Source organism: Gopherus flavomarginatus, chromosome 1, assembly GCF_025201925.1.
Source record: "Gopherus flavomarginatus isolate rGopFla2 chromosome 1, rGopFla2.mat.asm, whole genome shotgun sequence".
Classification (NCBI taxonomy): domain Eukaryota; kingdom Metazoa; phylum Chordata; order Testudines; family Testudinidae; genus Gopherus; species Gopherus flavomarginatus.
The window spans coordinates 245,240,454-245,367,655 of NC_066617.1; the positions used below are offsets into that span (position 1 = coordinate 245,240,454).

The following is a 127,202-nucleotide window of genomic DNA, read 5'->3' on the forward strand; positions in this document are numbered from 1 at the left end:
ATCCCTCCGAAGCACCTGGCATTGGCCACTGTAGGAAGGCAGGATACTGGGCTAGATGGACCATTGGTCTGACCCAGTATGGCCGTTCTTATGTTCCTATGTGGATGAGGCTTTTTTAAAACAAATAACAAAATTATGCCAAGCACAAGACTTGGTAATGCTGGGAGATTTCAAATATCCAAACATCTGTTGAGAAAATAATACAGCAATACATAGGACATCCAACAAGTTCTTGGAATGCACAGAGGACAACTTTTTTATTACAGGAGGTGGAGAAAGCAACTAGAGGAGAGGCTGTTCTAGATTTGATTCTGATGAATATGAAGGATCTGGTTAAGAATTAGAAGGTGGAAGGCAGCATGAGTGGAGGTGATCATGAAATGATAAGAGTTCATGATTCTAAGGAATGGTATGAAGGAAAACAGTAGGATAAAGACAATAGACTTCAAGAAGGCAGATTTTAGCATACTCAGAGAATTAGTATGTAAGATCTCATGGGAAGGAAGTCTAAGGGGAAAAGAGTTCAGGAGAGTTCGCAGTTTTTAAAGGGACATTAAGGGCACTAGAGCAAACTATTCCAAAGCATAGGAAAGAGAGGAAGTATGGTATGAGAACACTCTGGCTTAACCAGGATATCTTCAACAACCTATAACTCAAAAAAGTCATATAAAACATGGAAACTAAGTCAAACTACAAAGGATTAATATAAAAAAGAACCAAGCATATAAGGACAAAATGAGAAAGGCCAAGGCACAAAATGAGATTAAACTGGCTAGGGACATAAGTGCTAACAAGAAAACATTTTACAAATACATTAGGAGCAAGAGGAAAATCATGGACAGAATAGGCCCATTCTTCACCGAGGATGGAAAAACTATAACCAAAATGCATCAATGGCCAAAGTATTAAATGCCGTTTTTTGTTTCATTTTCCACCAGAAGATTAGCAGCCCTTAGATGACTAACATAATGAACATCAGTGTAAATGGGATAGGACAGAAGGCTAAAATAAGGAAAGAACAAGTTAAGAAATTACTTAGACAAGTTAGACATCTTTGAGTTAGCAGGGCTTGATGGAACACATACTAGAATAGTTAAGGAACTGTTTGAAGAGATCGCTGAGCCATTAGCAACTATCTTTGAGAACTCACAGAGGATGGGAGAGATCCCAGAAGACTGGAAAGAGGCAAATATGGTATCTACCTATAAAAAGGAGAATAAGGACAACCGAGGGAATTATAGACCAGTTAGCTTAACTTCAGTACCAAAAAGATTTGTAAGCACCAATTTGTAAACACCTGGAAGATAAGGTGATGATCAGTAATAGTCAATATGGATTTGTCAAGAATAAATCATGTCAAACCAACCTAATACTGTCTTTGACAGGGTAACAAGCCTTGTAGATGGGGGAAAGCAGTAGATGTAATATATCTTGACTTTAATAAGGCTTTTGATACTGTCTCACAGGACGGCTCATAAGCAAACTAGGGAAGGATAGCCTAGTCAAGCCAACTACAAGGTGGGTGCACAACTGATTGGAAAACTGTACTCAGAGAGTAGTAATGGTTCACAGTCAAGCTGGAAAAGCATATCGAGTGGGATCCTGCAGGGATCTGTCCTGGGTTCTGTTCTATTCAATATCTTCATAAATGATTTGGATGAGGGCATAGAGAGTTCATTTATAAAGTTTGTGGACAATACCAAGGTGAGAGGTGTTGCAAGTACTTTGGAACACAGGATTATAATTCAAAATGATCTTGAAAACTGGAGAAATGGTCTGAAACAAACAGAATGAAATTCAATAAGGACAAATGCAAAGTATTATACTTAGGAAGGAATAACCAATTCCACAAATACAAAATGGGAAATGACTGCCTAGGAAGGAGCACTGCAGTAAAGGATCTAGGGGTCATAGTGGAGCACAAACTAAATATGAGTCAGAAATGTAATACTGTTGCAAAAAAGGGAACATCATTTTGGGGATGTATTAGCAGCATTGTTGTAAGCAAAACATGAGAAGCAATTCTTTCACTTTAGTCAGCACTGATAAGCCCTCAGCTAGAATACTGTGTCCAGTTTTGAGCACTGCACTTCAGGAAAAATGTAGACAAATTGGAGAAAGTCCAGAGGAGAACAACAAAACTGGTTAAAGGTCTAGAAAACATGACCTATGAGGAAAGATTGAAAAAATTGGATTTGTTTAGCCTGAAGAAGACTGAGAGGACTTGATAACAGTCTTAATAAAGAGGAGGGAGATAAACAGGTCTCATCCACTGAGGCTGGAACAAGAAGTAATGGTTTTTGATTGTAGCAAGGGAGATTTAGGTTAGGCATTAGGAAAAACTTCGTAAATAAAAGGGTAGTTAAGCACTGGAACAAATTACGTAGAGAGGTTGTGAAATCGCCATCATTACAGATTTTTAAGAGCTAGTTAAACAAACTCCTGTCAGAGATGGTCTAGATAATACTTAGTTCTGCCTCAGTGCAGCGTACTGTAGTACATGAACTGTTGCGGTTCCTTCCAGTCCTACATTTCTATAATTCTATGATTTGCATACTGCATTATTTGAAAATTGTGTAGTGAACATGTGGAGCAGGAAATTTCCTGACATATACAGGTGCACACCTAAACATAGCTGAACTATTTATAAGCACACAGATACTTAAGGGCTGAATCCCATTAAAACCAGTAAGAAGATATCTATTGCCTTCAATGAGAGATGAAGTGAGTCCTGAAGCCAGCACTTGAAAATGAAGATCCTACCTTCTGTCCTCAATTCCCTTTGACTTCAATGAGAACTGAGAGTGCTCAGAATCTTACAAGAGGTGCACAGCAACTTGTAGGTGTAGGCCCTTCGAGAACAAACCTTTCTTAAAGCATGCAGACCATTTTGTATATTACACTATTAACCTATTATGCTACTATCCACCTTACCTATTTCCCATTTTTTGTTTGTTACCAACAGTTTCTGTCCCCTCTGTTTATAAACTGACTGAGACAGCTCAAAAGGTGAAAAAATATCCTGTTATATGTTATCACCTTTACAGAACCTCGGTAGTTGATATCTACCTTCTCCATTGCTTTGCCACTTCTGCGCTGCACTATTGCCTACACTATTCTATTCTATGATTTTTTTATCCAGCAATACAATTCATACATTCCTTTATACAACAGACTCTGGTCTTTGAGTCAGAGCAGAAACTAAAGTTCCTTCTCTACAGAGTTTGGTTGTTTATTTATTTTTATTCCTTTCCTCAAGCCTTAGGATTTAGTAGACAAATTTATGGAGAAGCTCTGCCCCATATAATTTTGTTTCCAAACTCTGTGGCTTAGTTTGCTTTAGAAGGTAAAATACATTTATTTTGATAATATTTTGGCAATATTTCTTTTAGGCTTAGCAATCACTTGGTGTTATTTTTCTGAACTGTATATATTTTGTTTGTTTCCATCAGAGAAGCAGTTGTTCAGTGCTTAGCTATACATTTGCATCTGTTTGATCTCAGGTGTCTTGCTGCCTAAAGAATTAGTGGAGCTTTTGATAATATGTACTCAAAGGTATATTATTCTGAGGAACTCTTTTGACCTACTTGTTTCGATAATGTTTGGGGTTTCTATCAATATTGCTTCCTGTTATCATTTTTCTTTCCTTCCTTTTACCAGAGGCCAATTTTCCTCTAACAACCTGTTTCATGTCTGTTCAGTAAAATTCTCTTTATTTTTTAATTTTCGCAGGTTATTGAAGTCCCCTGCTTTCAAAAAACATTAATTTTACATTTTGTCAAATAAAAGATAGTTCAGTAGACCAGACCAGACTGAATAATCCTATCTATGTAATGTATAGCATTTTCCTTTGTGTTGAAAAATTCAGTAAACATGGATGAAATGTTGTTCCTATGATAGGTGGAAAACAAAAATGTGTATTATTTCATTAGATCTGGAATCTCATTGTCATTTTTAAAAACATTTCTTGAAACATATATAAGGAGTAACGTACTGATTCCTGCTCCATTTAGCAGGAGCTTCCATTTTAAAAAACCCCAATCATGCAATCGGATCCACAAATGGATCCTTACAACTCAACAAAATCCCACTGAAGTAGCTTTGGGCCAAATTTTCAAAAGTATTTAGTTGCCTAAATATTCAGATAGATTCCCAGTAGATTTGTCCATATAAATCTCATTGATTTTGGCTCTTGGGCTCTGCACAAGCACAGGGATCTGTCCACGTGGATCGGGATTGCAAGATCAGGGCCGAAAACTAACATAGACCCTTGTTCCCCTGCAACATCCCACTGAATCGTGTTCAGGATCAATGCAAATTTTTTTAAAGTCTTGTTTTTACTTCTCTGCACAGCTGATGAACAAAATTTTGAATGAAGTTTTCCATTGGAAAATGCTGATTTGATTAAATCAAAATGTTTTGCAGGAACATATCCATTTCACACAAATTTTCAATGAGAAATTATTTAACTGTTTTGTTTCCATAAGGTCAACAAATCATTTCTACTTCAGTGTTTTGATACACTGTCAATAAGGTCAAAGGGAAACACTGATATGGTCAAAACAAAATATTTCAGACTTTTTCACTTGACAAATATTCTGAGATTTTGATCTTTCATTGTAATTCAGGATGAAACTAAATTTTGAAATTTTGGACTTCCCACAAGACAGAAATTCCATTTTTCAAACAGTTCTAATATAAGTCCAATTTTTGAATAGATATCTGATTGCAATTCCCTTCACCTCAAAAGTTCCCTAAATAAGATGAACAATGAACATTTTGAGATTTGTTTGGAGAAAGCTCAAAGATACTCAGTACCGAAAGTCTTGTTCTGTGTTTTATTAAAAACAGTCCACATCTAGCATCTGGACTCTCCTCTCCCAGCACACTCACAAATGTGGTGACTGGCAATTCCCACTCCCACCCCGCACCTAAAATACAGAGATTGTGGACTCTCAAAGTGGGAAAGGGCCAAAATTTCACATTCAGGGTTCATACTGAAGCTTCTTTGTTCAAAGAAAACAGATTCAATTGTCCATTCCATTTTTGTAGGACAAGAATGTTTTTGTTGAAAGGGAGGATTATTTCAGACTGCACATAAGACACTTTTAATGATGATATGGTATTACAAATAGACTGAAAAGCAATAATCAGATCTAGATTATTATGCTGAATTGAAGGCTAAAGGTTTGTTTTCCAGGCTGTGCAAAGGATGGATTGAATTTGGCTTCAACAGCACCAACGCATTGCAAATTACTTTTAGCGTCATATGGGGGAAATTTCACTAGATCTCAACTGGTTTTGGATCCAACACAAATCCAAAACTCATACGTGACATCTGAATCTTGCTTGCCTCACAATTTTAAAAGATGCTGATTTGCAATCCTAGTTTCGTATAATTCCATCTCTATCATATACTTTCTTGGATGAATAGATATATGGAGTTACAGTATTAAAGTTAAACATCAATGATCAACATAAGAATAAATGGATATAAACTGGCCATCAACAAGTTTAGACTTGAAATTAGATGAAGATTTCTAACTATCAGAGGAGTGAAGTTCTGGAACAGCCTTCCAAAGGGAGCGGGAGTGGTGCAAAAACCTAACTGGCTTCAAGACTGAGCTCAATATGTTTATGGAGGGGATGGCATGATGGGACTGCCTACAATGTCATGTAGCCCATCCATGACCACTAGTAGCAAATACCCCCAATGGACAGAGATGGGAAGGATTCTGAGTTACTACAGAGAATTCTTTCTCAGGTGTCTAGCTGGTGGATCTTGCCGACATGCTCAGGGTCCAACTGATTGCCATATTTGGGGTCAGGAAGGAATTTTCCCCTTAGTCAGACTGGCAGAGAACCTGGGGTTTTTTTTGCCTTCCCCTGTAGCATTGGCACATTTAAACTAGAGTAAATGTAAGGCCCTACAGCTCTAGAACCCAGGTCTGCAGAGCTACCAGGCTGCTGACAGCTCCAGGCTGCCACCCAGTTTTTGTCTATGGATATAGACCATGGGAAGTTCCACATCAAAGGTTTAAGAGAAGCAGCCTCATGGGTCCTGGTTGGCTCCCTACCGTATTTAAACCCATGGGGCATTCCAGGAAGTGTCTAGTCAACAGTGTGGATCTCCTATGGCTATCATGACTTTCCTGCTCCTGAATTCCTGGCTTTGACCTCAGCTTGATCTGGTCTTCGCCTCCTGACTCGGACCCTGAAATCTGATTCGGACTCTGACCCTTGATATTGATCTTGGCATAGAAATCGATTATGAACTCCTCTGCTGCTCCCAGCCTCAGGTTTGCCCCTGCTCTGCACCCCAGACCTTGACTGCCTTTGTTGGGATCCTGACAGTAAATGGTGGATTCTCTCTAACTTGAAGTCTTTAAATCATTATTTGAGAACTTCAGTAATTCAGCCAGAGGTTATGGGTCTATTACGGGAGTGGGACGGTGAGTTTCTATGGCCTGCAATGTGCAGGAGGTCAGACTAGATGATCACGATGGTCCCTTCTGGCTTTAACGTCTATGAGTCTCGGAGCAGCCTGTGCACATGCATTAGTGCATGTGTGTGTGTGTGTGCACGTACATACACACAGAGAGAGCTCACCATAAAAAGCCAGGCATGGGTGGTATCTGAGAATGCCACAAGAATTTCCTTTTAGAAAGAAGAAATGTTTAGGGATAAAATAATAAAAAAAGAAAATGTATAGAAAGATATTTGAGATACATTGGTATTTAAGGTACACTGATAGCAATAAGACTACTCATTTGATTAAAGTTAAGCAATACTTTGCTGAAGCAGGGCCATTGTTTGTAAATTAAAATTTTCAGTGGTGACTCCTGCAGAAAAGCTCTGTCTTGTTTTACAGATTTGTTACGCCTAGAATAAAGTGAATAAAGAGAAAATCATTAACTTCTTTTTGCACAATGCAGAAGTACTTACACAATTATTTCTCATGTTAGCTCACTAAGACCTGGTCTACACTAGGAACTTAGATCAGTATAGCAAAGTCTCCACACCCCTGAGAGACATGATTATACTGACGTAACCCCCGGTATAAACAGTGCTATGTCAACAGAAGAATTTGTGCATCAATAACTACCTCTCAGGGACGTGGATCACCTACCCAGTTGGGAGAACCTTCCTATTAGCGTAGGTAGTATCTACACTGAAGTGCTTCAGCGGTGCAGCTGCAGCTGTGCCACTGCAGTGTTTTAAGCATAGACATACCCTCAGACTCTGAAAGATCATCTGCTAATATTGGCATTTTAAACTATCCTTGAAGAGCAATAGATTATAAAATTAGAATTTGTTCTTACTTGACTATTTAGCTTTATACAAGCAAATTGTCAGGCTTTTGCTAATTATCTTGCCCGTGTTGATGATTAACAACCTAATGTTGAAGTAGTAAAGATTATGTGGACTCAGAAGCTCTATTTTCACATGGACTTTTACCATCTCTTTGTAACTGATTGAAAATGTTTTCTGATTTATATTTTTAAAAGTTTAAACCACTTGACAAATATTTCATAGCACTCATATGGCTCACTGCTGCCACTTGTTTGGGAAAATGAAAGGTAAGTTGAAAAATGCACCTTTTCCATTTTCATCTCTAATTGAATTCTCTCTTGACCCCCTTATTCCCTGTGGCTGTATTTCAGGTTTTGATGATAAGAAAAAGAATTTTGTATTTGGATAATACAATTTTCTCACTTGCCTTCAGCGACCTTCAGCTCAATTTCCTCTCCCTAGAGACACTGTATATTATAGAATTGAATCAAATTCCTTATTCATAGAAAAAAAGTTCCAATTTAATCTGAATATTCAGCGTTTTACGCTGGTCAGGGTGATGGATGGCATATTGAAACGCTTTTGGTTCAGGCAATCAAATGGTAGAATTTAGACTTGTATTGAAAAAAATAATGAAGTATTCTTATAAGGTACAAAAATGCACATTACATGGTAGAACTGGGGCCTTTTCTTATTACCTTACCAATAACATCTCCATTGCAAAAAGTATAGTCAAAAATTAAAAATTTATGTAGGTTAGAACATGTGAAAAGCAGCAGCTGTTGAGAGCAAAAGGAGGTAGGTACTTAAGACTGCTCAAATGAACAATTACTAAACCTGGGGGGAAAAACAGATCTGTCAGTAATATACATCTGAAATGTTAAATATTGGTCAACTATGGTGTTTAACATTTCCTTAAATGGCATTTTAAGAAGTAAACAATAGAAAGGGGTTTTTTTTACAACATTTCAAGTAATCCAAATTTGTAAATTATTTTGATATTTTATTACCATGCCAAAGAGTGTTATAAACTAACAAATTCACAAAATAATTACTTAGAGCAGTGGTTCTCAAACTTTTGTACTGGTGACCCCTTTCACATAGCAAGCCTCTGAGTGCGACCTCCCCCTTATAAATTAAAAACACTTTTTAATATATTTAACACCGTTATAAATGCTGGAGGAAAAGCAGGGGTTAGGGTGGAGGCTGATAGCTCGCGACCCCCCATGTAATAACCTCGCAACCTCCTGAGGGTTTCCAACCCCCAGTTTGAGAACCCCTGACTTAGAGCAACCTAAGGCTGGCTGCAGCTTATTGAGGTAGGTACTTGGACAAAATATTACCAGTGGAGCAAAAGCTAATGGTTTTGCATCCATATGACTGTTTTATATATAGATAATGTGGAAGTTCCCTGTATCCCTGTTGAAAATCTGGGGATAACCCTGTTTTGTTTTTAAGGTCTTCTAGGCACCTGTGGCAACTGGTTAAAAGCACTAAGATAAATATACACATCAAGGCACTGTATTCAATAATTTAATACTGGGTAGTTTGTTACAATGATTTTACTATGCAACGAGCAACAGGGAAAACTCACCTTTCTCCGTGTTTGCAGTCTCTTATGTTCAAGGCCGTATACCAAAGTCTTTATCCTTCCAGCTGAGGCAGATAAGATGGGCTCTGTCAGAGCCCACCAGTACAACTCCTTAGCTGACTGATGGGAGGCAATATCACATCCTGGAGTTTAGCATCCTCCCTCCACACCATTAACAGCCTAGAGGGCAAGTTATCAAACTAAGGTCCCCTGCATGGAAATGGAGAGCTTTAACACTATGCTGTGGATGCTTGATTTGTATCTTTACTTCTATGAATAATCCTTACATATGATTTTTACCTTTACAGGCTGTATACAGCTTTAGGGTGGTATTTTCAAAAGCAGTTAAGGGAGCTAGGCATCCACTGAGCCTGAATGGGAGTTGGATACCTAGCTGCCATTTGAAAATCCCACCTCCAGTCTTGTGCACTAACAAGTATAACACAAATGTGTAGAATTAAAATAGCCCTTCAGGATAATAGTCCTTCAGCATCTTTATAATATTGGACATCCTTAAAATTATAGTAGCTCTTCAGAATTAAAACAATATTGTTAGAAAACGGAAAATGCTATAAACAGCTGTAGTTTGTGATTTCACCAGCATATTAGCTCTGCTTTTGGAATAAGAGCAGGACCCAGACTGATATAACTACATCAGCTTCACTCAGATGAAGATCAGCTTCCTCCCTTCCCCCCTCCAAACTGCTAACCCTGGAAATTCATCCTAGGAATTGAAAATCACATGCCATTGTTACTAGTAATGCAAGTTCTACAATTGGACATTAGTTATCAATTCTGTCAATGAATGAGCTAGCCAGAGCAGAATCCATCTCCCAGAGCTGTGTTACCTCTGCAGAAGTAGCACGTAAAAATGTATTATTTTAGAAACTAAAGTGAGCAGATATAATCAAGTACCTCCAGACAGTTGATCAGCTGAGTAAGAGTGTCTTTTTTGTTAGTTAGTTAGTTAGTTTTTGACAATGGCCCTGATTAAGGAAAGCATCCTTATTCAGGATAGGGCTTAAGCGTATGACTTCAATGAAATTTAAGCATGTGCTTAAATGCTATCTTGAACTGGGATGAACTTAAACACATACTTTAGTGATTTCCTGAATCAAGACCTATAACTGCACTTTAAGGTCAGAGGAACAACACACTAAAGTCCTGATCCTACAGACACTGTGCATGCATTTAGCTTCATGCATATGAGTAATCCCATTAATGTCAAAGAGACTGGTCATGGTCACACTTTTCAAATGTCCCTCATTCTGAGGAGATTCACTTTTTCAGTCCCTCAGTTCCCTACATTCCACACAAATCTTATTGTTGAAATGTATTTATCAGTGATTTTGAAAATTCTATCCTATGTACAGATATAAATAATGTATATATGTGGAAGTTACAGCATAGTACAATAGGGAATTAGAAATATTTTACAGTTCCATAGAAAAAGTACTTAAAGTCTTGACCCTGCAAGCTGCTGAGCATGCTCCTCACCTTGCAGCATTGCTCAGTGTCCTCCCAGAATGAGCCCTAAGAGAACATGAAGGTTATATGGGGAGCATCTAAAAGTCAGGAAATGCCAAAGTTAAGATTACACAAACAGTATGAAATGTGTCCTCTACTATATACACATTATGAGATATATATACACACAGCACTGGAATAAATTGCCTAAGGAGGTTGTGGAATCTCCATCGTTGGAGATTTTAAAGAGCAGGTTAGACAAACATCTGCCAGGGATGGTCTAGATAATACTTAGCCCTGTCATGAGTGCCTGAGACTGGACAAGATGACCTCTCAACATCCCTTTCAGTCCTAGGATTCTATGATACAGTCTTTAATTATATGATCAAATATTAATCCTCAACCTACAAGAATTTATTGCATATTTTCTCCAGCCCTATATACACACATTGAGCATTTTGTAATTTCTTTTCTTTATACTTGCACTGTTTTCATTTCCATAACAGTCAAATATTTCTCTAATGATTTAGACATTATTATTATACAGATTAGAATCATGGTGCCATTTGCAGTCTGCAGTCACAACTGCTGGTCTCATGAGTCTCAAGTCCTTTCACATAATAATATTAGAGGATTAATACTAATTACAGGGAATATTTCTCTAAACTTCTCTCTGGAACAGAAGATTCAGTTACCAACAATGGACTAAGCGTTAGCTACTCTCCACAGCACACATTTATTCTGACAACAGCCTGAGAACTTGTTTTTTTCTTAAAGTTACAGTGCTTGATTCCTGAGTTCTGTACAATACAGATCACAAGGAAAAAGAAGAGGAGGGAAAAAGGCATCTATTAAAGGGAATGGCTCAGCTCAAGGTACCAGTCTGCTAATGTGTCCCAAATGCCTTTTCAAAGAGAATCACAAAGTACTTTGTTGAACTGTACAAGATACTGTCACAAGAAATTCAAGGATGTTTGGTTCTTTTTATGCATGCTTAACTCCGATTAATGTAAATGGGAGTTTCATGAGCATAGGGAAAGAAGTTGTACAGGCTCTCATATTAGGTGGCACACCATGAATTAGTTGCTAATGTGCTGTGTCATTTCACTCTGGATATAAGCTAGTATGGGTAGCAATTTAATTGAGCTGCTGAAGTTAATGCCATTTTTTGGCATCACATAACAGAGTTTGTTGTGGGGTCACATATATGCATCTAAGAGGTCATGTACGAGCAAATTTCAGGAAATCATAGATGTGCATATTATTAGACTGAATTGCTGTCTGGCTCCAATATCTGAAATATGTAACCAACTCTTAACCCTACACTTCAGCTCACTCTAATGCGTTTAAATCACAAAACATACAATTCTTAAAAAATAGAATATTAAGAATGCATGACAAAATCCTGTACAGAAATACTTGGATAGATCTGTAATATCGATTTTACTGACATAGAATTGCAAATCCCAGGCATTCAGAAATCATGAATCAGGCCCCCCCAAAATTATGAGATTGACTTAAAAATCTTGATTTTAAAAAGTTATAAATTTGTGTTTCTTTTTATTTGCCTTCTCGTTTTTGGAGATTCACATTTAAACTTTTCTCTGCGACCAGGTGGGCTAGAAACGTACTTGTTGTTGTTATATTTTCATAATCACAGGACTCCAGGTGCTGGGGTATTTAAGAAAAACACAAAATATTATGAGACTCATGATAAATGTGTGAGTCTTGGCAACACTGCAAGACATATACTTAAGAGTTGTATGGTCTTTTATTCCTTTCAAGAAGTAATTTTTACAACTAAAAAGATGTTAATGAAAGGACAGGAACATAGTTCTCTATGCCAAGAATCTTTTCAAAATTTTATCTTTTCCCTAGTAAGAATGGAAACAAATGTACTTATTCCTGAAGGCTTTTATGGATACTAGAAATGAATTGGTATTTTCTAATGATGAAGACATGAGGGAGCTCCTTACAAAAATCAAAAAAGCAGTAAATATGGTGTGCATTACTGTTCTAATTTGCCCACAGATTTAAAAATAATTAACCTTTTAGTTACTGGATTACAATATAGTGAGAAGCCCAGATCCAGCAAACTAAAACTGGAATAATGCAGTAGCCTATTAGGCCCCACTGTGCATAAAGACCTGATCCTGCAGCATTGTAGTGACTGGAAATTCTGCTACTGATAAGAGCAGAAGTGAGTCCTAACTGCAGTTCTAAAATATTATTCAATAGATTACAAACAAATCAAAGTAAAATGCAGGGATATATGTGAATTGATAGATATGTGTTTTGCACAACATCTTAATTCAACAACTAATTTAGTTAATTATTGTTAAATGTAAGGGTTAATTAGAACACCATTAGCCAAGATAATATGGAGTTTTACTTCACAGTTGTCACTTGATACACTTATAATACATTACAGTAGACTCCACAAACAAAAGAAATTATTGCAGAACCAGTTAAAGCTGCTAACTTAAAAAAATATACTTGCCTGTCACGTCCTTTGCAAAACTCAAGCACTGAAATTCAAGAAAATTAGTAAAGGAATTATAATTACACTCCTCAAGTAATAAATATATTATTCTTATCAAGTGCAAAGAAATGCATGTTCTGTCACAACAACACAACTCCAACTCCAGCTTCCTCTGCTGGGTCCTGGGCATGTACATGGAGCTGCTGGGGTCCTGGTCCTGGAGTGGCTCATGTGTGTTTCGGGGCAGATGAAGTGGTTGGCAGACCTAGCCATTGCTGGTTGCTGCTGATTGCTGTACGTTAGCTTCTCCTCTCATGTATAATGGTCACATCAGTGTGAGAGGAGAATTTGGCTCAATGACACAACCTGAGGAATGAATAGATTTCCACTCCCACGTCCCATTAGTGTCCTCACATACATCTTGCTAAACGTGACTCCCGAGATTGTGTTTTGAGCAGTTTTCCATATGCTTCATATGGCCTGGATACACTGTCAGAGAAAACCTTTACATATAGCATTAGAACTCCATAAACCCAGGATCAGAAGATCAGGATGACTTAATGGGGAATCAGCCTTTCATACTTAGATTGCTGTAAACATGGTCCAAGCCAAAGCCCTGAGGGAAACAATCCTCTAAATATTAATTAAGCAAAATGTACAATTGCTCAATTTTCTTGCTCCAAAGTGATATAAAAATTAAATTAATCTAAAACTGTAATGGCAAACAACTGCTCAACTACTTTTCCTGTTTGGTGAATAGTGCACCTGCTCTTACAGTAACTACATTTTATATTACTTTTTCTTTTCCCGTTCTGAAATGTAAATACTTCCATACAGCAACAACCACTAATGTAATGGGACAGCCTGTGATGATGTCTCAGTCAATAAACACACAATGTGATAAAGAGGGAGTAAAACATATTCATGGACAAAAAATATTTTAAAATAATACCTAAATCCATGACACAAGTTGACAGGCAGCAAAGCAATTCATAATTAAACCCAGCACTACACCCTGCCTGGTGTTGCAAGAATTGCTGATCTGTAGGTGATTATACAGACTCTATTTTCTGCAATATCTAGTCACAAAGTGAAGGCATAAACACAAATGTTGAGCCTTAACTCTGAATTTCATGCTTTCCCTAGTTTATAGCTGGCTGCAGAATGTGTACACTAAGTCAGCATTGTTGAAATTTTTTGTCTGCATATGATGCTACTTTTGGAGGCCATATGATATCTAGCTCATCATTCTAGCTCTATTTTTGGTAGGCAGCTGCAAGAAAGGCTAAAGTGTCATGGTTGGGTGGTGTGGGTCCGTAGTGTAAGAGAGTCCCAGCCTATTAACATTTTCTTAGCCTTTCCCCTCAGCCTAGCATACAAGAGGATGCATGAAGCCCCAGCTGTCCGTGTTCTAGATCCACACACAAGATTACAGTACTTCATTGCTTTCAGCACTAGCACTTCTCTTTTGTATAGCAGAAAATTGGATTTTCTCCCATTGATCAGACAGAAATCTCTACATTTTACAGTGTTATCATAGAATCATAGGACTGGAAGGGACCTTGAGAGGTCATCTAGTCCAGTCCCCTGCACTCATGGCAGGACTAAGTATTATCTAGACTACCCCTGGCAGGTGTTTCTCTAACCTGCTCTTAAAAACCTCCAATGACAGAGATTCTATAACCTTCCTAGGCAATTTATTCCAGTGTTTAACCACCCTGACAGTTAGGACATTTTTTGTCATGTTCAACCTATACCACCCTTGCTGCAATTTAAGCCCATTGCTTCTTGTCCTATCCTCAAAGGTTAAGGAGAACAATTTTTCTCCCTCCTCTTTGTAACAATCTTTTATGTACTTGAAAACAGTTATGTCCCCTCTCAGTCTTCTCTTCTCCAGACTAAACAAACCCAGATTTTTTTTTTCAATCTTCCCTCTTAGGTCATGTTTTCTAGACTTTTAGCCATTTTTGTTGCTCTTATCTGGACTTCCTCCAATCTGTCCACATCTTTCCTAAAATGTGGCACCCAGAACTGGGCACCATATTCTAGTTGAGGCCTAATCAGCTCAGAGTACAGCAGATGAATTACTTCTCATGTCTTGCTTACAGCACTCCTGTTAATACATCCCAGAATGATGTTTGATTTTTTTTCTGCAACAGTGTTACACTGTTGACTCATGTTGAGATTATGATCCACTATGATCCCCCTGTCCCTTTATGCAGATCCCTTTCCATAATTCTTTGATTGTGTCATATGACCAAGTCGTAAAAGCAACAGCAAGTTTTGAGACACAAACCAGATTAGTAGCTACGGCCAAAAGTGTGGAATGTAAGCACTTAAATAAAAGTGACCTGATTGTTAGAGATGCTGAGAACACCTACCTCCAACTGAACTAAGTAGGAGCTGCAAGTCATCAGCAACTTTTAAAATCAGGCCACTATTTATTTCTTAAGTGCTGAAATATAGGGTTTATATCTAACTTTAGGTACATAAATTTGAAAATTGTGGTCTGTGTCAGCAACAGCCATATTAGAAGCCTGACACAAAAGTAGCTCTTTTCTTTTAAAACTACATCCTAATACAGTTTTACAGTTTTCCTCCACACGTTCAGTTTTAAAGTTCCAGTATAAGAATTCATAAAGATTCTTCACAGGGAGTTGTGCCTGGATCTAAAAAGTAGGTATTCACCTCATCATATGTGCAATCTATGGCAAAATGGCAGCTCTACATTCAGGAAAGAAAGGCAGAAAAGTAAGTGTGAAAAGCTGTTTTGGAAATGGTACCACTATAATTTATAGGCTAACTATGAAATACTTAGAATTTACTGAAACAAAACTCCCACTTAAGTTAATGGGAGTTTTGCCTGAGTACTCAAGACTGCATGATTTAGGGCTTATACAATACATTGGAAGTTTATAGGTCTATATCCACTGGAAACATCCCATTACCTACCACTGGCATTTAGGACCCACTGTGTTTATGGCAATAATCTTCCTTTGCTCTCCACAGATATTTACTATGCTGACATACATGCATAAAGAAATCAGAAATGAAAAAGGTCAGCACTCATCAGTTCTAACTGTTGATTGAAGACACTGACTTATAGTGTAGATGGAGTACTGGAAAGTCAGAAAAAGCTGAAGGCATTTTAGGATGAAAGTGGTATTTGGAGCTACTTGATATATATCATATGTTCTATATACATAATCTGAAAATGATGTTACTAAGCAATATTGGTAAACTATACTCTTTATGGTTTTAAAGAGCAAAAATGAAATGCTAGCCACTTTATTTTGTTTTAATGCAGCTTCTTATTGTTAGATTTAGTATTGGAGCCAAAGATTTCGCAAAATTGCCCTTCTAAAATATTATATTTGAAGTAGGGCAAGGGTTCTCAAACTGGGGGTTGGGATCCCTCAAGGGGTAGCGAGGTATTACATGGAGGGTCATGAGGTGCCAGCCTCCACCACAAACCCTGCTTCACGTCCAGCATTTATAATAGTGTTATATATATTAAAAAGTGTTTTTCATTTATAAGGGGGAGGTCGCACTCAGAAGCTCTTAGTTGGAAGGCCTTAACAAAGGGGTGCATTTTATAGCTTTTTCTAAAATTGGACAAATATGGGCTCAAATTTATAGAAGCAAGTTCCAGAGACAGAGACACCCTATTGAAGGAGACCTGATTCAACTTCTGCAAGTTCTTTCCTTGGACCAACTTGCCAAAGTATTACTGCCAATTGCAGTACCAGCTGATGATCTTGCCCCAAGTACTACCTCCTTCACTGAAGACATAGAGGTTCTGATTCCCATCTCACCAAAAACAGTGTAAATCTTTACAAATTCTGTTAAAGTCAATGGAGTTACTTTGAATTTACACTAACATGCATAGACAAGACTTAGACCCTGTGTATTTTTCACAGATGTTGTATTTCTTTTCTCTGATTTCTCCATCTCCTCCCAGTGGGAGATCTCATTGCCAGTGTCAACAAAGGGCATCATTTCTATGCAGATGATATCCAACTTTACAACTCACTCCATTTGCTCTCTGATCCCTCTATTGCCACCTGTTGTCACTCTGTCAATCAACAGATGGCTACACCATCACTAAGGAATGCTTCAAAGACATTCAAGATGTTTTAAAAGTCCTCTTTGTTCCATGTCTTTGACTCTTCTATCACTCTGCTTAACTCAGACCTGTACTCCTAGGGCCAGAAATTGTGTAATCTGGGACAAACTTTTTTGTCTTCTCTCATCCTCCATATTGAAGTCTGTCCTTCACTACCTCCAGAACATTCACAGATTTATCCTTACTTCAGATTCTGCTTTGCATATTTTATGCTCAATGCCTTAATCACTTCCCATCTTGGATAATGCAGTTCAATACGTTTTAGTCTTCATAAAATCCTACTCTCCTAACTTTACAGTCCAATATGCAGGAAACAGAATACTATCTTACTTGAGAAAGTGGGGGGCCCTCAACCTATCCTTCGTCAATTTACAGGCTTTCTTAACATCTCTGAATCCAATTTTAAAAACTGTGTAAAAATATGAAAGTATTTTACAGGAATGGTTCAAAAAACTCAAAAACAATGACAATAACACCATTGTTTTGGGTAGGCTAGTATTTTTAGTACAGGAATAGCTTTCCTGAACTTGTTGAACTTTGGATTTATACCAGATTCTCTCTCAGATCTTATATGAACCTTCTCCTTTGCTCATCCAATCTTAGTTTCCTCTTATCTATTGCTTCTTTCCTTCACTCTTCACAGGTGGAAGAGCAATCCCACTTTTTCACTTTCCTAGATTCACCTAACCTTAAAGTCAGGGTATGTCTACACTGCAATAAAAAACACCTGCAGCTAACTCAGGCTTGCAGAAGTCAGTCTGTAGGCCTATAAAATTGTGATGTAAATGTCTGAGCTTGTGTTGGAGCCTCGGCTCTGGGATGCTCCCCACCTGTGGAATCCTAGATCCAGGGCCAGCTCCAGGCACCAGCATTCCAAGATAGTGCTTGAGGTGGCATTCTGCAAGGGGCGACAGTCCCTGTGCTTTCGCCTCAAAGCAGCGCACCGAATTGCCGCCACGGACAGTGGGGGCAGTCTGTGCACCTTTAGGGCGGCAGGCGTGTTTCCGCGGTGGCAGCAATTCGCCAGCAGCTTCCATGTTTAGCTGTCCAAGGCGGCTTCAGCTAAATGTAGAAGCTGCCGCCGAATTGCTGTGGCCGCAGAAATGCGCCTGCAGCCCTAAGGGCACAGGGACTGCACCAGCCGTGGCGGCAATTTGGTGCGCTGCTTGGGGCGGCGAAAACTGAAGAGCCTGCCCTGCCTAGATCCCAGGCTCCAGCCCAAGCCCAATGTCTTCACTGCAATTTTATAGCCCTGCAACCTGAGTCAGCTGAGATGGGCCAGCCATCGGTGTTTTATTACAGTGTAGACACACTCTCTATTCCTTCCTTCTGAACCACTTCTTTGTTGCTGCTTCATGTAGATAATAAAGTGAGGAAAGAACATCTCTAATGCTGCCCCAGTCCTGGAACTCTGACACTTCAAAGACTGCATTCCACCACTACACAGAAGATGCCAAAGGAAGCCAATAGCAAATAGATTAAATTTAGCTAAATCCTTTCTTTCACTTCACTGTGATAAGTAGATGATATATATACGAAAGGAGGTGAAACCATATCAGAAGAGAGGGTGGGGGAATCTGGATACAAATACAGAGGGCCTGCAGCTATACTGAGCGAATGCTAATAGGTGAGTGAAAAGTTGTGTGTGTGCAAGGGTATGAGCACATGTCCCTCTTAACCCCCTCAACCCCACAAGCCTATCCAGAAAGTCCCAGAGGTTTATTTGTGAAATTTATACAAAGTATGAAACTACACAGGTTTTGAGGCTGGAGAGAAAGATAAACAGTGAAGTGAACTATATGGCAGGGAGTGGCTCTCAAACTGTGAGAAGTTCTTAATAGAGAGATTGTCTATCATCTACCTTTACATTCACCATTGCAGGGGCTTCACCTCAATTCCCATTTGCTATCACATAAACCATCTTTCCTCCCATTTGCAACCCCACCATAGCATTCCTATGGCAACTACAGCAATTGCATACATAGAAACGCAATCGGAAAATATTTAATGTATTTTTAGCTCTCTTTTAATGGAACGTAACAGCTGGAAACAAGAAGAGCCAGCATCATGTGATTAGTCAGCTCTTTTGAGAATACCAGCAAGTACTCCGTGGACCATGAACCACAGATTGACAACTATTGCCAAGAGAGTTGCCATCCTTGAGGGTTTGGGGTGGGATAGTGCCTAGGAAGGTCACAGGAATATGGTGGCAAATGGGATTGAGACATGCGCCTTGCGTTGCGCCTACTTGCCTGCAGTGACAAGCTGGGCCCCTACAATGCGCCTTTTATGTTGTGATGCACTATGAGGTCAGGCGGGAGCTTCCCCACCCCAGGACGCCCCCTCAGCCACAGGGTTCAGGAGGCTTCCAAGAGGGAGTGAGGGAGGGAGGGAGAGAAGGAACCCTGGGGATGCTGATGGCAATGGCACAGGGGGTAACTGGAGGGTGCTAGGATCCAATCCTTGACCCCCAGGAGGCAATGCTGGGAGCCCGCAGGGCATGGGGGAAGCGGCAGGTGTACATGGGGCCACAAAGGGAGCCGTACAGCACACAGGCTGCTGGCAAAGGACAGGACGGGGCACGGAGCCCGCCGCACAGACTGCTGGGAAAGGAGCAGTAGAAGGGAAGGGCCAGCAAAACACCGGGAAGGGAGGGGAGTGTCGTCACACCGCACAGGCTGCTGGGAAGGTGAGGCGCCTGCACGGTAACGTCAGGACGCAGCAGTAGCCTCGTGGCGTGGCTGTGTTTTCTTCCAGCCACGTGCCCCTCTGTCACCCCGGCAACCGGGCGCAGCTTCTCGCGGGGAGACTCTCGCGAGAGCTGGGCTCTATAAAGTGTCCGCTCTCGCGCGGGGCGGGCCGGAAGGCGGCGCGGCGGGTTTGAAGGCAGCGGCGGGAGGTGAGATATGAAACCGCCGTCACCGCCCCTCCCCCCTTGCACTGTGCCTCCGAACCCGCCCGTGGGGCCGGGAGATTGCCGGGGAGCGCGGGGCGGCCCGGGCCCTGGGGGGCTGTTTGTGAGCGGGTCAGTCCCGCGGCGAGGGCCTGTCCGGGTGGGGCGGGGCGGGGCGGGGGCAGACGCGGGGTGCGGGCGTAGAGGAGAGGCTGAGCAGGGCTGGGCACTGCCAAGGCCGTAAGAACTGCCATCGTGCTTAGATCAGTGGTCCATCTAGTCCAGTGTCCTGCCTTTAGAGCTGGGCAGTTCCCAAGTGATCCATCCCTGTCATCCGGTCTCAGCTTCTGGCAGTCAGAGGTTTAGTGCTCGGGGCCAGAGGGAGGATGGGGTTGCATCTCTAACCATCTTGGCTAATGGCTGTGGTGACCAAATGTGAAAAATCAGGCTGGGGTAAAACAAAGACCCTAAAATTGGGACAGTCTGCTCACCCTACTAATAACTGTGGTTGGACCTGTCCTCCATGAATGTAGCTAATTCTTTTTTTAAACACGTTATAGTTCTGGCTTTAATAACATCCCCTGGTGACCTGTTCGAGGTTGACTCTGCATTGGGTGAAGTACTTCCTCATGATAGCTTTAAACCTGTTGTCTATTAATTTCATGACTCATGACCTGCACCGAGGCACCCCGGGTTCTCTCTCCTCAGGGGACAGAGTCTATCAGGAGATAGACCATAGATGTGATCAGTCCTGCAGTGAGCTGGGTGGGATGGGCCACTCAGTGCATTTCTTCCCTGTCATATCGTTGCCATTCCTTGAACAGTGTGTGAGTTCAACACCATGGATAACTGTGGTGTCATAAACACGGTATCTGAAAAGCTGTAGTAGCCAACAGAAAGTGGGGAGGGGAAGAGAGAAAGTTGACCATTTACTGTTGTTCTGCCTGCCTTGTCTTGAGTGCTTAACTGCAACCATTATCACTGCATAGTGCGTTTTGGCTGCCTCTCTCAGGCATTCTTTCCCTGCAGAAAATTACTGCAAAATCAATGTGGATGTTATTGAATCAAACATATGCAATTTAGGAAAAGCTGAATCTTTACTCTGCCCTTATTTGTTGACACCCTAAAATATGGACTATATAGCATATTGTGAGTGGCTTTTTTTAAAATATATAAAGAGCCTCAGTGGCTTTTGATGCACAGATCACATTGACTTTACATGTTCTCCTAATTCGCTTAGATAACATAAAATCCCAACCGGCAAATACATAGTGGAACATCTAACTTGCAGTTAATTCAGATTCCCTCTGTCTTGGTTTGAATTATTGTCGGGATCTGGAAACAAGCCATATCTAAAGAAAGTCTGAGTAAGTCATGTTATGGATGTTTAAAGGTTCCTGAGTTTGAGTTTGTCCATTATTGTGAAGCATGCTAGCTGGAAGACTGGATAAAGGCTCAAGCGTCCTAATTTTAAATGTATCTAAATTATGGTGCTAACAAAAGCTTCAGATATACTTCTTCCTTACTGAGGTTTTAATAATAATAATTACAACTATTTTGCATATCTATAAAGCCTTCCACCTAAGGATAAGAATGCTTTGCAAACATTAAGCCTCTTTATGACAGGGTTTTTTTACAGATGCGGTGACTGAGCTATCAAGGTCAACTACAGAACTGGGACAGAACACAGTTGGTTTTTTTAGTATTTTGCTTTAGTCCTTTGCTTCTTTCCTTAAATTCTGAACTCAGGCATGCTCAACCTGGAGCTTTGCCTCAGAAGTGAGAGTAATTCAAAGCTGAAAGGTCTTGCAGCCATCCCAACACTTAAAGCCATCAAAGGTTTGCATTGGCTTTTAAAAAAACAACGTTCCATACATTGTAAAGGTTGATAACATTAACTGGTATTTTCAACTTTGATTTGTGTTGTAGTTCTGACTGAGACATAAGAATCAAATAGTCTGAAAAACAGCACTGTACTCTAACTGAATAAACTTGATAAGAAATTTCATTTAGGATTATACTGATAAATCATTTAAAGTGAGATGAAGGGATCATATTTTAAGGCATAAGATGCAGAATTAAGTTTGAGTTTTCAACGTTAGTGCTGTATTTCCTGACTCAAATGCTTGCTATCTCAGTCTTAACATTTAATTAATACTAACTTCATTTGCTTGGAATTTCATTGCTTGCATGTAATGCCTCTGTAGTATGAGTCTGGTTTGAAGCCTTAATTAAGACCCACTTCTATTTTTATTTAAAAAAAAAAAAGCCCTTAAAACTTTGCACATCTACATTCACAGAAAGGAAGGGTTCTTTTGCAAAATTGGAAATAAATGTCTGAAAAGTATTAGGGCTTGTCTTCATGTACAGTCTACAGTAGTAAAAGCTTTAGTGTAAACAGTCCTAGGCTGAGAGAAGAGCTTCTCTCATTGTAGTTAATCCACCTCCCTCAGAAACAGTAACTGTTGACAGGAGAGTTTCTCCTGTCCACATAGCACTGTCTACATGGGGGAGGTTAGACTGGTATAACTATATTGAGGTGTGGATTTTTCACACCCTGAGCAATGTAGTTATATCGCTATAGGTCTGTATTGTTGATCAGGTAAACTATCTCCCTTATGCTAAGATTGTACAGGATGGGGACTCAGAGGAACAACCTTCACAGCCCAGATTAGTTTTAAAAGCCTTTTCATAGATTGTGATACTAATCCATAGTTGATGGAATGTGACCCGATTCTCATTTATTTGTATGTATGTTTGTCATCAAGCCTTGTATCGAAGTTTGTACTACGTGGTATTAGTTCAGTCTTGACATCTTGTTGCAACCATAATATTAAGCAATAAAATCTTTCTTTTAACAGGCATCTTGGATGTTGTGCAACAGAGTGAAAGACAGTGGAATAAGTAGTGAAACTTTTTTAATCTGGTTGACTTGAGTTCTTTTGTTGGAACAAAGGTAAACTGGTAGAAGATGCCGACTGGGAAAGTTTTGCAACCTGTACTTAAAATGAAAGTGGATGAACTCTTCCTGTGCTGGCTCAGTCAGCCTGCAACCCAGTTGATGTTAAAGGATTGTTTGAGAAGGATCAAGAATGAAGAGAAGACTGAAATTGGTAGTGGAGATGCTGGGGACAGTGAACCTCTCATTTTTACTAATAAAACCTCCAAATCTAAACAAAGTATGCTAGATAACCTGATATCTCCTTTGGTGACTCCTTCCAGTCCTCCTCATCTTTCTACAGCTCTCCCCCTGGGAACTTCAACTAGCCCAAGAAACCTATCTAATATTAGAGGAATACGTAGATCTACAGGGACAAGAACAGTAAGTTCCTTTACTTTCTGAGACTTAAAATAGAATACTTTTGTAATAGGTGAATCTGAAGTGTGTGGTGTTGACGAGTTATGAGGATGTTTGTTTCACCACTGCATTCAATCAAAAAGTGAGTTAGTGGCATAAATTGCTAATCTTTGCTAATACTTGTCTAAACTATCAAAAGACTGAGTTTTGTAGCTGATTGCTTGTGAGTTTGTTTTGTTTTGAGTAATGTTCATTTTGTTTTTCCCTCTTGAATCTCCAGTTCTTCAAAATCAGCAGTGGTAGTTGTTCAGTACTGTGAAGTGTAACAAAGTAATGTAAAAGGACACTAAACTCTTGACAGATATAATACCGTACAATCTGAGCTGTATATCTCTATGTTGCAACTCTTACTAGATGCTAAACATACCACAGTGAATGCTACATGTGCAGGAAAATCCATTTACTCCTAGAGGATTAGAAATTGCAGAAAATTGTTGATTTTAGTTGTAGAGTAGCTGTTTTAATAAACTTAACACCTAAGGGTACATCTACACTACCCGCCAGATTGGCGGGTAGTGATCAATTTATTGTGTCTACACTAGACACAATAAATTGATCCCCAGTCACGCTGCCGGTGACTCCGGAACTCCATCATGGTGAGAAGTGGAAGTGGAGTTGACGGGGGAGCAGTGGCCATCGATCCCATGCCGCGAGGACACAAAATAACTGATTCTAAGTCGATCTAAGATGTGTCGACTCGTAGCTGAAGTTGCGTATCTTAGGGTATGTCTATACTACGGGATTATTCTGATTTTACAGAAACCAGTTTTTAAAAACAGATTGTATAAAGTCAAGTGCATATGGCCACACTAAGCACATTAATTCGGCGGTGTGCGTCCATGTACTGAGGCTAGCATCAATTTCCTGAGCGTTCCCATAGCTATCCCATAGTTCCCGCAGTCTCCCCCGCCCATTGGAATACTGAGTTGAGATCCCAGTGCCTGATGGGGCAAAAAACATTGCCGCTGGTGCTTCTGGGTACAGCCTCACCCCTCCCTCTGTGAAAGCAGCAGCAGCCAACTGTTTTGCACCTTTTTTCCTGGGTGAACTGTGCAGATGCTATTCCATGGCAAGCATGGACCCTGCTGAGCTCAAGACAGCAATCATGGACGTTTTAAACACTTTGTGCATTCTCGTGCAATCAGTGCTGAACCAGGACCTGCAAAGCCAGGTGAGGAGGTGGCGGCTACCACAGAGTAGCCACGAGAGTGAGGACATGGACACAGAATTCTGTCAAACTGCAGTCCCCTGCGCTTTGGAGATCCTGCTGGTAATGGGGCAGGTTCTAGCCATTGAACGCCGATTTTGGGCCCGGGAAACAAGCACAGACTGATGGGACGGCATAGTGTTGCAGGTGTGGGACGATTCCCAGTGACTGCGAAACTTTCGCATGCGTAAGGACACTTTCATGGAACTTTGTGACTTGCTTTCCCCTGCCCTGAAGCACCAGAATATCAAAATGAGAGCAACCCTCACGATTGAGAAGCGAGTGGCAATAGCCCTGTGGAAGCTTGCAACGTGAGACAGCTACCGGTCAGTCGGGAATCAATTTGGAGTGGGAAAATCTACTGTGGGGGCTGCTGTGATGCAAGTAGCCAAAGCAATCACTAAGCTGCTGCTATCAAAGGTAGGGTCTCTGGGACCCGTACAGGTCATATTGGATGGCTTTGCTGCAATGGGATTCCCTAACTGTGGTGGGGCGATAGATGGAACCGATATCCCTATCTTGGCACCAGGGCACCCACTACATAAACCGCAAGGGGTACTTTTCCATGGTGCTGCAAACACTGGTGGATGACAAGGGACGTTTCACCAACATCCACGCGAGATGGCCGGGAAGGGTTTATGAAGCTCGCGTCTTCAGGAACACTACTCTGTTTAAACAGCTGCAGCAAGAGAATTACTTCACAGACCAGCAAAGAATCCTGTGGCACCTTATAGACTAACAGACGTTTTGGAGCATGAGCTTTCGTGGGTGAATACCCACTTCGTCAGATGCATGCACCCACAAAAGCTCATGCTCCAAAACGTCTGTTAGTCTATAAGGTGCCACAGGATTCTTTGCTGCTTTTACAGATCCAGACTAACATGGCTACCTCTGATACTTCCCAGACCAGAAAATAACAGTTGGGGATGTTGAAATGCCTGTCATTATCCTGGGGGATCCAGCCTACCCCTTGATGCTATGGCTCATGAAGCCATACGCAGGCAGCCTGGACAGTAGTCAGGAGCTGTTCAACTATAAGCTGAGCAAGTGCAGAATGGTGGCAGAATGTGCATTTGGCTGTTCAAAGGCACGCTGGCGCACATTGGTTTGGCTGAGGTCTGAGCGAGTCACTAATGTCCCCATTGTTGTTGCTGCTTGCTGTGTGCTCCACAATCTCTGAGAGTAAAGAGGAGACCATTATGGTGGGGTGGGAGGCTAAGGCAAATCAGCTGGCTGCTGATTACGCACAGCCAGACACCAGGGCGATTAGAAGAGCACGCCAGGAAGCGATGCGCATTAGAGAAGCTTTGAAAACCAGTTTCATCACTGGCCAGGGTACAGTGTGACTGTGTGTTTCTCCTTGATGAAACCCTCCCCCCTTGATTGTCATTCCCTCTTTCATTGCGGGTCACTTCCATGATTTCCAAAAACATTTCTTCTCGCGTCTTTTTTTTCCGCCGCCTTATCTGAGATAGCCTTTGGGACGGAGTAGGGAGGCTTGAAAAATTTGCAGCTGCATGAGGGAGGGAAAAAAGGGAGAGAAGTATTTAAAAAAATACATTTTACAGAACAATGGTCATATTCTTTCACGGTGAACAACACTATTCACCTTACATAGCACATGTGTTTACACTACAAGGTCGCATTTTGCATCTTAATATTGAGTGCCTGCGGCTTTGGTGTTACAGATCACAGATGCAGGTCCAGGCAGCAGAATTCGGCTTGCATGGCGCCATGGTAATCCATTGCCTTTCGTCTTCGGCAGTCTTCGTCTATCCAGCACCTTCCTTTCCCAAATAGCAAGCAAAGCCCATTGAGTGCTGCTTCTTTCCTGTTAATATGCAGCAGCAGAAACCACCCCGTGGCTGGTATCATGGAAGATCACTGCTAAACACCCCCCCTCCCCAATCACAGGGCTGGTAGCAGGGAAGATCCCTGCTAGCCAAACACAGAAAAGCTCAGTGCCAGGTGCCCCCCTCCTCTCCCCCCACTTGGCTACCTGCAGGGAAGGATTTCTTTTAAGCCACAGGCAAACAGCCCAGTAGGAATGGCCATCTCTGTCCCCTTAATTTAATTCCTGAATTTCAACCAGGTTTCCATGAACGATATCACTCTCCTGAGGATAACACAGCAAGATAAAGAATAGATGTTGCTTGAATGCCAGCAATCACCGGGACCATATGCAGCTAGGCTTTGTCATGCAATGATACCAGATTACTTGCTACATGCATGGTGTGGTCAAGTGTCCCACCATGGAGGACGGAATAAAGCAGCGCTGCCCAGAAACCTTCTGCAAAGGCTTTTGGAGTACTCCAGGAGAGCTTCATGGAGATGTCCCTGGAGGATTTCTGCCAAACGGTTAACAGACTTTTCCAGTAACTGTACTGCCCGCGAATGCATCCCAAGTCCTCAGGGCAAATTAATCATGAAAAAAGCTTGCTTTTAAACCATGTCTTATATTTACAAGGTACACTCACCAGAGGTCCCTTCCATGGCTTCATTGTCTGGGATAGTTGCTTGGGAGGGCTGGGAGGGTAATTCCGTCAGGGTGAGAAAAAGCTCCTGGGTGTTGGGGAGAACAGAGTGCTATGTGCTCTCTACAAGCTCATCCTCTTCCTCCTCATCTTCCCCATCCGCAGAATCCTCAGCCATGGTTGCGATTACCACCCCCACCTCAGAATCCACGGACAGGGGTGGGGTAGCGGTGGCACATCCCCCTAAAATTGCACGCAGCTCAGCATAGAAGCGGCATGTTTTCAGCCCTGCCCTGGACTTTGCTTCTTTGGTTTTCTGGTAGGCTTGTCTGAGCTCCTTAACTTTCACTCTGCACTGTACTGAGTCCGTAGTGTGGCCTCTCTGCATCATGGCCTTGGAAATTTTTTCAAATGTTTTCATTTTGTCTTTTGGAGAAGAGTTCTGTTAGCACGGAATCCTCTCCCCACACAGCGATCAGATCCAGTACCTCCCGTGCAGTACATGCTGGAGCTCTTTTTCGATTCACAGGGACTGCATTGTTACCTGATGAGCTTTGCGTGGTCACCTGTGCTGATCTCTCCATGCTAGGCGAACAGGAAATGAAATTCAAAAGTTCGTGGGGCTTTTCCTTTCTACATGGCCAGTGCATCCAACTCCAGATTGCTGTCCAGAGCGGTCAAAATGGTGCACTGTGGGATAGCTCCTGGAGGCCAATACTGTCGAATTGCAGCCATGCTAACCCTAATCCGACATGGCAATACCGATTTCAGTGCTACTCTCCTCATCGGGGAGGAGTACAGAAATTGGTTTAAAGAGCCCTTTATATCGATATAAAGGGCTTTGTTGTGTGGACGGGTGCAGGGTTAAATCGGTTTAACGCTGCTAAATTCGGTTTAAACGCGTAGTGTAGACCAGGCCTTAGATCGATTCTTTCTCTGTCTCTCTCTCTCCTCTTTCCCCTCCCCCCCCCACGATTGTAGACCAGGCCTAAGTTATTTTGCACTCTTATGTGGAGGTGCATCTGATAAAATCTTCTACTTCACTGTTTGGATTTACAAGCTACACTAGTGTCTGAAATTGGTATTAGGGATTTCATTTGACTAACGATGTGGAGTAGAGCCTTAAAAACTGACATCTCTAGTTGGAAGCTCTAGTTCACTGGTTATCCACAGGCCACATGTCACTTTTCCTGGCACTAATACAGTGCAGTGCACTTTACTAGAGTTTGAAAAATTTACCATACACTACTAACATACACTAACTCTACAAAGGGAGAGGTAGTATCTACCAATAGAAGGACAATGTCCTGGTGAGAAGCCTAGGCCCAAATTTTTAAATATATTTAGGTGTTGCTTTGTTCAGCATTGCAAAACCAAACTGTTTTAGGAGCCTAAGTCTCTTTGGAAATGAGGCTTAAACTCCTATATCAGTTCAGCATTGCAGTGCTGAGTGAAGCAATATTTAAATCCCTTTAAAAATCTAGGCCTTAGTCCCTTGTTATCCTTAGCCTCTGGGAAGGTTAACTAGTATTTTGCCTTTGCTTCTCAAGGGTCATCATTTGTATCCTCTTCTGCCTAGTAGATATATGACCTTGAAGTTCTATCAGTATGGTGTAGAGGCTGAATGATTTATTGCCTTATGTAAATAGACTGCGTGGGAGTCTGGTTGTAAGTATGTGCTCATCTTTCTACTTGTTCCATTTATGATGGGCACAGGGGCTTTAAATCTGAATTCTCAGTGGAAGACTAACTAGAATTTCTTATCCAGGAGATCAGAATGAGTCAATTTTGCTTTTCTTCCCAATACGAGTAGTTATTCTTAATATTTCTCAGTGGAAAAAATTCTCCAGAAATTCTTTATTGTGACAGCATCATAAAGTAGAATGAAAGTGATGAACTTAGTTATGTGGACTAATGCTCTTTTGTTATGCAGATAATGACTGTATTACAAATGTGTGAATTCATAGAAATTGCATATCAGAGTAGTATTGGAGTCATTTTTTTTTAATTCCTTCCCAGTGCAGTAAGGCTAAGTCTGGTATCTGTTTTCCAGCATTTTCCTGACTGAAAAGGAAAAGCGAAGGATTGAGGATAGAGGGGTGGGAAATTTAGATAACTGGTGGATTTACGGCTTACTGTACTTAAAAAGAAAGAAAAAGAACCCTATGACCTGGTCATCCAGATTTTGTGCCCACCTTTCTGCATGAAGCTATCCCGGTCCAGACAGGCGCTCTGAGGACATGAATACCATTTGTTTGGAAGCCCAGGGGCGAAAGCTTACTGACTCTAAAGCCAAATCTCAGACTCAGCAGCCATATAGGTGAAGAAGTGCTGATTTTACAGACATCCATAAAATAGCATGTGATGATATACCTTTTTAATTAAAGAAAAGGCTAGCTTTCTAAAAGACTAGGTCTGATGGAAAGATGTATTGTTGCTTATCCTTAATTTAATATGGTTGTGCCAAAGAGCAGAGTACCAGGTAAACAGATAGGAAGACATTGTCTCTCTCCCTGTAGTGACAAGCTTACCAGGCGCCATATTTTATATGGAACCTCAGACTTGATTACACTTAAACAGAAAGTAATAGTTTTGGTCAACGAATGGTATGTTTCTAAGCTCTCCTTTTCTAAAGCTCCTGGCTTCTATTGAAGGTTTCAAGTATTGTGCAGTGTTGCGGAATTTGCTGCAGAATTGTTCTAAATTTCATCTTTTTTTAAAAAAGGCAGCTAGCTTTCACTGTTATGACTAAATCCTAAAAATGAGAACTGAGTGTAAACCAATGCAGAGTCTTCATACAGTTTGAAATTATTTCAGAGGGCTTGTCTAAACAGTGTGGTAATGTGCACTAAAAGGGTGTGAATTCTCAAGCACATCAACATGTTGCATATTAACTAGCCCATGTAGATCTTGCTGGCATGCGCTAAAAGTTCTTAGTGCCTGTTAACATAGTATTGTTTGAAACAGGATTGCAAGGGCCAGTTAGTGTGCAACATGTTGATGAGTTTTAGAACTCACACTCCTCGAGCATGCATTGCTGTGCTGTGTAGACAAGCCCACAGACACATGAACTGCCTCCTCTCCATGGGCTGATAAAATGTTAAGTTTAAAAGTTAAATATCAACACTACTGAATATTATAGCAAAAACATCCAACTAGTGTCATCTCAAATTGCTTTCAGGTCAAACTACCACTAACCTAATCCAGTTGCTCAAATTTCCAGCTTCCCCCTCTTCTTCAACTGCTTGTATGGTATACTTGTGTTGTCTCTGCAAGATCTGTAGCATGTTGTAAATGGAAAATGGCAGTATAAAATTTAACCTTTTCAAATGTGTAGCCAAATTAAAAGGTCCATAGGACAGCAATGAAAGTGTGAAGTGATGTAATACCCCCCCCGGACTGCACTACTAGTGCAGTAGGGGTCCCTGCCAGTAACGGGGGCAGGCTGTAAGTGAGCCAGAGAAGGCACTGTGAAGGCAGGTCAGAAGTGGGAGAATCTAGCTGGGGCAAACCTGTGCCCCAGGAATAATCTGTGCAGTGGCTCATAGGATGCTTGCAACAGGTCAACAAGTTAAGGCATCCCTCAACACAAGGATATATCATCTGATCTATGGGATTGCTGTACTGGCTTTATAGTACACCTCTACCCTGATATAACACGACCCGATATAATACAGGTTCGCATATAGCGCGGTAACCCCAGGTCTCCGGCAGTGGGGCTTGGGCAGCGCTTTAAAGGGCCTGGTGTTCTGGCTGCTGTGGGGAGCCCTGGGGCCTTTAAATCACCGCTGGAGCCCTGCCACCGCTACCCCGATATGAGGTTTCACCTATAATACTGTAGGGATTTTTGGCTCCTGAGGACCATGTTATATCGGGGTAGAGGTGTACTGTATTCATTTTCACATCTAGTCTAGTAATCTGCAGTTTTGAATTTAAATAAAGGTCCCCCAAAACTACTCCACACTGAGACGTGTGCTACAGAATTTGTCTAGTTTTCTTGATTATAATAGTGCAGTGGCAATAGCTGCCTCTTGTTTGAGGCCTAAAAATTTCTTATTAGGCATTTAATTATCTGTAGGCTTAAAGTTCCTATAATAGCAGAACAGATGGCAAATGAATGACCTGGTCTTCCATTACCAAACATAGGTAAAACTATTGAAGTCAGAACCTCTCACATTTCATTCCAATAGGCATCAGAATTTATCCTAATTTTCCTGTAATATAAGGATAGTTTTATAAATATACTAAAAGTAATGATGACTATTTGACAGTAAGGAATTACAACAGCTCTTGTTTGAAGCCTTCTTGGTGGCAACAATAGAAAAAAGATAATGGTTTGGAGAAGGAATGTCTATATTTCTAATAAATTTATAATGGGAGGAAAACTAAAATGCCATTTTTAGCTAAAAATGCACTTGGGATTTGGATCCATGGTTATGTCACTGGAAACCTCTTGAAAGGTATTGGAGTCTTGTAGATTAGTTGTTTAATCTACTCCATTCTTCAACCAATACTTAACTTCAAAAGATTTTCTTTCCCCTCTTAATATTACTCAGTTTGCTTGGCAGTCTGAATACTCTGCAAACTGTGTACAGTAGCTAGCCCAATGCATCTAACAATATACTGCCCCAAGTAAGTATAGCAGTTGTTTAGAGAACTGGAAATGTTGAATATTCATAATGGAGAGCAGGGGAAGTCATAAATGAAAATGTAACCTTCTTCATTTAGATAGTGGTGTGGCTTTTATAATACTCTTTAGAAATGACCCTTATAGGCTCAGTTCTCCCCCCAAAATTGGGTTCTATACTTCAGAAAACTTGTGTGAACTCTGGTCTGATTTTATTATCAGCTGAACTGAACCTTCGTCATAAACATTTCTCTTCTATAAAATACAGTATGTTTAAGAAATAAAAGTTTATTTAGAATGACGTGCATTTGCTGTGTACATCAGCCCTTAAAATAACACCCTTGGTATAATTGCAGGTTCTCCTGTAGCTGCTAACTTTCTTATAGATAGCAGTATCTACCCTTTTTTCCCTTCAGATGCATCCACAAACCACTCATTACAATGTTAAATAGAATGCATCTATTTGTGTATGTGTACTTAATCATGCTTCCAAGATGAGTTAAAACAGATTTACCTACCACTAGTTTAAATTTAAGTGGAATTTGGAATCCTGATTGTCCATGAATGGAAAAAAGTTCCTAACTCTAAAAACAGCTTGTAATGTTGCTCCAGTAATCCAGATTTAGTTTCTAAACAGGAACCATAAAAGGGATAGAAAAAAATTAAGATACAATATTGTAGCATTTGGGACTATGTTCCAAAAGATGGTTTAAGAGAGAGGTCTTACATCTAATCAGGAATAGTTGAAGAATGAATCGAATTTCCTAGAGCTGCATAAAATTTCACTATAGCCAACTTCTTTCAACGTCTCTGCCCTTTTAACTACAGAAGGGAAATGTATGTATGTGCTTTGCGATTACTGAAGTATATATTTTCTTTTTGGCAGAGGCCTGTTGGAGGCATCTTCCATCACCACCTTCGGTACATATGGGTTGAGTTGAACTCAATTCCAGAAACGGATATCAGTCACAAATAAGATACAGGGTATGCAGTGGTGCTGAATACCTATGAACAAATAGGTTTCAGGAGATAACCATGAGACTTGAATTATAGTTCTGTTTGAGTTTAGTCTCCATAAAAGGGTTTTGAGTTGTGAGAAAACAGGTCTTATTTGAAGGGAGGAAAATCTTGTTTTTCCTGGGCCATATTCCCCACACACTTGGGGGAGAGGCAGGAAGAAAGATAATTGAGACCATTCTACATTAGCGGAGAACATGGAGTCCACCATTCTTTAGCCAGCAAAAGTGCCAGTCATATTTGAAGATAGGCTATGTTTGTGCTACCTCAAAGCCACTGATTATTCAAGCAGCTAAAAAACAGTAAGTTAGAGGATGAAGACTTAGAAGGAGTTAGTTCACATGCTGTTGCATGGACAGCATAAAGGATACCCATTGTGTTATGTGCTTCCATGATGATCTGTCTTGAACCAAATCTGGCACGTTAGAGTGGGATGCCTGTGAGGAACAGGTGTCTGTCATTCAGCCATCATGTTTTAGGTCTGGGTTTTTTCATCTTGCTCTCACTGGATCAATGTCAAAGATGACTTTTGCAGGGAAGTTGGTAGGTATTCAGAGCAGCCGATTACACCACTTTGGAGAGAAGGATCTGTTTAGTTAGAAAATGGATCTATTCATTCCACTTGAATTTTTACCATTTGATGTTTTCAATCATTTGGAGATGTTTCATGTGATTGATGTCCAACTTCTTTTCAATCTTAACAGTATAGGCCATGTTTCAGTCCCATATCTGAAAAAACTGACCACTGAAGCATTTATATAATCCTCAGCTTTGTGTGTCTACTTATCTTAGTAGCCCAAGTTGATATTCTGGTTTTGAAAACTGAGAAAGCAGGTGCAGAATTGAACTTAAAACAAATTAAGTTATATGAAGTTACTTTACTTTTAAAGTCCACCAACTAATTTAACCTGGGTTTCCCTTTATTTTTGCTCTTAAATATTCACACAGAGAAAATGCCCTCATTGCATAAACTCTGAATATATTATTTTACTTGTTTGTACTTACTTACCTCACTGAACCCAAAACCATCCTGAGGACTTGCTCGATAATTTAGTATCATATTGCTCATAGATACATTACTAGCTTTTGAATAAGGGATATCTTACAAAGTTTACTTTTCTTGTATAGTCTTTCAGTGTTGATGCTGGAAGTTACACTACATTAATGCTGCTTTCTGGAGGAAAAATTTAAAATGTCAAGGCTGAATCCCCACTCTGTCACTCCAAGTGCGGAAAGTGGGGGCCTGCAAGGATTTTAAAATAATACTTGCACTCCAGGCTTGTATTAAACTCCCAAGGTTACAGCTTTCTCTGACCTTGGCTTGGTAAACACTGCCACCACCCAAATGCAAAAACCGCCTTGGACCAAGTGAGGAGCACTTGAGAATTCCTCCCTGTGGGTACCCTCAAGCCTTTTAATTCCCTGCCTTCCCCCCCCTCCTCCCAGGGGGAAGAGCTGAGAAAGAGAACAAAGGAAATTAGCTATTATCACCACCAGATAATCAAACAGCATATGCACAGACCTCTTAGGACACCAAAAATCCAAATCCTTCTTGAAAAAGGTAAATTTAATTAAAACAAAGAAAATAAATACATCTGAAACTTAGGCTGTTGCTAGATTTTAAAAGAGCAATTCAAAAAATTAAGCATCCAAAATAGCTTTCTTGGGGGTTCAGCTTAAAGGTTACAAGCAAACAAAAGTATCTGAGGTTAGCACAGAGGAGATCCACAAGTCAAAATAAACATAATTAGGCTTATTCTTTATCTAAATGTTCCCTATCCAAATAATTCCTTCTAGGTATGGAAGGTAATTTTTCATACCTGGTTCAAATCTTACACAGCATTCCTGGTTATAGCTTTGTTGCTCTGTCCCTGCAGCCCAGAGAACAGACAAAGAGAAAGTTGCCTTCCCAATTTTAAAAAGTTCTAGCTTCCCAGGGGCTCTTTTGGTCAGATGCCCACTCCTTTTCTTTTATCTGTGGGCTTGTTAACCCTTTACAGGTAAAGCAAGCAGACCAAGAGGGATTTTACAGTCGGCTGGGTGTGCATCAAAGTCAGCTACTCCTCCCTACCCCCCACCTTCATGTATCATACATGTAGTCTTGAGCTTAAATACAACTATACAAATGCTATATTAAATGAATGTTAAGGTTGAAAAGTCAAACGCTCAAAGGTTAAGAAAAGCCAGAATTAAAGTTGCATGTTCAACTTTAATTTTGCCTCTTGTGTGTGTGCATTATGATTGTCTTTAATTTCCATGACCATGTTTTCCCACAGGACCCCCTGCCTCATTTAGTATACAGGAGAGTTATAACTTGATCAGACTTGGGCAGATTTTCTGAGGCAACAAAAGGCATGTCCCTAGCACCAAGCTATATTATGCTCCCAGGAGAATCATCTTACTGAACCGCCATTGAAGCTGCCCAAATCCTGCCCCAAGGAGTTACCCAGGGTAGTAAACCGCTTTATCAATCCTGAATGCCTATAACCTGTATCAGAACTGAGTTACCAAGCACTGCAAATGTCTATTGCCCAACTTTACTGAAATCATGTGTATGCAGGTAGTCTTCTCAAACAGCATGGATTCTCTGCCTGAAACCACCAACCAACAGCCTCCCCTGCATTCCCAGAATATAGTACATTCACTCATGACATTCTGGGCACTCTGAGTCCTGACCCAAGACTCGCACATCTACCCCATGCCCTTCCTGGCTCTTGAAAGAAAGTAATGAATAACTGGATGTCACTTATGACTGAAATAGCCAATGCATCTTTCAGAGGAGGAATCTTCCCTTCCCCTTTCAAACATGCAATAGTCTGACCAACACTGAAGAACCCCACCATGGATACTTAAACCTAGCCAACTATTCCCAGTGTCAAACCTCCTATTCCTGAGCAAGCTTACAGAGAAACTAACAAAAGGCCAATGACAAGCTCATCTAACTGAAGCTAACATTCTGTACTTGGAATAGTCTGGATTTAGGTCAGGATGTGGAACTGAAACTGCTTTAGTGGTACTAATGGATGATTAGTCAGTGGATAGAGAACAGACATCTATTCTCATCCTCCTGTACCTCTCTTCCACAGCAACACAGTACCATGTTATACTGCTGTATTGCCTGAGAGAGACAGACAGTGGGCTCCAGAGTAATGCACTAAAATGGTTTGAGTATTTCCTGGAGGGATTCACCCAACAAATAGTGATGGGACACTGCATCTCCACCGCTAGACCCCTCACTTGTAGAGTTCTATGAGAACAGTTCTCTCTCCAGTCCTTTTCAACATCTGCATGCAACCACTAGGTCAGGGGTGGCCAACCTGTGTTTCCTGAGCCGCATGTGGCTGTTCAGAAGTTAATATGTGGCTTCTTACCTAGACACAGATTCCAGGGCTGGAGCTATAGATGCTAACTTTCCAATGTGCTGGGGGGTGCTCACTGCTCAACCCCTTGCTCTGGCCAAGGCCCCTGCCCCTTCCCCTGAGCCTGCCATACCCTTGCTTCTCTCCCCTTCCCCCCATAGCCTCCTGCGCACGTGAAACAGCTGATTGCAGTGGGCGGGGGGAGTAGGTTCTGATTGGTGGGGGCTGCCAGCTGGCAGGGAGGTGCTGGGGAGCAGATGGGGGGCTGCTGATGTATTACTGTGGCTCTTTGGCAGTGTACATTGGTAAATTCTGGCTCCTTTTCAGGCTCAGGTTGGCCACTCCTGTACTAGGTGAACTGGTCAGACAGCGTGGAATCAAATGCCAGAAATATGCAGGTATCAGAGGGGTAGCCGAGTTAGTCTGGATCTGTAAAAGCAGCAAAGAGTCCTGTGGCACCTTACAGACTAACAGACGTATTGGAGCATGAGCTTTCGTGGGTGAATACCCACTTCGTCACGTGCATCCGACGAAATGGGTATTCACCCATGAAAGCTCATGCTCCAATACATCTGTTAATCTATAAGGTGCCACAGGACTCTTTGCTGCTTTTAGTAATATGCAGATGACTCACAGCTCATCTTATCCTTCACTACATATGCCCAATTCAGTGCCACCAAGATGGTCTAGTGTTTGGATGAGTTCAGCTCATGTATGAACAGCAGCTGGATGAAGCTAAACCTAAGCAAAACAGAGATGGTGCTGGTGGGCAGAGTTTTCAGCCACGATGCATTCTCTTTTGATTGAAGGTTCACATCCTCAATTAGTCAATTCAGTCCATGGTCTAGGATTACTCTTGGATTCTTTGCCAACACTGAGCTCTCACATAACAACAGCCATGAGTAACACTCACTACCATCTCTGGTTGGCTAGGAGACTGCTGCATCCTGTTTGACAACGGCCTGGCCTCCGTTATTCATGTCTTTGTCACCTCTCAGCTGGGCTACAGCAATGTAGTATACCTGGGCATATGAAACCTTCAATATTTAGGAAACTCCAATGCCGCCTCAGCAGCACAGGCACCTCACACCCATGCTCTGCTCTCTACAGTGGCTTTTGAATTTTGAATCAAGTTGAAGGTCTCAGTCCTTATCTTCAATACACCTCATGGCCTGGGCCCAAGATACTTAAAAGTTCATCTTAAGCTCTGGTAAAAAGACCATTGTCAGTAACTTCACTCCTCTGACACAATGGAACACAACAATAAGGGTAAAGCTCGTCTGTGTGGGAGACAAAACTTTCTCTGAGGGTGATCTGAAACTGGAATGAATTCTCCCAAGGACTAAACTCCCCACAAACCTTACCACTTTACCCTCCAAGTACAATGCCTTGCTTTCTCTAATATAAACACACAGCAAAATTGTATTAAAGTTTAAAAAAAAAACTAACCAAAACAAGATGCTTCACTACATATGCTTCTTCTGGTGAGAGGATGAGATCTGACAGGTGACAGCTGGCTTCCTTAATGCACTACTGCAGGGTTAGGCCACCTATGGCATGGGTGCCGAAGTCGGCATGCGAGCTGATTTTCAGTGGCACTCATACTGCCCGGGTCCTGGCCACCAGTCCAGGGGGCTCTGCATTTTAATTTAATTTTAAATGAAACTTCTTAAACATTTTAGAAGTCTTATTTACTTTACATACAACAATAGTTTAGTTATATATTATAGACTTATAGAAAGAGACCTTCTAAAAATGTTAAAATGTATTACTGGCACGCGAAACCTTAAATTAGAGTGAATAAATGAAGACTCGGCACACCACTGCTGAAAGGTTGCTGACCCCTGCGCTACTGGAATGCTCTCAGATGAGTACAGTATAAAAAACTATCTAGAATAGACATTCCTTTGTCCTGATGTTGATGATGATTGCATAATTGCATGTTTGTTGCATTCCTTTGTTTTTGCTTTTGTATATTTAAAAAAATAAGTTCTTAAAATAGCATTTACTAGAAGAAATTGGTGTCAGACTACAATTTGATCACCTATTGTAACTTTGAAAGAAGTCAGTTATATACATTACACTGTAGGAAAGCTGAAACCCCCCAAATGTTTTTTTTGGTGGGGGGTACTTTATTTTACTGTCTGCCCCAGTTATATGTATGCTAATACAGATTTGGCAGTGCCAAATAAGTATTTTATGTTTCTAGCAAATGTAAAACAGGAAGAAAACTAAAATGCAGTATTTTTTGGCAAAAACTTTATTCTAGTTTTTAACCATCTACAGCAGTTTCAGAAACGTGCTTTAATATCGCAGACAACTTCTGTTGCATAATTTGTTTTCTTATTCGTTACTAACAGGTTAATGCTCCCATCTATGGAATTTGGAGTTGATCCAATGATAGTGGATGCTCCAGAACTAAGTCCCCACTCTTCAGCTCAGGTCATCAGATTTTCTGCTTCCAGCAGCTGGCTGTTCATTTTCTTCATTTTTGTACATTAGCAATGTATGTTTCTTCTCCCCTTGCCCCCTTGGTTTGCATTTTTAGTAACAGGGTGGCTTCAATCATTCAATGCTACAGCATCTCTTAGGCATGCTTCTGCCCCCATTTGGCCATGGCAGAACTGGCCTGCAAACACTGAGTTAAATCTGTGAGGTAGCATTTACAGACTTTACAGAGGACGTATTATGCCCTACCTGCTCACAGCCAGACAAGCCTTGTGCTGCCAGAGCATGGGTCTCAGTTGGAATAGTATGTCGAGTCTCACCTCTTGTCCCAAGGAGCTGTGACTCAACATAAAAGACCAGTCGGAAGCTTCTGAACACTTTAGGAAGATAATCTAAGGATGAGAAGGACACTATTTGGCTAGCTCAAGGGGGTAAGTCCTGCAACAGACCTGGGCTGGAGGGGAGGAAACCCTGAAAGGATTCATAAACCTTTCCCACCCCTCCCCCTCCCGCCCCACCAAAAACAAACAAACTGGGTTCTCAACTCCGTGGGGGAAGAAGCACAGGGTTCCCTACATGGCTCACAAAATTAGGTATCTTATTCAAATCACATCGAATGCCCCTCTGTGGGAAGGCAAGTACAACCAAATGATGAAGTTAGCCTGATTTTTTTTAACTCTAATCCTTGCATACTCACTATGAAAGCAAGCATTGCAGAGGAGAAGCAAATTCCAGAATCTGAATACACATACTTCTAGTTCATTTGGGCAGCTATGTCTGATGTCTGAACCAACCTCCTCGCACCCCAAACCCCCCTAAAATCATGGCCAAATGGGATTAGACCAGTGATCCATCAAGTCCAATATTCTGTCTGACAGTGGTTAGTACCAGTTGCTTCAGAAACAGGTGCAAAAATCATGTAGCAGGCAACTATGGTGTTCACAAGGGAAGTTTCCTCCTACCTTCTGTTAAGCTAGTTTATAATTAAGGTATGAGTGTTTATCTCTCTCCCAAAACTGGGGAGTAACAGGGTGTCAAAGTTTTTCCCCCACTTTGAACTTTAGGGTACAAAAAGTGGGGACCTGCATGAACACTTTTAAGCTTAATTACTAGCTTAAATCTGGTACGCTGCCACCAGCCAGAATTTAGTGTCTGGCACACTTTCTGTTCCTCCAAAACCTTCCCTGGGGAACACAGATCCAAAACCCCTTGGATCTTAAAACAACGAGAAATTAACCATCTCCCTCTTTTCCCCCCCAGACTTTCCCCTCCCTGGGTTGCCTTGAGAGGCTTCACACTGATCCAAACGCCTTGGATCTTAAAACAAGGAAGTATTAACCATCCCCCCCTTTTTTTTCCCCCCACCAATCCCTGGTGAGTTTAGACTCAATCCCTTGGATTTTAAAACAAGGAAAAATCAATCAGGTTCTTAAAAAGAGAGCTTTTAATTAAAGAAAGAAAAAGTAAAAATTATCTCTGTAAAATCAGGATGGAAAATGCTTTACAGGGTTCTCGGATTCATATAGACTAGAGGGACCTCCCAGCCTTAGATTCAAAGTTACAGCAAACAGAGGTAAAAATCCTTCCAGCAAAAAGAACTATTTACAAGTTAAGAAAACAAACATAAGACTAATCCGTCTTGCCTGGCTATTACTTACAATTTTGAAACCTGAAAGACTGATTCAGAAAGATAGGGAAAACCTGGGTGTATGTCTGGTCCCTCTTAGCCCCAAGAGCGAACAACGAACAACACAAAAAGCACAAAGACTTCCCTCCACCAAGATTTGAAAGTATCTTGTCCCCCTATTGGTCCTCTGGTCAGGTATCAGCCAGGTTTACTGAGCTTCTTAACCCTTTACAGGTAAAAGAGACATTAACTCTTAACCATCTGTTTATGACACGGGTCAAAGCTTTTCTGTGGCAATGCAAATAACATCCTTGGCAGAGAAGAATGTTACCTTTCCAGACAATTTTCATAAAGGATAGAGAAAAGAAGGGAGAGTTTAAGTCCTCCTCCTAGTCCCAACTGGTGCAAAATGCACTTTGGATTTGCCAGCTAGTCCAGGAGCGCTCACTGCACCAGCAGAAAAGACTAGATTTCCTGAAGCAGGGACTCCTTCATCTGAAGTAGGAAGACCTGTAACAAACTGGGCATCAGAACAGAAGTATAGTTCTGCAAAGATTCTCCATTAGCCTCTGAAACATTTTGGTATCCACACAGAACTCACCCAGGAAATTTCTTTCATTGCTGTGGTTAGACTACTCAAGATTCTCACATTAGCCCTTTTGGACACAGGGGAATCACATTCAGCTGATTGTTCACCGCAACCCCAAATCTTCAGAGTGACTGCTTCCTAGGATATAATCCCCTATCTTGTAAGGAGGGCTGTGGCCTTCGTTCTTTGTTCCTAGCTGTATACGTGCATACTGCTTGCTTGTGCCCCCACGTTACCAGCCGATCCATATTACTCTGTATCAGTAATCTGTCCTTTATTTACCACTCCCCCAATTTTTGTCACTTTTGAATTTTATCAGAGATGATTTGATTTCTTTCAAGTCATTAAATAGGGTAGGACCATGAACTGATCTGCGCGGGACCCCACTTGGAACTCCCCACTCAGTGATAGATGTCAAAATGTAACTGTAAAGGTGAAATCATCAGTTAACCACCTTTTAATCCATTTAATGTGGACCACATTAATTTTGTGCCATTCTGTCTTTTATCAAAATGTTATGAAGTACCAAATCAAATGCATTATAGCAGTCTTAAATATATGACCTTGTCTGAAGAAGATTTGCAAGTAAGGTTCCATTCCTTTGCAGCAGCAGCCTCCTTTTGTAGGAGGCAGCTAATGTTCCCACATAATTCCTTGCTTTATATGGAGGGAACTTCCATTAGGGTGACCAGATGTTAAGGGGAAAATATCGGGACTGCCGCGGGGGGGCGTTTTTTGTTGTTGTTTTTTTTAACACTCGCCCATCTGGGAGTTCAGCGGCAATTTGGCGGAGAGCCCTTCAGTCGTGGACGGTCTTTGGCAGTATTTCGGCGGCAGGTAATAAACCTTGCCGCCAAAGACAGAAGCACCCGCCGCTGAAATACCACCAAAGACCGTCCACGACTGAAGGACTCTCCACTGAATTGCCGCCAAAGACCGGGAAACAAAATATCAGGAGAAATGGCGTCCCGACCGTACTCTGGTCGGGACGTGGGACAAACTTCTCAAAATTGGGACAGTCCCAATTTAATCAGGATGTCTGGTCACCCTAACTTCCATTCCTACTTATTACTCTACTATACTGCTTATTGTTATACTGCTTCTATGATTCACTGTTTTCTAGTCACTGCTTCCCATTAGTGAGAAGGAGGACAGCAGGTGTGGATCAGAATGGGGAGAAGAGAAAATATTTATTATTTTTATTTATTGATTGGTATTAGCTTCATTTCTCATCTCATTCCACCCATCCAGTAGTTTGGTAAATGAACAAAATACAAACTGAATTTTTTTTTAAAGAGACACACATATAATACATTGTCAAGTTGTTGTCATCATGCTAATAATGAGTAGCTGGAATATTTCTTCAGCTTTGGGAGAACTCTTAGTGGCCTAATCTGAAGAGCAAGACATAAATCATGGAGACTCCAGCAACAACACTGGATAGTCTCTGAATTACATAGGTAGGTGGCATTGACCTATTAGTGATGAATGAGAGAAGCTACCAATAGAGAGTAAACTATCAGGTAAGAAATTTACCATTGCTTGTGCTGCATAGATTTTGCTAAAATTTAAATGTAATGACAGTTCTGTAGAATTTGAACTATAAATCCTTATTGTATGATGTCACAGATCTGGTTGGGACAAGCTGTAGAGACCAAACCTAAAAATCATTATACATGAACACTAAAACATAACTGCGTAGACTGGGATGCAGCATGTCTGCCTTTGTATTGCTCTCTATAACAGTGTTACTGTGTAGTACCACCTCAGTGGTGGTATTGATTTATTTGTAAATGTGTTTTGTGTTTAGTAAACTGTAACTTAAGACTGGATGGTCCTTTGTCCTGTGCCAGTTGTGTAATCACTATACTGCACAAGAAACCACCCTGTGCTCTTGTACAGGACTGGGCAAAGCCCAGGACTTTCATTCCCCTGAATGCAAATACTACATAAGGCTAGAAATGACAACACTAGCCTCCCAGAGGGTCATACACATGGCTACCAATTCAGGGCTTTGAGTTAAAAGCACAACAGGCTCTTTAGTCTTCCAGAGACCATAGATATAATTGCATCAAACATACACTTTTGTAGTATTCTTTCCTGAAAAGATGCTGCTGTTTTCTGATAATAGTGTCATGCCACCTCAAGTACTGTGAGAGGGTTATCAGTGCTGATACATTCAATTATAAAGATCTTTTCTGGCTCCATGGGAGGAAGGGGCTGCCATAAAATCTCCTTTTTAGATCTGGAAAAATGTAGCTTAGCAATGTTCTCTGAAAAGTGTATCAGTACCTCAACTGCAGTAATGAAATGCTAGCACTTGAGGCAAGTTGGTGTACCATTGGTGTCTTGTGACACTCTTAATGTATACTGTAGAGAACAACTTAGAAAGGAAGCATTGTCTATCTATGACTGAAGAACCAAGTATCAATTTTTGATGAGAGACACTGAAGTTATTCATTCACTAGCTTAGCTTTTCTGTTTTACTGTGTTCCTTATGCAGTATTCCTTTGTTATTTACTCTTTGCACATACAACCCTGGAACAGAGAATTTTTCATATCTCCTCATCATGTTGGTATCCAGAATGTTAATTCTGATTAGGCATGTTTCTTTATTCATGTTAATGTTTTAAAAACACAAAAAAACACCCAAACCACACCTTCCAATTAGCCATGTTCCAAACCAGCAACTAAATTTTGATGACACTTAAAAATTCTCTAAATTTTCTAAATACTAATTTTATTAGTAATTTTCTTAGTGTCTAAATATTGATGTACTCTTCTTCCACACCCCATTCTTAGGCTGCTTTTTGGAATCTTCACAGATGAAAATCAGTAAAATTCCAGAAGTATAATTAGCTTTCTCCAGAAAATAGAGGTCATCTGAATGCTTTAGGCGTAAGACAAATACGGATTTTGGAAGTTGGATGCAACTTATTTAAGTTCATGAAGTTTCATAGGTATACACCAGGTCTGTCTGGTCCAAAAATTAAACCCATAACTAACTTAGAAGATTGGACACTTCCTGTTTACCCTATTGTTGTGGTTTGCAGTCACTGGAAAATGCTAACAATGAATTGAAATGAATAACTAGAGCACGGGTTGGCAACCTCTGGCACATGGCTCTCCAGGGTAAGCCCCCTGGTGGGCTGGGCCAGTTTTTCCTGCCACGTTGGCAGGTTCGGCCAATCACAGCTCCCACTGGCCGCAGTTCGCTATTCCAGGCCAACGGGGGAGGCAGGAAGCCGCGGCCAGCGCATACCTCAACCCGCACAGCCTCCTGCAGCCCCCATTGGCCTAGGATGGCGAACTGCAGCCAGTGGGAGCCATGATCGGCTGAACTTGCCGACACGGCAGGTAAACAGACTGGCCCGGCCCGCCAGGGGGCTTACCCTGACGAGCTGTGTGCCGAAGATTGCCGACCTCTGAACTAGATCAAAGAGAGCAAAATGAAGACTGGTTGCTCCCTAACCACCCAATCTAACCCAAAACATTTAACATATTAAATTGGAATCAGAAAAACGTAGCTCCTTACTTAACATGAGCTAATCACTTCTTGTTTTAAGTTATATACTCAACTTCCTCCAGCGTTGCTAAAGCTAAATTTTGAACTAATGGATACCACAATTGTCCTATTAAAAGCTCGATGCTGTTAAGCTGTAAAAATGTCCCTCTCAAATATCCAAAAAAGTGATACTCCCGAAATCATCGATTCATTCCAACATCAGTGATAGGTCAGCTTCAGTTTTAAAGAACAAAAATGGTCCTTCAGAATGCAAGCAGAAAGACAGCCTTTAATTATAGCAGTCACTATGTGCTCGAGTTATAATAAAGCTGCAATCCTTTGGGTGGACATGTCTGTAATATCTGTGTTTGTGCCACACTTCTCACTTCAAACAGTTTTCTTAGCTGAAATCCATAAAATAGAATTGGTAACATCAGGTGACCTTTCTCTAAATTGGAGGCCTCCTTCCAAATGACTGCCTCATGGAAGAAATTAATATAACTAAGTAAAAACTTTGTTGATCTGGGGAAAATGTCAAATTAGTTTTTTCCCCTATACTCTTCAGGTCATAATGAAGGGTACCAAATTTAAGATTCTAGCTTAATTAGAAAATTTAAATTATGTAATTCACCCCTGTATCTATACAGTATACTTCCAATTATCTAAATTGCATGGGGGACACGTATTTTATTTTGGTAATTGAGAGTCTGGATAATTGAGGGCAGGAACTATTCAGCAGTGAGGTGTATCCACAGCTGGAGGTTTGTCCTCCTCCTCCTCACAGTTCTGGCTGGTGGTCTCTGCCCCACCTCGACTGTAGCCTCCTCCTTGCCCACCTCATGCCTTCAGGGATCAGGTGTCACCAGCCTTGTGGCATCATAGGGAGTCCTCAGCAGAGCCGCAGTCACAGCCCTGCTCACTCACTCCTGCAGAAGGCTTCCTATGGTGCCATAGGAGCCAATTAGCAGTAGAGTGGTCATGCATGCATCCCGGAGCCTGTCACATTACTTCTGCGGTAAGTATCTTATGCTATGAGACAAAGAAGTGATTCAGTTAATGTGGAAATTGGGGTAATAGAGTTTTAGGTAAATGGGAGCATACTGTAATAGTTAAATTACTGTGAACTGCTTCTCAGAAGTTAGTTCACCAGGAAGTGGTGTTGCATTGTTAAATAAGACTAGCTTGCAGTCCTTCAGCTGAGAGATGGGGATAAAATTTTCAGTTCTGATTTAGTGACTTGTAACCAACCAACTATCAAAAGGGCATGTTCTTACATAAGAACAGCCATACTGTGTCAGACCAGTGGTCCATCTAACCCAGTATACTATCTTCCAACAGTGGCTGGTGCCAGATGCTTCAGAGGGAATGAACAAAACTGAGCAATCACCCTGACCATATTGGATAATAGACATAGATCAGGGGTCTCAAACACATGGCCCGTGGGGTTATTTCCTGCAGCTGACAAGCTCCCCTCACCCACTGCCCCCTCTTCCCCCTAGTGCACGGCGTCCCTGCTCCTCTGCCTACCTCCAGGCACTTCCCGCTGACAAACAGCTGTTTGGCAGCACATAGCGCTTTCCAGGGGGGAGGAGCAGGGAGTGTGCGCTCTCGGAGGAGGTGGAGAGGAGGCGACACGGGGCAGGGATTTGGGGAAGGGGTTGGAATAGGGATAGTGACAGGGCGAGTTGGGGTGGGGACTTTGGGGAAGGGGTTGGAATGGGAATGGGAAGAGGCAGGGCAGGGACGGGGTCTCATGGAAGGGGTGGAGTAGGAGTGGGGTTTTTTGTACTTTTTCATATAAAAGTGTCAATGATGTGGCCCTTGGGCCAATGTACTAGTGTTGATGTGGCCCTCGTGGTGATTTGAGTTTGAGATCCCTGACGTAGACAGACCTATCCTCCATGAACTTACCTAATTCTTTTTTGAACCCGGTTATACTTTTGGCCTTCATGATATCCTCTGGTAGTGAGTTCCACAGGTGACTGAATTGTGTAACAAAGTACTTCCTTTTGTTTGTTTCAAACCTGCTGCCTAGTCATTTCATTGGGTGACCCTTAGTTCCTGTATTATTTGAAAGGGTAAATAACACTTTCTCCACGCCATTCAAGATTTTATAGACCTTTATCAAATCCTCCCCCTAGTCATCTCTTTTCCAAACTGAACAGTCCCAGTCTTCTTAGTGTCTCCTCATATGGAAGCTGCTACATAGCCCTAATTTGTTTTTGTTGCTCTTCTCTGTATGTTTTCCAATTTCAATCTCTTTTTTGGGATGAGGCAACCATATTCAAGGTGAGGGTGTACCATGGTTTTTATCTTATTTTTTCTCTTGCATGGTTCAGAACATGGTTTGCTTTTTTGACTGCTGCTCTGTGTTGAACAGATGTTTTCAGAGAACTATCCACAATGACTCTCAGATCTTTCTTGAGTGCTAATTTAGATATTGTAATTTATTATGTATAGTTGGGATTGTTTTCCAGTGTGCATTACTTTGCATTTGTCAACATTGAATTTCATCTGTTTTGTTACTCAGTCACCCAGTTTTGTGAGATCCCTTTGTGACTCTTCACAATCTGCGTTGGACTTAACTATCTTGACTAATTTTGTATAATCTGCAAACTTTGCCACTTCACTGTTTACCCCTTTTTCCAGATCATTTATGAATATTACAGCACAAGTTCCAGAACAGATCCTTGGAGGACACTGCTATTTACCTTCTTCACTGTGAAAACCGGCCATTTGTTCCTACTCTTTGCTTCCTATCCTTTAACCAGATACTGATCCATGAAAGGACTTTCTCACTTATCCCATGACTCTGTACTTTACTGAAGAGCCATTGGTGATGGACCTTGTCAAAGGCTTTCTGAAAATCTAAGTACACTATATCCACTGGATCACCCTTGTCCACATGTTTATTGACCCCTCTCAAAGAATTCCAGTAGATTGAGGCATGCTTTCCCTTTACAAAAGCAATGTTGATTTGTTCCCAGCATATGTCCATCTGTATGTCTGATAATTTTCAACCAATGTGTCTGGTACTGAAGTTAGGCTTACTGGCTGTAACTGCCAGGATTGCCTCTGGAGCCTTCATAAAAAATTGGCATTACATTAGATATTCTCCAGTCATCTGGTACAGAGGCTGATTTAAGTGATGGGTTACACACCAAAGTTAGTAGTTTTGCAATTTCCTATATTGAGTTTCTTCAGAACTCTTGGGTGAATGCTGTCTGGTCTGACTTATGGTTAAATTCATCCACTTGTTGCAAAACCACCTCTATTGACACCTTAGTCTGAGACTGTTCCTCAGATCACCGAAAAAGAATGGCACAGATGTGGGAATCTTCCTCCCATCTTCTGCAGTGAAGATTGATGTGAAGAATTAATGTACCATCCTTGCAGTGGCCTTGTCTTCCTTGAGTGCTCCTTAATACATTCATTTTGGCCCCACTGATTGTTTTACTCCTGGGGGAATTCTGTACCACTGTGCATGTGCAGAATTTAGGTTCCCTGAAGATCTCTTTGCTTCTCCACAGAAAAATGACTTTCCAACTGGGAAGCAAAGGGAAGCCACAAGAGTGGTCATGCAACCCTCCCCAGCAGTGTTTCATGTGCCATGGGCAGGCAGCAAAGAGGTAAATCACTGAGGGGCGGGAGGCAGGACTGAGGAAGATCCAGCTGGTGGTTCCTACCTTGCATTGAACTCAGCTGCTTGTCCGGGCTAGGCTGGGCTGGAGAGGATGGGATTTCCTCTTCCCCAGCACAGCATCCAGGGCCCGGTCAGACCCATCTCCGGATTTCTCCCCTGGCTGTAGGAAGCTCTGCAAACTCCAGCCACCCACCCACATGCTTCCTGCACCCATTGCTCCTCAGCTGCAGGGAGAGGGATCCCCATCCACCCAACCCCTGTGCATTCAGAACTCCCCCCATAACCCCCCCACTTCCCTTGCATCTGAACCACCCTGACGAGTCAACCACACCCAGATCTCCACCTCACCGAGCCCCAACCAGTTGCATGTGAATACCCACCCCACTGAGCCCCACTTACCCAGCATCTGGACCACCGAGCCCCACACACCCAGACCCACTCGCTAAGCTCTATCTCCTTCACACCCAGACCCCCCTGCTGAGACCCAACCACCTTCACCTGGACCCCCCTGCAGAGTCCTATTACCATTGCGCTCTGAACCCCCCAACAAGTCCCTGTGCATCCAGTCCCCTCTGCACCCGGATCCTCCATTGAGCCACATGGACCCAGATTGCCCCACGCAGAACCTTCTCAACCCACACCTGGATCCCCCCACACTAAGCCCTTCCATATTTGGATCCTGCCTTGCTGAGCCTGCCTCCCACACTTGGTACACCTGGAACGGAGGGGCAGGGCTTTGGGGTGTTCTGAGGCGGGCCCAGTCCTTGCACTATGTCAGGGTTGGGTGTAGTCTCACTGCTGGGTCCATGTTCCCGAGTGTGTGTGGGGGGGTGGGGAGAGCGGCACAGTGATCTCCCACCTTTGTGCTGCCAGTGTGCTGTGCTCCCCAATACCGTGCTGGGGCCTCCACATTTATTTGACAAATAAAATTTGCAGAATTTTAAAATAGTGTGCACACAGTTTTTTAATTTTTTTGGTGCAGAATGTTTAATGTTTTGGCTCAGAATCCCCTCAGGAGTATTGTTTGACAGGCTTTCTGCTTCTGGTCTACTTAATTTTGCTTTTAGTTTTTTGTCTTTTGCTAGTTCTGTTTTTGCCTGCCTAATTGTACTTTTTACACTTTTTTCTTCAGTGGGATTTGACTTCCAATTTTTAAAGGATGTCTCTTTATCTCTAATTGCCTCTTTCACTCTGTTTAGCCATAGTGACATTGTTTTGGTCTTTTTTTATTTTTTTTTTTTATTTGGGGGATACGTTTACTTTGAGCCTCTATTATGGTGTGTTTAATCAGTTTCCATGCAGCTTGCAGGCATCTCACTCTTGTTACTTTTTCTTTTTCTTTCCATTTAACTAGTTTCCTCATTTTTATGCAGTTCCTCTTTTTGACGTTAAGATGCTACTTTGGTGGCTTTCTTTGGTATTCCCCCCGCCACAAGGATGTTAAATTTAATTACATTGTGATTGCCATTTACAAGCAGTTACTAGTGGATTGTGGATACTTCTGCTTGTTGGAGCTGCCCCTTCCCCTACTGCCACTGAGTTTCAGAAATCTGAGAAGCAAAACCTGTGGAGGCCATGCAAGTGCTGTCTTTTGGCCCTGAGCATGTGGAGTCAAAGCCATGTGGCCCCAACTGCCTCAGTGCCTCTTTTTTCTATCTTGCTGTAGAAAAACTGTTGATGAACCCTTTGGGAGAGCTTAGGGTTGACAATAAGTAAGCATGTTTTCAAAAGTGTTAAACCACATCTGTGCTAGTATTTAAAACCATGATAGTTACTGTTAGCTAATTCTTCAACAAAAAAAACTTTAAAAACAGACTCCAGTGAGAAACTGCCGAACTGGAATTAATTTGCATACTGGACACCATCAAATTAGGCTTGAATACAGACTGAGAGTGGATAGGTCACTATAAAAACTAATTTCCCCCTGCTGATACTCGCACCTTCTTGTAAACCAGTGGTTCTCAAACTTTTGTACTAGTGACCCCTTTCACATAGCAAGCTTCTGAGTGTGCCCCCCCATTATAAATTAATAACATTTTTTATATATTTCACACCAATATAAATGCTGGAGACAAAGCGAGGTTTAGAGTGGAGGCTGATGTCTTGTGACCCCCGCCATGTAATAACCTAGTGACCCCCTGAGGGGCCTCGACCCCCAGTTTGAGAACCTTGTTGTAAACTGTTTGAAATGGGCCACCTTAATTACATTGGCCTCATTAGCACTACAAAAGAGATTGTTGAGAATAGCCCATTTCTACCTTAATTGAATTGGCTTGTTAGCACTGACCCCTGCACACTTGGTAGGGCAACTCCCATCTTTTCATATGCTGTGTATTTATACCTCCCTACTGTAATTTCCACTTTATGCATCTGATGAGGTGGGCTGTAGCCCATGAAAGCTTATGCCCAAATAAATTTGTTAGTCTCTAAGGTGCGACAAGGAATCCTAGTTTTTGCTGCTATTCTTTTATATTCTTAAACGTGACTTGTTTGCTACTCTAGATGTGACTGTGAGAGGGTTAAGAAGGTTAAACTGAGGGAGTTAGTGAGTAAACTTTTTCCTTTCCTTTCCTTTCCTTTCTGTATTGTGGTTTGTTTTCCATAGTGAACTTGCTTTCAGGGTTAATTAGTCTAAATAGCTATGTTGAAGATGCTTGATGTATTAGATTTTTGTCTCATTTGTCAGTGTAACATTAATCACTATGTGCTTCTTGCCTTTGTAACAAACTTTTAAAATCTTCTTTTAAAGAATCCTCCTTTTCTTTAGGCCAGCAGGGATCATTATAATCATCTGGTCTGACTTCCTGCATAACAAGGCCAAAGAATCTTAGCCAGTAATCGCTGCATTAAGCCAAAATTTCTGCTTGAGCTATAGCATATCATTTAGGAAGTCTGCATATCAAGACTTCAAATAATTGAGAATCCACTACATATGTAAGTAAGCTATTTCAGTGGTTATTTACCCTTGCCATTAAAAATGTGCACTTTATTTCTAGTCTGAATTTGCTTAACTTCAGTTTTCAACCTTAGAATCTTGTTAGGCTTTTTTCCTTTAGGATTCAAGTCTCGTCTCAGTATAGGTACTTTTTAGTTTTGTGGTTTGTATTACCTTCTCTTGCCTAAACTAAAGAGATCGAGCTGCTTTAGTTTTTCTTTAAAGGCTTAAAGGCATGTGTGGAGAATGAGAAATTTCTGTATTTTTATTAAAAAGATATGTTAGTCAGTTACCCAGCTGCTTTTCTACTGTTACCTACTGGGTATGAAAGGATTAATTTCTTTCCAGGAACAAGGGGAATAAGAGATCAAATGACTAGGTCACGTAGACATGCTGGAATTGGTATGAATGGACTATCAAGATCTGTCAAAATGTGAATGGAGCCACCGTGGAGATACCAGTTAATGGTCCAACCATTGGTCTTTCAGTGTAACAGCTGCCAACCAAGGGGACTTTTTGGATGTGGACAGGCAAATTACATGTCTGACCACAACTCCACCCTTCCTGGGCAGGGGCAGGACATGTGAAAATAGCATGACTGAAACTTGAAACAAAGGATTTTGAAGTGTTAGCAAACTCTGGTAAGAACCCTGTTCTCATAGTTGATGGTAAATCAGTCTCATATGGATGGGCAAGATGAGGAAGGTTGACTGCAAGCATGCAGTCTGCCGGCAAAATGAGACCCTGCTAACTAAACAAGGAGATGCTGTCAGGCCAGATGGAAGACTTTTTTTAGTTTTGCTTGATCTTTTTAACCCAAAGCCATAAATACTGTATTCCAGTGGACTAATAAATGCCAGTTTATTTTATAAAGGCTGTCTTTTGTCACTGCAAACAGCTGCTGGTTGCATAACTGCCATACGAGTAAGTCTTCAATGGGGGGGGTGGAGAAGTAGAGGGGGTCCAAGCTCATTTGGATCTGCTGAAGAAGCTACAGTGAGAAACAGGTGCAGCAGGCAGGGATGCAGTCTTAGAGTAACAGCCATAGGAGTCTGAAAAGCTGTACAAAGGTCAGAAGCATAGCACACCCTTAGTATCCGTAACAGCGTATTTTCCAAACATCAGATCCTTTTTGAAGCTTTTTTCTTACCTCTTCCAGTTTTTAACGTTTTTGAATTGTGGACACCAGACGTGGACAACTATTCCAGTAATAGTCTCGCTAATATTACGTTCAGATATAATACTAATCTCCCTACTCCTACTTGATATTCCACAGCCTATATATCCAAAGCTTGTGTTCTCAGCCACTTAGCTAAAGCGTTGCACTCGGAGCTCATGTTAGATTGGTTGTCACTGCTTTCCAGGCTACATCCCCGTCCCATAAGTGGGGTTTCCTAGATGCATGACCGTGCATTTGGCTGTGTTAGAACAAATGTTCAAATGAACATACCTTACCAGGTATTCCAGATGGTCTGTCCGTGACTTGCCTTTATCATTTACCATGAGTTCTTGTCATCTACACATTTTATCAGCAGTGATTTTATATTTTCTACCACATCATTGATAGATATTGAATAGCATAGCCCAGAGAGCAGATCCCTGTGGGACTGCACTAGAAACCCCTCACTTAGGGCATGTCTTACCTAGCAATGTTAAGCGCTGCTGCGGCAACGCTTTAACATGGCTTGTGTAGTTGCGCCATAGTGCTGGGAGAGAGCACTCCCAGTCCTAAAAAAACCACTTCCGCATGGGGAATAGCTACCAGCACTGGAAGCACAGCTACCAGCGCTAGTGCACTGTCTACACTGGCACTTTACAGCGCGGAAACTTGCAGGACTTTCACACCCCTGAGAAAGTTGCAGTGCTGTAAAGTGCCAGTGTAGACAAGCCCTTACAGTTACTTTGTGATCTATCAATTAACCACTTTTTTTGGCGTCTTGAGAACTCCACAACTTTTAAGACCACGTTCCAACCCTTCCTGTTCTGTTGTCTTTGAGCTTTAGGACTGTTAGGGAGGGGACAAATGTGGTAGAAACACATGCAGGAAATAGTTCTGCTGCTATAATTAAAACAAAATTACTGTCTTTTGATTTGAGGGACCAAATTACATGTACTGTTAGTATGTGGTGTTTGAATTAAAGTGGTGGTTGTACTTTCATACAGCAATCATTCTATTTTTGGAAACCAAGTGAAATTCCAAGATACAAATGCATTTTTGAAAGGATTAGTTAAAAATTCAATTCATGTCAGACTGATGAAGCACTGAACAGCTGGTGCTATGTTGGAAGTAGCTGCTGATAAAGAGTTGTCATTCATGTACTTTAAAAATACCTCTCCTGGTACCAGATTACTCTATCAGCTTTAAGTTAAGGTGATTCAAGGTAAATGTATACCTAGGAGCAGTTACATTTCTAAATCTGTCTTCAGGACTTCATAACTCCTACAATGCATAACACTAGCCTAGACTATAACTATGCCTTTTTTTTTTATGGCAAACCTCAAAATAGCATTCTTATGCTCTGGCAGGATCCTTAAACCAAATCAGTGTGTTTTTTCCCCTACAAACTAGTCCAAGTATACTTAGACAAAATACTAAGGGCTGTAGCAGAAAACTTTAAACTTTGTAAGTTGTGTGAATAAATAAGTGCCTTTGTTTTGAAAGTGATCAGCCTCACCCCTCTCTCTCTCTCTCTCTCTCTCTCTCTCTCTCTCTCCTTGGAATGGGAGCTGTAAGCGTTCACCTTTTTTAGGTAAGCACCCAAGCTTACAAATGTGGGTGGTCATAGTTTCTTTTTTTATGGGTAGGCTTTTGTAAAGAGTTGGGTTTTGCATTAACATCTCTGGATGGTCACACTGGACTACATCTCCATTTCACAATAGTTTGTCTGGCTCTTTCTAGTTTTCATGTTCCTGATGAGCACATTTTAGGATCATAAATAACAAGGACTTTCTTGTTATTTATGGTAGCCTAATTCCACTCCAACAATGTAGTATTTGACACGGAATTGTGTTCCAGAAGCTGTTTTAATTTATTTTTTCTGTCCCTCCACTCCCGAATGCTTAACAGTGTGTGTGTAGGGGGGGAACCATGAAAAGATGCACCAGTTTACACTGTTCATAGTGTTGTCTTCCTGATGCTGCAAAAGAGCTTGAAATTTTTGTTCTCATTCCTCTCAATAGTGAACACTGAAACCTCAATTCAATAATTTCAGTGTCAACATTAACTGTTTCACTACTGATCTCTTTACTGATCTCATCCACCTAATGTGTTTACCTGCAATCTGATGCACACCAACTCTCTCTTGGGCAACTTCTTAAAACCTCCAGTTCTGCCTTCTAATTTGTGCACAAGTTAGACATCAGTCAGTACAAAAATACGCAAATATTAAAAACAATGTGGGGACAGTGTAAAATTGAACTTCATATTAAAATAAATATAGATTATTATACTGATTGCTCTAATATTTAATTCACTAAAACTACCTATTTAAAACTATTATCTGAAGCTGCCACAGAATCCAGGGACTTTGCTACAGAAATTGTCCAGACTACACAAGACCTTATCAATAGGAAACAATATTAACCCATAAAGATGGAATGCATTTTCTCTGGTAGTGATGGGACTTCTTTCTGAGATGCAGGTTTAGAGCTTCTGTGAATTGCACTACTGTAACTCAGTGCTTCAGTAAGTGCATTTCAATTGGTTCAATAATGTGAAATCTGCTTTATTGCAAATTTGGTGAGTCTGTTCTAAGTATGTGTGTATATTTGTGTCTTCTGTACACTTTCTTATAAAGGGAGGAAAACTATTCTCCCTGCATCCAAGTCTAGTACTGATACAAGGCTTCCACATATAAACAGATATTCCAGGAATGCAAACAACCTCTCATTTGGCTGCAGGAGAGCCTTCTGTATTTAAAGTCCTTGCTGGGAAGCAAAGGAGAGTCCAGACTAAAATAGTTCAAGCTGCCGGCAGGGAGGGGGTTGTTGATACTTGACAAAGTGTGATTAAAACTTGATGTTTGTTTTCTTTTACATTATTTTAAATTTTAAATCAAACATTAAGTGAGACTTCAAACTAACTGCTGTGCTTTTGATGATTTTCTGGACTTCAGGAAGAGTTTATAGGGAATGTAACCTACAGTGTCAAGTTTGTTTTGACCTTCACTACTTCATGTTAATATCATGTGTGGCCTGTAATGTTGCTGAATAAAGGGAGGAAATTCTCCCTGCAAACAAGTATAGAAAAGTGTTTATTCTCCTATTTTCTCTCTCATAATACAAAAAGGGAAACTTTTTGATACTGAAAGACATCAAATCTGAATGTGATAAAAAGGAAATACCTTATACAGATATACCTGTTTATACCTGTGGAACTCAATACCAGACATCACTGAGGCCAAGAAACCAATAGACTTAAAAGATTAAAATTTTCCATCCAATTCTTTATGTACATTAACATCTTGCTTGCTTTTAGAGAGCTGATCTAGGTTAAGCAGAAGTTTTTGTTGATCTGTCCACAGTGACACCCAAGATCTTTCCTAAGTGACAAACATTAATTGGAACCCAGCAATGTGTGTGGATAGTTCAGATTGTTCCTTTCACTGTAACCATGTTTTGATAAATGCAATTAACTTCCCATGTTGTTCATTCAGCTAACTGCTTAAATCTAAAGTTTCTCTCACAAAATTTAGTTATCCACAGATTTTGTCATCTTGCCGTTGATCATGTTTAATAAATTAATCACTGGTTTTGGTAAGGAAACTTGGTGTGCTTCATTATTAACAAATAGGCATTTTTCAGAGTGGTAGCAGTGTTAATGTGTATCAGCAAAAACAACAGGGAGTACTTGTGGCACCTTAGAGACTAACACATTTATTTGGGCATAAGCTTTCATGGGCTAAAACCCACTTCATCAGATGCATGGGTGGAAAATACAACAGGAAGATGTATATACACAGTACATGAAAAGATGGGAGTTGCCTTACCAAGTTGGGGGGGGGGTCAGTTCTAACGAGACAATTCAATTAAAATGGGCTAGTATCAACAGGAGGAAAAATAAACTTTGTAGTGGTAATCAGGGTGGCCCATTTTAAACAGTTGACAAGAAGGTGTGATTAACAGTAGGGGGAAATTAGCTTGAGGAAATTTAGTTTTTAGTTTTTGTAGTAAACAATCCACTCCCAGTCTTTATTCAGGCCTAATTTGATGGTGTCCGGTTTGCAAATTAATTCCAGTTCTGCAGTTTCTCATTGGAGACTTGTTTTGTCTCTTGGACAATCCATGTCAGTTCTTTTAGTTCTCAAGACCTTGTGATTACTTGATTTTTGTGAAGTAATTTGTCAAGGATAATTTAATTCACCATTTGTTTAGTATTCTCTTTTTTGATAAGCCAAAATCGAGTATTGTTGCTTTAATAGAAACTTTATTTGTTTTCTAGCTGTAAAACAGAAATTTGAGGTCTTCACTCAATCTTCAGAATCTCTTCCTTATCCAGTTAGATGAATCCATACTCTATTAGACATTTAGGAATAATATTCTGTCATCTAAACTAAAAAATAAAAGCCAACACGTGTATCTCAATCTAGATTCAGGACATTTGATCTCATCATTACTACCATGTTAAATGCAATGTCTCTTGTAGTCTTTCTTATATGGTGTTACTGGATACATTTGTTGGTACATCATAGATGGGATCAGAGTTAAGGTTGTTTGTGTTAACCATGCATTTCCTGACTCTAAAAGATAGAATTGTTTAGAGGCTTTTTCAACCGTACCTTAATTTCCTGGCTTTCATTTTTCATAACTACAACTTAACTTTGTAGTAATGCTTTTCTTAAGTAACTGATACCTTTAGAACCTCAGAAAACGTCGTCTTTGACTTGTATGTTACACATTCCAGTGATCTATGATCCTGTAAAGAGCCCATTTCAATTTTTGTAGGTTTTGTGAATTAAATCTAAGCCTTGTTACACTGGCATCTGAGTAACTTCCTTTTCTGCATGCCAACCGCCCCCCCCCCCAAAAAAAAACAAACAAAAAAAACCCATTCTCTAGGTCTGTTTCCCAATGCTTGTTTTAACTGTACCCATTCTATTATATACAGGTACAGAGTCAAACAGTCTGTCCGCTTTTTTAGAGGTACTAACAGTGCTGGGAGGACTGAAAGTTTTAACAAGCTAAATGGAGATAGTAAACAGGATGCCATTCTCAAATAGTCATAATGGTGACATTTAAAGTAAATGTATCTAAAAATGAATGTGTTCCCAGTGACAGCTAGAATAAACCAATGACAATTTGAAATTTTAAAGCAATACCATTTCAGTCAGAATTTAAAAAAAAAATATTTTTAAACTACAGTAAACTGAAACTAGGAGTCTAAAACTGCTGTCTCTAACTGCAGCATTTACAACAGCTTATCCCAGCTAGCTTGTTTGAAGTTTATCTTGCGGTTGCCTCATGTTCTCTAAAGTGACAGAGTTCACCGTTAAAGGGCTGAACAACTTAGAATTTAATTGTTGTGTAATAAGCCTTATCCCTCAATGAAATACTTCACAGAGTGAGTGGTTTCTGACAGAAAGAACGGCAAGGGGAAAAAAACTGCAAAACTGGCATTTTTACATTCCTCCACAGTGTGCCTTTTTTTTAAATTGGGACCTGCTTATATAGATGGTTCTCTGAACAGGTTTATTTCTTTACATACCACATCATTTAGTCTTTGGAATGCATGCAGCAAAAGGACAAGCCCCCAAAGTGACTTTCCAATCTGTTTTTGTGATTCCAGCCAAGTTCTCTTTAATGTATGGTGCAGGCTAAGTTGAGCTGGCTGTCTTAGAATATCACAGAACTAAAGCGCAGCTGCTGCTCTAAGTGGCACTGTGTGATAATAGAAAGGCTCTGCTATTTACTTAGACTCAAGTGCCTGGACTGGCGCACGCAGATATTATATGAAATCTGAAAGCATGAGGATAAAAGAGATTTCCTTGCGGCAAGATCCTGATCTAAGAAAGGAGTTGGCATTGCTAGCTCGAGGATGTGATTTTGTTTTACCTTCTAGATTCAAGAAGAGACTAAAAGCTTTCCAGCAGGTCCAGGTTTGTTTATGTTCTTCTCTATATAACTGCTGCCCCTACTTGAAGGCACAACTTTGATCTCCATAAACCTCATGAAGTACATGAAAGTTCTTCATTAACTAGGAATATTTGAATACTCGTTTTTTTTTCAAAATGTAGCATGTTTGTGTTCTGAAAAGAGTGCCTTACTGTGCCTTAGTCCTGTTACATGAATTGTGAATTGTTTTGAAAGCAAAAAAATCATAAATTTAGCATAACATATATATGCATGATTTGTTTGCAGATGTATGTGAAATAAAAAGGTTGGTGTACTTAATTAGCACCATTTGATTTAAAAGAATAGTTCCATTATAATCTACGTGCACTTTCCCCGTGGATATTAACTTACTGCTCACTAAAACTAGGTACAAAAAAGTAGGCTGCAGCTGTGCCCAAATATGAATGTACCCCTCCTTTAGCATGCTCTGTGTTGAATTCTACACATTACGTAACCCAATAAGACATTACCATTTTGGACTTCATGGATCAGATCAGTCCATAGTAAAGAAAATTTAAGATATTACTGTGTATTGCACAAGTATCTGCGTAACTGCTACTTTGCAACCTGTGAGTTAAATCCACCATTTTATGAAGTGGGTTCATTATTTGAGTGATTATGCATATCAAATATCACTAAGTGAAAATTATACTTGTATAGAGCAGAAATGCTCCAAGTGCTCCATTATTTTGTAAACTTTTGCAAGTGTGCTAGTTTAATGATGAAAAATTAATGTGATTTTTAAAAGGTATCAAGTATTATCGTAATTTCCTGACATATTAAAGCTTCAAGAGTTAATGCATTTATCATGTTCTTAACTTACGCCCACCTCCAATCTATGAGCAAAACGTGTCTCCAAACTATCTTGTATAGCACACCTGATCTTTTTGTACCCTATTTATTTAGGAAAAGATTGGCTGCCAAATTCAGAATTTCCTAGTTTTTGTGGAATTAAAGGTAATCAGAACGTAAATATGGCCTACAATTTAATTCTAAATTCCAAGTCTAATCTACTAGTCTCTTTCAGATGACCTTCAAGAGAAGGCCAAAGAACCCCATGACCCTATAAATGCTTTGGTCTCCTATTAACTTAATATATTGGATTTAAAAATTGAATGGTGGTGTTTCAGATTTGGTTGAATTAAACTTGATTTGAAAAGGTCATTCCTTATTTTAAAGCAAGCTTATAATGCTGACCCTGCTATTTTAAAGCATTTAATGAACATTTGCTGTGAGTGTGAAAAGATTTGTATTACTGCAAAATTAGTTTTGGTGGCTTTGAGCATTGTAGAGAGAGCCTGAAAAGTACAAGTGAGAAATGCTATATGTGCTATTTATTTGTGCATCTTTGGTAATTTAGTTAAACGTTTAGAGATATCAAAGCTGGAGGATGGCTTACTCTAGTCACAATACCTTTTTGTAAACAATCGATATTGCCCTCTGTAGTGCCCTCTAGCTTGAAAATAATCTTTTATCAACAAAAATGATAGTTACATTGTGTCATGAAAATTTTGTTTGCTTTATGTGGAAAGGAACACTAAGTATAATGTAGCTAGATTGTATGTATAAGGATGTGTGTATGTACTAGGTATATATCATCACTAAAGGAAATTTAGAATAAGTGCTTGCAAATCTAAGGGCTTGTCCACTCTGCAATTTATAATTGTTTTAACACATTAACCAACATACTTGTAAAATCTAGCGTGGACAAGGAACAAACATTTGTTGCCAAGTCACTTTTTTAACCCTAGGGTTAAATATTCTTTGTATAGGTTGCAAGTTCCAGTTACTTAATATGTACAAGATTACAGCTTATAATGTAGTTGTAAACCAAAATACTCTGTGCAGAACGGGGGAGGAGGGAAGGCTTGTGCCCTTCTTTGCTTCTTTATGAGACTAGGGAAGACCCGGATGAAAGTTTAAGTATCTTCTGCTTGTTTTTTACATAAGTATCAGGAATGTCAAATTGGTCATCACTCTGATTTTGTAGAAGATGTATTGGGAGACTCAGAATATGCTTATTGTGAGCACGAACAATTTAACTGAAGGAGCAAGAGAGTTGTATTTTTAACACAGATGTTCTTTATCCAAATTAGAGCTGATTGGGAATTTTTTAGTGAAACTATTTTTTTCAGAAACTGTTGATTTGCCAAAATTGAAATTTTTCATGGAAATGAGTTTTGACAAAACTTTTGTTGAGAGAGTTTCTCAAGATAGAATTTCAAGAGAGACCACCACCCCCAGAATAGCCAAGAGCCTGGTGGTGGTTAGGACACCAGTAATCAAGTCCTTGTTCTGAATTAGGCAGAGCATGAACCTGAGCCCCCACATCCCTTAAGAGTGCCCTAACCACCAGGCTATTGGCTATTCTGGGGGCAGTGGGAGGTCTCTGGCTTTTCACACACAAAACATTTCAGAAGATCTCTGCTCTGTCCCAATGTAGAATAGGAAAAATTTTGAAGTCTCAAAAATGTTGGTAGGACACAAACAAGTTTCTCACTCAATTCTAATCCAAATGTTACTTATTTCCAGTAGTGCCCACTATGTGATAAATGCTTTCCGAATAGAAGTAGAGATGGTCCATGTTTCATGAAGCTCATGTTGAAGTTATGCAAGCTGTTGAGGGTGGGGAGGGAGAGGAGTTTTAAGCTGTCTGGCCATAGCTTACCCTCTCAGTTGCTTAACTTTTATTCTTGACTCTTATAGTTTCATTTCTCTACTTCTCTGGTAGTCATAGTGCCTTTCAGAGAAGGGGACAAGATTTCAATTTCTAATGTAAAAACTAGAATATGAATCTTTCAATTTTCAGACATCATAAAGAAGCAAAAATCATGGCAACCCACTTTTTTCTTTGTAGACTGCCTTTAATTTTTTTTAAGTGTGGGGATCAGATGAAATGTTTAACTTGTTAGAGAAACTCCAGATTTCCTCTAGCAATTAACACTGAACTCTTGAATGAATACCCAAAAAAGAAATAATATTAGTATATAGCAAGGTATTGTTCTTAGTTTGTGTGTGAACTAAAACATTTGTTGTGAGGTAATTCAAATTGATTGATGGAATTATAATGGCTTCTGGGACAAGTCAGTGGGCTGCTTTTTTTTTTTTTCTTTTTTCCTTTCCATAACGGATCTGTTCTCAGAGCTGGTATTAGTATATCCACAAGGGTTAGTATTCATGGGGCAATGCAGGGTCAGTACCATATCACAGCCATACATAATCCTGTTTAGATTGGTAGCCCTGTTTCCCTCTCCCCTTCCCTTCCTCCTCCACCCCCCTCAAAAAAAAAAACAAAAACCTGGCTGCTACACAGAAAAGATTTGAGGTCAAATTGATATTTTTTGCAGAAACCAAACTTATTTTATACATCCAGTTACATAACAGTATAGTAAGAAAAAAATGAAAGAAAAGATCCTGTATGCTTTATCTGGAGGGAAGTGCTGCAGCTAATCGTAGCTGGTTATTCACCTGTTCTATACCACAAAATTGTTTGGAGCCCACACTGTTAAGACAGCACTTAAGAGATCTAAGATACCTAAAAGCAAGAAGTCAGATAATCCTATTTAGATTATAAACTACCTGTTCGGAAAAGGGCCAGTGCTAATGGGTTCCCATGGCTTTACGTGTGAGACTATTCATTTCTTTAAAGACTGTCAGAAAGCTTCTGGAGCCAATACAATGGTGACTATTAAAATCTCTCCTAGCCTGGGTTGAGAGTCCATTTTACAATCCTCTCTGCTCTGCAGATGACTTTCAGAATGCCTGAATCACTGGGTGTAAAAATGTTGACTGACTTCTTACTGTAATATGTCTCCAATATTACTGCTACCCTTTGACTCCTCTGATCTAACCATATTACCCCAAGTTATAGAAACCCTGGTCCTCCCAATTTAAAAATATTTGAACAAAACCAGATATTAGAGTAAAAACAAATGTTAAACTCCACTGTTGATTCTCTTTGTTAAATCATCTCTACATTGGCTATTAAAATTGTAAACTCTTTGCAGAGGTGCATGTTTTATTTATTTACATGACATATAGGGGCCCAAAGAGTCAAAGGTGTTAACATAACCCAGTCACTGTCCAACATTTAAACAAGGTTCAGGGTTTGATTAGAGACCTCAGCCTGCTTCATACCATGGCAAACACACCATTAAAAGTCCTTTTAACATTTTATTAAAGATACAGAAAAAGGAAAACAGGTAAAGCATTTGACAAGTATAGTATTAATTTTTTTCCTTTTCTTTTAACAACATCCCTTTCCCTTTAGCTGGAGTTTTTAGAAGGAAAAAAAAAACCTTGTTTGACTGTCTCTTAAATAATTATCCTTTCTGGGGAAAAGAGGAGTTCATTGAGATTGGCTGGAGCTATTAAGTCTGATTCCATTTCCTAAGAAGACAGAACAAACATCCGAAAGGGAGAGAAGAAGCAGCTTCTTTCTCTGATATTGACTTTCATTTGCAATCTCACTGCTGGAAAAACATAGGCACAGCACCTGGTCATAGCTACTCCAAGACCTGGCAACTCATATCAGAATTGCTTTTAGTTACCTCTTTGGTTACAGGCTTACAGCATTGCTACAAAATATACAGTCTTGGTGGGCTAAGCCAGACTCTGTCTAGACAGAAGGAAAAAGAAGAGGGGGTAGGAAAGAGAAGAAATAAAGTAAGGAAAGGACACATTGGGGGAAAGAAGAGGCAGAGACAGTCATTCTCATATCTAGGTGGTGATTGGGCTTCAGCCAGGGCTGGTTGAGGTGCCAATGTCATCTGGTTCCCTCTGGCCATCTTTCAGGATTGGAATGAAGGAGGTCTGGGGTCCCAGAAGATGGTGCAGGTGGCAGCTGTGATGGTGAAGCCTCTCCAGTAGTCATTTTTTCTCCCAAAGGGAATTATGGGTGGAGTAGCCCATCCCCTCATTATTCTGTCCACCAATTAGGCCTAATATCTGACATACTAATTTTGGTTAACTGATTTTCAGTTTCACACTGTTCTTGTTTACCTGGCATGATCTTAACAGACCTTGAATTATTATATCAGTAGCCTTTTTGTTTGAACTAATTCAGTTTTTCTCAGCAACATTTTGTTATAGGTTATTGTGATATCTTATGAACTTACACTCACTCCTTATAGATGAACTCACAATTAGGGTAAATTTATAAACCCAATTATCACAATATGACTTACTTTCATCTATCTGAAAAGTACTTGTAGTGCTAGAACTAAACATAAAATATCTTCAGGACCTCAGGCTTCTCTGTGGTGAAGGACTGCAGACAGTACGGCAAAGCTGTTGCATTACTGCTTACGTCTGAAGCAGATCAGTATATCCACACCAAGCAGTCTGCCTTGTGTAAACTGTTTCAGCATGTCTACACTCTGCATTCCTTCCAAATATTGCCAGAGCAATACATTGAGACACAGGTTCCTCTTCATAACTGTCTAAAGCAGGGATATGTGGGACAACATATAAGAAGGGTATTCTGACAAACAAGGGTAATACCTCAGAACACTTCCTGTCCCAAAGTAATGTTGTTTGAATGTCTATCCATATACATATTCCACTGTTTGAGGTGCGCTCAACATGCACATGCCAAGTCTTTTTTCTAATCAGTTGTGCCCACTGAGCTGGCACATGCGCCATGTATGTCTTCATGCCTGCAACAGAGGACATAAAGGATAGGGCTCCATTTCCTTCTCACCATCCATAGCTAAGAGTTGAAGTTTGTCAATTCTCTTACCATACTAGCCATTGTCTTGTAAATGGTTAGTTTATAGCTAGCACTAATAGGTTTACTTTAGTTTCTTGATGGTTTCCATTTTAATCACATTTGGGAACTTGTTTTGCTTGTTTTGTCTTTCTGGGAGTACTGGGTACCAGTCTGGTCAGTATGACTGATCATAGGTCCCCAGAATTTAAACATTGTTCATCTTGTGAAATGGTCATGCTGTTGAATGGTGGTTACATAAGATGTTTGTTCTGCCTCAGAAGGTCACATCCCTGACCAGTGTGACATTTACTGATCGTTCTGGAGAAGAATTCCGCAAGCTCAAGAATCTCATCTCAGGGGATTTCTTCTTGAGCAGTCATTACATACACATTCAGGCCTAGCTTTGGTTGCTAAAAAGTACAAGAGATCTTTGAGGAGTACTCCTGCAGCTTTGTTGTCACAGATTGTGGAAATAGCCCTCAAATAATCTGTTCTGAGAGAGTCTTTGGGAGACAGTGGTAAGAAGGGGTGCAAGACCCCCAGGGAGAAGAGGGGCAGATCATCTCAAAGTATGACTTCCAGATCTCATAAAAATCCTGAGAAATAAATGATGCTTCAGAAGTCTCTGAGCATCCATACTGGTATTGTTTGAATGAATTACACTTACTTCAAATCTCACCTGGTATCATTTTGGCTATTTGGGTTCCTTGATAGAGATCCTGTGATCAAGCCTTAGCAGTGCCAACTGCCCCAGTACCATAGCATCAATACCATCCGTTAGTGGATGACCAGTGTAACTATGACTCCAGCACCAACAAGAACTTATATTAGCACCTATTTCTCTCATGCCCATTTCTTTGGTACAGATGCAGTTTGAGCTACTCCAGCGTTGACTGTATCGGGCAACCACAGAACTTACCATTTCATTGGTACTTGATTCCACTTCTTGCTTCCACAAGACTACTCCCATTGGCTCAGTCTGCAGCATAGGTTACAGTACAGTCTACTGTACCAGTACTGACTAAAGAGCATCCCATGTATATTCCCACTACTCCAATGGGAACAGCACTGTCCTTTAATGAGGACTATTTCCACCTCATTTACTTCAGTGGTCAGTGGAGGGCCGCCTCCTACAAGATCGCAGTTATCAGGACTCGCTGAATCCCCTATCCTACAGAGAGCATCTAAACCAGACTCCCACTTTTATGGTAGGAGCTCATACGCTCACTCTAGATACTGATACTCATTGCCTTGGCTACCGGTTGGTATCTTATTTTCCTGCATCCCTGGAATTTTGGGGTAGCTTGGGGACCCCCCCTCGAGCATAGAAGACTAATCTCAACTACATATTCAAGACTTAAATCTCTAGCCCCTGATCATCGGAGACCAGTTCACAAGGCTTCTTCTCTGGACCAAGACTTGCAGGCTGAGAACAGACCATCCCTGCACTCTCAAAGGGCAACTGACAGAACCTGTTTATTACCACTAAGTGGAAAATCTATTTAGGTTTGGAAGCCCACTGTAGGGTCTGTGGTGCTGGAGACATGAGTGACAACACAGTCCTGAAGTGCTGTATTATCAACATGCAAAATGTCCCTGATGGATTCCCCAAAAACTGGGGCAGTAGATAGAATCTGTATTTCCACATGTCAATCCATACAACCATCAGAGTATGACAGCTGAACAGGCCACTACTCCTTGGTATCTGAGATGGATCACAAGAGCCTGAATGTTTAGTCTAGCAAAGAAAATGGTACATAAATCACACATGTTCTAGAGTGGACAATCTTCCCCACTGTAGTCTAAGCTGGGGCAGGGGAGATTGTAACATTATCCTGCTTTAGTCAGGTTAAGTTTTAATATACACACAGGAGAAGGCACTGCTTCACTGCCACTTCATAACGAGCAGAATGTGGTGGTTGCCTTCAGCAGGACATATGTAAGACATTTTTTTTAGCCTGTTATGCTTTGTACAAAATTTGTGAAAGCAGGACGGGAAGTTTCATTCTGACAGTGAGCTGAGATGCCAAGCTGAGGAGGCAAAGTATTTCACTAGTCAGTGCCATAACCTATAATTAGGTACCCCACAACAACTGGCTTGATAGATGTTCTGATATAATTAAGAATGTCCTCTATCAGCACTTTGGAAAGAGAAAATGAGGCAATGCAGATTGATACTGACTTTTTATATTTATAAGTTGACACCAACATTTTCATAGTGTTGATTGTTGGTAACTTTCTGGAAACTCCAAAAATGATCATAGAACAGAATATCTGAGCATTAATTTTTTTTAAAATAAAAGCTGCAGTTCTATTAATGATAAGCAGTACTTCAGCAGCATAGCAGAACAACTAAAAGCAGTATCTCAGCAGCAGCAGCAGTGCTGACACAACACAGAAGCAGTAGTAGTACTTCAGTTCCCAATAAGGCTGCATACTTGCCCAAGTCTGTTGTAATAAATCAAGAAACAAAAGGAACAAGAACAAGGAGAACAGAATCTTTGTACTTCTGAAATTATAAGTGGTGCAGGTATAGCATTTAGGGTCTAGGTTCTTACCTGTTGGGACTAGTGTTGAGTGTAGATGCAGTCATAAGTGAGGAGTGCACTGGATGCATTCTACAGGGATGAAATGTCATTTAGCAGTAGATGAAGAGCTGTCAGTTGGTGTGCTTTTTGCTACTTTTTAAATTACATCTAATGTGCCCAAGTGGGGAGCGATTATGATATTTGTTGCTGATCTACTGAAAATCAGTTTGATTTGCCAGTTGTAAGACTTTTTAAAAATTTTCCTGTGTGCTGGCTTGTGTTACGCAATTATGTGCCAATATTCCACTGCATATGTGTGCATATATAAATTAATTGAAAATATTTTTAGAGTACTCTTGCTCAGTGCTGTAAATTTGCATGTATCTAAGGAGGTTGAATAGAATTTCAATTTTAATGTGTGAATTTGTTGATTATGGTCTGCAGAGATCAAATTTGGTAAAAATAGATAGAGATATTCCCCAAGTTCTACCCACTTAAGTCTCCAGAGTGAGACATCATTTCTAGTAGATTGTGATAGCCCAGAATCCAGTGTGCCTTTTGTATCTTGCTAGGCTCTATTAGGCGTCTTGGATCCTTCTTGATGGATGAAAAAATACCTGATGGAACTCTTTGAAGTGACAGCTTCTTGTAGTCCAGTAAACTGTTGCGTTATGAACTCCTGTCTCCAGTCATCCAAGGACATGCAGATAATCTTGCAGTAGAGTAATAGGTAGACCATTGCTGAGACCCTGTAATGGTGGAGGGGTCATATCCATTTCAGTGAAGCTTGTGGAAGGCTGCTTTACCTGGTATCCTCATTGCTAATCTAGAGAAGCAGATAGTTGAACTACTTGTTCTGCTGACTTGTGGCAGGAAACATGTAAAAATCGTTACTTACACTAGATAGTAGGCTTGATCCTGACAGGGAGCAGCAGAAGGATTGGCTAATAAACTAGAAGTTATCAGATTGATAATTGGTACTGAAGTACTTCAGTTGAATAAATAGATCTGGCTTCTGTTCGGCTAATGATACTGGTTGGGCAACCCGTTTTGAACACTTGACTTTGAAATATGGCAGCCTAAGGAATTCTGGAATTTGTCAACTTCTGCCCTTAAAGTTGTCCCTTTCAACCAACATGAAATATGTTGATAGCTCGTAACTGGGTTCAGAGGAGAGGTGGAATTGTGGTCCCAAGGATAATGGGTAGGAACCAGTTGGTGTATCTGGGAAATAAAGATTTCAGTGTTTTGGGTATTAATCAGCCTCCAGAAGGTGTTCCATACCTTGCTTATTTTATCCCTCTGAATGGAAAAAAAGGGATAAACTTACAAATATTCAGCTTTGCTGGTTGCGGTGTCCACCCTTACAATAACAATGACTGGGCCCTTGAATTGCTAATCTGACTTCTACTGCACATCCCTAATCAAGCACACAGTGAAATCCTACATGGAGAGCTCTTCATCTCTAGGGTTTTTCCATCTGTAATGATGGCAGGTGGAAGATCAAATAGTCTGTCTGAGCCATTGAGCTCTTAGTCCTAGTTCCCATCCCTGTCATTGTGAACACTGCCCTCAGCAACATTCTACCATGGGCCACTCTGCTGTTAAAAGTTCCCAGACAAACTTAAGACATCTTGTGGATGAGAATTGTGCTTTAACTTCTTGAAGGGATAAGTCAGCCTTCTCACCCTGAAAGTCTAGTCCTGTGGTTCTCAAACTCAAACCCCTTTCACATAGCAAGCCTCTGAGTAACCCCCGCCCCCTTATCCATTAAAAACACTTTTTAAAATATATTTAACACCATTATTAATGCTGGAGGCAAAGTTCATGACCCCCCATGTAATAACCTTGTGACCCCCGAGGGGTCCCGACCCCCAGTTTGAGAACCCCAGTCTAGTCATTGCTTTAAATCTCATTGAATCTCACTCTCAGGCTGATTTTTGTTGTTTTTTGTTTTGTTTTGTTGTGTTTGGTGTTTGTGTCTTGTTACTTCATTGCTTTTGCTGCAGTTGACAATTTCATGCACATTGCAACACTTTCATATGCCACTCTCTTCCAGTTGGTGTACTTACAATCACTGTGGATTGCATAATTGCCTCTGCTTCCAGGTAAATTTTAATTTGCCTTGAGCCAGTAGCATCCTGACCATAAGAGGAGTTTTACATGGAAATACATTGAGGATCCAAAACTTGCAGATAGAATACACAAGAATTCTGAGATCTCTCAGTTGTGAATGTTGGTGACAAATTATATGCTATAATTGAGGCAAATACACAGTGTTGTATGTAAGCAAGGGGCTTCATGGATAATTACCCTTTGGCTGCCACCAGGCACATAAACCATAATGCACAGAACATTCATCTAGGATAGTTGCAGAATTGAGTTGGAACATCGTGACTGCACTGGAAGGGCAGTTGAACAAGTGTAGCTGTGATCCCATCACTTCCCTTCTGCATTGACTAGTTGAATTGATCTCTGAAGTGTGTACAAGACTAGCTGGAGAGCTAGTGCAAGTGATGAAATGATATTCTGTACTCTTGTGAAACATTTGAAGCACTCATGTGGACAGTGTCCCATATACTGGAATGTGTACTGTAAATGCCGAAAGTTTCCAGGATAGACTGGCCTTTTATTGTCTCAATGCCCCACCTAAACCACTAGGCGACTTCAGTGTCTAATCAGCCAACATACTATTCTATGCATCTGAAGAAGGGAGCTGTAGCTCACAAAAGCTCATGCTGAAAGAAATTTGTTAGTCTCTAAGGTGCCACAAGTACTCCTGTTCTTTTTGCGGATATAGACTAACATGGCTGCTACTCTGAAACCAACATACTATGGTAGCTCCAGTACAATCTGAAGGACCACCTAATTTCTAAGATTAAACCAAGCCTGAACGAGAGCTGTCTCCTACAGTAACTCCTCACTTAAAGTCGTCCCGGTTAATGTTTCGTTGTTACGTTTCTGATCAGTTAGGAAACATGCTCGTTTTAAAGTTGTGTAATGCTCCCTTCTAATGTCGTTTGGCAGCCGCCTGCTTTGTCTACTGCTTGCAGGAAGAACAGCCTGTTGCAGCTAGCTGGTGGGGGCTTGGAACCAGGGTGGACCAGCAGCGCCCCCATTAGCTCCCCACTTCCCTGTGCAGCAGCTGCCCAGCAGGCTAGCAACTGCAGCTGTCCCTCCGCCCCACTGCCATGTGCTGCTCCTGCCCTCTTCCTTGGAGCTGCTCCCCAAGACACCTGCTTGCTGTGCGGTGGGGAGGGAAGGAAGAGGGGGCTAATGTCAGGGTGTCCCCCTCCCCCGCTCCTGCACCCCACTTACCTCATCTTCAATAGAGCAAGGGGGACACACCAGGGCTCAGAATGGAGGGAGCTGCAGCAGCCGCGGTCTCAGCAAGCTGATATTATTAACAAGGCAGTGTACTTAAAGGGGAAATGTGCATCTCTTCCTCCATTCCTGCTGCCTTGTAGAGTGAGAGAGTTAACCCTTGAGGGCTCAGCCAATTGCTAGTTCATCATTTAACAGTAAGGGAAATATCCCACCCTCTGACTCCTCCACCTCAACTAAGCTTCACAATCATCATCACTGTATACCAGTATTAAATTGTTTAAAACTTTGTGTGTGTGTGGTCTTTGGTGAAAAACATTTCCCTAGAACCTAACTCCTTCATTTACATTAATTCTTATGGGGAAATTAGATTCGCTTACATCATTTCGCTTAATTGCATTTTTCAGGAACTTCAACATTAAGTGAGGAATTACTGTACTATTTTGCAATGGGGAAAAAAGTTGGGTTCTCTTTGGAATGTTTTGAAGGAGGAGAGTCTTCCTGCAAAAACAATATTGTAAACCTTAAATTATCTCCCAAAAAAAAAAAAAACCCAAACCTCCCCTTATTAAGGAAAATACGAAGTTCTCAAGGATTCCTAAAGGGTGGGGGTGGAGGGAAAGTATCCCCATAAAGTGGACTCTGAGCTCTAAGGATGCAAAGCTTAAGTCCTTCTGGTTTGTCTGCAAGAATGAAACAGATGTAAGGAATAGTATAATCATGGCTTTGATTTATGTAAAATGGGATATGTTGATCTCTACCTGAAGTCATAGAATAGATACTACAGAAGGCTTATTCTCTGTACTGGTTCAGAACTTAATATTGGTTGTAAATTTACCTTCCTACCTTGGAATTGTTTGTTTGAAGCAACTTCAATTTAGCCCTTCCTCCCCAATTTTATTTTTAAGTTTAGAGTGGCCATGCGTTTCCATTCCTGACATGCATAAAGTCTTCCTTCATCCAAAAGTGTTTCCTAGCTAGTAACAAACTTGTTCCTTGAAGGTGTACTTTCATAACGGCTTAAGTCCATCCAGATCCTTTTATCAACTTTTAGAATATCTTGCTTCCTTTTTGCTCCTGGTCTATTCAAAAGTCTGAATCAGTGGACTTCTTCTGACATCACTCCAGGCAGAATTAGAAGCATCCTGCTGGGGGTCTGCAAATAGCTTGCTAGTCATGTTGCTGGCTCCTCATTCTGCTTGCTAAATCACTTTGAGACTGCGAAAATATATTCCCTAAAATAACTTTTCTGTATAGGCAGTTGCTGTAGTTGGGATTTATGTGATCAAGAACAGGAGGATGCTAGTTCCCATAACTATCTTTGTGATCCACACTGAAAAGTCTAGATCCCTCTAGTCTATAAACTTGCAGAAGTGCAAGACCTCCTCCTTGTTTCCAAGATTGTTATCTGGGAAGAGGCCCAAGAAAGATCACTTAATTTTGCGGAACAGTGGATCAGGAACAAGAAAGTAAAGAAGATGAACCATTGATATTTTTTCAGTTTGGCAGTTCCTTTGCTCATTATGTAGGTAACTGAAGTCTACCTGTTACTTGAGTGGAGCAATTCTGTTTTTGAGGGTGATGGGGTACATAGCTTCAGCCCTGGAGTAATGAAGGACAGCTAGGTAGTCTTGCTTTTGAGTTCTGTTGATACTCAGCTTAGCTTCAGCTAATAATACTGCTTCTGAATTTTCCGTATATAAAGCAATTAAGCCAGACTAGGATTTTCTTTGGCTCTAAGAGTGACATGTACTTAAAGATTATTTGTCAAAATTCTATCTTGTGAACTCCTGTACTGAATGAAGAAGTGGATATAGATAATTTTGTTAACCAAGTTTTTTCCTGCTGCTCAGTACAGCAACTCATCATTAACCTTCTGGGAAAACTGTTCTGTTTCATATTTCTTATCCTCTCATTCCAGTCTCTTAATTTCTGTGTGCTGACTCCTATTCATCCCCATCCAACTAAACATATCTAGTTAAGGGTAATAAGGTATTTTAGGGATCTTGTGGTAGTAGAATATCATAGTACGTGCTGCGGTCACAGCTGTGGAAGTCTTCTCCTGGGAAAGAGAGAGTAAGTTGTCACTGGAGAGTGGCAGAGAGAAAAGGTGTCAAATTTCTCTACATTTAAGTATCTCAAGGTGTATGCTAATTAATGTGGAAGAACCCAGATCTTGTTTTCAGCACCTTCAATAAAGGAAAGCAGAAGTTAAAATAAAATCTTCATATGCGCCCTGCTATTGCGTTCATACAAAAATATACTGATACTTGGCGTTGGGGGTGTGGGGGAGTTTCCGTTTATATTCTGACAAGTTCCACCTACATATAGATCAAATGAGTTTCACTGTACTAATACACTAGACACAGAAGTTCTTCAAGAATGTTTCCTGCTTCTGTCTCCTAAAGCCAGAAGTTAATTTTAATGTGACTTTAACTTTGCTAAAGAAATCACAAAGTGTAATTGTGTGAAAACCAAACTGATGTGAACAATAAACCAGCTCATAAAGAAGTGTTGGGATCCATCTTCTTGTATTCCTACTCTGTTGTAGCTGCAAGTCCACAGCTATCCTGTAAGACTGTACCACATTTGCTAAATGAGAGCTTTCTTTCATAAGGATTACAATATAATATAGGCTCAGCATTTTATGTTCAGGGACTGAACAGCATATATGATGTCTCAATACTGTAAGCAGAGCATAAATAGCTTTTTTGAGAAACTCTGCATTATAATAGCTATTAAATTCAAACAGAAGCTTCATTCAGAACTGAAGATGAGGGTTAATTATCTTATTGACTGACAATGTGGGATAAGAGGTTAGAGAGCCTAGTAACTACGTTCCTCCTTTTTTCCCCCCCTTGGAAATTTTGTTCCCTCTGAATTTTCCAGTTGAGGCTTTTGGGCTCTTCTGCAGTAGAAATATCTGTAAACTTTGATCATACTTTTGATTGTTCTTCACTGCATCTGTTGAAATTACATGTGTGTCACTCAAATGAGAGAGAAGAGAGTTAAATGCTGGGTTTTATTTGTTTAGATTTGCTCATAAGACCTAAAAATGGGTTGTTCCAACAAGTTTTGGGTTCAAAAGGTAGATGAGTAATACTCTGTAGGTGTGTATCAGAGGGGTAGGTGTGTTAGTCTGGATCTGTAAAAGCAGCAAAGAGTCCTGTGACGCCTTATAGACTAACAGACGTATTAGAGCATGAGCTTTCGTAGGTGAATACCCACTTCGTCGGATGCACCTACAGAAATATTTATTTTTCATCCTTTTTTAAATTCGCATAGCATTTGAATAAAGTTTGTGATCTACAAATAGGTCTAAAACTAAATGAATTTAAAAGTAGTGTCTTAAGTAAAATGGATTGCAACCCCCCATACTGTTTTGTTACATTACCTATCTTAAAAAAGGAAAAGAACTTCTGCAGAACCAGAAATCTTTACCCTGTTAACGTGGCTCTTGCATTCTGAAACTTTTAAACCTTTAATTGCTGTTTTTAACTTAGCACCTTATTCTGAAAAGATAGCCATGATGCACCACTTCTTAAAGTGACAACCAGGGTGGATAAGAATCGGTGATGTTTTTTATTTAAATCAGATTTTTTTTTAATGAAATGCTCTGAAGGAAAAATCTATCTAAAAATATCTTTGAGCTATAATGTGTCTTAATTAAAACTATCTCATAATGGAATAGGGATTATAAATTGTAATTCTATAGTATGAGACAATATATTCATGTAATGTTTAAGAATTTTTTTTAAATAAGTTCCAGTAGTTCATGGATTAGGGACCCAATCTTATGGAGTTTCAGGGGCTTCTGTATAGATTATTTAGGTTAATTTTTCTATCTACCCAATGGGACTCAGTGCTCAGTCTGGAAGGTACCATCAGAGATGCTTAGTTTGCCATTCTCTAACTGTGTATTTGTGTCTCCAGAGATAACATGCTTGTTAACAGCAAAAATGTTTTTAAATAAATAAATATATAGAGGTGAGAAATAACAGACCTCAACCCTATTGTCCCTCTGCAAATTTGTGTACACAGAGTCAATCCCTTATCTCTCTCTACAAGTGCGAAGTTTCAGAAAGTTCAGTGAATAGAAGGTTGTTGGGGGCAGAATAGATCTGGACAAGGAGAAGAAGTCTGGAGATAAATGTGAAAAGGGAGGGACAGGCAGTAGAAACAAGAATGAAACTGAGCAGAGTATACCAGAAGTCTTGAGGTCTTTCTAAATTTAGCCTTCATTGATTTGAGATCTACCATACCATTCTCTTACTGTAAGAAAAAACCTACAATGTCAGCAGGCTGTAAAAGAGATCCAGTTTGGGAATATTTTAATTAAGTTCCTCTACCTGTGGGTAAGACAGGCATGCATACAAAATACAAACAGTGCAACAAAGAAATGCAGGACCTGGTTGCCCGAATGACACATCATCATGAGAAGTGTTCCTTCTCAGAAGGAAGCTGCGTTGAAGATGATGAAAGGAACATGTCTGAACATGCAGGATCTTCAGAATCACAACCAACAATATGTAGAAATCCATGATTAAATCAAGTCTTCCTGACTAGTGATTTAAATCATGAATTAAATCAATTTGATTTAAATCAGATCCACCCTGGTGACAACTTAAACTTTTGCCCATACTTTACAGTGTGTGGTAAGAAAATCTGGATCTTAGATTAATATGATCCTGCTACATATTTTCCATCATCTAAAGTCTGAATTTTGAGTAGAATCTCGTTCTTGAGATCTGCGTTCTATGGAATGTACCAAGGCTGTTGATTTAACACTAGAAAATACCCTTTTTCCTTATAAATCTCTATTCATAAACAATAACAAAGCTGCATATAGTGACAGAGTCCTGTGGCACCCACAAAAGCTTATGTTCCAATACATCTGTTAGTCTATAAGGTGCCACAAGACTCTGACTTTTTACAGAGCCAGACTAACAGCTACCCTTGTGATACAACACAAAACACCAGCACTGCCATATGAGGACAAATTCATTCAGTTATTCTAAGTACTGCATCATGTCAAAGCAGTGCAAATACTGAGAATTGTTTAGTCTGTGGCATCTTGATCAGCATGTTGTCTAACTATATTTTTAAGTGGGTAAGTGTGCTTTGATTTCCCCTATCTCCACTCTTAATGAATACCACATTGATATTTAACTCACTTTCTCTTGACTTTCACTCTGCAAACAATTGAAACTTAACCTCATTGAGCTAATTGACTTTATGCATTTGTTTCTTTAATGTGGTAGTTCTCGCACAGAGTTGCCATCCTGAAAAGTGTAGTCTTTTTTTAAAAATAAAGGAGAAGAGGCCTTTCCCCTTTTCTTGATTTCAGAATAAGTTATTTTAGGTCAGGAAGGAGAGGAGATGGGTTATCTCATTTCTAAAGTCTTGCAGTAATGGTGGATAGAATGGGCCCCTGTGACCAGCTGCAACTACTCCACATCCCAATAACCCAGTAGGCAGGGAGAGGAAGGAGCAGGCAACCATGCCTCACCAGAAGAAGTGTACCATAGCCAAGGCAGTCCAAGCTGTGTAACATCCCGAGATCTCTACTTGGGAGAGTGCTTGGGATAAGCATCCCCTTTTAAAAAAAAAAAATCATTTTAGGGAAACAGGGAAAGCAACAAGCTGGTTCGCCACATTTAGAAACGGGCCCATCTGGCTTCTAATCTCCTTGCTTCCTCAGTTTTGCTCAAAGCCAAATTTGCTGCTTGAATAGACATTGTCCACCATGAGGAGGGGAGAAAAACTAAGGAGGCTGGATAGGGTCAGGAGATTCTTATTTCTGGGGTGGGTGGGGATGTACATGTTTCCTTTCAGCCTACTTGATAATGTGATGTATTCCCTGCCTCTTGTTATTGAAGGGCTGTAGGAATAATGTATCTGATGTTGACATACTCTCAGATGTTATCAGAGAATAGGGAATATTCTTGAAACTAGCAAAGGGAATGAAGAAATGCCTTTGTGCCACTCCATGCAAAAATAAAGTAACCTTCTCACCACTTTTACAAAGTAAGAGCGAAAAAAAACACTTCATAGTCTGAATTTACCCAAAGCCTTGATGTTTTTGTATGCCAGGGTGAAAATTGACTATGTGTATTAAAGGGACGATCTTACATTCTCTTTTCAAGGTGAATCTTCCAGAAGTTTATTTGCAATATTACAAAATTGTAAATCATTAGCAGATCACATTTTAGAGGAAACTTACTGGCTTTCTGAATTGCGAACTGCAACTCAGGCATATGTTCATTGCTAAGGCTAATATGTCAAATTGACTTCATACTGTTATACTTCAACACATGCAAATCATTCATTGAAATGAACTAATTTATTTAAATCTCCTTTTAGCTCCAAATATTTCATAATTTTATGTGGTTTGGCAAGTTGTATGCTGGAGTTTCTCACTTGGCTGAACAAGTCTCTTTTGGTAGTTTAATTTATAAACAGATCTTTAGCACAAGCAAGAAAATGAAGGCTGACCGCCAACTGAAAAAAATCACAGCAGCAAGAGTAAACAGTGTCATATCAGGTTTTCAATCCAAACAAATTTACATTTGGCATTAGCAGGACTCTTAGCAGTACTTTTTTAGGTGTGAACAAATATCCCGCATTAATTTAAATTGTTAGAATTAAGCCAGTAATTTTGAGATTTTTATTCATCTGTGTGGAATTATAGTCATAGAAATATAGGATTGGAAGGGACCTCTAGTCAATCCATCCTCCCTGTGCTGAGGCAAGACCAACTATACCTAGACCATCCCTAACAAGTGTTTGTCTAACTTCTTAAAATCCTCCAAGGATGGCAACCTAGTCCAGTAACTAACTATCCTTATAGTTAGTTGAAATATATTTAAACTTTTTCTCTATAAGGTTAGTTTTCTTAATATCTAACCTTAATCTCCCTTGTTGCATTTTAATAGGTTGTCTTATTTAGAACAGAAATAGCTCTTTTTTTGAGTGTTTTCAGTGTGGCTCCCTCTTGATGAGATGTACATATGCTCTAGGACATCCTACTGAACGCTCTAGAAAGCAGTGATCGTAGAGGACATCCAGGTGAACCTCCCATTCATTCACAGGGGACATACAAAAGTGCAACTTTAGTAGTTCCTCAGTTCCTTCTGACCTTCATCTGAAAGTTGGAACTGAAGGTCAAAACCTGTAGTTATTTCCTTTTTTCTTTAGAAAAGCAAAAACCACTCCTGTATCTACAGCTTTTGATTGGTACATCAGTTACAGCCATAGATTTGGTTTTTCTGTACTCAATTTTTGGTATGACCTTTGTTGACCTTGTGTTCAGTGTTGTAGGTGTAGATCCCAGCAAGATGTCTGGGTTTAAATGTTGTACATAATTGTTCCAAATTATGGATCTCGGATCAACAGTCTTAGTGCCTGAATGGAAATAAATAGTTTCCCAGGGTAGTGTGCAGCCTTCTTTGCCTTTACTTCCTGCTCTCATAGGAATTGTAAGTAAATGCTTGATCTTTCTGCTTGAGTTGTCTCTTCAATCATCTGAGTTGGTACCATCCTAGAGACTTGAGACCACTTCCAAAAACAGCCCATAGACGCCTTCAGTCAGGGATTCAGTTGCATAAAAGGTGGGGGTGGCCTTAGTGCATGCTACTTCCTTGATGCTGAAAGGACAGGGAGAGGAGGCTTTGTTTTCTCTAACATCCTTCAGGATATTTCTGGAAGATGTGGAAGCCTGGGTCTGTGCCTGTACTTAATGCTAAAGGAGGCTTTGGAATAGTTAAGGCAGGATTCTTCAAGGGAAATACGAGCGCATAATGCTTTGATATAGCTGCTTCACCTCAAAGGTTATCTGGTTCAGTGCCAGGGGAATGCTTCATACTTGCTGCTGAGGAGTCAGTGGGGAGTTACTGTTCTAGCATTCTGTTTCCTCTTCGGTATGCCCTAGAAACCATCCCTGACCTTGCTTTCCAAAGATAAGTGTTGAAAATTGCTTTGACATGGATGGTTTGGGGCTGAGCTCTTGTTGCAGCCATAGTCCTCAGCCCCAAGAGGCTACTGTATATCTGTTGCCTAAGAAAAAAGATTATGAAGGTATTTCTCTGCTTCAAAGACCTAGAGATTGAGCCCAAGAAAACTGACCACTTTGGGGAGGGAGTTGTATTTGTTGGTCACCCTTCAAATGAAGATTTCTGATTACTGAAAGATGACACACATTCACCTTCCTGTTTCGAAACCAACTTCTCTCTCTCTCTCTCTCTTTTTAATCAACTTTCCCAGAAGGAAAGGAGACCGACCAATTGTGCTTGATGGGGCAAAGAGTAACCATAAATATTCTTCAGGCAGTGCCTTTAGGACCTCAGCATGCTCTTGGACTACAGCTGTCTCCCTGAAAAGGGGCTAAAGGATCCAGACCTTAAAGATAGCCAAGATAAGTTGGTGGACTTGCCTTTTTAGGACCACAATCTATTTAGTAATAAGGCAGAATGTTGCTGCCTGGTCGGGGAAGTGGGGAAATACCAGACCAGTGATTCTGGAAACTACTCAAAAGGATTTTCTTCAGTTCCACTACATGTTATTGCTATACATTCTTTTTCAATCCATTTTCAGGTATTATCGCTCACAAGAGTACAAAGGCTTAAATTGTTTTCCTCTTCCAACTTGAAGCAATAGAGAAGGTCCCTTTGTAGTGCAAAGGAAGATTTACTTTATTTCCTTTTTAAAAAAAAAATAATAATAAAAGAAAAGCCTGTATCTCATATAGGCTCTCTGAAAATTGAACAAGTGCATAAAAAAATCAAATGTACATGGTAATATTAGCTTCTGTAATCTGTTCATTAAAGGGATCTTAACTTGACATAACCTTTTACCTCACTATTTCATAAGGTGTTTGTTTTCAGTTTGGGTTAGTCTTTCTCCAGTGTTGTGTAACTCTTCATATGCCAATTCCTATGCAGATTGAGTTTGTTTAAACATCTTGTTGCTTCCTGTTCAAAATCACTCTGATATAAATATTCACAATAGGGACCAGTTATGTGTAAACTATCACCGTCAAAATTGAAGCACATATTGAAATAACACATACTTAGTGTGCCATTTTTCTTTTAAATAACACACTAATGATAATTTTAACTTGTATAACAAAAGCTGTTGTTTTTACTGTTACCAAAATATCCTCAAATCTAAAATGTCAAGTTTATCCACAGCAGTATTTAACTTGGAGAAATTAAATGCTGGTATGGTTGAGCAGTTTTGGGATGAGGAAGCTTCTGTTGTGATGAAGTGGACATGCCAGCTGTGTTAAATTTGTCCATCCGGAAAGAACAGTCTGGGAAAGGATTTATCTTTTGTTGTACAAAGTTAACTTTCTAAATTCCAGATAGAAGTTTTTGGATGTTAAAGGCTATGTGTAAACCAAAAGGTTACCATTTATCTCGCTGTATCACAACATATGTGCAGTATATTTTATATAATTGAAGGAACAAATTTGAAGAATATCTACTGTTTCAATCCTCTGCAGAACTTTCAATTTTATTTTCTTCTCTTGCTTTGTTTTATTGGGTCATCTTCCCATTCGCCAAGTCTTTTTACATATTCCCTTTTCCTTCTTTGCTAAGAAACCAGTCTTGAGACTTAGTCTTTACACTTTCTTTATCTTGGATTTAAAACACCTAGTTTCATGTCTATACTAAAGTTACACTAAAAGACTGTTTAGGCTAATGCTCTGAAACTTTTAACTAAAGGAGTTTACAATAATTTAGAACTTCCTGGCATTCCAGCTGAAGAAAGAATGGACAGCAGTGGATCTGAAGAACTTTATTACCTGCCAGTCTTGTCAGCAGTTGAAAGCTGCTGCCTAGGGAAACAACAAAGATTAGGAGGAAAAGGAATGAAATAGCTGGATCACAACTCAATCTAACTTTTTTTTCTTGCTTCCTTTTCTTTGTCTTTCTGTAAAAATAGTCGGTCAACACACATCACTGAGAGCACACTACTGTGTCAGTCCCACAGAGAGGGAAGGGCTAGAGATCTACTGGCACAGTCTGGTACAATAGATTAAAATGTGCTATCTATATAATAATATTCCAAGGGTGTCGCTCTAAAGTATAGAATGTCTGAGTCAGTTTGAAGTGATGGAAACAGCTTCCAACATGGTTGAGATCTCCTTTTGTTTAGAATATCACCAGGTTGAATATTCACTCGGATTCTCTGTAACTGTCCAGTTTTCAAGTTCTAAGCCGTTTTGCCTTTACAAATTACACCTGGGCAACAGTACAGGCTTTCAGTGACTAGTTATATCACAGAGGCTCAACCCAAGCACTGATGTAGTAGTGGTTACCTTGAAATTTAGGGGGAAATTATAAAGAAATTGTTTATTGCACTCTTCATGGTGCTAACAGCATCACCACTTTGGAGATTGGAAAAATGTTTGTCTTTTTAAAAAACAAAACAAAACAAAAAAAAACTCTGAAGTGTTTTCAGCCTGGGAAGGTTTTTAGGTGATTTGGAATATTTGTTAGTTTTTATTTGGTGATTCTGTTGATGTGACTGTTACATTTTTGTATGGCATCACGAGAGCCTTTATCGTGTAACTGACAAGTGCAAATCCAGTAAACACAAATAAAAAAACTTTCACATACAAATACCACAAACTCAAGTTAACTTTTTTCTTTTCTGTTTTTTATTCTGACATACTTAAAGGATAGCACTGAATTTTAGTGAAGCTGCAACATCAGGGCACGTGTAAAGTTGGAATTGTTTGGCTCATTTGTAGAAAAATCCTAGGGGATTCACTCAACCTCTTTACATGTTATATCTCAGTGAAAGGTTCAGGATTAAGTTTAATAGTGAAAAGTGTATGGTCATGCATTTAGGGATTAATAACAAGAACTATTGTTATAAACTGGAGAGGCATCAGTTGGAAGTAACAGAGGAGGACGACTTCGGAGTGTTGGTTGATCACAGGATGACTGAGCTGCCAATGTGATATGGCTGTGAAAAAAGCTAATGTGGTCTTGGGATGCATCAGGCAAGGTATTTCCAGTAGAGATAAGGAGGTGTTAATACTGTTATACAAGGCACTGGTGGCACCTCATCTGGAATAGTGTGTGCAGTTCTGGTCTCCCATGTTTAAGAGGGATGAATTCAAACTGGAACAGGTACAGAGAAGGGCTACTAGAATGATCCGAGGAATGTAAAACCTGTCATATGAAGGGAGACTCAAAGAGCTTGGCTTGTTTAGCCTAACCAAAAGAAGGCTGAGGGGAGATATGATTGCTCTCTCTAAATATATCAGAGGGATAAATACATGGGAGGGAGAGGAATTATTTAAGCTCAGTACCAATGTGGACATAAGAACAAATGGATATAAACTGGCTATCAGGAAGTTTAGACTTGAATTTAGACGAAGGTTTCTAACCATCAGAGGAGTGAAGTTCTGTAACAGCCTTCCAAGGGCAGTAGTGGGGGCAAAAGACATAGCTGGCTTCAAGACTAAGCTTGATAAGTTTATGGAGGGGATGGTATAATGGGATAACCTAATTTTGGTTCTAAAGCTGGATGAAGACTAGAGGTGGGATAGAGGGGAAACACCGTTCTTACCTTAGCCAGATAGATTTCCTTATGTCAAACTTCATTTCAGTCTTTTCAAAATGAATTTTTCTAGATGCCAGTTTTCCAGGAATTTTACACTCTTCATTCTTAAAGAGTTTATTTCCATCATATGTAATGATTTTCTGTAGGAATGTGTTACGGTAGTTAATACAAAACAGGATAAAGGCATTTCAGTTTCATTCTAAGCAGGATTGTGTGGCATACAGTTTAATACACCTCACTATGTCAAATGTATTTACCCATTTAGGTTCAGACAAAGAAAGAAGAACCTTTGCCTCCATCACTGAGCCAAACCATTCCAACGTTTTATTTTCCCCGAGGATGTCCAAAAGAAAAAGTGAATATAGATGCAGTGATTGCCAAAATAGAGAGAACTTTCTCTCAGTTTCCAAATGAGAGAGCAAGATTAGAAGACATGGGCAAAGTTGCAAAGGTGAGGATTTACTGGGTATCTAATTCCAGTATACTAACCTACAAAGAAGAAACAAATGATGGTTTTCCTATGTTATCTGTTGTGTGATATGAATAAAATTCCAAAAAGTTAAGTAAAGACATTACCAGTCAAATTTAAGTTAATATGATCCCTGGTCCATAGCCTATTTAAAATCAGTGGGAGTGTTTACATTTACTTTAGTAGGTTTTGGAGAGCCCATAAATGTCAACATCAGAAACTCAAGCAACCAAATTCTCTTTGAGTTATATATTGTGCAGTCCTAGAGATATTGGTGGGATAGCATTGTCTCAGTGCAAAATTTGGCCGTGTGCCTTCACAGTAATCAATTGTACTACTGCAGATGTTTTAAGTGCATTGCTGTTGGTTTACTTACATGGTGCAAGATTAGAATTTTGAGTTATCACTCCGAATATGTCTACGTAGAACTCTACAATAAACCATTACTCATCTGAAAACAAAGAAACTAGATAACGTTCTCATCTTAGACAAGAAAAAATCGTGGACTTGCATTATTAAACCTTCAAATCCAGAATGGCTTTGGGTTTTTTGTGTTTCGGTTTTTTTGAAGGGTTTTTTCTTAGTCCTTCAGTACTCACTAGATTTATTGCTGTGTCAGAATATGGTGTTTATCAATCTAAAAAGACTGACTTGTTTTGCTTCTGTATAACATACATAGCAAATTGACTTGGAGGAATTTAATATTTTTCTCATAATATTGAAGGAGGAATGTAAATGATAAATATTTTTTGTTTTCAAGGGAGCTGTATTGATCACTCCGTATATCTTTGCATAGTAGTCTAGGGCTAACACTGCAACATATATACACTAACTGTAATTGCTTACAGTAAACATATGCTTGTCTTCATATGTGAATCTCCCATTTCTTTAGAAGCACAAGTGGAAAAATGTTTCCCAGCTGTGGGCTGGGGGAGATGGGAAGAATAAATGGAAATGACTTTTCCCCTTAATTTCTTTTATTTACTGTGAAAGTCTGCCTTGTTGTGCAGTACAGCAGAGACTATTGGTCAAGTTAAAGTTTACCAGTCAATAAACCAAATCTTCCAGGAATTGCCTTAAATACTTATATTCACTGTAGTTCCATAAGAGTGTGTGCAGCGAAACAAGTGCCTGTCCTGTTCTCCCATAATGCTGCCTTACAACTACGCTAGCAAAGTTTCATTTTATGCTAGTGTTTTGAGAGGGAGTAACACTCAGATAAGTAATAAGTAAACTGACTGTCTGCTTTGTTCTACACCTTAATTCCAGGCCTGTGAATGCCCATTTTACTGGAAAGGTCCCTTGTTTTTTTGTGCTGGAGGAGAACGAACAGGATGCGTCTCAGTTCATAAATTTGTTGCAATGTGGCGAAAGTAAGTAGGTTGCTTTTTGAGGTATTGTTTCTTAATTTAAATATAATATTTTAAGTTACGAATGTGGTCCAGCCTGCAGACAAACAAAATCCCTTTCCATAGTCCAACAGAGAGTGGACTTGATAAAAAAAAATTAATGTGTACAGTTTAAAATCTTGATATTTGCTGTGTAAAGATAAATAATGTGCTGTGGTTAGTGACAAGTTCCTAGTGGCTCCGACTGTATAAGGTTTTGAGACGTGTGGTCCTATTTGCAGGAATACATCAACAGTTGTGGGCAGATATTTCTCCTTCCTAGCCCTTTCTATTCTCACTAATTCCAGAGAGAGAACTATGGTCTTGATTTTAAACTGTCCTCATTTGACTATTCCACTGCTGGGAGCAGGTACAGCATAGATAATTTAATGTAAATTATGCCTAAAGTCTAGTATGAGAGGAAGCGATACGGGATTATTGGCCAGTGCAATGCTTAGAGCTGTGTAAGATCACTAGTAGGCAGAAGAAACTGTGACCACATGCTTGCCTTTATATTATGGTAACTAATTCTTTAGGTGCTCACGTTACATCAATAAGTTGGGATAGACTGCAGCTTTTTCATAAGTCCTGCTGTAGAACTTCCTAATGCAAGTATGAGCATTTTTCCTCTCTGAATAGAGTAGAAAAATATTATGATGCAAATTCATTTTATATTTGCATTTCAGAATACTACAGACCTGCCACGATGATGCGGCAAAGTTCATACATCTTCTGATGAACCCTGGATGCAACTACTTGGTGCAAGAAGACTTCATTCCATTTTTACAAGTAAATAGCAATTTAAATTAATCATGACCTCTTTGTATCTTCCAAAGCTAAACAAAAGAATAGATGTACCAGGGCAACTTAAATTTCCTAAATGATAGAAGCAAGGTGGCACCTTAGAGACGAACAAATTTATTTGGGCATAAGCTTTCTGCTCACTTCATGAGATGCATGGAGTGGAAAATACAGTAAGCAGGTATAAATATACAGCACATGAAAAGATGAGTCGCCTTACCAAGTGTGTGTGGCGGGGTTTCAGTGTTAATGAGGCCAATTCAATTAGGGTGAATGTGGCTCTTGCCCACCAGTTGACAAGAAGGGGTGAATATCAGAGGGAAGGTTACTTTTTGTAGTGCTAACGAGGCCAATTCAATCAAAGTGGATTGAAAAATTTACTGATACAGACTAACACAGCTACCCCTCTGAAACCTAACTGATAGAGTAATTTTAGTAAAGAGAATAAATAAAAAGTTTACTGATATTTAGTGCATGCAACTTGTGTGGTCAACTGACCTACTAATGAGTTTAAATTGTTACAAGTCATTTTACAATCACAAATATTTATACCCTACTTTTATGTAGGGAAGAAGTTAAAAAGAAAAAACCCTACACATCCTACAGTCGCTCTTAATTGATGTTTGATTTCAACTATCTGTAGTGTACTTACATGTGGTTTTATAGAGTTTCTTCATTTATAATGGAAAAGCATCTGTAATTTTTCAGTAATGCTGTTTCTTACTAGTTACATGTATCAAGTCCCATTGACACCAGGAAAATAAGTTTGTTTTTTCTGTCTGGAACATATAATTTGCACACTTCTGCCTATTGTTTCTGAAATCTCCCTATTACACTTAAGAAAGCTCACTTTAAATGGCTTTTAAAAGACAGATTATTTTGAAAACATACATCACCATGGGATGTTTACATGAGGCACTCTGCAAATGAAGTTGTATTTAATAATGGTTGCTTTGCTTAACAATTAAATTTGGAATGGCTCTTTCAAGAAATTAGAGGTAGTATTCTGTGTTAATGAGTTGATACCCAGGGTGAGAATAGGTACCAATTGGCACTCCATTTCTTCCCCTCTCTTTATAGGATTTGGTGAATAGTCATCCTGGCCTATCATTTTTAAAAGAAGCATCTGAATTTCATTCTCGTTACATTACTACAGTAAGTGATTTATTTAGAAAAATTACTTTGTTTATACAATTTAACTGTTAATTAATAGGTCACTTGAAATATGTAAAACCATCCTTTTAATCATGGATTTATCTCCAGAGACAAGTATTCTGCTGATCTCAACTTTCCAGGCTTCCAGTGCATGATACTGAGTATATTCAAATCTTCAGGAGACACAGTAGTAGGAGGAAGAGCATCTGTCATTGCAACTGCTAGTTGTAAGGTTTCTCTATACTTTAGAGTGTTAGAAGAGCTTACTGAATAACAGTTGAAATGAGGAATACTGAATGGAGATGGTTTGTGTGGAACATGTTTATGTATTTCTACTGAAGAGCAAATTACTTAGTTAACTTGAATGCTTAGTTGGGTGTGGTTTTTGATGTATGGCTGGTTAGAATACTGACCCTGGTTTGGACTTTGTAATGAAAAAAGCCTATAAGTTTAAAATGACTTCTTCATTATTTCACATTCAGATGTATCAAGTAGATAATGTATAAGCTCTCCACAATATTATGGAATTGTAAAGAGCTCTTGATAGAATTTAAACCGTTTTTTTAGCTACTTTTACCTTCCCTGTTCAAGGATTTTCCTTAATTGAAAATTGTATATGTGAAAAGTTCCAGTTCTGTAGCTCTAGGCTCCTATGACTAAAGTTATCTTTCTGTCCACAAACTGCTATATGAATAGCAGTTAACGGTTCTATCAATTTCCCTCAACTACTGATCTGGACTTGACAAACTCTAGAGATTATGTTGCTTCAGACTCTTTGCTCATTCAGTCCTTCAGTCTTCAGAGTCTAAGATCCCTCCAAAGGGCATTCCATTTTTAAAAAAAAAAATTCAGCAAGCACCAGTGATTGGGTTTAACAAGCACCCTCTGGGAACTAAATTAAGGCCATTAATTTGGTATACATAAACTACAGTTTGTAGCACAGATTTAATCTGGAAATCTTTCTTTTGAGACATTAACTTTGGTTCTGCACCTTTCATACTCTAGTCCAGAGTTGAAGGTCTTCAGGTTCATCCTCCCCACTCCAGTAGACATCGCCAACAGACCAATACTAGTATCGCCAGCCCCAAGAGTTCAAAAATCATGGATCAACCCCAAAAATCATGATTGGCTTAAAAATTAAGAGATTCTTTAAGGAGATTAAATTGCAGGGTTTAGTCTACTCTGATTTTTGAACCTCACTGCTTACTTGCAGTGTGTTTTAGAAGTACTGTAGTCCAAACTCTTGCATATTTAGCAAAAATAAGAGGACTTTGTCCCCATTTGCAGTTACTCTTGTCTTTATGCAGTTTTGGAGCAGGTGATTGTTTGTCCACTCCCTAGCTCTTGCCTTCCCAGACCAAGACAGCCACCTGCTCTCTTAACTGCCAAAATTTGCGCAGCTCCATGTGACATTGACTTTTTCACATTGATGAGAAATCTCCTCAGACATCATGTGAGCGACATTAGTGACTTTTTCACCAATTAGAAAGGGTTGCGCCTGGAGCTTCATGAAACTTTACTTTTCTCTCAAAAGTTAGCTTCTATTATTATCCTCTTCCTCCCCCTCCTTCCAAAAGTCAGTTGGTGCCCCCCTACCTTGTGTGCCTGCTGCTGCTCCTGTTCTCTCCTGCAGGAAGCTCTCAGGATTGGAGGATGTAGGGGAATATGCTGAAATTTTAATATCATACCCCCAGCCTCTAGCGCCTGGTCAGGACAAAGCCCTGTGGAAAGGCAGCGTGGAGATGCTGTTGGAGGTTGAGCAATAAGGGCCAAGCTGCTGAGAGAGGAAGTGTGTAGCCATTGCAGACCTCCTATATCAAAATGCCTCAACAAAACAATGTGCTGCTCCCCAGAGCAGCAGGGGATGAGGTGTAGAGGGCTCAGATTTATCTGCATGGTAGTGGGGTGAAGTGGGAGGGGCGTGAGGGCTCAGCTTTTCCCTTGGGCGGGGTGTGTGGGGGATGAGGAAGGGATTTCCCCCCCAGTTGACACCTAATGTGTAGGGGGCTCAAGGCAGGTCCCTGGTGAAAGCCTTTTCTCAGTGCTGTGGTGGGTGGGTGTTCCTCTTGTCCATAATGGGTTACCTTTAGAGGGATAGCCTGCCCTGAGGGTTGAGCATTCTACTTCTGAGCCAGCTTATGCAGTCTAGCATGAGGAAAGAACCGCCCCCGGGTAGCCTGCCAAAAAAGATGGGAATGCAGGTCAGTCAGTCCCCTCCAGAAGCCTGCAGCAGGGAGGGGTTGATCAAAACAATCAGGTCCCCACAAGAAGACTGCCAGGGTGGGTGAGTGGCAAGAAGAGCTTGGAGGATGGTGCAATGGGGAGTTGGTTCAGGCATCTGCTCCCAAGTCACGTGAGGCAAGGAACTCTTCGGCCTGGTCTACACTATGCGTTTAGGTCGAGTTTTTAGCAGCGCTAAATCAAATTAACCCTGCACCCATCCACGCAACAAAGCCATTTACTTCGACACAAAGGGCTCTTAAAATCTATTTCTGTACTCCTCCCTGACGAGGGGAGTAGCGCTGAAATCGGTATTACCATGTCAGATTAGGGTTAGTGTGGCCACAATTCGACGGCATTGGCTCTGGGAGCTATCCCACAGTGCAACATTGTGACAGTTCTGGACAGCAATCTGAACTTGGATGCACTGGTCAGGTAGACAGGAAAAGCCCCGGGAACCTTTGAATTTCATTTCCTGTTTGCCCAACGTGGAGAGCTCATCAGCACAGGTAACCATGCAGTCCGAGAATCGAAAGAGAGCTCCAGCATGGACTGTACGGGAGGTACTGGATCTGATTGCTGTATTGGGAGAGGATTCTGTGCTAGCAGAACTACGTTCCAAAAAACGGAATCCCAAAACATTTGAAAAAAGTCTCCAAGGGCATGATGGAGAAGGGACACAATCGAGACTCACTACAGTGCCACGTGAAAGTTAAGGAGCTCAGACAAGCCTACCAGAAAACCAAAGAAGCAAACGGATGGTCCGGTGCAGAGCCGCGTACATGCCGCTTCTACGCTGAGCTGCACGCAATTCTCGGGGAGGGAGGCGCCACCACTACCCCACCCCTGACTATGGATTCTGAGGAGGGGGTACTCTCAGCCATGCCTGAGGATTTTGTGGACAGGAAAGATGAGGAGGAGGAGGAGGACGACGACGAGCTTGCAGAGAGCACACAGCACGCTATTCTCCCCAACAGCCAGGACCTTTTCCTCAGCCTGACTGAAGTAGCCTCCCAAGGCGGTATCCCAGACATGAAGCCATGGAAGGGACCTCTGGTGAGTGTACCTTTTGTAAATATTACACATGGTTTAAAAGCAAACTTTTTTAATGATTAATTTGCCCTGAGGACTTGGGATGCATTCGTGGCCAGTACAGTTACTGGAAAAGTGTGTTAACATGTCTGGGGATGGAGCGGAAATCCTCCAGGGACATCTCCATGAAGTTCTCCTGGAGGTACTCCAAAAGCCTTTGCAGAAGGTTTCTGGGCAGGGCAGCCTTATTCCGTCCTCCATGGTAGGACACTTGACCACACCATGCTAGTAGCAAGTAATCTGGTATCATTGCATGACAAACCATGTCAGCGGTGTTTGCTGGTATTCAAGCAACATCCATTCTTTATCTCGCTATGTTATCCTCAGGAGAGTGATATCGTTCATGGTAACCTGTTGGAATACAGCTATTTTAATTAAGGGGACAGAGGTGGCCGTTCCTATGAGGCTGTTTGCCTGTGGCTGAAAAAGAAATCCTTGCCTGCAGTTAGCCAAGCGGGGCGGGGGGGCATTGGCGCTGAGCTGTTTGCGTTTGGCTAGCAGGGATCTTCCCTGATACTAGCCACATGGTGGGGGGAGGGGTAAAGTGATCATGCCAGAGAATTGGATGGTGGGGAGGTTAGTTTAGTTTCTGCTGCTGCACATTAACACGAAAAGTGCAGCACTCAACGGGCTTTGCTTGGTATGGGAAAGGAGGGCGCTGCTTTTATGAAGGTTGCAGAAACCGAAAGACAATGGCTTACCATGGCCACATGCAAGCTGAATTCTGTTCCCTGGCCCTGCGTCTGTGATCTCTAACACCAAAGCCTTAGGCACTCAATATTAAGATGCAAAATGCAACCTACCGAAATCACATGTGCATATGTTCACTGTGAGAGTACACACATTGTTCTGTAAAATGTAGCTCTTTAAATACTTCTCTCCCTTTTTTTCCCTCCCTTCCACAGCTGCAGATTTTTCAAGCCTCCCTCCTCAGTCCCAAAGGCTCTTTCAGATAAGACGGTGAAAAAAACGCATGCGAGATGGAATGTTCTCTGAAATCATGCAATCAACCTGCAGTGAAAGAGTTCATTTGAATGAGTGGAAGGACACAGTATCACAATACAGAAAAGCAGCTAACGAGCCTGAGGACAGAAGGGACAAATGTGAGGACAGGAGGGACGCTCGAGATGAGAGGTGGCGGCAGGAAGATCGGAGGAGGCAGGATGCAACACTGCAGCTACTGCGGGATCAAACAGACATGCTCCGGCATCTGGTGGAGCTTAGAAACGGCAGCAGGATGACAGAGTGCTGCTGCAGCCCATGTATAACGGCCCTCCCCATGTTCCATAGCCTCCTCTCCCAGATGCCCAAGAACATGGATGGGGAGGTTCTGTGCACCCGCCCACTCAACCCCAGTGGACAGCCCAAGCAAAAGGCTGTCATTCAACAAGTTTTGAAGTGGCCTTTTCCTTCGTTCCCTCATCCCCTCCTCCCACATCCCACCCAGGATACCTTGTCAGTTCTCTCCCTATTTTTATAAATCAATTAATAAAGAATACATGGTGTTTAAATGATAGTGACTTTTTTTCCTTTTAAAGCAAGCTGTGATCGAAGGGGGGAGGGTGGGTGGCTTACAGGGAATGAGTCAATCAAGGGAGCAGGCTTTCATCAAGGAGAAACAAACAGAACTCTCTCACACTGTAGCCTGGCCAGTCGTGAAACTGGTTTTCAAAGATTCTCTGATGCACAGCGCTTCCTGGTGTGCTCTTCTTACTGCCCTGGTGTCTGGCTGCACGTTAGCAGCAGCCAGGGGATTTGCCTCAACCTCCCACCCTGCCATAAATGTCTCCCCCTTACTCTCACAGAGATTGTGGAGCACACAGCAAGCAGCAATAACAATGGGTATATTGGTTTGGCTGAGGTGTGAGCGAGTCAGTAAAGTGCGCCAGCAACCCTTTAAACGTCCAAATGCACATTCTACCAACATTCTGCACTTGCTCAGCTTATAGTTGAACAGCTCCTGACTACTGTCCAGGCTGCCTGTGTGTGACTTTATGAGCCATGGCATTAAGGGTAGGCTGGGTCCCCAAGGATAACTACAGGCATTTCAACAACCCCAACGGTTATTTTCTGGTCTGGGAAGTAAATCCCTTGCTGCAGCCGTTTAAACAGATTAGTGTTCCTGAAGACGCAAGCGTCATGAACCCTTCCCGGCCATCCCACGTTGATGTTGGTGAAACGTCCCTTGTCATCCACCAGTGTTTGCAGCACCATGGAAAAGTACCCCTTGTGGTTTATGTACTGGCACTGGAGCACCAGGGCAGCCAAGATAGGGATATGGGTTCCGTCTGTCGCCCCACCACAATTAGGGAATCCCATTGCAGCAAAGCCTACCAATATGACCTGTACATGTCCCAGAGTCACTACCTTTGATAGCAGCAGCTCAGTGATGGCTTTGGCTACTTGCATCACAGCAACCCCCACAGTAGATTTGCCCACTCCAAATTGATTCCCGACTGACTGGTAGCTGTCTGGCATTGCAAGCTTCCAGAGGGCTATTGCCACTCGCTTCTCAACTGTGAGAGGTGCTCTCATTTTGGTTTCTTTGCGCTCAGGGCAGGGGAAAGCAAGTCACAAAGTTCCATGAAAGTGGCCCTACGTGTACAAAAGTTTCCCAGCCAGTGGGAATTGTCCCAGACCCGCAACACTATGCAATCCAACCAGTCTGTGCTTGTTTCCCGGGCCCAGAATCAGCATTCCACGGCATGAACCTGCCCCATTAACACCATGATCTCCAAAGCGCCAGAGCCCGCGGTTTGAGAGAATTCTGTGTCCATGTCCTCATCACTCTCATCGCTGCGCTGCCACCGCCTCCTCACCTGGTTTTGCAGGTTCTGGTTCAGCATAAACTGCATGATCATGTATGAATTGTTTACAATGTTCATGGCTGCTGCGTTGAGCTGAGCGGGCTCTGTGCTTGCCATGGTATGGCATCTGCACAGGTAACCCAGAAAAAAGGCGCAAAACAGTTGTCTGCCGTTGCTTTCGCAGAGGGAGGCGGGGAGGGGGCCTGACGACATGTACCCAGAACTACCCGTGATAATGTTTTTTGCCCCATCAGGCATTGGGATCTCAACCCAGAATTCCAATGGGCAGGGGAGACTGCGTGAACTATGGGATAGCTACTCACAGTGCAATGCACTGGAAGTCGACGCTAGCCTCATTACTATGGACGCATACCACCGAATTAATGTGCTTAGTGTGGCCGAATGCACTCAATATTATACAATCTGTTTCCAAAAATCGATTTCTCTAAAATCGGAGTATTCCAGTAGTGTAGACATACCCTTCTTCATGTCATCACAAGAGCTCCTCCAACAGGTGGCAAAGTTGTGGGACTTAGAGTGTCATCAACTCTCGTTAATTTATTGTAATTGCTTGCTAGGTTTTTCTTGCCAAGAGCTGATACTAGTTTTTGCCTCTTACCAGTGAGGCCATAGTAATTCCTAGATGAATTATTTCTCAAAAGGTATGTTGGAAGCAAGGAGAGAGAGAAGGAAATATGTCATCTATGGGGATTTTTCTTAGATAACTGTATTGGAGCCTGGTTTGTCTGAATTGTGGAAAAACTGCTGTTCCTTCTGAGGGCTGCAGCAGCTAAATCCTCTTATCCTCCAAGCCTTTCTTTAGCCGAGGAACCTATTTACTTAGGGAGGCCTGGGTTGAAATAACATTTGACAAATTCATCTCAGCAGTTTGCCAGTAGATAGCTAATGAAATGTCTACTACTTACTTTTGCCCCTAAAAGAGCTTCTCATAGAAAAGAAGCCCAAACTGCTATGAACATTCTCTCTGAAAAGGGAACTGTAACACCAGTCCACTAATTAAAGCAATGTCAAGAAAACTGTCTACACTGTTGTCCCTGTTTAGAAGAGAGAGCATTTGCTGACCACTACAGATTTCTAAAGAAATTAAACCCTGTAATTATCTGAATGATAACAAATAAATCCATTGATCTCCCTTTTAGTTAAGTATTGTATTTAAGTGTATTCTGAATGGGAGTTGTTTAAGAAACTTCTTGAAGTTTTAGCGATCCTACTGCTGAGTGGAAGCTGTGTCTGGAGGATGTTGTCTTCAAGTAATTAAAGTTGTAGGTTAGAGGTTTTTAGTGGGTTCCCTCACCAATTTACTATTAAATATTGAAATCTAATTGCTGCTCCGCTTCCGCTTCCGCTTCTGGGTCAGATGCCATCTGAGCAGTACCTCAGAGTGAGGCAGACCCATCTGCTGGCCAGAAGTTGAAAATAATTGCCCTCAGTCTAGGAGTAAGGTCTGGTACATTAGCTTTATTAGCCTAAAACTTATCTGTTGAAACAGTATTTATACTGATACAAGAGTTGTATAGGCCACTTCCACAGGAATTAAACATATCTCTAGAATTTCAACAGTGTCATGGTTATTTTGCACAATTTTTCCTTCCCACAATCAAAAAAATACCAATGTACAGCAGCAACTGACTTCTTGAGCATAGTAAATGAAACAAGTCTCAAACTATTTACTTATTCTCTGCTCTGGTTTGTTTTAGAGACCCAAATTTTAAGACTTGTCCAGTTGTGTCTAGCAAACATTCAATTTTGGGGTTTTTTCAGACCAGTTAGATGTGTAACAGATGAGGTAATGATGTCCAGATGGATTAAACTGCAAAGCTAAGGCAAAACTTTGGTAGAAAAAAATTGCTTTGTAGTTTAAGCCAGAAGTGGGCTTTCCCTAAACACACAATTAAGACTGAACTAATTAAGTTTCAGAAGTAAGATAGGCCATTCCCCTTCCTAGGCTTCTCAAACCAGCTGTTCCTGTTGAAAGTAAGAGCAGCAGAGCTTGCTGTGTGCTGCAGCTTTAACTATATGAAAAATTTTGTGATTAAAATATCAGTAACTCACTTAATGCCCTTTACTCATAACTCAAAGCCAATTTCATTTTGATATGGAAGTATAATGGACTATTTCATAGGGTTCTTTGACATCCCTCTTTTTTAATAATAGATGGATTTATAACTTGGGACTTCAAGAGTTTCATTGCCAGATAGGTAATGTTTTTAATAGTGTAGTCTGAAATAAAAATCTCACATGCTTTGGACTGAACCTTTTTACGCTAGGCTTCTAAGACTATGCTTAAGCTAAAAGTATTAAGTGGATGGATGATACATGTACTTTATAGTATCTGACCCAACTTTTCCTTCTTACGTTTTCTCAAATAATTCTCTTACCACAATCTTTTCCTGACCTACTTTTCCATGTCCTGTCTTTATCTTGCTTAGCTTAAATTGTAAACTCTTTGAAGCAAGAAATGTTATGCATTTTTAAACACAAATTTACAGTGCAAATAAACAATTTGTGTGTTTTCTAATTTAGATTTTTAAGATCCCAGAGAGCTGAAATATTGTCTTATTTTTAAAGCACTATATACATGGATGGCATAATTGATAACCCTTACATTTGTAAAATTAAGACATAAATTTACATCAATAGAATCCTTGCTGTGGGTAGAACTTGTATCTTGGATGTACTAGATCTGAAGACTGGATTTGGAAGGGAAAAGGTGGTTGGCAAGCATGAGAAAGGAGGCTGTTGTGGATGTAGTGGGGTAGGTTTTTGAATGTGATAGAGTAAAAGGCAGAAACGCAGAGAGGGATATATGAAATGAGTTGGGAGTAGTTAAGAGAGGAAGGGGATATCAGCAGTGGGGTTCTTGAATAAATTGGACAGAGGTGCGAAAGTTGAGCAGGGATAAAGTTACAGTAGTTGAGGCAAGAGAAGCCAAGACATGGACATTAAGAGTTTTCCAGGGGGGTTTTAGCAATGGGAATAGTGAGGTAAAGGATGGATTTTGGGAATGCAGAAGTAGCAGAATTTGTCAAGACTGAATATGAAAAGAATGCTGGCAGAATAGAAGGGTGCTGGAGTTGTCAGTACAGACAGCTGGAGAGGGATTAGGAGGAAATAAGTATGACTTTGTGGCACTGAATTGAAGATATTGAGACACCTGGAGGATATCTAAGCGATATCTGTAGAGAGAGTTGGAAATAATGTCTGGAAAGGTTGTATCTGAAACAATAGGAGGATGAGTTCACTAAGACAATGGCCGGGGGAGGAATGGACCCAGGCCTCAACAGATGGAGAGAGAAGGAAGATAGGCTCTGAGGGTAATGATGAGTAAATACTGCAAATTGAGCAATAGTAATAAACAATGGGAAGTGAATACAGCAGTAGACTGCAGAACCTTATTTCATATTTTTGTTTGCATTTGTACCCAGGTATTTTTAAACTCAACCAAGACTTGGAACAATACAATGTTTAGTTCAGATAGTTAAAAGTAGACTTTCAACTTCTCTGTCTCTTGCAGGTTATACAAAGGATATTTTATACAGTAAATAGGTCTTGGTCTGGAAGAATCACGTGTAATGAGCTCAGGAAAAGCAGCTTTTTGCAGGTATTTATGTAAAACTGCAAGGTAGATATAACTTCTGCTCACTTAACAGCTTTATTAAGTTAAATACTTAAAAGGGCATAAGGTAAAGATGGTATTTATTCTTGCTTCTTCCCAGATCAATGAAGACTAAAGTGCATTGATTCTCAAGGGAGCAATTATTAATACAAGACTGTTTCAATTTAGATTACTATGTTGTTCAGAGCTATATTTGTCTCTTACTTAGCAGTAAGTTGGCTGTCCTTACTATGCAGCTTTCTCTGGCACCTTAGCTTTCAACTCAGTTTATTAAAATCTGCTCTTAGCATGCTATATGGTGCATAAGGTCTTTGAAGATAAAATAATTCCACTGGAAAACTGTTAAAGATTAGTGATACTCATTGATGATATGAGAACTTTGACTTATCCTTCCAGTTGCTGCTGTGAACAACAGGCATCTTGCAGGTTCTTTAATGAGATTTTCTTTTTCCTGATAATAGAATGTGGCATTATTGGAAGAAGAAGCTGATATTAACCAGCTGACAGAGTACTTCTCTTATGAGCACTTCTATGTCATCTATTGCAAATTTTGGGAGCTGGATACAGACCATGACCTCTATATTGATCCAAAGGATTTAGCCCGGCATAATGATCATGGTATGACACATGGAACAACTTTTAACAGTTTAACTTTAAGAACAGAAGTAAAAGTAACTGAAAAGCTATAGCACACTTCATATGCAGTTTTAAGAATATCTAGTGGCTACACGCTGTTCTGCATTCACAAAGTTTGCAGTGGTTTTGTATTCAGTAATCCTGCACATTTGTCCAAAAGCCTAATTTAAATCTCTTTACATCTTGCAGCTGTTCTGGAAGTACTTTGTCAGAGGCTGTGTGTCTGTCATCTTAAGGAATCATTCCTCTCATGATTGGAAAGATCACTTACAAACAAAATCTGATATGCCCTGCTCGCCCACATAGTGAAAAAGATCCGGGACATCATTCTGATTGCCCTACAGAAGGGAAATATTTTTCCCTGGGATTGCTTCTACTCAAGTCTAACTACTTTTTAGTCAATATTTCATTTAGGGAGGAGAACACTCTCGTTTTTCTACTGGTCATGATCATTTGAACCAACAAACCAGCAAAGGCAAAAGCAAGTTTGATCACATCCTCATCCTTAACAGAAAGGAAAAGTAACAACTGTTAAACATGAACAGTAGGAAATACGGGCACAAGCAGCTTGAAAGGCTTGATCTTGAGTACTGCTGCATGTCTGCCATTCTCATTAAGTTCAGTTGAAATCAAAAGGAGACACTGCGTGCTCAGCACTCTTGAAAATAGGTACTTACTTAGGTGCCTAAATATGGACTTCACAGCCTGACTTTTGGGGACACATTTTGAAAATTTTGGCCCTACACTTAAAAAGCAGGTGGTAGAGCGAGGTATATCTTCAGCGACACAGTCGTCTCCCACAGGGTGTGGCTGTCTCCTCGTTGTAGTCAGTCTAAAACTAAACTAGACCAAGCACTCATACGCGTTGCAAGGAAAAATACTGAAGTGGAAGGGGTATTGACACGATAGCCTAACAAATCTCTTCCCTCTCTAATTTTTGTGATCTCAGCTTTCAGGTGTATCATGCCTTTTTGCCTTCAAAGCAAACGAGCTGAGTGTCACCCAGTTCTGGGAATAAATAGTGAATAGGTTGCTGATGTCCCTTATAACAGTCATTCTCAACCTTTACGGACTATTGTATCCCTTTCAGGAGTCTGATTTGTCTTGTGTACCCAAGTTTCACCTCATTTAAACTACTTGCTTACAAAATCAGACAAATAGAAAAGTGTCACAGCACACTATTGCTGAAGCATTTCATTCTTTCTTGTGTTTAACCATATCATAAAATCGATTGGAATATAAATATTATACTTACATTTCAGCATACAGTATATAGAGCAGTAGAAACAAGTCATTGTCTGTATGAAATTTTAGTTTGTACTGTCTTTGCTAGTGCCTTTCATGTAACCTGTTGTAAAACTGGGCAAATATCTAGATGAATTGATGTACTCCTTGGAAGACCTCTGTGTACCCCCAGTTGAGAACCACTGCCTTAGAACATCATTATGATTTTCTACAAGATATGTTCAAACAGGAATTAATGCAAGGAAATCCTATAGCCGGTGTTATACAGGAGGTTAGACTTCAGTGATCACAGTGGTCCTTCTAGCCTTATCTATGAAATGTTTGGTGATAGCAAAAACATATATATACTACAGGACCAGGTTTGACTAGTTAGCCTTTTACAGAAGCATTGGTGGGGGATTTTTTACTTTTGAAATGAAAGGTTTCAATGGGTAGGTTAATCAGATGCAATTCTGGTTCTCTTTTCTTATATTAAACTTTGAAATGTAGAAGTATCTTGTGAAACATTCAGCTCTTAAAGCCTATTAATTCCTTAATATGTTTTGTATTCTGGTAGAGAAATTACACTTAGAGTAAGCTGGTAGAACGCACCATAAAACTATGCAAATAAGACTCAATCATTTAACCAAAGACACTTCATCTTTAGTAAAACCACAGCATTGATGATAAAATAAAAACATGCATCTCAAAACTGTGTGTCAGAGATAGTTAAGTATTATCTTTGTACATTTAAAATTCCTAATTCCGTGTTGACTCTATGATGAATTATAGGGCTTCTAAAATTTAAAGACCCTTGAAAGCAAGATTTACTTGTTAAGGCAATGCTTGTTAAATAAATACTAATCTAATTATTGTCCTAGAACTTTTGCTTCATCAGAATTTAAAGCCATTTGGACCCAGTTTTGGAGGCTGTATGTGTCAAATCCATGGGGATTCAAAGATTAATGAGAGCTAATCTTTTGTTTTACATACCTCTGTATACCTATATAATTAGGTGGTTTTCAATAAATATATTTAATCAGCTAAGCACAATATAAAGCAAAAATATGACCTTTAAATGTCTTCTAATATTTTTTTTCTCTTTCACAGCTATATCAAACAGGATGATAGAGAGGATATTTTCAGGAGCAGTAACAAGGTAACTTTTTTTATATGCTGCTTTAAATACAGGTAATCCAATTTAACGGTCAGACTTGTTTATGAAAAATTGAAAATTAAGTTCCTAGAACAGTTGAGTTCCCCTGAAAATCAAAAGCTAATTTCAAGGATTCAGCACTGTCACTCCAAATTTTTAAATCCACTGTTTCAACAGGAATTTTTGTGTTCCTGCTGCACAATGTACTCTGTGCAAAGGTCTTTGATTTTGGTAAATAAGGTAAAGCAATGTTGTAAGATCTAATTTGGGTTGGGAAGAAAGTGAAAAGTGATCACTGGCTTTCTCTTATCTTTCCATTTGCCAATTTAAAACTTTAAATGAACTCCAGTTGTTAACTCAAATTTTCATTTGAAAGCTTTTTCTACTAGTGTTACAAGTAACACAATTTTTCTCTAACTTTAGTTATATTAACCTTATTTATCTTAAGTGTGAGTACTTTGTGCATTTGACAACAGCGTATAGGAGCTTCAATTTTTGTTGATGGTCATTTGTATTTCCTGTCTCATGGAATAGCTATGATGACTAGGACTGGCTAGAAAACAAGAATTCCATTTCGTGAAAAACTGAGGTTTTAACATGTAGTTCCTCCTCAGAATGAAAACTGGACCTTTAAATTTTTTTGTTTAAAAATGAGAGAACACCACAGTAGAATAGCCAGTAGTCCAGTGCTCACTTGGGATATGGACGACCAGGATTCAAATCCCTGCTCTGCCTGATTCTGCCTCTCTTGCGCTCTCTTTGGCCCAATGAATATGTAACTATTTATACCAGTGATGTGGACCCCTACAAAATAGCAAATGGAGGGGTGGGCTATTTTGGAAATTTAGACATTGTCTGCAGACCCACAAGGGTCCACAAGTTGAAAACCATTGATTTACACAAAGTGAAACCACTCCAACAGGAGAGAGAGACTGAGTCTATGGCCTGGTGGTTAGGGCATGTCGTGAGTGTAGGGGGGAAGGGTAGCAACCTTTATATCTGCTTGGCAGCTGTACTGGATTGCCTTACCTGTAAAGGGTTAAGCAGTTCAAGTAATCTAGTTGGCACCTGACCAGAAGGACCAGTGAGGAGAGAAGATACTTTCAAATCTAGGGGGGAAGGATTTGTTTTGTTGTTCTGTGGATTGTTCTCTCTCCGGAAGGAGAGAAAAGCCAGCAGGTACGCTAAATCTCCAAAACCCATACCTGGGATACTTCAGCTAAAACCACAGAAACTGTAAGTAGGTCAAGGAAATGCGTTAGGTAACTTTTTGTTTTGGCTTGTGAATTTTCCTATGCTAAAGAGGTAGTTTCTTTCCTGTTCTGTAATTGTGAAGCTGAGTCCAGAGGGGAATCCTCTGTGTTTAACATTTTTCTATTACCCTGTAAAGTTACTGTCCATCCTGATTTTGCAGGTGTGATTCTATTACTTTTCTTTATTTATAAAGTTCTTTTAAGAACTGATTGATTTCAGTTTCTGAAGACAAAGGGTTTGGTCTGTGCTCATGTTGCTAAAGCAGCTGGTTAGTATTTTATTCTCAAGCCACCCCAGGAAAGGGAGTGAAGGGGCTTGGGGGGATATATTGGGGGATAGGGATTCCAAGTGACCCTTCCCTGAATATTTTGTGTAAATCACTTGGCAGTGGCAGTAATATCAAACTAAGGAATTAGTGCCTTAGAAAAGTTTAACCTAAGCTGGTAAAATATAAAAGTTTAGGGGGTCTTTCATGTGGGTGTCCACATCTCTACCCCAGAGTTCCAAGTGAGGGGGGAACCCTGACAGGGCACTTGCATGAACCAGGCAGAGCAGGGACTTGAATCTTGGTCTCGTACATCCCCCTATGAGTGTCCTAGCCACTGGGCTAGTGGTTATTCTGGAGCAGCTGTTCTCTTATTTTAACCTATACATGAAACCTTCACGACAAAACCAATAAGTATGAGTGAAAAATTCAGTTTTGATGAATTGGCATTTTTTGACCCAAAAACCAGTGGATTTGTACAATTCTCAGTCTGCTCGAATGACATCACACTCATGCAATGCTTTTTGGCATCTCACATGCATGCTGTTCCTGAGGGCTAGCAAAGGGGGTCTTGACCAGTAAATGTAGCAGAAAATCTGAAACCAAAGTGGCAGTAGGCAACCCCAGAGAGGAAGACATGTGCTTGGGCATGTTTCATGATGCTGCTGTCAGACTTCCCAAAAAGATCTAAACATCAGCAGGGTATCAGAAAGGTGCTTAAAAACAAGAATTCTCTACAGGAGAAATCTCACAATGTGCTAAGCCAAGGCTGCTTATCGAATTATTTTTTTAATTGGTCAGTTTTTTGTAAAAATCGAAGTTCTCTTTTGGAAGGTATAGGACACAAAGGAAGTTGCTTGGAAACTGTAATGATCAGTGTAGTATAAGAACAGAAATGAAACGGAAGTGAAACCAAAAATAATTCAGGAAGTATTGTGTATATATATGTGGGCTGTCTTTCACGTGAGTTAACTGTGATTAACTCAAAAAAATTAATCACAATTAGTCACAGTTTTAGTCACTATTAAACAATAGAATACCAATTGAAATTTATTAAATATTTTGGATGTTTTTCTACATTTTCATATATAATTGTATTCTGTGTTGTAATTGAAATCAAAGTGTATATTTTTATTACAAATATTTGCGCTGTAAAAATGATAAAAGAAATAGTAATTTTTCAATTCACCTCATACAAGTATTGTAGTACAATATTTGCGTGAAAGTGCAGCTTACAAATGTAGATTTTTATTTTATTTTTTTAAGTTACTGTGACAAAGCTCTGTTCTTGGCTCTATGGGTCCTGCATTTCCTGGAGGATTTCGCTAGCCTCAGAGGCTCACTGTGACCTTCCATGTAGCCCTTCTCTTTCTAGAGGCAAGGGTCACAGCCTACTGAGCCATTTTCATTGTAAGTCAGCAAGGGAGGTGAGGAGAAGCTACCCTTCCTTGCACAGTCTCTGTTGTCTCCCACTCTCAGTGATTAATCAGGGGGCAAAAGAGGGGAGCCCCCGGGCCTGCCCTCTACTCCGGGCCCCAGCCAAGGGACCCTATAGTATCCGCTATGGTAGCTGACTTTTTAGAAACAGGATGCGTACAATTCCCTGGGCCACTTCCCCACAGCAGCCCCCACTTCTTCAATATCCATCATATTCACCCTTACCTCAGGGCCTCCTTCCTTGTGCCTGATATGGTTTGTACTGCTCAGTCTCTCCAATGGTGTGGGTTCCTCCTACAGCTCCTGACAAACCCCCACCTGACTGACTAGGAGGTTAACTAATTTCAGCCAGCCCCTAATTGACTTCAGGTGTCCCAATCAACCTAGCTGTGCTCCCTGCCTTCTGGAAAGATCTTAATTGGCTCCAGGTGTCTTAATTGACCTGGAGCAGCTGCCATGTGCTTATCCTGGTAACTGGGATTTTTTTAGCCTGTGGATAATATATATATCTTCCACGACTTTACTATAGCCATCTCGCCTTACCCTGTCACATAACAACATTGTTTTGTTTTTGAGTGCAGTTATATAAAACTTCAGAGCCTCCAAGTCCACTCAGTCCTACTTGTTGTTCAGCCAAGTTTCAGGGTAGCAACCATGTTAGTCTGTATCCGCAAAAAGAACACAAGAACTTGTGGCACCTTATAGACTAACAAATTTATCTGAGCATAAGCTTTCGTGGGCTGCAGCCCACTTCATCGAATGCATAGAATGGAACATATAGTGAGGAGAGATATATACATACAGAGAACATGAAAAGATGGGAGTTCCCCTACCAATTCTAAGAGGCTAATTAATTAAGATGAACTGTCAGCAAAAATACTTTTGTAGTGATAATCAAGATAGCCCATTTAAGACAGTTTGACAAGAAGCTGTGAGGATACTTAACATGGGGAAATAGCTTCAGTGTGTGTAATGGCTCAGCCATTCCCAGTCTCTATTTAAGCCTAAGTTGATTGTATCTAGTTTGCATATCAATTCAAGTTCAGCAGTTTCTCATTGGAGTCTGCTTTTGAAGTTTTTCTGTTGCAAAATTGCCACCTTTAAATCTGTTACTGAATGGCCAGAGAGGTTGAAGTGTTCTCCTACTGTTTTTTGAATGTTATGATTCCTGCTGTCAGATTTATGTCCATTTATTCTTTTGTGTAGAGACTGTCCGGTTTGGCCAATGTACGTGGCAGAGGGATTGTTCAGCCAATCGCTAAGACAAACAAGTTTGTTTACATTTACAGGAAATAATGCTGCCCTCTTCTTATTTACAATTTCACCAGAAAGTGAGAACAGGCATTTGCATGTCACTTTTGTAGCTGACATTACAAGGTATTTACGTGCCAGATATGCTAAACATTTGTATGCCCCTTCATACTCCGGCCACCATTCCAGAGGACATGATTCCATGCTGATGACGCTTGTTTAAAAAAAGTGTTAATTAAATTTGTGCCTGAACTCCTTGGAGAAGTGCATGTCCCCTGCTCTGTTTTACCCACATTGTGCCATATATTTCATGTTATAGCAGTCTTGGATGATGACCCAGCATATGTTGTTCATTTTAAGAACACTTTCACTGCAGATTTCACAAAACGCAAAAGTTACCAATGTGATATTTCTAAAGATAGCTACAGCTCTCAACCCAAGGTTTAAGACTCTGAAGTGCCTTCCAAAATCTGAGAGGGATGAGGTGTGGAGCATGCTTTCAGAAGTCTTAAGAGCGACAGTCTGATGCAGAAACTACAGAACCATCAAAAAAGAAAATCAACCTTTTGCTGGTGGCATCTGACTCAGATGATGAAAATGAACATGCATCGGTCCGCACTGCTTTGGATTGTTATAGAGCACAACCCGTTATTAGCATGGACACACATCCTGTGGAATGGTGGTTGAAGCATGAAGGGACATATGAATCTTTAGCATGTCTGGCACATAAATATCTTGCAATGCCGGCTACCACAGTAGCGAGAGTGCCTGTTCTCACTTTCAGGTGACATTGTAAACAAGAAGTGGGCAGCATTATCTCCTGCAAATGTAAACAAATTTGTTTGTCTTTGTAATCGGCTGACAAAAAGTAGGACTGAGTGGATTTGCAGGCTCTAAAGCTGTACATGGTGTTATTTTGAATGCAGTTATTTTCTGTACATAATTCTACATTTGTAAATTCAACTTTCATGACAGATTGCACTACAGTACTCGTATTAGGTGACTTGAAAAATACTGTTTTTTACAGTGCAAATGTTTGTAATCAAAAATAAATATAAGGTGAGCACTGTACACTTTGTATTCTGTGTTGTAATTGAAATCAATATATTTGAAAATGTAGAAAAAAATCAAAAAATATTTAAATAAATGGTATTCTATTACTGTTTAACAGTGTGATTACACAATTTTTTTAATCACTTGACAGTCATTCTCATATATCTATCTATATCTATATATGTCCGAGAGTGCTTGGAAAGCAACAAAGGAAGAGCGACAATTATATGTTTTGCCAGAAAAGTATCATTGTCACTCTCTTTGTTGCTTTCCAAGCACTCTCGGATTAGACTACAAAATGCTGTGCAACTTTTTGTATTTTTAATTCAAACATCAGAGGGGTAGCCATGTTAGTCTGAATCTGTAAAAGCAGAAGAGAGTCCTGTGGCACCTTATAGACTAACAGACGTATTGGAGCATGAGCTTTCATGGGTGAATACCCACTTCGTCGGATGCATGTTCTGGAAATTTCCACTACATGCATCCGTTGAAGTGGGTATTCACCCACGAAAGCTCATGCTCCAATATGTCTGTTAGTCTGTAAGGTGCCACAAGACTATTTTCTTAATTCAAATGTAATTCTAAAAATTTTATATATACATAATAGCGAACCAGGTTGTCAGCCCTACTTGCTGCCTAAGCAGCCATAATCATAGGACTGGAAGGGACCTGAAGAGGTCTTCTGTCATGAATGCAGATGACTGGACTAGGGCTAAGTATTGTCTAGACCATCGCTAACAAGTGTTTGTCTAACGTGCTCTTAAAAATCTCCAGTGATGGAGATTCCACAACCTCCTTAGGCAATTTATTCCAGTGCTTAACTACCCTGACAGGAAGTTTTTCCTAATGTCCAACCTAAACTGCGCACGCTACAATTTAAGCCCATTGCTTATTGTCCTATCCTCAGAGGTTAAGAAGAACAATTTTTCTCCCTCCTCCTTGTAACAACTTTTTATGTACTTGAAAACTGTCATCACGTCCCCCCTCAGTCTTCTCTTCTCTTGACTAAACAAACTCAGTTTTTTCAATCTTCCTGCATAGGTCATGTTTTCTAGACCTTTCATCATTTTTGTTGCTCTTCTCTGGACTTTCTCCAGTTTTTCCACATCTTTCCTGAAATGTGGCGACCAGAACTGGACACAATACTCCAGTTGAGGCCTAATCAGCTGCCTTAAAGAGCCAGCTGAGAATTCCTCCTCACCGTACGCTGTGCCACCCACTTCCTCGTTCTTTCATACGGGATGTGTTAGGGCTGAGACAGCACATGGAGTGTTGCTGATCCTGAGCCAGAGCTGCATTCCCTAACTTCAACTATGATGTAAGCTTCTGAGTAAATTTTAAAATTAACAAAATTAACATGAACAAAATGAAAATGACCCTTTTACAGTGAAGTCTAGTCCCAGTTTTGTTGCAATATTTCAGTGCCTTAAAATACTTGCGTATTCTTGTTTTCCATTTATGTCAATACCTGGATTGGTCTTTAAGGGGCAGAAAAGCACAGAAAGAAGGAAAACTTAGCTACGCTGATTTTGTCTGGTTTTTGATATCTGAAGAGGACAAAAAGACTCCAACTAGGTAAGAGTTAACTGACACCTGAGCATAACTAGAAACTGGCTTTATTAACTGCCTCTAGCTATAAACTGGCAGAACATACCTATCTGACTTGACCCATTAAATTCCAAAGCAATTTACATTTGAATACTTCGAATTAGTGTTTTTAATCTGTATGTTTCATTTGATTTTCTTTGGCCTCTTTTCAGCTGTTGAGTCTGATTCATTTAAAGAGGGGTTTTATGTTAGAGGAACGTTTTCAAATATATCAGGCTTAAACAATCTACCTATCCTTCATATAAAATTATTTCTAACTAGATCTGGTAATTTTCAAAGCTCTTACTTTCAAACAAGGGCTTCCCTGAACATGTTCATTCCATTCTGACATTATAGTGAGGTTATAATGCCAAATGTGTGAGACAGATGTCACTGCACAAGCAAAGTGAATCTGAACTGGTAAGGAGGAAGTTATTAACCCAATACTAATATATAGAAAAAGTAGAGTGTAAAAGGAAGCTGGCTACGGAAATTTCTTTATGCCAGAATTCTCTTTTCAGTTTTGGTTCTTCATTAATTCCTCCTCAAAGCACTTTTTTTCAATGCCTATGAATATGGTTAACTGAGGCTATGTCTACACTACCTCAATAAGTCGACCTATGCTACACAACTCCAGCTTTGTGAATAATGTAGCTGGAGTCAATGTACCTTAGGTCGAGTTTCCCCGGGGTCGACAGGAGAAAATCTTCTGTTGGCTTAGCTTACTCTTCTTGTCGGGGGTAGAGTACAGGGATCAACTGGAGAATGATCTACAGTCAATTTGGCAGGTCTTTGCTAGACCCATTAAATCGACTGCTGGCGGATCAATCTCCGGGCATTGATCCCTGCCATAGTGTAGACCTGCCCTAAGTAGTGCTGCTATTTTATGGGGTTATATTTTATTCCACCTTAATACGGAGAAGGGATAGCCATGCAAATAATGCCATATTGCAATGCAGAATTTGGTTCATCAAAGACTTCAGTAAGAGCTGCGTTATGACAGAGCAGAACTCTGAGGTGTTGATGAAATATAAGGTAGTTCTTCAGTGTGAACTCTTGTAGGAAGCCAGAATTTGACTCTTAATGACTTCACTTTCCATTGACTTCACTGGGAATTGTGGCCAAATATCGGAGGTGGAATTAGGTCCTCCTACCTACTTAATTTACAGGTATTTTTAAAATGCACAATATAGCTTATCCTGTATTGTATCTGAGTCAGCACCTAGTGAGAGAAGTGTTTATGCAGAAGTCTGCTGTATCATGATAGTCCATTCTTGACTTAATGCAAATCCCTACTAGGTATGCTTAAAGCTATGCAGTGGGATCTGTGAGCTGTCCAATGTCTGTAAAAGTTTGTGGTTTTTTTTAAATGTAGATGTTTGCCAAGACCCATTCATGCAGTAAACAGTTAGTGTTATCACTTATTTCAGCATTGAATACTGGTTTCGCTGTATGGATCTTGATGGGGATGGTGCATTGTCTATGTATGAACTGGAGTACTTTTATGAGGAACAGTGCCAAAAACTGGATAACATGGCCATTGAACCTCTACCTTTTGAAGACTGTCTGTGCCAGATGCTGGATCTTGTAAAGCCACAATGTGATGGTAAGGGGCTTCTTTCCATTCTATAACTATTTTCTGCACTCTCAGATTAATTTGGTCTTGGCCTATGGGGTCATCATTGGGCTGTGTTGTGAATCAGCCTTTGTTAGTTGATCAAGCTTAATAAACTCCTAATTAAGCAGAAGTAGCTGTTCACTGATCAGCCTAGACTATCAGTCTGCTTTTATAGTAAGAATCAGATTGTTAGGCCTAATCTTCGTTACTAGTTCAGCAAAAAAATTAGTCCAGAAAATACGTTGGTTAATAGTTCTGTAACGGGGTCCTTCCACTGGAACATGTTTGTGCAAGTGAAATGAAATGTCTGCTGAGTGAATTACTATGCGCATTAAAATCAAGAGGACCTATTTTAAAAATTTTTAGTCTTTGTATGAATCCAGATGCTCCTTCTCATAGCTAAGCTGATTGTGCTTAAAAACTGAAATCCTGCATCACTGACTGCAACCCAGGGCTGTCTGTCTCACTTCAATTGACAGGCTCCCTAGTGCAACTATAGTTTTTCTCATTTCCCGTGTGCTCCTACGAAGAAACCTAATGTTTGACAGAGATTAAAAGATAAATGAACTATTAATCAGCTGTGGAATGACTTGGCTTAGACAAGGTCAATCATTTTCAAATGTTAGTGCCGAATGTTAGTATCCTAAATGCATATTTAGGCACCTAAAAAGTGGCCTGATCTTCAAAAGAGTTGAGCAGCTCACAGTCACTTAAAATTCATTAGGGGCTTACTGCATTTTAATACTCCTAAATTTGACCCTTAGCTGATGAAACCTACAGAAGAAACTCAAGTTTAATATAGAAAATGTTTTTCCTGATGACACAAACTCTTAAATATTAAGTGAGCATCAGGCTGTAGCAACTGATCCATTCTGCGGTTTTCCATAATCCACGTAATTTTGCTTGTCTTTCCTAAACTCCTTAAGGTACTGAAGTATACAACACAGTAATCTGTATCCTTTATTCTGCTTATTCCTACATCTTCAAGCCACTTTCATCTGCTCCACATGTTGGAAGCTTTGGCTTCTAGCTCAAGATAAGGCTTTGGAGTCCATCAGTCCATTATTTGACAATGCACATGACTCAGGCTGTCCAAAAGTAATGTCTAAATGTCTGTCTGACTACGGTTAGGTTTCCTGTAACCTATTTCAGTAACAACCAGCCTTGTATTGGTTTCCATCGAACAGATTTGCAGAGCAGATACATGAAGTTCCAAACATATAATGTATTCACAAAATATCATTGCATGGACTCGGCATTGTAGCATAAATGTAGACCTGGCCTATCTGTTTTTTATTTTAAAGGTATAGGTATAGGATGAGTAGCTCAGTTCTCTTATCTTTGAGAGCATCTATTAATTTTTCTTGTGGAATTAAATTTCAATAACACTTTCTTATTGACACTTTTTATGGTATTATCTATACGTAGTCATATTTTTTTCCTAAGACATTTAAAGTGATCTTGCTACGTAGATGTCATGCACTCAGTTCTTAGACATCCTTGGATTTTAATAGTCTCCTGAAGCGTGAATCTGTTGTACTTGCCTATAATTTTTGTTCACTGAATATAGTAATTATTTTGAAGTCGCACACTCACCACCCACCTTCCCTGCTCAAATTGAGGGCTATTTAAAGGTTACAGAACTTCTCTAATGTGGTTGAAAAGAAACTGACTGAAGCATTAAAATATGCTGAGAGTTGGGGAGTTGCCCAGATATTAGATCCCCACCGACAAGGACAAGGGAGTTAACCAACACCCGGGCAGATGTTGAACAACCATCAACAGCCATTGTCCAGCAAGGGAGTTACAATTCAATGACTCACTTGCACTTTGTTGGTATGTGGTAAAGCTGGAGGGCTGAGGAAGGGGTAGTGGGAAAGGAGAGCTGGACTGAAGCCAAACATGTGGTTCACTGGACTGGAGGAGGAAGAGGCAGGTGGAAGGATTGTAGAAGGAGAATAGTAGGGGAAGCTGTTATGGAGAAATAGATGAGGAACCAGGAGAAAATCCTGGGGGCAGATGGACCCCAGCAGAAGCTACACTGACATCCAGGAAGACTTGCCTTATGGGCATTCAGGGAGCATTGTTAGCCCTCCATGGGAAAGGAACTATGCTTTTGTACATGTGGGGGAAATAAATAAGACAGCAGTGAGAGCACAAAACCAGCTGAGAAGTTGCTCCCAGCTGGTTCTGAAACAGCAGGAGCCCTTCAAACCCATAAGTGATTAGAGAATGTGTCATCTTAACTAAGGAGTTAACCACTCTAAACATAGGCTTCAATTCTGCACGTGACCCCGCACAGGCAGACACCTGTACTTCAGTGATCAAATGTTGAATTGAAGTTTTAAATATTCAAGTTTATCATTAAACCAGTTTTAAGGCAGATTGGGACCTGCTATAATTTCTTTATATAAGACACCCAGAGCATATCAAGTCACTCTCCATCAAAATGGCTACTGAAAATTGTAACTTTAAACTGAAATAGTGCTGATAACCTTAGATTTTTAGTTCTTGAGCAAAATGGGGACTCTTTTTTCCTTTTAAATTCACAAATTTGCACTTTCAGCGAAGGGATAAATTACAGCTCAATCAGTTTATATTTTTAAATATTTTACTACTTATGTCTTAATCTTTTCCCAGAGAAAATTACTCTCCATGACTTAAAGAAATGTAAGTTAGCAAACGTGTTCTTTGATACCTTTTTCAACATTGAAAAATACCTTGACCATGAGCAGAAGGATCAATTTTCTATGTTGAGGGTAAGAAAACTTTGTCTTGTTAAACATAAACATACAAAATGTAATACCATGCGGTATGCATACATTTAATGCATAAATAAAATGTTAAAATTGATTCTGTTCAGGATGGTGAAAATGAAAGCCAAGAGATTTCTGACTGGGAGAAATATGCTGCTGAAGAGTATGATATCCTGGTAGCTGAGGAGGCAGCTGGTGACCAGTGGAATGATGGGTAAGAACGATATGGGGAATGTTAATACTATGAGTTAGCTAAACTAATTAGAGTACTGCGTATTAAACACCTTTTGATGTCTATCATGACCCTGCTTTCATACCCCCCACTGTAGGAGTTCCATATCTAGGTATGTGGCCAAGGAACCTTTTTGAGCAGTAGATTAGAGGGTATTGAGGGGGCCCAAGAGGGCATCCTCATGCATCTCAAGGAGTACATTCCAATGACAGAGGTATAAAAGCTAGAACTAGTTAAAGTTTTACAAAATTTGTCACTCTTTTTTAAATCAATTTTTAAAAAAGCAGTTTCACAAAATGTATTTAAACATGAAAAAATTTCATTTACAGAAATATCTGGTTTTCAATAAAATATGTGAATAAAAACCTTCAAAAAAACAAAAGAAGGGTCCATTTCGGACCCTGTAAAATAGAAACTGCTTCAAACTATTACACAATTTTATTTTTCTTCTCTAATAAATACCTCACCCATCTAATCATGCCTCAACTACTCCTATCCAACTGCCAGAGCAATCACAAAATCCAACATCTACCGTACTCCATGCAAGTCTTTCAAATCTAGTTTTTAGTAGTCTAAATACTTTTATATAGTAAGTGTTTAGGACTCAGGTTTTGTGTTTGCTGTTGTAGCTTTAGACCACTACTTAAATTTTTGCCTTTTTATTTTTTTAAAGTTGCAGTTGGCCTCAACAAGATGTAAGATCTGTTAGAAAGAATAAAGGGTGTTGATGTTCCTGGGTTTTCCACCTCAGATGGGCATGAAAAGTGCCTTTATGCCTCTGAAAAGGGCATTCAGTTACATGCTCTGGCGCCTGCAAAATCTTCTCTAAAAAGAACCAAAAAGACTGCAAGCCTCTGTTCTAGAGCTTGTTTGCGCAAGGGATTCTAGTAGCTTGAGTCCAAGAGGCCTCTTACAAAGATGTGTCCAGGCATAACTAGTGAACTTTTTGCAAATTCCCAGGCTGAAAGACCACTATCATTTAAATGTTACTGATCTCCTGAATGTCTGCTTTTAGGAGTCAATGCAAACCCTTTATATGTAAATACCTATTGGAGAATGGAAGGGAAATATAAATCCCAACACCATGAAGCTAAACTGAAACTGGTTATATTTCTTAGTTTCATACTTGTAAATCTAGCATCTGTAACATGATGCCACAGCAAAGTAATCAGATGTTCCTTCAGATTCAGCTATTTGTGGTTTTATATTCTTCTGCTGATGCAGGTTTTTTTTTTTTTCCTGGTAAAAACAGAACACTGACATTCCTTCTGTAAAATTTTAGGGATTCTGATTTCTCTGACTACTAGCCTTGCCCAGGGCTAGGGTAAGGAAATGTTAAGGTAAGGATGCTTGTTTTGAGAAGGTCCAGAGGTTCCTACTGGTGCAGGGCTGCATGTTTCTAAATATCACATCCTTGCATAAGATCCAGAGTTGAGTTTGTTTAATGTTCTTAATTTCTAACTTCTCTCCTCCTAAGCATCAACATCCCCAGTTGACAGGGTAACTAGAGTATGGTTTAACTGATGTTTCCCTATGAAGTTTGCTAAATATTTCTATAAGCATAATTTACCAGTGTTTCTAGAGTCTTGCTTCTCAGTGTTTTCTTGCTATATAACTTGCACCACTCATTGCCTTAAGATTAATTTTCTGACCCTTTAATCATTGAGGTGGGTGTTTTAAAGTTACAGTAGATTCTGCTGATTAGCAACCAGCCTCAGTTGCCAGCAAAAAGTTGCTATTGGGCAGTGAAGGGCAAGTTTTTGAGACTACAGCCAGGGAAGGAAGTGCTAGGATGTGCCTTCCCTGGCTGCAAACCTGCCTGTGGAGAAGGGCACTGCTGCCTGGATGCAGGGGTTTTCTATAGGTAGCAGAGGCGGTAGGGGCCCACAGATGCACAGTACCTCTCCATTTGCTTTCTGGGGGTTAGGGCTTAGCACATCGCACATCTCAGCATTCCCTGGGTGCAGCCCTGCTGGGGTGCAGTCTGGAAGGTGCAGGGAGAGTTACCAGGCCCACGGCCTCCCTTCCTAGCCTGTAGCCCAGACCTCCTGCGTGTGCCCCAAGTTTGTGCATTGCAGCCCCAAAAGGAAGCACTGGAACAGGTTGAGTACCAGCATAGCCCAAAACTTCTTCCCTGGTTGCAGCCTTGCAAAGCTGCCTGCAGTTGGGGCCTTTCTTCCAAAAATCATTCTCAATAAGCAGCATGCCATTGCCAAAAGCTGAATCCCATTAGCATTGAAATCACTGGGATGTTGCTTTTAACCTGAAGTTGTTAATATCCAGGTTGCTATTAAGCAGAATCTACTGTACTGGTGTCCTAATTTATTTTAATCTTTCAAGTTGAGGCAGTGCATTTCTGTTGTCTGACTGGAGCCAGGGTGGATAAAATACTCTTTTTGTATTTTAAAAAAAAATAGATACTGGATTTCTTTATTTAAATTTAATACAAGTTTATTTTTTTAATCTGTTTAAAATTACATTAGAAATTGATAATGTGTTAAGGCCTAAACCTGTTAAAAATAACTATTAAAATCATTTAAATTAAATACAAAAAGTAGTATTAAGCAGTACGCACTTGCTGCCAAGTTTTTAAAAGAAAGTCAAACCACTGAACTAGTTGAAATCACTAGCTGAGCCCCTGGAACCAGAGTTTAAAGTGCTAAACCAGTTTTTTCTGAGCAGAGAAACCAGCAAGCGTGCAGAGAATTTCTTTTATTTCAAATTTATTCAGCTTGTTCAGATCAGTGACTAGCATATTCAAAGTTAAGAAGCCAGTTGGGAGTTTGGAAAACAAGAGAGCTTTTTTTTCCTCTTCCAATCTATAAATACAAATTTGGTATGAAAGTATGAGATCTTCTAGTTCTAAAATCCAGGGTGACTGGAAACAATCAGTTCAATTCAATAACTACTGCTTCCTTTGTCTAACAACTCATGTTTTGATACTCCTTTTTTTCTTGTGTCTAGCACATTTAAGGTAGTTCTAGGGTTTTTTTAAAATGCTGTTTTATGCATTTTTAATTGAATTTGAATTTTCATCCAAATAGAGCTTGACACAATTCACAAATTAACTTTTTTTAATCTAGTAAAAAAAAAAGTAAACTATAATTTCTTAAATAAATGTGTATACATGTAGCGTGTACTACTGGTTAGCAAAAAGAAGCACCAAATGTAATGTAAAGGCTATATTTAGTTGCAAATCAGTGTTCTAATGGTTACCAACCAAAGAGAATGTCTTTCCTTAGGAAAATAACTAATATATAAATGCAAAACACAATTAAAATTGATGACTTAAATCTAGGTTTCCTGCTTCCTGATTTAAATCATGATTTAAGTCACATGGTCTAGATTTCCCTCAGCATCTGAATTGCAGATGCTGGGACTGGATGACAGGGGATGGATCACTTGATGATTGCCCTGTTCTGTTCATTCCCCGTGAAGCAGCTGCCTTTGGCCTCTGTTAGAAGACGGGATACTGGGTTAGATGGACCATTGGTCTGATCTGGTATGGCCATTTTTTGTGTTGATTTAAATAGATCCCCCCTGATTGAAACTACCAATATTTATAACTTACTGATCTTGCTTTATTGGGCTTCCAGGCCTAGATCCTACATTATCAATGTAGAGACCGCTGGCTTGGAAGTACCAAATGATTATATCTCTAATACATCAAAACTAGGACAGCTACTAAAATCTATGTGTACAGTAATAGGTTGTAGTTGGCAAGTGAGTTTCAAGAAGACTCAAAACAAACAAATACTAGTGTTCAGGAGTAGGACAAGACAAGTTGTTTTGTAGACAGTTTAAAGTTGGCTCACAGTTTAAATGCTGTTAAAAACAGATTTTATAAAACAAACCAGTAAAAATGTTTTTACAATTTTATTATTCCAAAGAAACAGTTAAATCAGGGGTAGGCAACCTATGGCACGCATGCCAAAGGCAGCACACAAGCTGATTTTCAGTGGCACTCATATTAGAACCTTTATTTATTTTACATACAACAATAGGAGTTATATATTATAGACTTATAGAAAGAGACCTTCTAAAAACGTTAACATGCATTACTGGCACGTGAAACCTTAAATTAGAGTGAATAAATGAAGACTCAGCACACCGCTTCTGAAAGGTTGCCAACCCCTGAGTTAAATAATAATCTGAAAATGAAGCAGACTTCATTTGACTTTTTGTTGAGGCCAAGAGAGAATGCAAAATTATAAATAGTGACGAGTAAACTGATTTTAAAATAAAGATCTTTTTTTTTACAATAGATGACTGAATTGGCATATGGCTTTGTTACTGCATATATAAAGAAACTGATTAGCCTCCTGGTCTCTTGTTTTGTTTTGTAAGTGGTAGTGTTGGCCTTTCTTGATGTATGCAACTATCTGAAAATCCAAATTTGTTTTTAAATTCAGCAAAGTTTGTTCCAATTAATCCTTTGGGAATATCAATAGTGATACTCCCGTCTTGTCTGTTAGAACAGCTAACTTAAGCAAAGCTCAGCTCCTGACATCATGGGATTCAGTACAGTCATATCTAGAAACAGGGCATTCCAGTACAGATTTTAACCTTTCTTTTTTAGATTGAGAATTCCTATTAATTTGAACGGTGTTTGGAAAGTGAGAGGAAAAAATAAAGGACCTAGACAAAAGTATTTTACCTATAAAATGTTAAATAAATCTGTCTGAAGCTTCTGATACAGTGGGTGTGTGGGCTGGGCTCTTTAGTAATCAAGAAGTAACCAAAGTACTGCATAAATGTTGGCATATGTGCAACTTAAGGAGTGTTTAAATACCCTTTTGAGTACATGGGTGTCTTTAAACCAGGAATAACAGAGTGGTAGTGCAGGATGAAAATCTTATTTACTCTCTTCCAAAGTGCAGGTATCTTCTGGCATGGAATAGAAATTGGTTAACTTCACCATATAGGACGGTATCTATGGGCTGCCACCCTTTATGACTGAAAAAAGGTGTTGCCACCTCTTTCCTTACTGCACAGTGTGTGCACACTGGCGTAAATGCAAACAGTACATTCTGGATGTTTGCTTTTTTCGAAGAATCTATTTCAGTCTCCAAAAGAAGGAATTAATGGTGTAGAAGACTGTAAATTATAGTGTCTGTTAGGAACCCCATAATTATGGCTGAAGAGTCACTTTTATTATAAACCCTTGTTTTCAGGCATGTATAACATCAGTGAAAAATTTAACCTTTAGACTGAAGTTTCTCATGCTTGTTCTCAGCCCAGTGATTAATATTTTGGGGAAATTTTGAGAGATTGTTTGGCTGCTTTTTAGGATTATCTGAATATGAAAAAATGTCTAGTATCAAAGACACTTTTCAGATGTATTATATTGTGCCCTAGAACTCAAACAGCTTCTTAATTTAAAATGTCCATCAACTGAATCTTAAATGGGGACAAATATATTCTGATGTATGAACATTTATTCTGATTACGAAGAATGAATCAAAGTACTAAACATTTGAATACTTTGCTTACACAGAGTGAACATTCCATTGATTTAACACACCAAGCTGTGGAGCTCTTCTTACATGCTTATAAATATCCAGGACTTTGCCACATTGATTTTATTGATCAAGGTTAAGGTATAAAAAGGCTCAATCTTAACTAGGTATCCTTATTTCTGAATTCACTGTCCCTGTTCACCTAATCTTAGAAGGCACCTGAAACTTTACAGGTAGGGACTCATGGTAGAGCCTGACAGACATGGTGGACCCATTCAGATATTATCTTAGCAGTGAATTCAGTCTCTAATTCTCTCACCTCTACATTAAATTGACATAGCTGGGACCCTGTAATCATAGTTGCATCTAGCTGCCCCCATTCCAAAATTTCTAGTATCTGGGATGCACAAAACAATTTGGATGTGAGATCTTGTGATCATGTGTGTGCGTTTTTTTGGCAACATATTGAAAAACTAATGCAGTTGTGTTTTAATTGTGCCATCTCTTACTTTTTTATAGTGGCAGTGACTAAAATCAGCATTTCTATATTGCTAGCTTTCAGCGCTATCACACAGCTGTTCTGCCTCTCCAAACAAAATGTTGAAGGGCCACACTTAAAGCACTGGCATCAGCATATTGCACTGATCCTTTACAGTGTGTGGGTGTGGGCAGTGATTGTCACTGAGACAGGGGAAAACTGTACTAGTGATGAGAGCCATAGAAAAGCCTATAAATAAACAAAACTCTATTCCAGGGGTAGGCAACCTATGGCACACATGCCGAAGGCAGCACGCAAGCTGATTTTCAGTGGCACTCACACTGCCCGGGTCCTGGCCACCAGTCTGGGGGGCTCTGCATTTTAATTTAATTTTAAAGAAGCTTCTTAAACATTTAAAAAACCTTATTGACTTTACATACAACAATAATTTAGTTATATATTATTGACTTACAGAAAGAGATCTTCTAAAAACATTAAAATGTATTACTGGCACGTGAAACCTTAAATTAGCGTGAATAAATGAAGACATGGCACACCACGTCTGAAAGGTTGCTGACCTCTGTTCTGTTCTCTTCTAAAAATTCAAGAAAAAATTCTGATCTCACCTCTGCTTAACACACTTTATTATAAATGACTGCAGTCATAATCAATTTTCCAGCTCTTAAGACTTCTCACAAGTCCATCTCTAACTTGTAGCCCAGTTCACTTCCTACAAGACTTCTGCTTCTGTCTCCCCTAGCCAGCTTCCATGCTGTCACCTACTTGTGTGCCCAGGCTGCTGGGCTCCTAGTACAAACAGTGGTAACAGCATTCAAGTTAGGATTTTTCTGTGGCCAGATTCTCTTATTGGTGTGCCGTACTGTGACAGCCTGGCCTACTGGAAATTCACTCCAGGGACGACAGGTGGAGCCATGGCCTATCCAGTAGGGGAGGGCATCTTTAATTACCTTCATGCTGTGGGCTCCCAGTGGAGTTCTACCTTGTATTTGAGAATCAAAATGGCAGATTTTGGTCTCTCTAGATTCTACTTTTTGTTCCACTGAAAACAAAAGTGTTTTATGTTTGTCCCAATTAGGAAGTTGTATCTCCCATATGGCTGATTCTGACTAGCCTGGTGTTCAAAGGGAAGGAGAAGGGTAACCGGGCTATCTGTACTTTCTGATCAACAAAGTATATGGTAGAAAGGAATTGTGGGAAGTGGGGGCGGCTATCTTTTCAGCTCTTCTTTTTCACATTGGCATTTCCAAACTCTGGCTAGCAGACAAATACATTTTGTGAGCAAGAACTTTGAGAAGGGCTGCTGCTTTGGAGGGACTGAGCTCTGCTGACCAGACAGTCCCCTGTGCAATGAATTGCTGTGTCATAGTATCTTTCCCCAATCTGAACCTTAGAGTCCAAAAGTTGGGGTACTAGCATGAATTCCTCTAAGCTTAATTACCTGCTTAGATCTGATAAGCTGCCACCAATCAGGAATTCCAGTGCCTGATACACTCTGGTTCCCCCAAAACCTTCCCTGGGGACCCCAAGACCCAAATTCCTTGAGTCTTACAACACAGGGGAATAAACCATTTCCCTCCCCTTCTCCTCCCCTCCAGGTGTTCCCTTGCTGGGCTCCTGGAGAGAGAGAGAGATTCAAGCTCCGTGAATCTAAAACAAAGGGATTCCACCCTTCTCCCTCCCTGTTAAGTACAGACTCAATTCCCTTGAGCCTCAACAAGGGGAAAAAATCAGACAGGTCTTAAAAGCAAAACTTTTAATAAAAGAAAAAAGAATAAAGAAAATCACTGTAAATTCAAGATGGAATATTACAGGGTCTGTCAGCTTCTAGAAACTGGAGAAAAAGCCTCCTCCAGCCGAAATACAATTTAAAATACTTCCAGTCAAATACTCATTAGACCTCTACCAGCCAGATACACATTTGCAAATAAAGAAAACCAATTAAAAAAGACTAAACCGCCTTTCTACTTGCACTTACTACTTGAATAGAAAATTAGAGCCTGTAGTATGTCCAGTCATTCTCAGATCCCAGAGAGAACAAAGCAAAACCCAAAAAACAGAAACAAAGGCTTCCCTCCACCGAGATTTGAAAGTATCTTGTCTCCTGATTGGTCCCCTGGTCAGGTGTTTGGTTCCCTGTTTGTTAACCCTTTACAGGTAAGAGACATTAACCCTTAACTATCTGTTTATGAAATGCTGGCACAAAGTTGTGCTTGTAAAACTTGTGAAAATCTGGGCCAGTATTCCTATTCAGTGTGTCTGTGTGACAGGTACTGTTCAGTAGTAAGTCAAATAGCAAGTGTGGATTTCAGCCCCATCCTGGAATAGGCTGCAAAGAACTTAATAGTAACAGTACCATTAAAGCTTTCTGTCTGGACTGTGTAATTGCACAGTCCTTCAAATACCCAACTAAAGTTGTTCAGTGATTTAAAATGAGTATTTTTACACACAGATCTAGTCTCTGTTCTGTAACCAGATGGACGTAATGTGAAAGGGTGTTAGTGAATTCTGTCTTCTTGGCACCATTTGCTGTGAGCCAGTTAATTTAAGTGAGAATCAGTGGATCTGAGAAATTACACTTACGTTTTTAAGGCTTTTACACACTTGTAAGGGAAAACTGACTGGTGTGTTCCATTTTTAATTTGTTTAAAGTAGAAGCCTTACCCTCTCCCACTCCAGCACAGGCACATGTACATAGTTGTGTGGCTAAATCCCATCTAGCCCTTGAAATATCTCTCTGCTAACATTTATAATTATTAGAGTTGTGTGGAGAACAGAAATTTTGTTTCATGGAGGATTTTGAAATGTTCTTTCATTCCATTTAAGAAACCTAGAATTTCTAAACTCTTTGTGAAAGAAAATTCTGAAATAAAATTAATTTGGGGTTGATTGAAATGTTTCATTTCAATTTTGACATTATAATGCGATACAAAATTTAAAATTCAAAGTCCTATTGAAAGGAAACATTGAAATGTTTTGTCCCAAAAATGTCAAAATGGGAGGTTTTGGCAATGTGAAAACCTTTTTTTGTTTTCTCTTCTGTATGACACTTTAATGAAATCAACACAATTTCACAGTATTTAATTTTAGATGAAGCTGAATTCTCTGAGGGAAAATGATTACACCTAACTTTTTCTAACTAGCTCTAATATTAATGTCATTTTACTTTAGGGTTGCCAAGTGGATTCGTGGTATATAAACAGTATAGGCTGAGGGTAATCTTTGATCTCTGTCAGTTGCTAGAAGAATGATCTTGTGATTTGTCACATCATGCCACTTTAGAGTCTGATCCAAAGCCCATTGAAAGCAGTGGAAAGATATGTTGTTCCTTGTTGAGGAGGCAGTAGACAGAGAAACTGTTCTCAGTAAGTGCTCAGAAGTGCTACTTTCTGTAGAAAGACAGCGTCTGTACAGAATGGCGGCCCTCAGTGGTAGTTTGGATGACAAATGTGAACCTAAGATACCCCGGCTCAGAAAATGACTGAGGCCTGATAAATGAGGTATTTTTAAACTGGTCATGAGATGCACTGCTTTCTGGGTGCTAGAAACTGGGGGTCATTCAGAAAACCTTCTTAAAATTCTCTAAATTTTGGAGTGGTATGCCCAGTTAAAGCAACAATGCGGAAATTGATCTTGCTGGATACTGCCAAAATCAGTGGAAGTCATTCTTTTGATCTGGATACATTTTAGCATTTATCAAGTAGCCATTTGTCATTAATGAAAAAAGTTGGCTTTTGTTTTCTAGCATTTGCTTTGTTTGATTTACCACCCGCTTTCTACCACTGGGTTACTGTGGCTTCCTCCTCATTAGATCCACTTTTAATAACATAGTAGCTTCACTATCCTTCATATTTTGATACGTTTCCAAATCTAATTTCTACCTTTCTGAAGAAGGGAGTTTGTTTCTTGTCCAGTACATGTATGTGGTGCATTTGGCAGTCTCCAGCTCACCTACAAGTACTCCACTTGCACACTAAGAATTTGAGTCCTTTTAATTGATTCAATTCCTACTATGGCTGGTGTAATTTTTATGAAAAGGGGTATAAAATCACATAACATTTGAGCTAGAGAGTAAATTAACCAGTACAACTGGTATGGTAACTTCCTCGAGTGTTGCTATATTCAAACTAAGTTTACCTACACTTATGTGCTGCTTAAATTTTGTCAGAAGTAAATCTCTTAAGGCAGGTGCATCATTAGTACACTAATGTCTACGCACTTCCCTGTGATTCTGGGCCCCTCTTTAATTTGTCTTTTTATTCCTTGTCTGTTTTCTAGTTATGAGGCAGAGCTGAATCCTGTAGACCATCAGAAGGCCAATGTCCTAAAATTTCAGATGGAGAAAAGACCTTTCTTTGAAATGCCATCCCATCTGGCTGATGTAGATTTGGATGACTATGATTATGAAGAGGACTTTGAGTAATTCTGATCAACACTTGCAGAAGGAAAAGGACAGTCTGCAGCAGGTCTGCTACAAATCTATAAAAATTCAGTGGATTTGTCTTGAGAGAAAGTAAACTTAGTTCTTTGTGCTACAAAATAATCATTAGGTTATCATTTAAAGAAAATGAAGTGCATTTGTATGGAATGACAACTTTTTTGTATTTATTCAGTAGTTTAATAGTTTGTAAAATAGATTAAAATATTTATTTATAGATGTTGCATAATTCCTTAATGGAATAGTAACCATATTTAAGTTCTCTAAAGTATTCTATTGGTTTTAAGAGACGACTATATAATTCTCTCTATAGCTGATACATAGTGCACTGACCACCTTCATCCTGTATCTGTGAACCGAAGTCCCTGTGCTAGGATGGGAAACAAGGAGAATGCCTGTGCTCTCGTGGCAAAAATCTAGTAACCGTATCATTGGTAAAGAGAATGAGAGTAGCTGTGAGTGAATGATTTGGCTCAGTATTTTTGAGTTGTTTCATTGGACAAGCCAAATATATTAGTGCACAACGTAAAATACTTAATGCCTGAAACAAGCTTCTCCTCTTTCCTTTCCACTCCCTCATTTTATTTGCTCCAACTTTCTTTGCCCTTTTAAACTTCAAGTCCTTTTATTGATGTCCATTCTCAAATACTAAAGTCTGTTTGTGTTCATACTTGACGGCGAAATGGGTATTTTACTCCATGTAGAAGGAACCAATTTTTTTAATCCTTGTATAAATGTTACTTGATCTGTGATGTGCACTAATCTGTGGGCATTCAATGTTTTTGTTTGTTCCTCCTTTTCAATGGTTAGCTATTGACACATTCCATAAATATTCAAACAAATAGTGTCACAGCAGCTTGAAATTGTCTCCTCACCTGCCTACCTATGGCAAGAGATTGCTTACTAGACAAGTTGACATTTGTTACTCAATGAAATCATAAGGTTGTAGTGCCTTGAAATGTATAAATGTAAGTGAGAATTTAGGTATGGAACGTTTTCAGCAATACTTTACTGCTAAACAGATTTTCATGTAAAATGTACAAAAAGATGTAAGTTATTTTTGTTTGCGGTGTAAATCTGTTTAAAATGTTTAAAGGATCATGTTTGTATTTTCAAATAAAGATTTTCATACATGTAATCTACTTGTACTCACCTGTTACAGACAGCAAATGTCTTACTATTTTAATTTCACGATGCCTTTTAAAAAATACTACAGGTTATCCATGTGTGTACACGCTTCTTTAAATGGTAAGCTTGGATCAGTTTGGCATACTTATTCAGAACTAAAATCTGAAAAAATCCGTAGGAGTTTTCCACTACTTGAGGAAGGCAATATGTTTCTAACCTGCAGGAAGGTTGCTGTACAAAACAAGCAGGATATTGTGTGATGATCTAAGATACTTGGTAGCCCAAGTTATATCTCAATGTCACATAATGAAAGAATACCCTTTTTGTAACATGAGCACTAGTGTTGATTTCCAGTACCAGCGTGTAATAAGAGAAAAGGCAAGCAGCATTCTAATCACTTAATCAGGATTATAAATAGAACCCAGTCTACAAGCTTTTGCATTTTGTCTAGTGGAAGTTCACATAAATCTAACTTCTGCGGTCTTGTAACACATTGTAGTCAACAACTAAGTCAGACCCTGAAGCCAAATTTCTCAGCAGACTTCATTTCAAGCTTCGTCATGGCTCCCTGAATACCACAGAGGATGATTTGCATTGCGGTGAGTAAGCTGACTTCACAGTGCATGCTCAGATACAACTTTGAAACCCTAACCCTAACCCTCAACCTGGCTCCCTTATATAGAAGCCAACTTGTAAAAGCATTTGTAAACATAGGCATGCTTCTAATGGCCTAGTTCTCCTCATGAGCTGCTATTCCTGCACTTAAAGTGCAGCTCTAGTCTGAGAAGTGACAAAGTATAGTAGTATGAGGTTCCGGTGTTAGACCTCATAGCAGTGGCTTTTATATTTTTGTAAATGGTCACTTTTACATAGAGAATCTGTCATTCTGGTTGTCTTTCATTGCCAGTAATCAAGGTTCTTTGAGTTATTGGCTGTGTGCATCCTAATGTGGAGAATCCATAGGGATGTGCACTCTTGATTGGAGATTCTTTTTCATCAGCAGTGTTCACTGATCCATGCCTGCATGCTATACAGCCTCAGACAGCGTATATATGGGGTATGGCAGATATGCTGCTGCTCCAGTTCCTTCTTAACCACTTGCAGCTTAGCTGTCAGACACTACATCAGGGATCGGCAACCTTTGGCATGCAGCCCATCAGGGAAAGCTGCTGGCCGCCCGGGAGGGTTTGTTTACCTGTAGTGTCTGCAAGTTTGGCCAATCACAGCTCCCACTGGCTGTGGTTTGCCGTTCCAGGCCAATGGGGGCTGCAGGAAGAGGTGGCCTGGTGACTAATTCTATAGAGGACTCATCAAGTGGAACAGTGAGTACCCCAGGACCCTTTGCTCCAGGAAGATGCTTCAGTAGAACAGGAGCTAAAGGCAGAGGAAGAGGCACCCCTTTCTAATGAATTCTCTCTTACTATGCAGTTGATTTTAGTCTTTCAAGAACTAAGGAAGAGTGGTTAAGACTTTACAGATCCTCCTAGAGAAGACACAGGAACCCCACCATTCATTAGTGGATACTGTGCATATCTTATCAAGGCAAGAGAGCAAATAGCAGAGTCCCGGAATCCGTATTTGGACCAATGCTATTCAAAATTATTCATGAATGATCTGGAAAAAGGGGTAAACAGTGAGATGGCAAAGTTGTGGATGATAACTATCTTGAGTGATTTTGTAAGTCCAAACCGAACTGTGAAGAGTTGCAAAGGAATCACAATACATGGTGATTGAGAAAAAAGTGGGGAAAAAGGCAGATGAAATTCAATGTTGATCAATGCAAAGTAATGCTCACTGGAAAACATAACCCCAACTATACATACACAATGATGGGGTATAAATTAGTGTTACCACTCAAGAAAGATCTTGCAGTCATTGTGGATAGTTCTCTGGAAACATCTGCTCACTCTCCAGTGGCAGTCAAAAAAGCAAACAGAATGCTAGGAAAGGGATAGAAAATAAGAGAGAAAACTATCATGACATTATATAGATCCATGGTATGCCCACACCTTTAATACCATGTGCAGTTCTGATCCCCTGAGATCAAAAAATATTACAAATGGAAAAGGTACAGGAAAGGGCAAAAAATTGATTGATATGGCACAGCTTCCACGTGAGGAGAGATTAGAGACTGGGACTATTCATCTTGAAAAAGAGACAACCAAGGTAGGATATGATAGAGATCTATAAAATCATGAATGGATGGAGAAAGTAAATAAAGCAGTGTTTACTCCTTCACCTAACTCAAGCCCCAGAGGTCACCCAATGAAATTAATAGGCAGAAGGTTTAAAACAAACAAAAGGTACTTCTTCACACAACACCCAAACTGTGGAACTTGTTGAAGGCCAAAAGTATAACTGGGTTCAAAAAAGAGTTATATAAATTAATTGAGGACAGGTCCATCAATGGCTATTACCCAAGATGGTCAGGGATATGATCCCATGCTCTGGGTGTCCTAGGCTTTGACTGCCAGATGCTGGGACTAGATGACAAGGAATGGATCACTTGATTGCCATGTTCTGTTCATTCTCTTTGAAGCATCTGGTATTAGCCACTGTTGGAAGACAGGATACTGGGCTAGATGGACCATTGGTCGCACTCAATATGGCCATTCTTATGTGCTTATGACTTAAGAGCACAAGGCAAGTGGACTTGCCAGTAGCTGTCACTTCACAGCAAACTCCTTGAGGTCAGGGCAGTTTGGTACACATGTTCATTTCCTACCCAAGATCAAGGACCACTCAATAAGGGGTATGATGGACAGCAAGGAGAAGCAAGAGCCCAATCTTTATGTGCAGAGGTAAAAAAAACTTGGGAATTACGGCATAACCCACCAAATCAGCATCTCAGCAATGTACATACCAGGTCTCCAGAACACCTGAGCAGATTTTTCAGTGAGGATCATGAGTGGGAGCTAAGCAATCCTACCTTTCAGGAGCTCTTTCACCTGGAGCTCCCCAAAAGATACATCTCTTTACGATGCTACTCAACATGAAATGCTGATGTTTTCTTGGAGGTAAAGTCTCAGGCATAACTTTTTTTTTTTTTTTTAAAGAGATACCTTCCCCAAACCTGGTCTCGAGCTCTACTAATATTTATCTTCTAACACTGTTGCTATGCTGGGTCCTGAACAAACTGGAACAGGAGAAAGCAGTAATTATCTGCATAGCATCTACCTGACTAAGGCAGGTATGGTTCCCAGATATCTTTTCTGCAATGTGCAGATCATCAGACTAGATCGTGATGGTCCCTTCTGACCTTAAAGTCTATGATTTGCCTGTCTCTGAATCCATGTCTTTGCCTTCCTTTGGTGGTAGACCTGCTGACCCAAGAATCGGGCACCTTAGCCCACCTATCTTTCCTCCTCATCCTTCAAAGCCATGGCTCTCAGGTGTAGAACAGGAATTGTTCTATTGTTACCACAAGAAAAACTTACCTGCAGAAGAGGAATCATTTCCAGAAATCAATCTCCTTCTGAGTCTCACCTTTCTTATTTTCTTGATCAGCTATTGAACTTAAAACCTGCATTTGTCATTAAACATAAAATCCACCTTGCTGCCATTACAGCCTTTCATCTACCAGTTGAAGAGATTTTCTCAGTATTTCTGCATCACACCACTGTAAGATTAACCAAGGGCTTATCCAACCATTTTCCTCAGGGAAGGGAGCCCACTCCACCATGTAAGCTTAACTTAGTTCTCGATGCCTTGAGGAAACCTCCCCTTGAACCCATGGGTTATTGTTCTCTGTGACACTTAGCATTCAAAACCCCATTTCTTGTAGCCATCACTTCAGCCAGGAACATGAGACTTGGGAGCAGTTATGGCTGATCCACCATACACATTATTCTACCATGACAACGTGATTCTACATCTCCATTCTTCCTTCCTACTGTCACAGGGTATAGTCCTCATTGACAGACTGGTGCCTCCTCGTGGTCATGCTGGGGATTAGCTCGAGGCCAATGCCCACATCCACGGTCTGCACACCATCACTTAGTCTCTGCTCTCACCTATGGCTCTTCTCTCAGCTCCCAAAACTGCAGCATCCACTTCTCGACTCATCCATCCAGGTAGGTCGCCAGCTGTGTTCCCCCTTCCGGGGGAATCTGTCCAACAGTCTAACCACTTCCCCAGTGGCAAGTTGGGGGGGCCTAGGACTGCCCACTACTCCATGCCCCAACTCAGGGACCCTCTAAATCGCTGCCTCCTGCTGCTCCTCTGTAACCTTGGTCAATGCTGCTCTATTTCCCTGGGCCAGTTCCCCATGGCCCCAGGACCTTCTTTGCCGTTATCTCAGGGCACTCAGCTGCAGGAACTAGCCACTGCACTGTCCAAAGTGCTTACAGTTCTCTCAGCCCTCCAGGGGTCTCTAGCCTCAGTTTGCCAGAAGCTGGGGATGAGTGACAGGATGGATCACTTGATGATTACCTGTTCTGTTCATTCCCTCTGGGGCATCTGGCATTGGCCATCTGGGCTAGATGGACCTTTGGTCTGACCCATTCTTACGTTCTTTTGTCGCAGTCCTTACTCCCTGGACTCCCAGCAGGAACAGACCCTGCTCTGCCCTATGGTTTATGTAGGCCTGCTGGGCCCCAATTGGCTCTTCCTCACAACCCCTCTCCTATTGGCTGCTTCCCACACAGCATCTACAGTGCGCTATTAACTCCTCCTCTGCCCGTGTGGGGCAGACGGCCTATCACTCCTACCTAAAGTCTCATCTAACTTCCACATCAACGAAAACATTGAATTACCAGGTCTTTACCCCAAACCCATACGTGAAGGAAATAAGCCAGTCTCCATGCTGTGGATGTGCCTTCTATCTTGACAGGGCTAAACCCTTTAGATCCTCCCCTAGAGTCTGTCTCCTTTGCAGGAAGAATGAAGGGAGCTTTGATTTCCACAGATTTTCTATCAGGATGCATCTTAACGTGTTACAAAGCTTCTGATAGCCCATCCCAAGAGGGTATAATCCACCTTTCTAGCCCTACTTAAGAACATAGCTTTGCAAATTTCTGCAATTGGTATCACCTCATCATCTGCACATCTTTTCCTAGCATTATGCTATGCTTCATGCTTCAGGAGCAGATACAGCCTCTCATGCAGATGTTCTCCAAATTCTGCTGAATGTCTCAACATCCACCTCCCTAACTGGGGTGCTCCATTACCCGCCTTCCTTTCCCCTCTGCTTCTGAGTCCTCCTCTGTCTGGACTGCATGGTTGAGAAGGAAATGGAGTGACAGTGGGTCCCTCCTTCCAATATACTGTCTGGCATGGACATGTGGATGCTACTAACTAAAAATCTCCAAGAAGGCACAGCCACAGTGAACATCCATACGGACAACGTATTTTGAACTCCAACTACTGGATGGGTAAGTAACCTCTCCTCGTATAGGCCAAATCCTACTTTTAATTATAGTTGTATACTCAGTTCCCATTCTCTTCAATGAGTCTATACAGATGTAACTGAAGGTAGAATTTGGTCTTACTGTTGGAACTTACTTCTAATAATATATGAACCAGAATAAAAGTCAGCATACTGTCCTATAGCTACGGAAACTTTGCAGGGTGACGATGAACAGAAGGGATATGATACTGAGTCCACACAATGCAAATCTTTTCAGTAAAGAAGATGCTTTTTAGTTTGCCAATTAATGTGTCTGGACATGTCTTGTGCAGGGTGGGCCTCGCAAGGATGCTATTTCTAGCTACAGTGAATTATCTAGTTCATCAGCTAGATACTTGTGGTGAGGTCGTGTTTCTTACTGAACTGAACCTGATCCACCAGCTCAGAATGGAAGACTGCCCCAGCACAAAAGGATGTTATGTAAATACTTGCTTTATAGTACTCACCTGTGTGTTTTCCTTAGGAAGGTAAATCTGTCTTGGGCTGATATTTTCATGTTTGTGAAAGCAAGTCCAGCATGGACTATGCAATCAGTGAGGTGACTATACCAAAATGCCTGCCAGATGTAATTGGGTGTATAGTGTAGTCTTGCCTTTGCTAAAGCATCAGTTACTAAAACTCAACAGGTGGCCCGAAAAATTTTTTTTTTCTTTTTGGTTACATGTATCGCTTGTAGGGTAAAGTAGTATGCTGGGGTTGCTAATGTCTCATTTTCCAGATTTGTTGCAGAAATGGCTAATGGACTGTTCTGCACCCTGTCCTGCTATGTAAAGTTAAATATATGCTCTAGAAACAGTGCCCCAAAGGGGACAGGCAAAACCACCAACCAGCTCATCTCCATAGCTGTATTTCTCCTCATACATACCTTGGAATAGCAACTGCTATCTCCTAAACTTACACAGCCTGAGCAGCTGCTTCACTACTTCAGAGGTTTGGCTGGAGTAGCCTTATCATAGCAAATGCCATCCGTGGCCCACACCTCCTCTAACAATGGGGATTTGGACCCTGAAGGCTTCTACAGCTACATGTAAACTGCCTATCAGAGAAGAATAAAGTCCTGTTGCCCAAGAGAGTGTGGAAGAAGAGAGTGACAGAAGTTAAATGTATAAATCACCCTATACTTGAACTAAGCTATTTCGCTATACGAAGGGCTATGCCCTTCTGTGCTCTAACCTGCTGTTGCTGATCATGGCAGCACCCTGGAAAGTCAGTAGCAGATTCGGGTGCATTCAGCAATGGAAAGAGGTTTAAATTTCTATCTTACTGACCTTAAATTTTCCATTTTAAGGTGCTTGTATTGATTACAGAAGTGTTCTGGGGGAGGGAGAAATAGGAGACGCAAGCCA

The 127,202-nt window shown here is 40.2% G+C and overlaps 2 protein-coding genes across 4 annotated transcripts; both read left to right on the forward strand.

The window, feature by feature from the left end:
- The first annotated feature begins 19,762 nt into the window (after window positions 1–19,762).
- Window positions 19,763–120,459, forward strand: PPP2R3B (protein phosphatase 2 regulatory subunit B''beta). Of its 2 annotated transcripts, XM_050919459.1 has the most exons (14): window positions 19,763–19,858; window positions 22,714–23,174; window positions 81,156–81,341; window positions 82,629–82,732; window positions 83,434–83,536; window positions 84,629–84,703; window positions 94,358–94,444; window positions 94,921–95,077; window positions 97,430–97,478; window positions 104,221–104,310; window positions 105,753–105,928; window positions 108,581–108,699; window positions 108,804–108,910; window positions 119,162–120,459. In XM_050919459.1, exons 2-14 carry the CDS (start codon window positions 22,824–22,826, stop codon window positions 119,304–119,306), a joined length of 1,749 nt encoding a protein of 582 aa, XP_050775416.1. In that variant the 5' UTR covers window positions 19,763–19,858; window positions 22,714–22,823; the 3' UTR covers window positions 119,307–120,459. The 2 variants fall into 2 exon arrangements, with proteins under 2 accessions (XP_050775416.1, XP_050775425.1); XM_050919468.1 differs by lacking the exons at window positions 19,763–19,858; window positions 22,714–23,174 and adding an exon at window positions 57,400–57,735.
- Window positions 86,154–89,591, forward strand: LOC127032414 (uncharacterized). 2 transcript variants are annotated; one of them, XR_007768792.1, is made up of 2 exons: window positions 86,154–87,979; window positions 88,927–89,591. XR_007768792.1 is itself a non-coding variant. In XM_050919688.1 (2 exons), exons 1-2 carry the CDS (start codon window positions 87,587–87,589, stop codon window positions 88,969–88,971), a joined length of 444 nt encoding a protein of 147 aa, XP_050775645.1. In that variant the 5' UTR covers window positions 86,154–87,586; the 3' UTR covers window positions 88,972–89,591. The 2 variants fall into 2 exon arrangements, 1 of the variants encoding a protein (XP_050775645.1); XM_050919688.1 differs by having other exon boundaries at window positions 88,921–89,591.
- Window positions 120,460–127,202: the final 6,743 nt, after the last annotated feature.

Coding starts and splice junctions, on each gene's coding strand:
- PPP2R3B (XM_050919459.1), top strand. CDS start 22,824: ATGCCGACTGGGAAAGTTTTGCAACCTGTACTTAAAATGAAAGTGGAT. Junction 81,342..82,628: donor ACATGGGCAAAGTTGCAAAG/GTGAGGATTTAC, acceptor CCTTAATTCCAG/GCCTGTGAATGCCCATTTTA. Junction 83,537..84,628: donor ACTTCATTCCATTTTTACAA/GTAAATAGCAAT, acceptor CTCTCTTTATAG/GATTTGGTGAATAGTCATCC.
- LOC127032414 (XM_050919688.1), top strand. CDS start 87,587: ATGATGGAGAAGGGACACAATCGAGACTCACTACAGTGCCACGTGAAA. Junction 87,980..88,920: donor AGCCATGGAAGGGACCTCTG/GTGAGTGTACCT, acceptor TCCCTTCCACAG/CTGCAGATTTTTCAAGCCTC.